Consider the following 144,179-nt stretch of genomic DNA (forward strand, 5'->3'; position numbering starts at 1 on the left):
AAGAACTATTTTTTTTTAAAAATTGAAACAAAGAATTAAAATAATCTAAATATCTATTATATGCTATACTAACAGTTTAGGGCAGCTTCGTGTCATATCTTGTTGTTTTAAAAGTTAAATTTAATTCTAAATGGTTTTTCTTTTAATGAGAGAATTCATTTATTTGACTGAAACCTGTTTACCTGTCACAGATCCTCATTAATTTCCATTTTTATGATAAAATGTAATGCTAAGGAATCAAGAGTTGATAAAATCTTCAAATCAACGATGTCTTCAAAAATATTAGATAAGTCATTTATAAAGGTCGTCTTTTACTCATTCCATCTTAATGTAAACTTCTACAGAAAAACAACTCCAGAACATTTGAATGAATTAACATGTCAAAATTGTTGATTAAACGGTTCTTTAAACTATGACGGAGTCTACTATGAAAAGAAATATTTTGATATTTGTTTGGTTAAGCCAATAAATTTAAAAAAAAAATTTAAAAAACAAACGGAGACCAAAATACGGGGCGTGGAGACAGAATGGCAGAGGCTTGGTGACGTCACGGAGGCTGGGAGACCAGTTTTGTGGGGCCTGGAGGTAATTCTGAAAATCCGGAGGCTCGGTGAGTGCAATTCAATGCAATGTAGAATGTAGATTGCATGAGGAAGGGATGCAATCAGATGTAATATTAAAAGAGCCCCCTTCAGGGGGGGGGGCACAAGTAGGGGGATAGGCGGTGTCCATTGAGTACTTCTGCACTTCCCTCCTCATGAGGGGGGTGCTAGATTTATTTTGTAACACAAATTTTTTTTAATTGATATGATCCTTTTTGCTTTGTCCCACGAAACATGACAGTATGCAGGATGACTTGAATGTCGTCTTGATTTGTTATATAATTTGCTGCGTTTATTTGTCAACCTAATTTTAGAAGTAAATTTCTAGAGATAATAATCACAAAATTTCCCTTGTCCTGCCATTTCCAAAATGTGGTCTGCCTTTTTTGTGCTTTCAATATTGCCCGAGATATGAAGAATTTCGTTCAGATTTCGACAATTTTGCTTTTATTTAACAAAATTGAAATCTGAACCAAACTCTTTTTATCTCCGGTAATATTGAAAGCACAAAAAACGCAGACCACTTTTTGGAAATGCCAGGGCTAGGAGAATTATGTGATAATTGTTTCAAGAATCATACATGTTAAAGTAGATAGAATACTAAATGTTACAAATAAATTCAAATACCAAAGACGACTTTCAAGTCATCTTGCTATTGTCATGTTTCGTGGGACACCCTGTATATGGTTTGATCTTTCCCTTAAGTGCTAATTGAGAAGCTATTCTGAAATGAAATCTCGGGGGGGGGAGCTATGCCCCCCTGAATCTATCAGGGGGGTGTAAAGGTCCTGCCGCCTCCGTCTTCGCCCTTGTTTTGAGGCACATTAATTTTTTTCACAAATTTAAAATTTGTAAGAGAAAATTCAATATTTCATTTATTCCCTTTAGTATGGATTTCTAAAAATCTTCAAAAATTACACTTGAAAAAACATTTAGAACGAGGATTTTGAGGCGGCTCGGACGAGAAAATGAGGAGAATATGGCTCGGACTAGGAATAGTTGAGGTGGCCTTCCTCCCCTCGTTGATTGTGTATAGTGAATATATTGAAAAGTTTCGCATCAGCTGCATCAAGTGATCCTACAAGTTTCTTCTATATACTGAATCTTTCTACTTAATTACGATGTTGGTTGGGGAGTTTCGAGTTTCAGTGTTACATTTTATCATTTAGGGTTTTAAACGTTAAGTTACTGTGATTACCTTAAATTCATTCGAAATTCATTGTTACTGATCAGATGTTTGCATTAGAACTTTTTAAATTTATCCAAAAAGTAACCTCTTATTTTTTTCATTATATTTCGTAATCCTTTCTACTAGTCTGGGTTGAGGATTCCATTGGAAGGTTAAAAAAATGATTAAGCCCGATTTGATTGACTGTTCTATCTAGACTAATATATTTCAGGGATATAAGTAGCAAGATAATGTGCAACGAAAGTTAAACACTGCTGAAAACTGGGAAGGGGCGCAATATTAATCTTATAGGCAGGTATTTTTTTATAAAGTGACTATTGTTAGGTCTATCCTGGGAGGTCCAACTTCAAGGGTCCGGGTAATTTCCTAGTAAGCGATTTTTGGACCCCCCCCCCGTATCAATTTTTGTACATTGCCACTAATTTTCAGTAAAATTATTATTTATTTTTTTTTATTTTAGGGTTAGGTTAGGTTAAGACAATTTCTGGGCCGAGCTCTTCGGCTAGACCTGTCAACTCTCTTGACGTTTTGTAAAACAGTAAAATATGACCAGTCAAAGAAATTATGGTTCCGGAACTTGGATATTTCTTAGAGAACGATTTGTAGACACAGCTGATCTGAATTGAAATAGAGTTTAACATTTTTAGGCCGACGGAGCGGTGGAGTTAGATCGGGAGAAGATGAAGAAAATATTCGGGAAGATTGAGAACAGAAGAGATGAGAAGGAGAATGAGAAAGCTCACAGTAGCTATATCGGGAAGAAATTCAACGTTGGCCGGCATACGGTCATCATTGAGGTATTTTTCAGTTTCCCGTCAAATGTGATACAGTTGTCAGGGGTTTCTTTTTAGACCTATTAATGGGATATATACACAGATTCTTGAAAATACATATTCCTTAAGCATTAAGGTATGTCCTTTTTAATTTTGGAGGTAAAGATTGGTCGGTAAAACATGAATCGTCCACTTGTCAATTGTAGGTTTTCATCTTAAACGGATTATTTACCGCGTAAACATAAATAGATTTAAGATAAAGATTTAATTATTGATTGATTGAATTTTAGGATGTTGTTGCAGAAGGAGGTTTTGCGATTGTATTCCTTGTTAAGGTAACAAATGTAGAAAACAAGTTTGTTTTTCATTTTCCAAAAAAGATTTTTAGTTATAATCATCAGTTCTGAAAAATTTCAGCTTTGTGTTTGAAACACTACTGATTCGTTTTGAAAGCATTATAGTGTTTCTGACGAAACGATATTTTACTTCGTTCTTGCCTTTTATCTTCTGTCACAGTTAAACTTAGATATAGTTTAAAATCTGTAAAATGGTCTAAAACTGTCTCAAATCTACAGCTAACCATGATTAAGTATTTACATCCAGTAATTACAGTTATGTATTTAAGGGTGCAAATGGTGCGCGGATGGCTCTAAAGCGCATGTGCGTGAATAATGATAAAGATTTGGCTGTGTGCAAACGAGAAATCAATATTGTGGTAAGCTTACAAAATACTTTAAGTTTATGTAATTATTCGTTAAAATGTAACAACCATGTTAATAATTAGAATTATAAAGTTTAGATGATTTTTTATTGCATAGTTTAAAGAAGCCATAAAATGATATCGATGGTTTAAGCAATATCAGATGAGAGAATTAAATTTTATTTTTAATTATCTGTAAAATGTAAAATATAATAATCAAAATAATACATTAAACATTAAAACACCTTATCAATCAGTATTTTTCTGATAATCACCTTTTTATTTTAGTCTAATCTTACCGGACATAAGAATCTAATCGAGTATGTGGACTCTTGTGTTAATAGCTCAGAGGGAGGAGTACATGAAGTACTCCTCCTCATGCCATATCACAAGGTTAGTAAAAGCTGAATTACATTAATGTTTGCTAATATTGTATGTTCTATGTACACGTGCATGCACTGCAGTTGATAAATAAAATTGTTATATTATGGGTTCATCTACTGCAGCTGATGTATAACTGTTTATATATAGGTTCATGTACTGCAGCTAATGAATGAGAAGCTATCGACTGGGTTTACTGAAGCTCAAATTCTAGAGATATTCTGTGATGTTTGCGAAGGTACTTAATTGAGTGATTGGTTGATTAATTGATCTCTTGATGTTTGATTGATTGATTGATCTGTTGATGTTTGGTTGATTGATTGATCTGTTGATCTTGATTGATTGATTGATCTGTTGATATTGATCTGTTGATCTTGATTGATTGATTGATCTGTTGATGTTTGGTTGATTGATTGATCTGTTGATCTTGATTGATTGATTGATCTGTTGATCTTGATTGATTGATTGATCTGTTGATGCTTGGTTGATTGATTGATTTGTTGATCTTGATTGATTGATTGATATGTTGATGCTTGGTTGATTGATTGATCTGTTGATGTTTAGTTAATTGAGTGATCTGTTGATCTTGATTGATTGATTGATCTGTTGATGTTTGGTTGATTGATTGATCTGTTGATCTTGATTGATTGATTGATCTGTTGATGCTTGATTCATTAATTAGCTTACAACTGTTAATAATTAACTAATTAAGGACTCGCAAGGTTGCACCATTGTCAGACTCCAATCCTTCATAGAGATTTAAAGGTGATAAATTCAAACAAAACAAATTTTTTTTATTTCAACAACTGTTATTTTTATGAAAGTTATGCTTTTAAACAATGCTATAAATACTTTTCTGCTAAACTCCAAAATTCAATGATAAAGGAAAACCTTGAAAAAGGTTTGTTCCCAGTTCAAAACTTCCGAATACAACAAAAATGGTAATTTTCGATTTTTAGCATTGATCAATCTTATTCTTTTTATTTCTGATGTCTCAAAATTTCCAGAAACCCTTTTACTTGGGACCAGATTTAATGATTTGCGAGACATGTTTGAACCGCGTAGACGTTTTTTAACCACTTCTCTTCAGCTTGAATCAGTACACAAGAGAATTTGGTTGATCTACGTCTGCACGGTTTAGCTACTTCTCACTATTAATAAAATCAGATCCTTGGTCTCTCTTCAGTACTTATTGATTAATTGATTGTTTAAGGTTGAAAATATCCTGCAGGCAGATAAAGGTCACTTCATCCTCTGTGATTTCGGATCCGCTACTGCGAAGGTCAGCTCGTCGCATCTTATATTATTTATGATATTCACAGGGTGTTTTTAGCTAGAAAACAATTTTTTTTATAATTAAAATTGCTTTATAAAGTTTCGCCTACTGTTGGAAGTAAAACCCTGTATCGTGTTATTGTCCATGGCAAATTTTATTCAACAATTGGTTCAGAATTAACATCCAAGGATTTCCAAAACGCAAATAAAAGTTCTTCTGCTACAGTATTAATATTCATATGTATATATCAATTATTTGTATATATTTCTTTTTAAACTGTTAATGCATTTGATTTTAAATTTGATTAATCTTGTCCTAAGGTTCTTGATCCTGCAGTCCACGGTGCAACTTTTGTAGACGAAGAAATAAAAAAATATACAACTTTATCCTACAGGTGATATTATATATTCTTCTAAACATATTCAGTAAGTTTATCCTACAGGTTTTATTATATATTCTTCTAAACATATTCAATAACTTTATCCTACATGTTTTATTATATATTCTTCTAAACATATTCAGTAAGTTTATCCTTCAGGTTCTATTATATATAAATCTAAACATTTTCAGTAAGTTTATCCTACAAGTTTTAATCTATATCATTCTAAAAATATTCAGTAACTTTATCCTACAGGTTCTATTATATATAATTCTAAACATATTCAGTAACTTTATCCTACAGGTTCTATTATATATAATTCTAAACATATTCAGTAACTTTATCCTACAGGTTTTATTCTATATCATTCTAAACATATTCAGTAACTTTATCCTACAAGATCTATAATAAATCCTTCTAAACATATTAGTTACGCAACTTTATCCTACAGTTTCTATTATATATCCTCTAAACATATTCAGTAGCGTTTTTGCTAAAGGTTCTTTTATATATCATTCTAAACATACTCACGTAACTATATCCTACAGGTTTTTATGTATCTTTCTAACATCTAGAGTAACTTTATCCGACATGTGTTTATTTATCTGTTTAACATCTAGAGTAACTTTATCCTACGGGTGATTTTTCCTTTTAACATCTAGAGTAACTTTTTCCTACATGTGTTTATTGATTTGTTTAACATCTAGAGTAACTTTATCCTACAGGTCTTCTAACATCTAGAGTAACTTTATCCTACAGGTGTTTATCATCCGTTTAACATCTAGAGTAACTTTATCCTACAGGTGTGTTTTTGTATATCCTTCTAACATAAAGAGTAACTTTATTCTTCAGGCTAGGCTCATTTTATTAAATGTATCTTTACGAAAACATGTTTCAGGGCTCCCGAGATGATTGATGTTTATAACATGCAACCAATAACAACTAAAGCAGATATTTGGGTAAATTACTTAAATCTAAATTACTCAAATATATTGGAAAGAGTGCAGCTTATTGTTGAACAGAATTAAAGGAATTTGACAATATTAAAGAGTTTATGGGAGATAAACTTTCCATTCTTTTCCAATTTTTAAACTCTTCGCTCAAAACAACTTCATTTCACCTTAGATTTTAAAATAATTTTCATCCCTGATATGATAATATATTTTTTTTAACGATTTAAATATTTGATAATTATTCAGGCGCTCGGTTGTATGCTTTACAAGCTTTGCTTCTTTACACTTCCATTTGGGGAGAGTACACTGGCAATTCAATCCGGAAACTTTACATTCCCACCTACTTCTAAATATTCCCAGGTTACCTTACTTTATATTCCCACCTACTTCTAAATATTCCCAGATAACCCTTACTTAATATTCCCACCTATTTCTAAATATTCCCAGGTAACCTTTACTTAATATTCCCACCTACTTCTAAATATTCCCAAGTATTGTTAGCTTCTCAATCCCTTACTAATAAATATTCCAGGAATGGTTTACTTTATTTCCCAACTCCCATCTTCTTACCATGAAATGTAATTTTCATCAGAATGACGGTTGAATGTTGATGGTAGTTTATTTTGTTTCATCATCATTAAATCATAATTGTCATTTTCAAATCAAAATACTAATTTATTGTTTAGAATCTTCATAAGCTGATCAGATACCTTCTAACTCCTTCAGCAGCAGATAGACCAGATATATTCCAGGTATTAATCTTTACAAACACCTGAGCCAAGTTGATCCTTGTGATGGAATTTTGCCAAATATTAGAATCCTCGTGTGTAAATACATTTTTCATCTTGATTTCATTTTTATGTGTTCAGTGGTCGAATTTAAAGAATTTGAGCGGCGGTTTAAATTTAAGCCGAGTTTAAATATGGTTGGTTCCACTTAAAATTGTATCAAATGTTTCAAGATTTAAGCCGGCGCTTAATTTAAACTGGGTTTTGGCGGATTTAAACCGCGGCTCAAATTCTTTAAATTCCATCTCAGTACACTTTCTTAGAAAGACAAAAAAATTACAAGAGAAGCTTAAATATTAAAAATTTTCTTATCTCATTGCAATTTTCCGTTCAAATATTTCCTTGTATTCAGTTTTTTAAATCTTGAAAATATTATGGCTTCTTAAGATCAATGACTCATTTCTAGGTTATCAAATGTAACCTGTCCCGAACCTTATTTATATTTCAGGCTGCTAGTTTAGCTTTCCAGATTGCCGGGAAGAAATGTCCCATTCAGAATTTACATGTAAGTTAACTTAGAACATACTTTACAAGATTCCTCTTTTAGAATTAGAATTTATATAATACTAGCTGAAATGTCAGTGAAATTTAAAAAAGAAATCGACTATTCGAATATTTACTCCAAATAAATATATATATATATTTATATGAGCTGTGAGCTTTATTATATGGAAGATTTTCAAGTAAACGGGAAACGCATTTTTTTTTTGATAAGATCAGATAAGGAGTGCCCAGACCACTATCCGGGCTAACACCACTGAGCTAAATAAATGAGTTAAATGCTGTTTGAATTCAAGCACGCTCTAGATTCTAGACATATGATTATTTAATATAAAACTAAATGATTTCAGCATGTTCTGGTTCCTAGCGTCTCTAGTTTAACTTTAAACACTCCACCAGTCCAGAAATATGAAACAGACACACACAACAAGGACGCAGACAAACTCTCACCTCAGGTAACTGGAGGGTACATTGCGTTAAACTATTAAGACATTAAAATTACGTGTCAATTTGTCAAGTTATTAAATAAATGGGATGGTGGTGATGTCCTATTTGATGTATGGCTGCCTTCATTTTGGTTCAAATCTTCCAGTTTATTGGCTGCACGCCTAATTAGTGATTAGAAGATTTGAACCAAAAATGAAGGCAGGCCCCCCCCCCTCTACATTAAATAGGACATCTACACCAAAATTGTTTATAATTACTAATTATTCATGTTTAAAGTTACTGCCTGTCACCCCTGCTAAGGTTGGCGCCCTGCTCCCACAATCACCCTCCCACCAGGCTCTGGGGTCTGCTGTGCCCCTGGATACCAAAACATCTGTTGCCCCTAGATCCAGACCTAAAGGTATTCTATCCTGAAGTTAATCTTTACATTTGTAATTTCATTCATTTATGATTTATTGATTGATTTTGATTTATTAATGATTAATTATTGATTGATTTATGATTGATTAATTGATTGATGGTGAATGCATTGCTGATTGAGTGTTTGATGATTAGTTGATTGATGCTTTATTGATTGAACTATTTGTTGTTCCACTTGATAAAACTTAATTTGTTCCATGGATTGAAAGTGGTTTCACTTGATAAAACTTACTTGATGGAAAATTTTGATGTATTTTTAATCCAGGACATACTTCTGCTAAGGGACCCCTTCCACTTCCAATTCAGTCAGCTTCGCTTTCAGGTTTTTATTATTATATTATAAAAAGCATAAAAAAACTGTTTACGAAAAAATAGTTGACCCTAAGGTTTTTATCAATTTTACTATATACGCCTGAACCAAAAGGGCCCAAATTTTGTGTGGGACCTCACATGACCCCAGGGAAAGTTTATACATGATCAAAATTTCAAAATTTGGCCCCAGCAAAATTCGATTTTCATAAAATTAAAAAAATCCATGAATTTTTTTCTTATAAAATCCGCGAACTTTTTTTGTTTGTTTTTTACAATGTATATAAAGAGAAAATGTTCACAATTGTAATAGAAGATGGGCGCCCTAAAACCCTACTTTTATAAACTTTACTCGATCTCCTTTTTTACTTTTTGTAAGTTTGTGCTATAAAGCTTTTCAGTCTGTCAATGTTATCTTTTTCAACCACACTTACCTTTGGACAGTTCATTCATTTTTTTCATTTTTTATAAACTGTTCGAAACTTCCTTTTTCTCGGATATTCGATATATTTTTTCGCTTTATTATTGGAAATAAAGTTTTTAAAGGGGCAGCAAATAAATTTTTGGGGTAAAAAGCATCAAAAAGAGAGGAAAACTTTGACGTTTAATTTTTCCCAAAATAGTCATAACCCCCCTCCCCCCTGTGGAGCGGGATGGTAATTTTTAAATATCTATCTCTGTCTTCTAACTATTTTTTGAGCTGATTGTTAATATTCTAATATCTGATTAGGACGGAAAGGGGAGGATTCTCAACCCAAACCTCAGGTTCCAATCTCCGCAAACAAACCTCAGGTTTCTGTCTCCGCAACCAAACCTTCTAATCCGTTCCCAATAAAGGATGTAAACTCTAGGAATATATTCATCTCTTTCAAAACTCGATATTAATCTACAGTTACCCAGTTGACCCAGATTTCCATATTTGTTGTTAATTACTAGCAGAAGTTCCCGGCGTCGCAGTCTTGACCGTTGTATATTAAAAATCCACAATTACTCAACAGAAAACTACTTTTTGGAGACGAAACGGTAATATTAGGGATAAGCCTTTCATTCAATGCCAGAGAGAAAATTTTTTTGAGGTTCTCTTCCCGCTAACTGTAGCATTCTTACAACATGTATAGTCCGACGCGATACGATATTTTTTTATATTAGATTAAACACAGATTGATTTACTCGTTCATTTGTATTTGATCGATCGATTAAATAATATATAAAAGCATTTACTCAAATCAAACTCAAATAATTGAAAACGTCATTGACGGTTTTACGAAGAAATAAACTACCCCTAGAACTGTGACTTAATCCTNTCTCTGCACCCGGTGCGCTTACATCCAGGGTTCAAAATAAAATATGTCCTAGGGGAAGTACTGATGGGTTTGACTTGTCTGGGGACCAGAATACCCCAGCAGTACTCTTTTAATAAATAATTAAAATATTCTACCCCCTGGCCATTCTTCCCTGTTCTATAAGACAAGAGATTTGTTTTATCAGGGTTGAAAACTCAGATTATCCTTCAACAAATCCATTCGTTTCAGACGTTTTTCAGGTACCCTAATATCAGTCTTATTTCTTCGATTCGATCTTTATTCATTGAATTGTAAAAAAAATGACTTCTAGGGAAATAAATTTTTGGGATAAAAGTATGAAAAAGGATGAAGAAAAAAGCTTGATTTTTCATGTCCCATTATTTTTTTCCCTTAGATTTTAAAAATATACACCCTCTCTTTTTCCTCTCCTTTTTTGATCTTGTTTTTTGTAAGCATTTATTTCTTTTAAAATATTCTAGGAATTTTGAGCATTTTTGATATTTAATTGCCATTACGTAAGTGCAGGTTATAATTTTAAAATTTGAAGTAAACCATTTACATTTCCTAGGATCCAGCTGGTAGTGGGCCGGTTAGTCTGTGCAATTTACCCTCTGATACAGTTACTAAGGTACAGATTACTCACGACATAGTTGTACATTGAACACTGTACAATTTGCTTAGTACACAAAACACATATACTTAAAGGAACTGTGAACGTAAGTTCAATGAAGCCTTCGTTTGTATAGTTACATGCCCGATTCACAACGGTTTCATTTAAACCAATGTCAAAGCAAATGTGAATAAGTTGAGAATTAATAATTTTTATTTGCTCTTGACTTTACAAGTAACTTAGGATTTGTTCAACAGAAACCAGGAACTTGAAGGAAAATTCCAGAATTTATTTATTTTTAAAGTGCCAAAAGTTAATACTGTGAACCACGTATGCAACCCCCCTTAAATGGAGGGGCACTTAAAAAATAGTTGACAGTCACTCTAAAAGACTTTTAACTTTATTTTTGTTTTTATTTCAGAGCTCTGAAATTGCTAAACCTAGGCTGGGACATCGTCGAAATACTTCAGATACGCAAACATTTCAAAAGTAAATATTTTTATTTTCATTCGTACAAGATGTTTGGAGAAAGTTTTTTCTTGAATAGATCATTTTGAAACAGTTTATAGATTACCAAGCTGAAGAAGGGGTCTTGTCCGGGGTAATTTAAAATTGATTTGGGGAAAAGACGACGACTAATAATTAATTAATTATTAATAATAATAATTAATAATAATTAATATGTTTGTTCAATTATATAGCTTTTTTTTCTGATAATAAAATTTTTTTAGTAATCCGTTTCTATCAGTTAACCCTGATCCTACCCCAGGACCTCAGACCCTTGGGAACAGGTATCATAATTTTTATTCATCTCACTGTGAGTCGATTTGCAGGGATCCATATTTTCTCAAACACCCTCCTACTTCTTCTAACACTAAAAAAGGTTTTAATCGAAATTGCAAGATCTTTTTTTGAAAGATGGCAATTTGGTGTTGAAGTTAGGAAAGTTTTAAGAAATATTGATAAGCTGGATCCGGATCCATTTTTCTACATGACAGATCTAGGATCCGGGTACACTTCAATACATGACAGATCTAGGATCCGGATCCATTTTCTACATGACAGATCTAGATTCCGGGTACACTTCAATACATGACAGATCTAGTCTCCGTATTAATTTTCTACATGACAGATCTAGGATCTGGGTCCATTTTTCTACATGACAAATCTAGGATACGGATCTACTGTTCTACCTGACAGACTTAAAATCTGGTTTCATTGTTTTACAGGACCTATCTAGGATCCGGATCCTCATCAAAATGAAATGGATCCTGGTTTAAGTATTGAATTTCCGATTTCCATTGCATCTATTATTTGACACAGCTGGTCCCAGCTCTACTTGTTTCAGGGTTAAAGGTTGGAATCCGTTTGAAGATTCAGTCAACTTCGGGGCCATGTCTGAGGATGTTATTTTTGGTGAGTTGAATTTTGTCGTTTCCTACACGTATAACAGAGATGTGAAACTAGCTTGCTAGCTGATAATTTAAAAAATCGAATCTGATTCTTTTAAACGAACATTATTTTTACAAATTAAACTTTTAGGAGAACCCGGTGGGAAAGGGGCGAAAACAAAAAAGGTTATTTAATGTGTTCAGTAGGGTAGGAGTTGGTAACGGTGAAGGTTCAACAAATTTAACCTGCTTGCTTGATATTTTAGAGGAAAAATAAGATTGGGAATCAGAGAGTTATTAAATTTTATCGGACTTTGATTATCAAAAGGGTTGAATTCGCAGGTTTTAACAAAAAAAACCTTTTCTCATCCAATGCCATTTTGAAAAAAATTCCCTCTACGACAATCAACTAGTTCCCAGATTGGATAACTTAATCGACCTGGGGCCGGGTTGGAAAAAGAATTTGTCTTACGGCTTGAAAGGTTATCAATGTCATTTAAATACAATCCTCCTCCTACATTCTACAACCCCCCGAATAATATTTCCAGTGAATTTTAAGACAAACTGAAAGTTGGTTGGGGTTTTTTAATAGGAATTGAGTTTTTGCCACAACCTCAAATTTTCTAATTTCTATATCTCTGCAACCAGTGGGTATAGACCTTTGATATTTCAAACTTAGATTATTTGATCTAACAAAATTAATAGTTTGAAATTTCTAAGGTTTACGACATTGGGTTGCCAAGATATAGGGATGAAAATATTTGAGTTTGTGGCAAAAACTCAGTTTCTTTGCGTTATGAAAATGTGTAGTTTCTGTTAACATATTTTCCAAGTGAAAGACTGAATATTATTTTCTCTTTGATTCGAACTCAATTTATATAAACTAAATTCAGAGAAATAGCAGTAATTTAATTGCATGTGTATTATTATTAACTAATCGTGGCAATTAGAAAACCTTAAAGGCATGTCTGAAAAAAAGGTGTAGCTGTTAATAGAATGTAAAAGGGAGTATGCGCCATGAATGATTGGTGGTATTTGATGAACCGTTAGGATTTGTAAGTTGTGAGCTGTTCGATGCTTACAACTATCACCAAAAGATCACTGAATATTACTGTTCATATTTTAATTTAACATTATTAGCTTTGAATGTATAGTTTCTGGAAATATTAAATCAAGATGTAGCATGTTTATTAAACTTTTAAGGTTAACTTATGAATATTTTTACCCCTGTTGTATTGTATCTGTAGAACTAGAATCTTCTCAGATCCTCTTTTCAGCTTCAGTGTCTTGAATTATGATCCATCTAACTAGAGACTGACTCTAAATAATTAACCGGAGGCAGAATTTAAAGAATTTTAACCGCCTCCCTGAACCGCCAAAAACCGCAACAGAGAGAAGTTAAATTAGTACCGATCAATAAGTACCGATCGATATCGATTTCAATTCGGGATCAGCCCTTTACCCCCTTTAATTTTCGCGAACACTCCCTTTAAGTCTTGATTAAAAGAATTACACGCTATTGATTCTTTGTTGAAAGTATAAAGAATACTTATAGAAATTGTTAATATGACACCTACATCCAAACCCTAAGTTTTCACGTTAAACAACGTTAGTATTATTGTCAAATTTAAAATGAGAAGGATATGCGTTTTGAAAAAATTACTGTTGTGTAATTATTTAGTTTTTGATCCCGCTGTAATAAGATCATGACAGGTGTTATTATTTTACTAGGGACCCTAAGTGCTTACTTACTAATTTATAGCAGACAAGGACCGAATGCTTTGTTTTTGATCCAGTGCTAGGAACTCAATCATGTTGGTCTGGTTGGTTGGCACATAATTTAAATAATTTAATTGTTTTTTGTATAATAATTTTTTATTTGTTCTGCTAGATTCAAATTTGGTGCGAAGTTTATCTTCATTTCTCTCTCATTTATTGATTTTCAGTGAATATTATATTCGTGAAAACTACGTAACCTGATTGACTCAGTATATTGCGTTTACTACACTGATTCAAGATTTGGGTTTGCATGCTATTGCTAAATGTTTCTAAATCCTCGTTAGTTTTATTTTCTATAAATTTACCATGTAGCTTCTTAAGAACAATTTATAAATAGATATCAGAATCCATGGTATTGGTCATCAAATATTTTCTCCGTAAAATTTACAACTTACCCTCTTCTGATAGTTTTTCCTTTTGGAAAGGAATCTATACATATAGAACTCTGGATTTGTTTATTTATACAACTTTTTAACAAACAAAAAAGCCCACTTAAGTCCTTGAACTCCGTAACATTAATGATATTAAGTACATAAATTCACTACTAATTTGATTTTTAAACTTTTTTTTGCAGGGAAAGAATTCGACAGAATGAAAGGCGGAAACGGCGATGATCTCTCCGCCAGCAGTCGCCGAGATCCTTTTGGCAGCGCGCCTTTTACCCAGTCATAGAATTACTAAGAATATTTAAAACCTTGTCACTAGTTTATGCTCTTATTTAAATAGAACGTATATATTGAAAATGTGCATCTGTTAAACGGCCTAACATTCCTAGGAGTTAGGATCTACAGTAAAAACAGGAGGTTAAAAGTTAGTTTATGTAATCATAATATTCCTTATATATTGATAGAAATTTAGACTAGTTCATTGTTTTTTGTCAACAAACGTTCAGCTAAGATAGTTAAATGTGCTGCTAAAATTTCTACCTGGTTAGATTAATTCCTTAAATCTGTTTCAGTTTAAAATTTAGTGCTCCAAATATTGTATTTAAACAGTAGGCTTATGTTAAGCTTAACATGATTAATATACAATTGGCAATTTGTTAAATAATATCTTTACTTTCAAATCATATTTTTACACGTTTAAGAAAATAAGATTATATGGATAAAGGCTAAAACAAACCTTGATCAGCAATTCGGCCTTTGTTTTAAATTTTTAACACGATTTAATAGACAATTAAAGATTTAGAATTAGGTTTTGAATGTCCCTGGGTTGTTCTCTCTACAAAGGATACATAAATATCGTTTTATCTCGTAAACCAACAAGACGAAAACTTTTCTTTCAGTTGCGAGAAGAATCCATAAGCTGACCCGGAATTATAAACCTTGCCATTATTACTTTAGGTATCTGGTTTCCATCGTGAGCTTTTCATCAGCATTTTTTCTAAATTAACATTTTCTAAAATTGTAACTATGATACAACAAAACTCGAATTTTGCATTGTTACATTGTTAAACCTGCATTTTCACAAATATTTTATTTTGAAGAAAAACACATTTTAAAGATTTAAGGGGATGAAGGAGCTGCGATGGAGAACCATCCAGCTAGAAATAAAGGACATAATTCCGGGTCACAACAAAATCCCAAGTTGCCGCAGGGTTTTGGAATTTCCTTCTTGTTTAAAACATATGAACAAATTATAAATATTAATTTTATATGTACAATGTACATGTTCATGGTTAGTGCGTAGTACACCAGTATCGATATTATTAACTTGGTAAATTCGCAGAATTATTTTATTTTTTATCTTTCAATGTTTCATTTTGTTCCTGTTTATTTGCATTTTACATTGTCCCGAAAAAACTTAACGACACCATGAAGTAAAACCGGTTTATTCTGTACTTGATACTTATCTGAAGGGAATATGTCAACATAACTTCAAGTGATCTTTTATTCTAACAGTTTCCTGTCCGATTAACAAAAGGTACTCGTTAAACTTTCATCGGAGGGTCATTATTTTTATTATTTTTGTTAATAGTTTCAATTTCTTTCCTTTTCTCTGCTGATATTCCGTAAGTCACTTGAAATTACATTGATAGTTCTTGTATTAATCCCACATTATTTTATTTTCAATTTGTTAATTTTATTTTGCCAAATAGTGAATTTAATACTTTTTATTTAAATTTTAGAAGAAAGTTATGTTCAAAAGCTGATTAGCATTTAGATTATTAAATAATTCACTAGCTTGTGTAAACCCTGTAAAACCGGTTTTTATTTACCCTGTAGTCTGAAGAACCAGTTCTAGTGTTTACCAACATGTGATAATGTAACTTTCTGCATATTAATATCAAAATATTTTATTTATATAATGAATTATATTTAAACATAAATTCAATAAAGCTTCCAAAATTAATTAGTAATTTCTGAATGGGTTGAATGAAATTTTGCGTTATGATGATTTCCAATTTATGATTTTTGTTTATCTATTCGATTGTGTTCTCCAGCTCCTCCAGCTTACGTGGTTTATGGGTTTTATTAAAAATCATTGAGATACAGGGTGTCCCATTAAAGATGACGGTTTGTAAATAGTTTTGAGTCGTCTTCTATACACTGTATGAGATATTAAAGGTTTTTAGAAGAATTTTATTTAGTTAAAAATCTTTTGCGCTAATATATTTTACTTTGAAAAAATTTTACTATTATATAATTCCTTACCAATATTTTTATTATTGTCTTTCCTATTAAACAACTTAAAATATTCTGGAAGACGACATTCTAAACTATTTACCAACTATCATGTTTTGTGGGACACCTTGTATCAGAAAGATGGGAAAACTTCTGTTTAAACTACAGTCTTAATTTTTCTTTAAATATAGTTTAAAATATTTTCATCGACTTTATTTACAAGAATGAAACTTCAGATACTACTTAATAGATTTTATCAGCCTTATATTTCTTTAAATTATTGTTTACTTTCCTAATAAGTATATAAATTGATATTGTATTTACTACCGTTGTTACTGTCAGCCCAGGGGAGGAACAACAATTTCTGGTCCGACTCCGAGCCACAGTCTCCTCTTTTTCTAGTCCAACTTAACTTCAAATCTGCGTACCTTTAAAAGACACCAATTCTTGATGACAAAACATTTTTTAATCATGCCCACGTTAAAGCATAAATAAAGAACTGAATGCTGTAAGTCTAAATAAATATTTTCAATTAAATCAAAGTTTTGCAGTTCTGTCCCTTAACTTTTTTCACGCATCTTCATATATTACCGGGTTACAAAATATTCCGAGTTTATAGAACTTCGCATTTTTTAGTTTATTAAATTCTTTAGAAATTTTCCGATGTCAAATTAGAAAAACGAAACATATAGAAATATTTTGCTATTTATTTTAGATCTTGAAGATCAGCCACTACGTAGGAAAGTTTGACATCAATATCGTGGATTCGAAGTTTCCAACATGATATAATCATTTCTAAAAAGAGTTCTATCTTGAAGGATTGAATGCTTAAAAGCTTTAATATAAGGACTAGGATTTCGAGGTGGCTCGGAAGAGAAAATGAGGAAAATGTGGCTCTGAAGAGAAAATGAGGAGAATGTGGCTCGGAAGAGAAAATGAGGAGAATGTGGCTGAGACGAGAAATTGTTATTACTGGCCTTCCTGCCCTCGTAAACCATGTTGTAGGCAATCTTATAGCTATATTATTGTAATCCAAGCATAGATGAGCCTCCTGGACAATTATTCCTGTAGCATACGCTCCTGAATCTAAGCTACCAAGAATATGTGAAAAACTTGGCATAGCAAGTCATCCAAGAAAAAGAGGTTTGTCTGAAAATTGTTAAAAGTTAAATATTAACTCGAGTTTTTTGACCATTTTTTAATATTTCCCCTCTGGGGTAAGGAAGATAAAATCAATACTAAGCTTTCCTATTACATCTATCTCTCTATCTTTACTCCGTTACAGGGCTTAAAACCAGCTGGTTCTGTGAGGTCTGTGAGGGGGTCTAGAGATATATACGTCCTTAAAGAGATTGTATACTTAACTTAAAGTGAATCTCCATTTATATTGGCATATCAGATTCACAATGGTACCCTTTAAACTATTTTCTTATCAAGAATGATGAAGTAATTTTTGATATCCTATCTTAAAATTGCTTACTTTCATTTGCGGCTCCTGATGAATGTAACTCACAAATTGATGCGGTAGGAGAAAATGAAGGAAATAAAGAGAAATTGAATCTTTTCAATACAGAAAACCTCCCAGTAATAAATTTTATAATGGGCTTTAGGGTACCGATGTAAATAGACCATGAATTGAGAGACACTTAAAAGATAAAGAAATTATCAAGTAAGTTGATTCAAAAGTTAAAATAGATACATTGTTTCAAGTTTTAGAAATCTTACATTCTCAATATTGCCATTAACTTCACACACTGTAGACAAGATGTCAGGATTCGAGGACGATTTCGGAGAGATGGTTGAATCCAAGGATGAAGACTTACTCCAGGTACTTAGATACATAGATCATATGGACTCCAGGTATTCAAACTTAATGTAAATTCATTGAGGATTTGAGATACTGGATTACCTGTAAAGGATGAGTATTATGATTTGCAAAAGTATAAAAAAATTTAATTTTGTGACTAAATCAAGGCTAACGATTTCCATTTAAAGCAATTTCAGTACTGGGTTACCCACAAAGGATGAGACTGTGAAGACGACCTGAAATTCACATATAATATTCACATGGTTAAATTTTGATAATCTTTTAATGGTTTATTTAATGATTTGCCACAGAAAGAACAAGTATACATTTTGTAGAGTTGTCTCATCCTTTGTGGGTAACTCTGTAGTTGATGGGAATTGGGTAGAGTCCTGCAGTTATTTAGAAAAATTTGTCTGTTTTGTACCTTAAAATTTACAAATCTCTCCCAACTTGATAGTTTTACGGTCAAAGAATGTTTATTACATTTTGGAAGGTTACTACATTATCTTTGGTTCTGCTATTTTTTAGATGATTTAATTTTCTAACTTAAACATTATGGTTTTATTGCTCAGGGTGAGGTTGAGGTTGAGGAGGATCCTGCTGCTGAGTTCCTCTCACGGGAGCAGCAGCAGCTCGGAGAAATAGATCAGGAACTAGGAGCAGCTTTCTCAAGTAGGTTTATAAACATATAGGACTAGGAGCAGCTTTCTCAAGTAGGTTCTGAAATATATATGACTAGGAGCAGCTTTCTTAAGTAGATTCATAAATATATAGGACTAGCATCAGCTTTCTCAAGTAGATTCATAAACATATAGGACCAGGAGCAGCTTTCTCAAATAGGTTTAAAAACATATAGCACTAGGAGCAGCTTTCTTAAGTGGGTTCATAAACATAAAGAATTATTATACCGCTTTCTCAAGTAGGTTCATAAACGAAAAGAATTACGAGCAGCTTTCTTAAGTAGCTTCATAGATATATATGACTCGGAGCTGCCTTTTCAAGTAGGGTTATAGACATAAATGACGGAGCAGCTTTCTCGAGTAAGTTTATAAACATAAACTTTCTCAAGTAGGTTTATAGAAATATAGGAATATGAACAGCTTTCTCAAGTAGGTTCATAAAAATATAGGAATATGAACAGGTTTCTCAAGTAGGTTTATAAAAATATAGGATGATGAACAGCTTTCTCGAGTAGGTTCATAAAAATATATGAATATGAACAGCTTTCTCAAGTAGGTTAAAAAAAATATAGGAATATGAACAGCTTTCTCAAGTAGGTTCATAAAAATATAGGAATATGAACAGCTTTCTCAAGTAGGTTTATAAGAATATAGGAATATGAACAGATTTCTCAAGTAGATCTATAAAAATACCTAATTTCGTAAAGCATGGTTGATCATCAAAATGTGGAAAATCATATGAAGAGCAGTTTCAAAGCAAATCTTTAGTATTTAGATAGAACAGGCATTTCTCAAGCTTAATTCCTTTCTTTTTCAGCAAGCACCATTGCTGTTTATGGTTCAAGGCCTGCTTCCACAGAGCAAGCAGAAACTGTTTCTCCTGTTCAATCTAAACCCGTGAAACAGGAACCAGCTGTTCTCAGGTATATTTTAGCATTAAACGAGGTACCTAATTCAATTTTAACGGCGTTACAACGATTGAAAAAGTCGTAGATATTCAAATTTTAGATTAAAAATTAAAAAAGAAATAAACAATTTACTCTACTTTTGCTCCCTCAATGACATCATAGTTGATTGCTCCTATCTAAAGTCAAATTCTCTTTTTTATTCCCTAAAAAACTGGATTTTGTTCTTATTAAGGGAATGGAGAGAACAGCAGATGATTCGATTAAAGACGAAGGATGAAGAAGAAGAGAATGATAGAGAGGAGCTTAAACAACAAGCAGCTAAGGTAGAATAAAGGATAAATATTAAAACATGAATGCAGGATGAAGAATGAAGGATAAGGAATTAGAGATAAAGGATGAAGGATGAATGATTAAAGACGAAGGATGAAGAAGAACAGAAGGATAGAGAGGATCTTAAAAAAACAAACTGCTAAGGTAGAATAAAGGATAAATGTTAAAACATGAATGCAGGATGAAGAGTGAAGGGTAAAGATTAAAGATAAAGGATGAAGGATAAAGGATGAAAAAGAAGAGAAGGATAGAGAGGAGCTCAAACAGCAAGCTGCATGCTACTAGGTAGGATAATGAATAAATGTTAAAGGATTAAAGATAAAGGATGAAGGATTACGGATTAAAGACGAAAGATAAAAAAGAAGAGAAGGATAAAAAGGAGCTCAAACAGCAAGCTGCATGCTACTAGGTAGGATAATGGATAAAGGATAAAGAATTAAAAATAAAGGATGAAGGAATAAGGATTTAAGAAGAAGGATGAAGAAGGAGAGAAGGATAGAGAAGAGCTTAAACAACAAGCTGCTATGGTAAGAGAAAGGAGGAAGGATGAAAGATGAAGGACTAAAGATTAAGGATTAAAGATGAAGGATTAAGGATAAAGAATTAAGGATAAATATAAAAGATAAAGGATAAATGTTAAAAGATAAAGGTCGGATTAAGGATAATGGATAAGGATGAAGGATAAAGAATAAAGGATAAATGTTGAAAGATGGAGGTTGCATTAAGTATAAAGGTTGAAAGATGAAGTTTGGATAAAGGATAAAGGTTAAAGGTTAAAGGATAAAGGTTAAAGGATAAATGTTGGATTAAATTGTGATTGCTTATTTGTAATATCTCATGCTTTGTAAATATATGAATGAAAATTAATATGAATGAATGATAAAGGATAAAGGAGAAAGGATACAATATTAATGATAAAGGATAAAGGAGAAAGGATACAATATTAATGATAAAGACGAGAAGTAAAGCAAGTTGCCCAAAAAACAGGCTATTGAGCAAGATAAAGGATGAAAGATAGCAGATGAAGGATGAAGATAAAGTTAAAGGATATGAGTAAAGCTGAAGAATGAAAGATATATTAAAGCAGAAATCTTTGTTTTAAAGAAAATCTTTAATTTCCATCTAATTTCCTAATGTTTGATTTAGGAGCTGGAGGATTGGTATAAAGTGCACCAAGAAACTTTAGAGAAGACTAGAGCAGCCAACAGGTTAAACAAAATGAAGAAGTTTAGAGGAGTAAATAATGGGATTTTCCGAGCTAAGCAAATTATATTTAAATTTTTCCCCTGAAAGATAGAAGCTATATCTTTATAAAGTTCTATATATTCTATACTGTATAGGGAAGCAAGACTAATTAAGTAGATAGAAGCTATATCTCTGCAATAGAATGTTTATAATAAGTTCTATATATTCTATACTGTAGGGAAGCAAGACTAAGTATAGATAGAAGCTATATCTCTACAATAGAAACTCTTGAGCCTGGAACCGAATGGGAAAGGTAGAAACATTTTATTTTAATTCAGAAAATATCAAGTTGGAAAATATCGACAGAAGATGATTCACTGAAAATTTGTGAAAAAAATTGATAAAAATATTAAACTTATAAATTGCGGTTTAATTTGAAACTTTGCAGGATCCTAAATTGTTTTAATTGTAAATCATTGAAAACATTTTTATTATAGAGTCTCAACCCTGTGTGATTTTAATCAGAAAACCAGCAAAAATATCAAGGTGATATTAATTTCACTGAATACTACATACTCAAACTAAAACACTGAACACTGAACCAGGAACTAGTAAACAATTAAACCTTGAATATTTATTTTTGAACAGTGAACAACGAACATTAAATACTGAACATTGAACCAGTAAACAATTAAACCTTGAACACTGATTTTTGAACAGTGAACAACAGACATTAAATACTGAACACTAAACACTAAATACTGAACATTGAGACATTATACTTAACACTGAACACTGAACAATGAAGAGTTATCACAAGAGTTTTATATTGAACAGTGAACACTGAACAACAAAAAATCTGTGATGAATCTTTTTAAAGAAAACACACATACGAGTTTTAAACTTTAAAAAACTTTGATTATCAGCTGTAGCTCTGATGATCAGCTGTAGCTCTGATTATCAGCTGTAGCTCTGATTATCAGCTGTAGCTCTGATTATCAGCTGTAGCTCTGATTATCAGCTGTAGCTCTGATTATCAGCTTTCTCTGACTTTAGGATGTTTCTCGAATGAGATCTATTATTCTACAGCTCAAGCAGAATTCACCAGCAACAGCTGCAGCAACAACAGCAACAGCATAGGGGCCAACAGATGTGTTTAAAGCAACTGCAGCAGTTATTTATTAACAATATTTTATAACTACAGTATTCAACAACAGCTGTGGGTGTCTAAACATTGTTTAACAGTTAAGATAAATCATTTCTGTTTTACTTAATACCAGATTTTAGTCTATGTGAGCTGGGAACTCTTGTATTGTGGATATCGAGATCATTACATGATCTCGATCTTCTGTTAATCTGCAGATTAAATTAATCTTTATTTATATCTGCAGTGTAATTGAATCTCGAAATGATAACTGATATAAAGGGATTAAGCATTGATCCTTAAATTAACAGTACCCACACTGGATATCGGAATCAAAGGATCGAGATTATGAGTGTCCATTACAAAAGTTCCCAGCTAGGAACGTATTAAAAAAAATCTGTTTCTCGACATCATACACTGCAAACAATAAAGCTGAGCTGCGACGGATTTACATTGTGAATCTTTAATTACAAATTAACGACATCAGTATTCAATAACTGTCTTTTTACTGTTTAACAGTTAAATTAAACAGCTTCTAATTATTTCCAACATCTGCACAGCTGTTCACGAAGCTTGGCAATTTGTTAAAAAGTGATGTCCTCATTTTGTCCAATTTGAAATTAGTCTTTCCCACAAACTTAAAGTTTCAAATCTCTATAGTTTTGCAACCTGATGGAATAAACCTTTAATATATCAAACTCAGATTATTTGATCTAGGTATAAGCAAATCAGAGTTTATGGCAAAGACTCAATTCCATTCCAAAGAAAATTCAAAGTTTTTTATTTTTTTTATTTGTTCTAATATAAATTTTTTTACCAGCTTCAGTATTTGATTAAGAATTTTTCATACTCTTTCAATTTACCCGAGTTTAATAAGAACTTTGATTTGTACAAAACCAAATAATGTAAGTGATCTTTTTCCATGTTACATACAGGTTAAGGTGGGTATCTGTTGTACATTGTAACTTAACAATAAATACAATTTTACGTTTCTCGTCTTGTCTTTTACTATACTGGATATTTTCTTTTTGTTTTAATATATTTAGAACGAATAACATTAAAGATTACAATGAAATGAAGTTTTAAGCTTAAAAAAGTTGTCTAAAATGTAAGCGTACTAAAATCCACGAAATAACAAACCAATGAAACTCATGAAACATTCCAATGAATCCCCTGATGTACACTATGTAGTCTGCACCCTGCGGCCTGCAGACAATGTTGATTACTGAAATATTCTGAAAATACATTAGTTGTCATTAGTTTTACAGTTTTTAACATCTCCAGAATCTCGTTTATATTATGTAAATTATTATTTAGTATTTCTGAAAATTTTTTATTACAAGATGTTTTGAATTGTTAGTCAACATTTTGAAATACATTTCAGTTTACTATTATAAGTTATTTCAATTTTCTTCTTCTCAATAACAAGAAATAACGAAAAAGTTTTGCTAAAAAAATTAGGGGTATTAGTCCCAGCCCTGTAATTTTTTTTAAAGTTCACTTTATCCATACCAGATTATTTTTCAGATCTAATGTTAATAAGATCTTTGTTGTAAAATATATCGGCTTCGTTCGTCACACATCCACCAGAGTCTGTTTTAGATCCTGTAAGAGCGATCAGAAGAAAAGAGAGATTGAGTATTTAATGTAGGAAGGAGTTTTGAGGATTTTTCAGGTTTTGATTTATATTTGAGATCCATAATCAATGTCGTCCTTTGGGTCCTATGTCAGAGACTTTGGGACAAATTTAACCCAGATTGGGACAGATTGAACCCTTGCTAATGTGGTTTGAACAATTTGCAATATTTCCGACTATTTTTGGGGTCTTGGTGGTCTTTTCCTGCCCGGACATGTCGTAATCCTTCAAATATTCATTTTTCCCTTCTTAACCTCATTTAACCACCATTACAGGTTGTAAAATCGTTTTAAAATGCGTTCTGGATCATGTATAAGGGTTCTGCTTGGTTTTTGTATAGCCTAGTAAAAGCATTGTTTGGTAACCGAGCCTTCAAAGTGACCTTTTTCTCTGGTTAATATTCTAGATATTCCTACAAGAAGCTAATCCACCTTCAGGAAAACGCTCCTTACAGTTACGTCACAACAAGTGAACAATCTGCTTGACGCCAACCTGGCCAAAAATATATCCCGTATAGAAATACTGAACTTAAACAAAATTTGAGCCGACAATTCTAGAAGTAGTACCCTACAAAAATATCAGCGAAACTTATTGACCACACCTCATATGTAAAGTTAATCAACATGAAAATATTAATTGACCATGACTATTTTCTTTTCTACCCGATGTTTCTGAGAGTTTTGTGAGATTGTATGTACATTGTACAGGAACTGCGGTCCCTAGATTAATCCGTAGAATTGGCTTACACATTACACTACAGCGTTAGTCATCATTAATGCCTACAGATATTAAAAATTTACCATTTCATCCTTTGTATATGCTCCAGAAAATGCAGAAACTACATTATCCTTTTGATAAAATCATTCATAAAATTGGCTTAAAAATATACTTAGCTCTGTTCTATATATAATACCCAGTACTGGCACTACAAAACAATAAAGAAAAGGGTTGAAAAGAAGATATTTATTTACAGTTTTCATGAATCAATATTTAAACCTAAAATACACGACTAAGAGTAAGAAGAGTAGTTCAGCTGTTTTGTACTTGAGAAATATCTACACACTTCTACTACATGTATATTGTATATCTAGCGTACAGCATAAAACTGAACACTAAACAAGTCTGTACATATGTACACAATATTGGAGACAATGATGCACTTAAACTAATTTTAACAAAACAATAATAATGTCAGATAATAATTTATCTTAAAATGTTTCTTATCTCTCCAATAAAAAGAAGCGTCACAATATATACTTGGTTGTATCCTGCCTGAAGGTGATCTTTCTTGAGAAACAATTCATTTTTCCGCTCCACAATAAGTAGGGTAAAATTAAATATGAAAAATATGGAATAAACGCACTATTGACATATGAGCAATTAAGTGTATGAGGGAAAGATTGCACAGGTGCTAAACATGAAATATGTGAAAATATGGAAGATGTTCCTTTAAATAAAAAGAGATGAATAGAGGCAGTTTTACAATTCGTCTGAGAACAGGTACAGTTGTTATCATCTTGTTATCCACAGATGTTGATAAATAATATCCAGGTTGATGTGATGAGGAGAGGAGTTTAGTAAACCAGGGGGATAATGTTGGATTTAACCTTCTCAGAATAGGAGTTCCAGGCAGCTCCATACTTCCTACATATAAATCAAATAAATAATCATTGTTACAATGTTCTTTGTTTGTTGTCTAGTACGCATACAAACATACAGGGTTATTTAATAATACCACAAAAAACCTTAATGACGACCTGAGTCTCTTAAAATACAAGCCTTTACAGCAGTGCTTAGGATCCGGATCCATTGGATCCGCAAGATTTTGGCTTCCTGGATCCGGATCCAAGGGGTAAAATATCAACCAAAAACTGCAAAAAACTTTTTTACTCCTAAAACCCAAATCTGAACTTTTGAAAAAAAGAGAGATTATAAAACTTTCATTAAGTTTCAGGATAAAAATAAGCGAAAAAAATAAAACAAAAAAATTTAAAAATTATTTTTTGTTAAAAAAATTTAGTAAATCTTAAAGAAATGACCTGGATCCGGATCCATTTTTTTCCAGTGCGGATCCAGGATCCGGATCCGGATCCAATTCAAAATTAAGTGGATCATAAGCACTGCTTTACAGAGTAAATATGAGTTTTTTCTTTATATATTGGGATTTAAATCTAAACTACAAGAGTAAATCATGCTTTCATTTCTTCATGGAATCTGTATTCTGTACAGTCGTCTATGAAGCATCATTCTTTGTGAGAAACACTGAATCCCTGGTAACCGTCATAATATGAGCAGAAATTATTCAGATATTAAACCCAAACAAGTTTATCCCTTGAGCTATTCACTTGAAAATCAAAGCCAAGGGCGTTAAAAGGGCATACAACCGTGGTGGTAACCTAGTATAGAATTTACTAACTATCCTTTTCTGAGTTTGACGTTGGATGTAAATGTTGACAAAATGAAAATATGTTATGATTCTAATGTGCTAAATCAGTATCTAAGATTCTAATTTCTATGCTTTGTGAAAATTAATCCTCCAAGAAATTATATGAAAGTGCGTTTATGGAATTAATGGAACAGTCACGCTAATAATTGCTAGTAAGCAAGAAGTAATCTATATAATAAAACAAGACATTTATATATATGTTGCCTAAAGACGGCCAAACGGCAGAACAGAATGGGCTGAAATTTGTTATAGACTAAAAAAATCGTTTTTATTTTATTTTTAATCTTTTTATTTTTTGTTTTCACGGGCAACGTCCCTTTTGCTAGTATAATTATAATTCAAGAACTATTGAGTTTAATGTATGTTTAAGCCTACTAAGTACTACTACAATATAATATAGCCTATGGGTATGGAAAGTAACCTGGGATAATTACTGAGTGCAAAGGAAGCACTATTAGCGCTTACTAAACCTATTTTTAAGTAATTATATTTATTATTTCCTCTCTAATGAATTCCTAAAACTACACAGGAGGTCAAGCTTAACCTTGCACTAAACATCTTAAATAAAATATAGTTTCTATTGGATTATTGGAGGAGTTCGGTTCCTCACCAGAAAACAGTCCAAATCTTTCAGAGAAATAAAGTAAATTTTACGTTATATTGAAATTTTGTATGATTTCAATCATTTTCTATTAAAGACTGAAGAACTAAACTGTTTTGGATTCCAATGTTTAAACTAGTAAACTTGCAACTTGCTATTTTGATACATGTGCCGCGTGCGTAAAATCAACTACAAGGTCAGAAAGTCGTACCAGTAATGTTGCATAAATTTGACTTTCTTCTTGGGGGAGGGGGGGGGGGGATAAATACCCGGTTCATAATACAAATATACTTATATAAACGCCATTACAATTGTTAAAGCTCAAAAATATAGTTTTTCCCCGTAAAACATTTTTATAATAGATTATGTATTACCTTTTATTCCTCTGATTGATCTGATGAGTTCTAACAACTAGCATTAGGGTTGTCATCACCGGTAGATAATAGGGAACCAGAGCATTCAATCCTAGGGAACCAACTAAATATTGTTCAAGGTTAACTAAGTTTAATGCGTATACAGGAATACCCTCAAAGGATAAGACTGTAAAGACAACCCTGAAAGCTCTAAAAATATTACGATTTGAAGCTTTATTTTTGGTTTCTGCACTTTGATCGTATACTAAATGGTCAAGAACAGAAATATGCCAGTTTTGGCCTACACGGAAACCTGAATTTAAGAAAACGGACTGAAGAAATTCCGTACAATCGTCTCTGAGGTCTCATCCTTTGTGGGTAACCCTGTATATATATTTATAGTTTATTCAAATCAGTTGTTATATATTAGATATAATTACGCAATTTAGTCATTCCTTGACCAATCCAATATACTAGTTTTAAAAAAGATTAAGAATAATCATTTTATCCGTTTTGATGTTTTTGAATAAGATATCAACATAATATAATATAAATACCTGCTGGTAGAACCCAGGACCAGGATATAAGAATCTCTCCAAGATAATTAGGATGCCTGACTAGACCCCACCAGCCTGATACGACAAGCTTCTTGTTCCCAGCAGTAGTCAGGGTCTCCAGGTGCGCCAGCTTAGGATTATTAGGGTTCTTGGCAAACTCACATCTTTGGGTCTCACTAGATCTAAACATAATATATATATATATATATAATATATTCTAAATATATATATTTTTTCAACAAATTTTAAAAATATAAATAGCAAAAATTTTGAAATAGTTGTGTAAAGTGCAATTATGCAGTGCGCTGTGAGGACTGGTAAGTTTTTCTTGAAAAGTTATTTTACAGAAATTTTAAAATAATAAGAAAGTTTACATAAACAATCAACCATAATCTTCGATCCACAAAAAAATATCATGATATATGTTTATAAGTTGATTTAGAATATTTAGATTAATTAATCATTGAGATTTGTTATGAACATCTAAAAGTAAGGTTCCTAAAATATTAATTATGTGAGTCTAATTCTAGAAAATTACCTGAAGATAACATATCCTAGAGCGTTCATGAGTCCTATAGCAACCAGGTAGTACCAGGGTAGGACTACAACGTTGTTCACCAGGTAGGTGGTGGTCAGGGTTGGGAGGAAAGGGAAGAAGGAGTAGGAAGAGATCAAGCTTAAGCCTAGACCAGAGTTCATTGCATCGTGAGACTGGAAGAAATATTCCTCGAAGAACATGGCGTCCAGGGCGTACATAATCTAAAAATAAACAATGTTTTAGTTAAATATAATATAATATTAAAACCAGAAAATAAAAATTTATAACGAGACGTTTTTGTTTGTTTGAAGAAGAAATTCTATATTGTATGTTCTGTGCAGTGCTTAGGATCATTTTAATTTTGATGCGGATCCGGATCCGGATCCTGGATCCGCACTGGAAAAAAATGGATCCAGGTCATTTCTTGATTTACTGAATTTTGTAAACAAAAATTAATGTTCAAATTTTTCCGATTATTTTTATCCTAAAACCATTCAGAAATGAGGAAATTTTCATTCTCTCATTTTTTTCTTCAAAATTTCAGATTTGGGTTTTAGGAGTAAAAAAGTTTTTTTTGCAGTTTTTGGGCTCCTATGCACTGGTCCTGTGTATTGTGTATCTAGGTGTACCTGAAATGAAGCTGCGAGGATTAGGGTTGGAGAAACCTTGAATCCAGAACTGACAATATTATCAGTTACGAGAACAACATTCAGGACAGCTAAAGCAATCATTGAGAACCTAGATATTAGATTATTATTATAATAATATAGAATATATATAAAAAAACGTCAACTGTGACGTAAGTAAAAGAAGTTTGGATTTAAAATTACTTTATTAAGTATTTTAAATTACTTGGGCACATATTTAGAAATATGAACTGAAATATAAAGCTCTGTTGTTTTTTTAAAAACATTAAGAAGTGTACAAGACGTTTTCTAGTTGAAATCAGTTATCTATTATCATTCATCAAAATCTATTGAATTTACCTGAGTGTCTGAAGCTTGAGATCTAGACCGAAGAACCTGGGGTTCATTTCTCTACCGTTAAACAGATCCACCAGAGGGTTCCCAGTATTCCCCTTGGGGTTCAGGTTACTCTTAGCAGACCATCTTAAATATAGATTACTCTTAGCAGACCATCTTAAATATAGATTACTCTTAGCAAACCATCGTAAATATTGGTTACTCTTAGCAGACCATCTTAAATATAGATTACTCTTAGCAAACCATCGTAAATATTGGTTACTCTTAGCAGACCATCTTAAATATTGATTACTCTTAGCAGACCATTTTAAATATAGATTACTCTTTGCAGACCATCGTAAATACTGGTTACTTTTAGCAGACCATCTTAAATATTGATTACTCTTAGCATAATATCTATATACCTGGACATGATGTAGGCAACGATGGAGGAGAGGGTGGACAGGATAATACTGCTGGTCATCAGGGTGAAGTACTTCTTCTTCACGATACCCAGGGGAACCTTCATACACAACATTTTAGATTAGATAAAGATGGTCCAGGGTCAAATCATACGTCGTGAAACTTATACCGGTAAGACTGATTTTTCAGTTCATTTGATAAATTTAAATGATCATGTATTTACATATTACCTTGTAGTGTACTAGGACAGGAACCACGGCTAGGAGAGACATCAAGGTTAGGAAACCTAGAAAAAAACCATGAAATAATATTTAAATAAAAAATAATATGGCGGTAAAGGAAATGAGCTTTTGCCAAAAACTCACCTTTTAAAATCCCCATATCTTTGCAACCCGATGTTGTAGACCTTTGATATTTTAACTATGAATCTTCAAGATCAAAAAAGTCTAGGCTTGAAAATTCAAAGGTTTGTTTACACCATCAAGTTGCAAAGGTATAGAATTGCAAATTAGAAAATAAAACAAGCGCTTACCGTTCATCCTTCTGCCGTTAACAATTGCTCCAATGGGAACGAAGCTGAGAACGTCTAGGAGAAGGTTGAAGCTGAAGAGAAGAATAAAGGAATCTCGATCCAGGTAGGTTTTATAATCAGTAGAGAGGGCAGGCACACCAATCTTACATCCTGATATAGTGCAAGGTCATATCTTAGATTTTCAATAAATAATATTTACAAAATTCGAAAATTTTGGAATTAAAAATTTCGAGTGTCATCCTCACTCTGTAGTGTAAATCAAAGATTAGCAATTATGTACAGTGTACACATGTTGTTTAACTATAAGCATACACAACACCAGAAGAACAAATGTTCTAGTTTCATTTTAGTTTTAGAAATAGTTTGTTTAACAGAGCATTCAATTCAGGGGTGTTTACTTTATATTAACAAACTATTTTGACCTATATCTTTGTTAACACAAAGTTTATGAATATATATATATATATATATATATATATATACCTGACTGGCAGAGTGTATGAAGGGAGACGAGTATGGCAGGTCCCATCAGCATAAAGAGAAGAGCCCAAACCCATTCAAAGCTCCAGCCCTTCTTCTTACCTCGGGCATCAGGTAGCTCAGGGTTAGGAGCCAGCTTTATCTAGAATATAATATTCATGTTATTTGAAAAATCAAGTGCGATTTAGAAGAGTGCTTAGCTTTGGCTTCTGCTGTTTGAATTAGATCTAAAAGATTTACCTTCTCAGTCTCATCATCGCTGAATCCTTCACTGATCGCCTTGGCGGCAATCCTGGCAGATGCACGTGTAGGTGTCTCCGCCTTCAGTCCACGCTCAACCTTAGATTTCTCCACCTTCTCCACCTTAGCCTGCTCCTTCTCCTCCTTCTCCTCCTTCTCCTCTGGTTGAGCCGAATCTGTTTGGTCTGGAGATGCAACCTTCTTGGTTACTTTAACCCTAGCAGGAGATCTGCCTCGAGATTTAGATCTACCACGGGATGCTTTCTTCAGGATAACACTCTGCTGCTTGTACACATCCTTAGCCTACAAATTATACATTTCAATAGAAAGGTCTTGAACAAAGTCAATGAATTGTACTGTAAGTTATAATGATACTTACTGAATATTTCGACTAAAACTGATCTACTTGTCAGAATTCGATTTTGTTTGAATGACAAAAATAACCACAATGTCTATTTAGTAAATGTGTATGTATGTACATACAGGGTAGATCAGAACTTCTGTACATGTGTTTAATTTACCTTGATAGTATAAACAGTTCCGTTTTCATATTCAACATCATACTCATCATCATCTTCTCTAACAAAGCTGATCTAAAAATTATTAAATCAAATCGTATATTCTACTTGAGTCAGTGATTTCTTCTAACTAATATATAAATAATTTTCAAATAAAAGGCTTTCATGGCGCATCGTTTCCCTTTTCTAGTGCACTGCAGATAGCCTTACCTCTTTGTAAATCGTATTTCGTGAGTTTTTCCGTTCAATTTTTTAAAATAATAAATGTCGAGATTTTTTCCCGGGCAAAATTGTTCATCTTAAAACTTTCTATAAACCTTCCTATGGATCATATAAGTTGCCACAAAAAAATTGGCTCCAATCGGTTTTGCTGTTAAGAAGTATGCAATACCTTTGCTTTAAAGAAAAGAGATGAGCCCGGCCATCTTGCCATTACTTCGTCTCCATCCTTGAACTGCATCTCTGGCTTAGCAGGGACTGCCTAAATCATATAATTCATTAATGTATCTTCTACAGTTCAAAATTTAAGATAAATATATAATACACATTAAATAAGCTTCCATGGCGTTAGTTTTATCGCTTGTTAAGTTTAGAAGAAGATTCAAAAAACTTTAAAATATTTATAAACGTGTCAGAAAACAAAGAGTTTACTCAATGATTTGATATTAAGGGATACTTGAACCGCGTCGCTGAACCTCCCATTCATCACCGGCTCAAATCTCGGAACACTTAATGAAATTCCAGCTGAACCAACCATGATTGAACCACGTCTAGACGCAGTTCAAATTCTTTAAATTCGGCCTCTGGTTAAGTTAGATTTAAAAGCTAAACTCGAATCAAATTAAGTTTGGCTCGTGGAATCTTTATAATTATTATAATCAATGATATCTACTGTGGTCAGAATCAGTTATTGACAGAATCAACCAAATCGTGCTGATTTGAAATATATATCATATAATGTAGCTTCACAGGAAGTAAACCTTTGGGCAGAGAATATGGATAATTTATACTTTGGGGATGGTCAGTGGTCACGTGCCTTACAATTATTTAAATAAAAATCAGATCGACTTTAAAGAGTCCCAACACCTTGGCCTTTGGCTCTACATTATTTATTTAATTACACTTTTTTGTATCATTTAGACATGTACATTTCAATACTACAAAAGGAGTAATTGTCAAAATGTTGTTTAGAAGTATGGAAATATGAATTGATTTAGTTGTTGATATGATGATCTTAACGAATGCAAGATTTTGAGATAATACAGGGTGTGGAAATTAATTATAACTTTAATTAATCGTGGAATTAGCGATACTAATCTTTTAGCAAAATTGAAACACGATAAGTATGCTTTGAAATTATAATAATTTTTTTTATATAGGACTTATGTTTAAGTTTGTATGCACTGGATTTGTCAACAATTATAATATAATTTTCATAAAACTTAATTTGTTTTGGGATACAAATATTGATATCTTCTATTTGCTTTACGACCATNTCCATATAGTCAAACTTCAACAGTTTGATGAAGTATACCCTCATTCTAAATATCTGATTGACAGCCCAATTATGCCCACATATGGTCAACTATACTAGCTAATTATTATTCGCTATATCCGAGAAAATGTAAATGTGTTTGGATGCCCTGGAATACAGAAATAGATACAAAACCATTCTCACCTTTTTGGTAGATTTAGGTGTCTTTGGTGTCTTGGGGGAGGCTACAGGCTCTGCTCTTCCCCTTGACCTGGAACGTGTTGACCGACGCGGCATTGTCCTTTCTTCCTGCACAAACATTTTGTTAGTACTATTATTAAGATATGAATTTTGCGGATTTTCCTACTCGGTTTCGTGGATTTCAAAGTTTTGACATTTAACGAGTATACTCACATATTCTCACTGTTTGTTTTTATAAAACGTGTAAACTCTAAGATAAGAAAAAACTACTGAAATATACACAAACTCAGACTTCTTTCGTAGCCATGGCTACAAACATAACGATAAACAAGTTTAACTTTCTCAATCTTTTTGTCCGAACTTTATTTATCTGCATTATCAAAAATAAATTTAATGGGGAAAACGAAAGATATGAAATCCCAATTTTAAATTAGAATATAAAAATACTGCTACATGTATGTTTGGTTTTTGTTTTGCTTGACAATGAGTCTGAAATTTAAAATGTCATTCTTCTCTAAGATTGTTGAAAGTTGTATTCTTGAATAAATAAACAATAAAGATTGACACACCCAGAATTCGCAAATATATGTTAACAGGAGTAAATGTTTTGCTATATTCTCCCGGCCCCCCCCCTCCTTAAAAAAATAACTTTCCCCATTACTATCATCTACATTTTCAAATGCTGTTCTTAATTTTTGAGACAATAAATTAATGTATCGATATATTTAACCTATCTAAAAATCGCACAATTCGTTCCCTACCAAAATATGAAGGTGGTTTCGAATGTTTGTTGTTTGAAATCATTGGAATTTATTGAGAAACGACATTTTTAACAATGTTTTAACCGAAAATGTGGAGAGTAACTACATGGTATTTCAGATTCATAATAAAATAAAGAATTTTAAATATTTTTTTGTTAAGGTGTTTATTTTCCTGATAAGCCTAAAATCTATCAGGTTAGTTTTGCGTGACTTGAATCAACAAATTAAAGTACCCCCCCCCCCCCCCCTCCTGCCAACAAGTGCAATAAAGAGAAACTATACCGGGGGAGAAATGAAGGGATGATTTAACTGAAGAATATGCTGGGATTATATAGTGCTCTGGACGCGGTCAAAAGAGGCACATGTAGGTGACGTCATTAGTATGCCAGCATGTGGGATTTAAATTTCTTTCGGGGGGTCAAATATTGAGGTAAAGTACACCCCCCCCTCTCTAGTAGTAAACCTAATCTAATTCATCTTTACAGTTTACAGACAGAGTAGCTTTGAGCAAATCATCAGCCCCCTCCCCCCTCCCTCACTGTGCCACCCCACCCTCCCTCAATCATAAATTTACTATTTAAGTCTCATCATTGACCCCCCCCCCTTCCACCCACCCAACTACACAGGAAGCAGGAGTGCATGAATGCTATTGTGCACCATAAAGATATTAACCAAAAATAGATATCATTATTTCTCTGAAGCCAAGACAGAGAGACGATGTTTTATTTTGTTACGAATGTAAGTTCTTAAACATTTTCCTTATTTTTGTAAACTTACATACAATTTTACTACAAAGTTTCAGAAAAGCTGAAAATTGAGACAAAAAGTGCTTTCGTTTTCCCATGATTTCCCATCTTAATATTGTAGCAAATAAACAACGAAATTATTCAGCCCCAAACCACTATTTGACAGCAATATTATGATTAAAAGTAACATTTTCATTAACTAATGAAAAAATGAATAAAACTAAGCTAAATATATTTACATATATACAAAGTTTAAATGATCAATGGTAGCTTAGTATTTGCACGTATGATATGTATTTAACAAGTGAATATCAATGTTTACATATAAAATTCAAATCCAAGCACTATTTGCCTGAAGCCAGGTTGGTGGCCTAGCTTTAAATTACATACTATGAAAGTGATAGAAGAAGAATAAATATAAATCAAAGATATATCGACTATGATGCCAAATACGCATTCTGTTCAACGAAATAATTCATTCCCATATTTTTTTTATTATCAATTGTTAGAATTAAGAATTTCAAAAGTTGAACATAAAACAATCAAACAAAACGAATTTAACTCCATAAAAAATAAAATGCATATCAAGTTATATGGCCAAATTTTTAGAATCTAAATTAAACTTACAAATCTGTCTTTTGTGATAAAAGTATTTCCTCAATTTAATTTTTCCCCTGTCGTAAAAATTGTAAACAAAAGATGTTTTAGATTTTTATCATTTATTAAGAGCTGTACAGTTTAAAAAATATATTAAAAGAAAGATGTTTTATTTTTCTTTAATTAAAAAATTTTTACATAGTATGACTTATTGGCTGATATTTCCTTTTTCTTAATTTTTGATAATCAGTATTTCCGTTCATGAAAAATAAATGGATAAAGACCCAGTAGCTGAATATTGTATATTTTATGAATTGTATTAAGATTAAGACTGTAGTGAATACGTTTTACCCCCCCCCCCCATTAAAACCAGTTTAACAGCCCGCCCCCCGGCCCCACTAACTACGCGTCGGTCAATTTAGCCTCCCCCCCCCACCGAACTGGGTTTTGCGCCGCCTTTTGCGGTCATTCATGGAAAACAAAGAGAACATGAGGGTCAGGGGGAGGTATACCGCGAAATTGAATTTTATTTTTTAAATTGTTTTAGGTTTTAACAAATATCTGTATAGACTGTATTAAAGTGATTTATTTGCTCGAACGGAAAAGTATCGCGATTTCACGACAGGGCAACACACGATTTACCAATGATTCATTTAACACCCTTACAAATCCCTTAACACTTGTCTTTAATATGATTTCTTACAAAAGGAATTGAAGTTTTGCCACAAATTCTGATTTTCTAATTTTCAATCCAATGTCGTAGACCTGAGATATTTCAAACTATGAATTCTGTTAGATCAAGTGGTCTATGTTTGAAAGGTTTACACCGTATAAAGAGATTAGAAAATTTAAGTTTGTGGAAAAGATTTAATTTCTTTTAACAAGGTGTTAGGGTCGCTAAGATGATACAGATAAAATACTTTTACCGAGAAGGTAAATGGGGTTAGGAACGTCATAGTTGGAACTTGGAGAAAGTCGCCGGTCATGAAAAAATATTGGGATGGGGTTGCGTGGAGGGGTGTGTGTGTGTGTGTGCGGGGAGGGTGATGTGTAATAGATTGATGGCGTATACACGGAGGGGGGGAGTGCAGAAGTCCTCAATTGGTAATCTACTCAATTGGTGATCACCATCTCAATTGCTAATCAGACTAAAAAAGGGTAACATTAAATCGTTTATTTCTTAGAAATAAGACCATATTGACCTCTGTTAATGGCCCTATGGTGTACACTATTCTTAAAGCCCTATGGTGTACATATTGTTAAAGCTTTCTTTATTGCTCCTCAGTTTCGAAAATAAATCATAAGTTTGCCACATGAAGCGCTAATAAGAAAATTACGTTTTTGAACCTTTGATAGATAGAAATTACTTTGGTCGGGGTGAGGTAATTTTAAGTAAACAGGCCAGACCTTATAGTATCTATAGTAGTAGCTATAACTATCAACTTGACATTCTCAAAATGTGCTCATTACAGTATTTACCATCAAGCTCTCTTCTTAAGATGTGGAATAACCTGCCTCTTGACTTAAAAAGAAGCAACTCTCTAAGTATAATTAAAAATAGACTACAAAATTCTCTTTTAGAAAATTATAGGACAATGTGTTATAAACCGAATTGCTATTCATGTAAAACTAATTAGATATGTTTTAATATGCTTTGATATTTGTTGTGTACATGTCTGAAAATTACTTTAAACTCTAGTTATTCGAATTTATGTATAAACTATTTTGCATATGATAAATTCGCACCCTGATCTCTAATCGTTCTCCTTAAATCTATTTAATTGAAACATTTTGTTATTATTACTAACATTAGGTGGAAAAAATAATCAAAACAGCCAAGAGCTATTTTCCACTTAATTGCTTTATACTTGTACTGTTAATATAATCATCAATTTTGTGATTGTAAACTCTATCTGTATACAGATACATTTATTTTAGCAATAAACGTTATCTTATCTTATCTTATCTTAACTCCAATCATGAAATGCAGTCATTAAATTGGCGAATTGGATCTAAGATTCATATTTTTTTCTAGCGCTTCATGTGGCGTACTTATAGATTTATTTTCGAAACTGAGGAGCAATAAGGAAAGCTTTAACAATATTGTACACCATAGGGCCATTAACAGAGGTCAATATGGTCTTATTTCTATGAAATAAACGGTTTAATGTTAACTTTTTTATTTCTAATTACCAATTGAGGAGCGGGAATGCCGCAAAACACCTTTGGGTGGCGGTGATTATCATTTGAGGACTTCTGCAGTAATTTACACGTAATTTACTCCGCAGGCTAGGGCGTGGTGGTGTTTGAAGGGTGGGGGGAGAAAGCTTGGTCAAATCATGCAATTTACTAGTATATGAAATATTAGGCGCAATTATCATTACACCCACTCCCCCCTCCCACACCTTCCTAACTAATAGTTTACTCATTCTTTAAAAAATAAAGTAAACAAAGCTACGCTTACGAGTTTACTAAATAAGAAAAAGGATTAACATTTTTTTAACAGGGGTACTTTTGGACGGCATTCCATACTTTAATACATTCTATTTGTTATATATTATCTTTCAAAACTGCATTTACCAAACACTTTCAAATTTTTTTCTTAAGAGAAAGAAGGTAAAATTTAAAATAATTGAATTAGAAATTTTAAAAATAATGGCTAAATCTTTTGATTATAATCTTGAAGCGGCGATCTAATCTGGACATAAAAATGATCTAATCTGGACATAAAAATGATCTAATCTGGACATAAAAATGGTCAAAATTATGCCAGACGATTTCAATTTAACATAAAATTTACTTTTGTTTGATGTGACGTGAACCTATGATTTTATGAAACTTTTATTTGAGATAACAGATTACATACTTTTTTTGGAAAAGCTATTTTATATAAAAATAGGGTTTAAAATACTTCTATTCGACAAAAGAAACTATTCTCACTATTGTAACACATACTATAGTTATTCCACATAAATCTGACCAATTCTTTGAACGTTTAGCTTAAAGTGTTTAATGTTATAAGTAAAAGTAAATTGAAGTAGATATAATTTTAATTTAAAATTATATCTACTTCAATTTTTAATATAAATAAACAATAAATAACTAAGTTTGCTATTATTAGAAAATATTATTAAAATCAAAATTTAATGATTGAAAAGTTACTGATCAATTTGAATTACCGAGAATATAATGCGAAGATTTATAATACAAAATTGTAAAACTAAAATGGCAGTGTAAAAGATATAATAATTTTTGTTAAAAATTACAAATAGAACAATAAGTATAAACATTTTAACGAATTACACTTTTTATAACGAGAATTTGTTAACAAAAACAATATTGATTTTATAAAATTCCTGTAACAAATAAGATCATGATAATTTAAACAATAATCATAGACCGCGGAGAAACAAAGCTAACATTTACAAGAAAAATATTTTAGATTTTATAAAAAAAATACGTTTTCAACATTAAAAAAGTCTTCAGTTTCTCAAAAGAATCATTTCTAAATTGTTGAGTGACATTGTTCACAGGTCAACAACCGGTCTATTTTGACAACAAAGTTTCAAAACAATAATAACAACAATAATACAGAATCAGTTTGCACAAAATGTAAACAATAGACATCAGTGTACATTCGAATGCAGTTGGGGAACGTTGTTAACGCGAGAAAAAAACTAAAAATAGGTAAAACTTTAACTTACTTTTCACTCTCTTTGATTTTTCAAACAACTCTCCGAAAGAGACGCTAAAGACTAAATGAAAACTGGTTTCTTATTGGATCACGTCTAAGTGCCGGCCTGTGATTGGCTGTTCTTCAAATATAGTGAAAATTACGGTTTACGCCCGCTAGGTTCGCTAGTATTGCTGAGGGAGGCCATGACTCGGTCCGCCCAGAGATACCCACAGATTTTCCGTTAATAAAGAGGTTTCGTGAGTCAGGTTATTTAAATATAAATAATTTCCCCTTGGCCGTTTTCTCGGTCTTTTGTTTTATGAACCATTCCTATTTTCTTTACCCTAGCAGCCTGGAGTAAGCCAAATTTACTAAACTAGGGTTCGCTCTCATATTTCTGGTAATAATTTCTAATTTTCATGCACTTTTAATCTGCAGAAATCAATTAATAAAAAATTTGTTTTTGTTATTTTTGGTTCACGGTAGATTTAATTTTTTTTTAAAGAAATTATCAAACTTAGTCGATGATGCTGAAAAAAATTTCCTGCAGCGGCGCCTTTTAAATTTTAACTTAAGTTAATATTTTTTATATGATCATAATTCCAAATCTTGCAACACGTCTTCCGACGTTCCACGCTGCTCGAGGTTTTGACATAAAATTCACGTACTGTGTTAAAAAATCCAGGGGGGGGGGGTTACAAGTTTCGGTGCGCTTCGCGCACTTAATAATTCAATTATACCCCCCCCTGGAAAATATCATAAGCCGCGCCTGAATCATAGATTTTTTTTCTGTATTTTTGTTCATACATGCAGTAAACGATCTTATATTTGGGGGCCGATTAAAGACATTTTTAACCTAAACCTTTTCGGGGGGGGGGGACCCAGTAGATTTATTTCTGTGTACGCCCATGGATACAATAATTCTAAAACTTTAACTTTATTTTGGTTGAATTACAAAGAAAGCTTAAAATTGCTTTGTTTTTTATTTAACTCTTTAATAACATTTTTGTACATGGTTAGGAATGGTTTACTTTGACAAGGTTACATTTTTTCCATATATTACTGTTTGGTATAATAAATTATTACCACGTCCTATTTATGTTTTGCCATGTAAACAAATCCAAATTCAAGATTTTTGGAAATTAAAACAAATTTGACATATTTTAAAAAAAATTGGTAAGTTTGTTTTTCGAACATATACTATTTTTTTTGCAAAAAAATATAGTTTTGAAGGTTTTTTTTGCAAATATGTTTAACCTTTTAACGGAAATGTTTAGATATTGGAAAATACAGTCGTTTGTTGCATGGAATTTTGTTTGGGAACAAAAGTTTTTAAATAAAATGCATTTTTTTGCACCAAACATTTTTATTTTGTGTACGTGATTGCTGTACACTAGTGTACATTGTACGTAATGGAATGTCATGATGTTACAAAAAGTTTTATTGACGCATCCTAGACTTTCTGAACATGTACTTAAATTACATTTTAACATTTTTACACAATTAATGATTTTTACAAAATCTAAATTTTCTAAAAGCTCTATAAACTCTATACATAGAGGAAATATGAATATTTTTAACACTAGAAATACAATTTTATAACATTATGGAAAATTGGAACAAAAATAGGAAAAATCCTAAAATTATTTTCATGGATGCAGGCCCTGTATACTAGACAAGGGAAAAGAGATAAACTTTTAATTGAGAAACGTAAAAAGATTTGTATAAATTCACAATGTAGAAAAGGGTACATTCACTTTATAGCTTTGGGCAGTGCAGAATTTAAATTATTAAAAAATTTTTTTTGGTTTAATATGTAATAGCATGGACATTTTTTGTTATTGAAATGCCAAAATATCGCTATTTTAACAGTGATTTTTCACTTTATACAAATAAAGATCTATTTTTATTAGAAGAACCAAAAAATTAGTGCAAACTTTAATCTGTAATTTTACATTTTTTTCAAACTCTTCTTCTGATTGCCCGTCTTTTATCGATCACAAGTTCCATTAAATATTAGAAATCTTAAAAAAAACTTTCACCGGAATAAAAAATGAGAAGAATTGTTTGAGCTCAATCATGTTGACATGAAATTCACAATTTAAACAAAATATTTTTATCCTACAAAATAAAAACATTTTTATAATAAAGGATGATCTAGCAAGGTTAATATTTAAAGGATTTAGATATTAAATATTTTTAAACTTATTTTGTTTAGAAATTGTTTAATTCAGGGCTCAATTTTACTCAGAAGATTTTCATGAAACAATTTTCACTTTTCCTAAGCATTAAGAATCAAGATCTTTTAATGCTGATACTCACTTAAATACAGAAATGCATTCTTATAACCTCTGAAGTATTTAATTTCACTGTTTAGTGTTCACTGTTCATTATTCAATGTTAATTATTCACTGTTCATTATTCAATGTTAATTATTCACTGCTCATTATTCTCTGTTCAGTCGTTAAAAATGTTTGAATTTCGCTCCATATTTCTGAGACGGTTCAACTCTCGTTCGCGCTCCCGGTCATATTGATTCTCTCCCTGTCGACCCAGTCTGAAAAAAAATAATATATTAAAAAACGTTTTTTGACATGATGATGATTTAAGTCATTTTTCTTTTTCTTTTTTTTCCTTATCTTGTCTATGGGTAGCTACCATGAACTGACATCTTGACATGAACCTTACCTTATTTATCTATGGTTAGATGACTTGAACCTTACCTTAACTTGTCTTTTTTTGATATTTTTTAATGTCGTCTTTGTCACTGTAAACGCCGTTAATACTGCAATAGACAGTTAACGGCTGTGCCATTAACGATTTCTTAAACCGTTAATAAAATATTTGTTCGGCACTTAACGCTGTTAAAGCTGTTAACACTGCAACTGACCGTTAAGGACTGTGCCATTAACCATATCATTCACCGTTAACGCCTTTAATTCTGTAATAACGGTACCATTAGCGGCTACAGCCACTATCGGTTGTTGAAAATTTTTTGTTAACGCCAATGATAAATTGAGATAGTTAACCAACAGTAATAAAAAAACGGAAATACTGAAACGAACGTTCTGTTCTTACCTTACCTTATCTTTTCTATGGTTAGCTGAGATGAAATTTACCTTATCTTATCCATGGTTAACTGACTTAAACCTTACCTTATCTTTAGGTAGCTGACATAAACCTTGCCTTATCTTATGTCCGGGTAGCTTACATAAAACTTATCTTTTATATGGAGAGCTTGACATGAACCTTATTTTTTCTTATTAATGGTAAGGTGACATGAACTTTACCTTATCTAATATATGAGAAGTTGATATGAACCTTACCTTATTTAACAAGGGGTAATGGCCAGCTGACATAAACCTTTCTTATCTTATCTATAGTTACATAACATGAAACTTTCCTTATCTTACTTATGGATAGATGAAATGAACAATACCTTATCTTATGTATAGGTAGCTGACATGAACCTTACCTTATCTTTAGATAGCTGTCACACTAATTAATTTATTTGATCTATGGGTATTGGGTAGTTGACATGAACCTATCATATCTTATCTATGGTTAGCTGACATGAAAATTACCTTATCTTATCTATGGGGAGCTGACATGAAACTTACCTTATCTATCTATGGATAGCTGGCATGAAGATTACCTTATCTTATCTCTGGGTAGTTTACATCAACCTAGATTATCTTATCTATGGTTAGCTGACATGAAACTTACCTTATCTTGTCTATGGGGAGCTGACAGAAACCTATCTCATATTATCTATGGTTAGCTGACATGAAACTTACCTTATCTTGTCAATGGGGAGCTGACATGAACTAAGATAAACAGTGACATTTCCTCTCCATGACCCTCTCCAAGGAAGATTAGATGCCCCGGCTCGTCCTTGAATAATAGATCTCAAAACAACTGTCGGAAAACACATTTAACACCTCAAATCCTCGTTGCTTAAATAAGGCGAGTGGTTCCATTCCCATAAAACTGAGATAAGAAGACGACATTTAAGAAATCTTTTGTGTGTTTGATGCTGGTATATGAAGCAAAATGTCTTAACAATAGCTTAAATAAACTTATTTTAATCAATTTGTATGGGTAGATTTGCACTGGCCAGTTGCTGGTTTCATGTTCATTGGGCCAATTGAAATATTAAATAGCTGTTTTCCTATTCCACAGTTTAATGGTTCACACCTTAAGAAATAAAAACTAGTGTACTCTTCGTTCCTGATTCACGGGAAAAAAATACGGCATTTGGTCAAACGGCGTCTTAAATAGAAGTATTTCCAAATTTCGACTTTTGAAAGGTTACAATTGACAGGTTAACAGGGTTACAATGTTAGAACAAAGCTGTAGGATAAAGGGAGTGAAGAAATATCGATAAATCTGAAATATTTGAGGTTTAGACTTCTAGATATATGCAAATCAGGGCTGTTGCTAGGGGGAGTTTAAGCAAGATTGCACTCTTGCATAATGCAAATTCAAGATATGCAATATCTATGCAAAAATTCTGTGACACTAAACTTAGATTCGAAACTTTAAATCTTTCGGTAAAAATAATTAAAAGATTAACATGAAAGAGATTAATATTATCTTGAAATTTTAGTTTAAGCTACTTTTATCTTATCTAATGCTTTTTAAAAATCATATTTTCAAAATTATATTTGAAGGAAACATTACTTAAAGTATACTTTACTATTCAATTCTAGTTAAAGGGTCTACCCGCCCCGCCATGTGTCGATTTACATTTACTATTCATTATTCAAGGTTCGGTCAGGTTAGGATAGATAGATTTAATATAGTAATTATGTCATTTTGTTCATTTGAAATAGGAGGGGAGGTGGGGTGGGGGGGGGGGAGTAGATGCTGAAAAATTACTTTGTTTACAATTGACGTAAAGTGAGTGAAAAAACTATATATTTAAGGTCAACTCCCCCGAGGGAAAAGAGAAGTAGTAAATTTTCAGAAGATTTTGAAAAGGAATAAAATGTTTTTGATTTAATTACGTTTTAAAATATCTTAATACTTTTAAGTTCTGATGATTAAATCTTCATGGTGTTTATGACTACAAAACAGATAATCAAGGTAGATACTTTTTTCCCAAAACTATTCTTATGATGAGAATATATGATATTTAAAATGGTAGTGTACTGTACTTTTCATAAGTAATGTACTAATTAATTCAAGAGTATATGTGCAGAGAGAGGTTTATTTAAATCAGATTTTATGCTTTTCTTTTAAAGGAACTGAGTAATTGCCACAAACTGAGATTTTTAAGTATTATGTTTAGAACCCGATGTCGTAGGCCTTTTGTATTTCTAAATTTGAATTTATTTAGATCCAAAAGTCTAGTTTGAATTATCAAATTTTTACACCATCCGGTTGAAAAGATATAAGAGACTATAAAATTTGAGCTTGTGGCAAAAACACAGTTTCTTTCATCATTAAAAAATCTCTTTCAGAAAGTTTTAAGTTTGTTAGAAAGTTGTTTTCTTCATGATAATGATAATGGATTATTACAGAATCTTCATATTTCTTTTTAAATAAATAAAACAGGTGATTACCTTGAGAATGAAAGGGCCCACTTTCAAACAATGATTTTGAATCTCCTATACTCCATCCGTAGAAGTTTTCCCCATAATAATGTGCGTTCCAGTAGATGTATCTCTTCTCTTTACCCCAACCACCGTTTATTCTTTCATAAACTACTTGCTGAAAACAAAATATATTTCATTATAAAGATCAACTTTAATTCTTTAATTTGCTTTTTACAATATTTTATATAATAAAGTTCTTCGCTCATATATAGTTATAGTTAGCTATAGCTGGCCAAACAACTGTACCAAATGGACTAAACTTTTTTTGAGGGAACCCTCAGTACCCCGGGGGTAACATAGGCTAAACATTTTTTTTCAAAAATAAATTTTTTTTTCTTTCAAAATTCGAAATTTCTTTCCACGGGCAACGCTGAGCACTTCAGCTAGTATGTTATAATCAATACTTCACGTATCCAGTCATCTATTTATATATATTATTTAATGATCTTGGGACCGAATTTAATGAATTTGAGGTACGTCGCTGAATTACCTATAACTACCGGTTCAAATTTGAACCACTGATTCAAAGTTAAAGTTTAAGGAAGGATTTTAAAGTGAACCCGGTGGTATGCGGTTGTGTTAAAGATACACGTTAACTGTTATCTTTACAATATGGATTTTTTCTATATAATAAATCTCTTTGCAGTCGTCGCTCATGTATTGTAATTTATATATATATATTTACATGTTAGACAAACAGCTAGACTAAATTGGTTATCATTTTTTGAGGGAACCAATAAATTAGAATTTTTTCTTCAAAACTTATTTTTCAAAAATCGAGATTTTTTTCCAGATTCGATTTTTATTTTTACGGGCAACGCCGGGTACTTTAGCTAGTTTTTAATAAATGGCATAAGTTGGTTAAAGTCGTAACTTTTGTGTGGTTAATCCCTTGAAAAATCTGTGTTGTTGTGGTCCAATGGATTATGTTAATTCATAAGTTCCGCCTTGCCCAGGTTTAAATATTTTATTCATGATCATAGTTACTTGCGCTTTACCCGTGCTTGGTATCAAATCATGACTTTAGTTAGAGTGCCCGACGTTACCATTGGAAATTCAATAATGTCTGTTCCTCAAATTTTTGGGGACACCTTCCAAAATATGTTGTTGTTAATATTATGGCCATACAAAGTTGGTTAGGGTTAAAATATTAATTATTTTAATAACTGTTCCTTATCGGCCGCAAAGTTTGGAGAAAGTTACAAATCCATTTGGATGCAATACAGTTGGTGTAGTTTTTGGGAGAAATGTAACCATGAAAAAAATGTAAAATTGTTGCTGGTCTATGAACCCCTATTCATAATCTTTGGTTGGCTCTTGTTGCTTTAATGGTATTATTGTGTATGTATTGCAAGGTTGGACTCTTGTTGCTTTAATGGTATTATTGTGTATGTATTGCAAGATTGGATTCTTGTTGCTTTAGTTGTATCGTTGTGTATGTATTAGGTTCGACAGGAATGAATATATTTATTTAGGACAGAACAGTGATTGATTAAACGCTGTACGTAGAAAATATCACTTATTGTAATTTATTATAAAAGCTGAATATTGATCTTAAAATTAAACTACAGGGTGTCCCTGTAATTCTGAAAATTTCTAAGCCATAGTGTTAAAGAATGAAATATGATGTAGGTTACTTTTTTTATAACTGAATTCACTTCTTTCTTCAACAGGTGGTAAAAACGACCCACAATTTTTGCATGCATTATTCAACTCTTTCTATTATGAAAGGAATTGAGTGTTTGCAAAAAACTGTAATTTTTAATCTCTATATCTTTGAAACACAATGTGTAGACCTCCGATATTTCAAACTACAAATTCTGACAGATCAAATGATTTAAGTTTGAAATATCAAAGATTTCAACTATCAGGCCACAAAGATATAGGCATTAGACTGAATTCCTTTGTCTGAAACTCTTGAAAGTATTTCGGACGGATTGACTTTAAACTTAAAGAGTTATAACTCTAAGGAAAAGAACATCAACAAAGTTTTAAAACACTGAGGTAGCTCTTAACCTTGGCTATTGTTCTTCTTGGAAAAAAAGCTATTGCTGACCCACTACCCAAAGCTTAGTGAAACTGCGCATAAAACGTTTTATAGAAATATTGGTATATGGGAATTGAATTTTTCTGTAGATTTTTTTTATATATTCTAATTATTTATATTACTGTTGCTGACATCTTTTTACAGATTGGGAAGATTCCAAAACTGGCAAAGAAAAAGTTTTTTATTAAATTGTCAGAATTAATTGGACACCCTGTACATAACTGTACATTATACAATTAGAAACAATATCTAGGGCTAATGTCTCGAATGGACTGTCAACATTATTTCACGTGACACTTTTTTTAAAAGAATTTCATGTCCGGTTCATATCGGACACCTTTAATTTTCAAGGCAGGGTCGCATATCGTTGGTCTTTGATTTCACCGCGCTAACTCACTTTAGTAGCTCTAAACATGTGTATTATAAATCTATAAAGCACTTGTTCTTAGCTTTAGTTTTTTTAAGAAGTAATTGGCAAAATTCTCATAAGTTTTTTCAGAAGTCTCTACAGTGTACATGTAGCATCAATGGAAATAAAACATCGACAGTCTAATTAAATCATTTCTACATTTTGTGTTAAATAAAAAAGAATAAATCAAATGTAAAAAGGAATGAAGGAGCGGGTATTTTGGTTGAGATGTACCATGTTTATCTATACTCCGTGACTAATGAAATGTAAATCTATGGCTGGGATTGTATCTGTAGACTGAAGATGAAGGGGGGGGGGGGGTATTTTGGTTGAGATGTTATGTACTATGTTTATCTATACTCCATGACTAATGAAATGTAAATCTATGGCTTGGATTGTATCTGTAGACTGAAGATGAAGGGGGGGGGGAGAGAAAACATTTACATTGTTATTTTCCCTTTGTGATTCTATTCTATTCTTGTGTTACAGGGTAAACCACCAATACCGATGTGCCAACATTGCTGCCACAGAAAATTTGGTTCTGAATTTTTAAACCTAGACTTTAAGAACTTATGGATGGAACGTGTTCTCCATCTTAAGTAATTCAACAAAGCGTAATTACTAATTTATGTAAAACAAAAAAACAACTAAATATATTGTATTGAATATAGATTGGCAGTTCATTTCTTGACCTGAAAGCTAAGAAAGTAAATAGATAAAAACATCTGTGGATGAGCAAATATAAATATGAGTTTGAACTTTGAACTTGATGCTCGCACATATATTCCTATAGGGGGTAAAATACTGCACATATGCATTTTTAGACTTCCGGAATTATCTTTGTACTGCTTTTATTTGTAAGAATTTGAAGTAATAAATCTAGGACACTCTGTATTCCATTCTATTTACTAGATAACAAAAGAACATTTAGCAAGGAACTTTATTACTTGTTTTGCCTTTTTTGTTATTTTATATAGATTTACCTTACTGTCCCATATACTGGTTTATTTACCTTACTGTCCCATATACTGGTTTATTTACCTGACTGTCCCATATACTGGTTTATTTATCTTACTGTCCAATATACTGGTTTATTTACCTTACTGTCCCATATACTGGTTTGGTTTGAGATTGTGTAAAGACCGTTACAATCAGCATATCCTGCTCCAGTAACATTTAGTACCCTAAATATGGAAATATATTGAAAAGAAATAAAAATATTGATATTTTTGTTGATTTTTAAACGCATCGTATTTTCAGAAATACTAGTCCTTTAGAGGCCATTGCACCCTCTTTCTAGAAATTTTTCCAAATGTCCGTGTTTTTCATCACTAAGCATTTTTTCACATAAACAATAAAAAATGTCAACAACTCTTTTTATGTAACATTAATTAATTGTTTCGAGTTTTATTGATACATATATTAGCTTAGTAGTATTAAGGTTTGGATTAACAGATTAGGAAAAGTTTTCTATCTTGACAGAAAGGAAGGATAAGAGAATGGCTAACTAGCTTAAAACTTGCTAACTCAAGATTCTGGTAGGGGAAGTACACTGATTCAGGTCTAAATAGCCTGAAATTCGCTAACTCGACACCTGCCGGGGGGAAACCTTCCTCTCGAGATTTAACACGAAAAGAGAAGAGAAAATATAGTTTTCTCGTTTCATTTTATATTTTAAATACAGACAAAAGGATAGAGTATAATTCTAACTTTATTTCCACATAACAGTGTTCTACGTAATTAGTTTTAAAACTCACTACTTCCATTTTTACTTCTTGTTTCAAAAGTTTTCAGGAGGAAAGGAAAGTTGTGTTAAAGATTTCATTATAGGAAGATTGATAGAAATGGGAAGAAGTTTGGATTATTACACTTTAGAATTGGAAGTATGAATGGGAAATGATAATTATAGTAGACATTTGGTCAAAAGAGAAGTATGGATGCAATGATGAAAAGAAATCATAGTTTTAATAACACTGTGTAAAGGAAGTGTAGTCTACAATACTGATGGGAAGTAGGAATTAGATTTTTGAACGGAAAAAGATTATAGATTAAAAGATTGTCTAGAACATGAAAAGTAAGAGTGGATGAAAAGTGAATTCTAAGAGGATCTAAATGTCACCAACTAACCTGCTATTAGAGCAGACTGAACAGTTTGTAGTTGTAAGGTTGGTTTGTTGCATCCTTACAACACATCTTCCACCACCATCCTCTACAGGTTCCTCTCGACCCTTCTGCAGGTAGTTGTAGTACTCACCGGGGATACCAAACCCAATCTAGATATTATACAATTCGTGATTACAAGGTTTACCAAACCCAATCTAGATATTATACAATCCGTGATTACAAGGTTTACTTGATATTATAATCCGTGATTACAAGGTTTACCAAACCCAATCTAGATATTAAACAATTCGTGAATACAAGGTTTTACCAAACCTAATCTAGATATTAAACAATTCGTGAATACAAGGTTTACCAAACCCAATTTAGATATTATACAATCCGTGATTACAAGGTTTACCAAAGCCAATCTAGATATTAAAAAATCCGTAACTACAAGGTTTGCCAAACCCAATCTAGATATTATACAATCCGTAATTACAAGGTTTAGCGACCCCAATCTAGATATTATAAATCCGTAACTACAAGGTTTTCCAAACCCAATCTAGATATTATACAATCCGTAACTACAAGGTTTACCAAACCCAATCTAGATAAAATACATTCCGTAACTACAAGGTTTGCCAAACCCAATCTAGATATTATACAATCCGTGATTACAAGGTTTACCAAACCCAATCTTGATATTATACAATCCGTGATTACAAGGTTTACCAAACCCAATCTAGATATTATACAATCCGTGATTACAAGGTTTACAAAACCCAATCTAGATATTATACAATCCGTGATTACAAGGTTTACCAAACCCAATCTTGATATTACACAATCCGTGATTACAAGGACTACTAAACCCAATTAAGAGATTATTTTACAATCCAAGATTACAAAGTTTACCAAACCCAATCTGGGCTAAATGTTTATCATGCTGAACTATTACTCCACTCACCTGGGCAAAATGTTCATCACGCTGATCTATCACTCCACTAACCTGGGCTAAATGTCCATCACGCTGAACTATTGTTCCACTAACCTGGGCTAAATGTCCATCACGCTGAACTATTGCTCCACTAACCTGGGCTAAATGTCCATCACTCTGAACTATTGCTCCACTAACCTGGGATAAATGTCCATCACGCTGAACTATTGCTCCTACAACTACTCCTCCTAGGAAACCAATGCTGAGACTAACCAGACAGAGGATAAGACTCCAACACACCTTCGTCCCAGAACTAAATATTATCATCATTATTATTCTAATTATTCATAGAAATATGATTATTGTTATTTTCTAAATATTATTATTATTTCTGTTATTATACATAAACATATAATTATTGTTTTTTTTTCATAATTTTTTATTATTTTTCTCAATCTATCATCTATAAACTGGCTTGACTGTATTTAATAACAGGAACTATACACAACTTTTAACAAATAAACAATTTTCTAACAAGTATATGAATCCCATAAAAGCTGTTCTATTTGTTTTATAAATCCCTGAGCTCCCAGAAATAGCATCAGTTCAGATAATAATGCCGTAGTTAGTTGGCTCAGTGAGAATAGCAATTGGTTTAACTACATTGGATTCTAGTACATAGCTTCCATATTTTTTTTAAGTTTATTTTATTAGAATTTACTGTTGATTAATCTATTTAATAAAACAAGACATTCACATATATGTTCCCTCTGGCTTGAAAGTTACAAATTTTACCTAACCACGGGTTTTCTTGACCAATTTTTTCTAAAAAATATCCATTGCTGTGCTCTAGATGTTTTGTGGGCAAAATAGAACCTTACAACCTGATGTCGTAGACCTTGAAGATTTCAAACTATGAATTCTGCTAGATCAATAGTTTAATATCAAATATGCATTGAGTTAATGAGAATTAGAAAATTAAAGATTGTGGCAAGTGCAGTTTAGTTTCTTTGTTTTCAATTATTTTATCTCTGAAAGGAATAAATGTTTTGCTTGTTAAATCTGCTCGGTAAAAATATGTATTTCTCCGGTAGTATTTCCGCCACAGCCAACATTTTTATTTTCTTTATTTTGATGCCAAAGCTAGATATTGTTCACAGGGGCATACAGATTATAGTTACAGCGTTAAAACAAAAATGATCATTATACCACGAGGGCGCATTTTCACCCCACATTCTAGACGAAAATTCTATTTTTTTTTTTCGACGACGACGCTTGATTCCCATGTTTATTGGGACACCCTGTAGATATATATACATTGGAAATACATGGGATATCTATTTGAAAAATGTAAATTTTCTGTGTTAAAAAGAAAAGTTATTTTTTGTTCCAAAGTTGACAAATAAAAGTTGTTTCTGTTTAGTTTTGTCTCGAGGGGAACCGAGTATACTTGACTTGTATTAATGTTAAGAACAACACTATGATGTAAATAAGTTAATACAGCTCTATAATCCTTTCGTAGTCTCATTAAACTTCCCCCCGAAAGTTTCACCCTAGACACATAAATCTTCAAATTTTGTAGAATATTAACGTTTTTTTGTGTTTCATCCATGAGCCCCTTTATTTTTTTCAGACAATCCCTTTAAAGAACAATGTTAAGTGATGGAGAAAGCCACGAATAAAAAAATCTTTCCTTTGCCTAGATATTATTTCTACATTTATTGCTTCTGATTATAATGATCATTTTCTCATTAATGGATATTATGTATATATTCCTGTCTAATGGTTGTGTATGATTGTAATCAAATAACTTCTACTATAGTTGTGTATCTACACAATGATAAACTTCTGAAAGAACAAATATAAATTAAACAATTTCTAGATAAAATTTAAATTTTTATCTCTGCTACTATAACAAACTTATATAAAAATCTTATTTCACAAAAATCTAAAAAAGGGCAAAACAATTTAATAATTATACTATGTGAGTCAAAAAAAGTGTTTTTAGCGGCGCTCAGTGCAACTCTCCTGAATGGTGTTTTTTCAATATTTTTAAAAAATTTATAATAATATTTGGTACTTCAATGGGCCCGAAAAAAAATCCGCGAACCTTCTTTTCTCTCAAAATCAAAAGTTCAGAAAAGCAAAAATGTGCATATTAACTATTTCTATCAAAATCTAAAATTTCATAAAGATTGAATCACAGAATCGCAGAAAATTCGCAAAATTGTAATGAGAAAATTTGCAATTTTCAGTTCTAGCTTAAATTTTAAGGAAAAGTTGTTTTTCAATGGCTCTTCAGGTTTCAACTGAACAGTGTAAATTTAAAACACTTTAGAATATATACTAAGAAGAATAGTTAATAGCAACAATTCAAGAAGGGTGCGGAGCACCCAGAATTTACAATGCAAAATTCTGCGTTGCATTCTGCAGAATTGTAAAAATCCAGACTGCACTGCAGCATAGTATTGGAGTATTGAATACGTTTATTTGTATAAGAACGGTTTTAACATAATATTAAACATTTTATAGAATGTACAATTCTTGAATTTTAATCCGCTTTTCTTCTAGTTTTGACTTGAAATATAAAATTCAAATTATATAATCAACCAAAAAGTCAGATCTTAAATATTTCAAATGATTTAAATCGTAAAAGTAAAAAAGTTTGTACAGCTTTTTTGGACATTAAGAACTTCTGCTTAAAATATTTGATCTGATGTATGGCAAACACAAATATTTTACTTATTCGAAGCAATCTATTTTTATGCTTGAAGTATTGGAAATTCTTTGATGTTAAAACGAAACAAACAATCCTCTAAACATCTTATTCTTATATTTTGGGTTTATATCTACTTCTTTACTCTACAGAGGTTTGGTCCATCACCATCACCAAATTTTAAAAGGATAATTGAATGTCCAGAAAAGCCTGAATCAGTTGAAAACTGAGGATACATGGCATAAATTACTGAGATAAAAACTAATGTTTCAGAGGGTTTCCCGAAAATCCATTTAGAATTTAGGCAATAGTACGGTTTTTTAAGAGACACCCTGCATAATTTGCCATTTTGACTGCAGGCTGAATTAATAATATACCTGCATGTGCAACATTGGCTGCAGGGTGCATTAATATACCTGCATTTGTAACATTGGCTGCAGGGTGCATTAATATACCTGCATGTGTAACATTGGCTGTAGGGTGCATTAATATACCTGCATGTGTTGTAACATTGGCTGCAGGGTGCATTAATATACCTGCATGTGTAACATTGGCTGTAGGGTGCATTAATATACCTGCATGTGCAACATTGGCTGCAGGGTGCAATAATATACCTGCATGTGCAACATTGGCTGTAGGGTGCATTAATATACCTGCATGTGTAACATTGGCTGCAGGGTGCATTAATATACCTGCATGTGCAACATTGGCTGCAGGGTGCAATAATATACCTGCATGTGCAACATTGGCTGTAGGGTGCATTAATATACCTGCATGTGTAACATTGGCTGCAGGGTGCATTAATATACCTGCATGTGCAACATTGGCTGCAGGGTGCATTAATATACCTGCATGTGCAACATTGGCTGTAGGGTGCATTAATATATCTGCATGTGCAACATTGGCTGCAGTGTGCATTAATATACCTGCATTTGTAACATTGGCTGCAGGGTGCAATAATATACCTGCATATGCAACATTGGCTGCAGGGTGCATTAATATACCTGCATGTGTAACATTGGCTGTAGGGTGCATTAATATATTTGCATTCGTAACATTGGCTGCGGGTTGCATTTTTAATGAAAGCAAGTTGTAATATAATTATACCGCATGAGCAACATTGGCTGAAGGTTGTATTATTATTATTATTATTATTATTATTATTATACTGCATGTGCAACATTGGCTGCAGGTTGTATTATTATTATTATTAATATGTATTATTATCATTATTATTATATCTGCATGTGCAGCATTGGCTGCAGGTTGTATTATATTATTATTATTATGATTTTCATTATTATTATTATTATTATTATTATTATTATTATCATTATTATTATTATTATATTATTTTACCTGCACGTGCAACATCCATCACATTGACTACAGGCGGCACAATCCTCCTCTTGGCTTTCCTTCTTACTCTAAAAGAAGCAAATTGATAAATTTATTTTCTGAAAAATCTCAAATGCACCGAAAAGTCTATGGGTTTTAGGCTTATTTCACATCCTCGCATCCTCGCTAACTCGATATCATGATAAGGATTTTGGAGCATCCTATGTCAAATTGTGCCAAATAAGAAAAAAATATAATCTTTAAAAAAAATACGCCCCCCCCCCTCAGAAAAAGGGATAGTTGCACCCTTGCTTCTAAACATTGATTAAAATTATACTTTGTCCTGTCAACGATGCACGATTAAAAGTTGTAAATCTTAAAGTTTTCGGTCTTTAAAAACTTTTTAGACTTTTTATTTTCAAATTTGAAGATGAATTTATGCATGTAAAAGAGAGATATATTTGTCTACACTGGAATATAGGACTAACCCCCGTTGTTTACATATTCTGTAAGTGTAATTACTCTTTCCTCATGAATACATAATACATATTTATCTTGTATAGTATAACATAAGACCCACATTTACCCATTTTTAAACCTTAAAGAGCACTATTGTGAATTGGTCGGTAAACCTAGAAAAACGAAAACATCTTTTATATTATTTATAAGAAAAAGGTTTCAAGAGTACTCTTGTGAATCGGGCGTTGTCATCTTTGCATGAAGGGTCACTTGAAATTATAACGTACTCAAGTCCCTGTAAGTATCTTGTTAGTTTTTTTTTCAATAAAGCTTTGCAATAATCCAATATGATTTGGAACACTCTGGGTAGGATATGAAAGATCTCCGATATGTATCTAATAATGATATATCTTTACACATACAAGCAGCCAAGCATACATAGAGATTTTTCTAACTTTGAATTTAATATTTTGCAATCATATATTTGTCTGTGATTTATGGACCTAGTGTGAGGACTGAGGAGTTTTTATTTTTCCTATTCATAAAGGCGAGACTAAAGCTAGAGAGGAATAAAAAATACACAATTTATCTTAGGGTTTCGGTTCAAAATTATATAAAATGCAATGATATAACTTCTGTTACTTAGAAATAGACAACCATTTTGTTTCTTATGCTTTAACCATGAAGTGCATAAACATATATCATTACGAATTGTACAAAGTGAGCCAAAAATGTATTTTTGAAGAAAAAAACCATTTGATGAACAGAATTTCGGTTTTGGTGACCGGTTTTTCGATACCAGGTTTCATTTAATATTTTCAAGTTTATGGCTCAGTAACTAATACAAAAAATCGAGTTTTTACCATAAACTTAGATTTTTAAATCCCTTTATCCTTGAAACCTAAATGTTTGACATTTCAAACTAAGACAATTGTTCAATTCAACCGAATTTGTAGTTTTTTAATAAAAAGATCTTAATAAGTAACCGAATAATTTTATTTTTATACTTGTGTGAAAAAATCCAACAGGAACTACAAGGTCAAGTTCTAAAAATGAAAGAAAATCGGAGTTTGTGGCAAAAACTCAATTCCTTTTGTCGGTTCTATGACATCACTGAACCTATGAAAGTAAACTATTCATCACCACCCTGTGAGAAACTAAAACCTTTCTATTTCATGATATTAATGTTATTATTGTTATTATTGGTATTGTTTATCTAGTTCCGGTCGTAAATATTATAAATATTATAATAAATATCATGAGTATTATAAATATTATGAATATTATAAATAGTAGCCCTATTATCTGATTATGCTACCGGTATATTATTTTGGAAATTGTTCGCGAAAAACTAAGGGAGGAATAGAAAAAAGTATTTTAAGAATGTCAGAAAACGCCAAAAAATATTTATTTAAAGAATATTACCTTAAGGGGCAGCACCTGCCCCTCCACTGTGGATTTGCGGAGCGCCAGACTTTCGACACTTTTTCCCAGGGCTCGCCGAGACTTAAACATTTATTCAACTGTTAAATAATTGATTAATGATCTGATTACTCTCCTCATATAACTATAAGTTCTGCTGGATCAAAAAGTCAAAGTTAGAAATAATAAAAGGTTGCAAACTATTTATATACAGTGAAACCCTTAATAACGAATACATCGAAAGAATTCATCAAATGTCGTATTCTTCACTTCCTGATAATGGAATGTTGCAGATATTTAGTTTTTTAATTAATTGATTATATGAAACTCTTTAAAACTGTTCCCGCAAATTCATGGCTATTAATTTATTTTTTGCAAATACTGAAATTTCCCAAATATAGTATAAAACTCAGTAAAAAATTGTCAAGACGACATTTGATAAATTCTTCCGATGTATTTGTTATTAAGGGTTTCACTGTAGTAACCAGAAAACCAGAGTTTGAGGCGACCAATCAGTTCCTTTATTATAACACAAACATTGCTGTATTTTATTATAGGTATAATACTCAATAATTTTTTTATATTTAAACAAAATGTTCGTTTTAGATGGTTAGAAAATAAAATAAAATATATGCAATACAACTTTAAAATATAAATTTAGAATTAAAAAAAAAATATAAATATTCTACCAAACAAACAAGATAATTTCCTACTAAAGTAATAACGCTGTTAGACCTTGACGTTTCTTTACATAACGAAATCTAGCTCAGTCATTCCTCCTTGTAAGAAATTAGCATTTTAAAAAATGTAAAACCAAAAATTTCACCAAAACTGAGGTTTTTTTTTACTTTTTTGAAAACCAGCAACACAGACTAGAAAATCTCTGAAAAACACATAACTAAAAATGCAATTCACTGCAATTCACGATATTAAGGAGGAGGGTTACAATAATTGGTAGAAAATTGCACTGAAACTGCAACAAGAGTTTGATGTGGTATATTGGCTAGGACAAAATATTAAAAAATTGACATTTTGACGAGAAAGTTTCTAACCTTCTTGCTAGTTGCTGAATCTGTATCGTTCTGCCTGTAGTTGATATAGCACATCATATTGTTGTAGTAGGTGTTGTGAATCTACAAAAATATATCCAAATCTTTATTCACAATTTGCTTCGATTTTTTTGGCATTTGAAGTTTAAGGTTTTGAAATAATTTGAAATATAAGAAGCATATTGTGCAAAACCAGTGCTTTAAAGAAAACTGTAAAATAAAAACAAAATAAAGATTTAAGTTTTTTTTCAAAATCTAACTGCTGCAGCAGTGTTTCTAAACTCATTTTATCAAGACATTCTTTAAAAAAATATATACTAATTATTGGGATATATGCAAAATATTGTCTTCTAAATCTATTATCCCAATGTCGTCTCCTTACCTTTTCTTGTCTTGCTTCCAGCTGTTCTCTTGTACTTGGTTGTGCAATCGTCCATCTACAAAAATTATTTTATTATAAAAATTGTGTTGCAAAAGATTTTTGTTTATTTAGTGCGCCATAAGGTCATCTTTCATTGGAGAGGGATGGAAAAGCCGCGGTTACAGGATTGCCAAAAAATTTAAGACTTCAGAAACGAATTTTTCATTTTTTTTTCAAATCGTCTTAATCTTAAAGTTTCATGTCATCATTAAAGTCTCATCCTTTGTGGGTAGCACTGTATGATATACTTATTTTAATATTTTTTCTACTATATAGTTTATTATATATAGTTTATATATAATAGCTTATTTAATCACATTTTTAACCGACAGACATAATTTGCATAGGTTTTATCCAGTATTTATCCTGTATATATCCAGTATATATCCTGTATATATCCAGTATATATCCAGTATATATCCAGTATAGATCCAGTATATATCCAGTATAGATCCTGTATATATCCAGTATATATCCAGTATAGATCCAGTTTATATCCAGTATATATCCAGTATATATCCAGTATATATCCAGTATATATCCTGTATATATCCAGTATTATATCCAGTATATATCCAGTATATATCCAGTATATATCCAGTATATATCCAGTATATATCCTGTATATATCCAGTATTTATCCAGTATATATCAAGTATAGTATATATCCAGTATATATCCAGTATATATCCAGTATATATCCAGTATATATCCTGTATATATCCAGTATGTCTTATATATCCTATATTTATACAGTACATATCCTTTATATATCCAGTATGTAGTATATATTAGTATATATTATACAGCTAGTATATATCCAGTATATATCCTGAGCTGAGAACTTTAGAATGGGATATCCTTAGTCCCGATTGGTTAATTAACCTGGAGATTAATAACAAGAGGCAAACAAGCATTATTTAATCTGGAGATTAAGAAAAAGAGAGGATCAAGCCTTAATCCCGATATCCACCATTCAAAAGTTCCCAGCTCAGTATGTATTATATATCTAGTATATATCCTGTATATATCATGTATATATCCAGTATGTAATATATATCTAGTATATATTATACAGCTAGTATATATCTAGCATATATCCAGATATATTGGTTTCCCATTTGAACCAATAAAACCAAGATTGAAAACAGTGATTTAACATATTCAATGGTTAGACTGCAGTACAAGATTTACTTCCGCTCAGACTTAAATACTTTTAAATAAGAAAAATATTATTAAATTTTATTCATATATAAATTTCTGAATAAATTTCCAATGGTGCACTTATAAACATCTGAAAGTTTTACTTTGCTTGTTTGTTTGTTTTGTATTCAATAAAAGTCAAAACGGCTGAACCAATCGGACCCAAATTTTGTGTGGGACCTGACAGATCCCAGGGCAGGTTTATGGAACACCAAAATTGGAAGAATATTTTTTTTGCGAATATGCCAAATCAAAAAGAAAAATCCGCCAAAATTTAAAAATGTTTTAAATTGGCCGGCTTTCAGGAAGCCTAGAATGAAAATATTTCATGAAGAGGACAGTTAATGAATTTCCCCATTTCATTAGTTTTATAATTACAGGGACCAAATGCATATATTTCAAGATTAATGTAAACATCTGAATTTTTCTTCCATTTACTTTCTTTCATTCTTCTCCAGTTCAAGCTTTATTTTTCTATAAAGATGCAACTTTGGGATAAAGTTTTAACATTATCTGTAGAAATCTATTCAGTATTCATCTGAGAGAGAGGTAAAGAACTAGATGTGCCATTTTGATTTATTATCAAGAAAAACTTATCCAGTCAAAAGCCTTTCTTAAGTCCGATAATGGATCAGATTGAGCCTTGATATCTACTGTTGCAGAAGAGAGACAGAAACTTTTGATTGAGACAGCGCTTATCTCCAGCCACTGAACTCAATATCCACTGCGCAAACTTGTAAACCACATGGATTAACGCCATGAGTTAAGGAAAGCTGGGTTTAAGGTCAAGGCGGAAAGAATCTGTTCAGCACTTCCATAGGAGGGTTTGCTATTTGTAATCAGAGGAATTGACAAATTCTAGTTTTCTAATCCTTATATATTGCAACCCAATGTCATAGACCTTCAATATTTCAAACTATGAATATTCTTTGATCAAATATTTTTTACATATTTTTTATTTTTTTAAATTTTATTTTAAATTTTAACAGTAATCTTTGAATAAATAAATGATATCAGATGCAATTATTTTGACTTTTCGATATATCTTGTTCTCCATTTTCTTCTTGTGTGTACATCTTCAATCATATTTCAGCTAATTTTGAAAAAAAAAATTTGGGACATCTTAGCAGTTGCCATGCTGCTAGTTTAGAACTAGGTTGAGAGTCTCCTGCTTTCCTTCTTTTCTGAACTCTATTTTGGTTCGTGTGTTCTTTTAATCTTACTCATTGCTGATTTAGTCAAAGAACTTATTGCTTTAGAATAATGACACACAGTTGTTCAGGCTGCTTTCAGCATTATATTTCCTGACTGGGACATTTTCTATGTTTTGAGACCTCTCCAAGTAGTTTTTGTGACATTGAGTTGTGGAGCTGGAAGGAAAGAGATAAGGAAGTTCGGAGGAGGAAGGGCATGAGAGATTTCAGTAGAAGATCCCTGCTTTCCTTCGTTTTAAAGTCTTTCCAGCTAATGCAGAATTAAGAAAACCAAAACTGCACTGCTTATGCAAAATGGGGAGTTGGCATCCTTAAAGCCTCATATGATGGAATCTTCCACAATAGTCCAGTCCTCACAGCCTGCCAAGTAAAAAACCAGTATTATTGTACACAGCTTGTATATAACTATCAGGGGTTATACTACTGTGTTCCTTCTTTCAGCTGGGATGTTCAGAGAGAGGAGAAGAGAAAGAACCTACTCCTTCACTGTTTAAATTCTATTTTTCGCTACTCCCCTGTAGGATGAGTCATGATCAATTATATGCAGCGCTCTTCCTAACTGTGAAGCCAGGAGCTACTAGGACATTAGGTCCGAACCCCGCCGAGAACAGAAAGCAACTGTTCTTTGATCAAATAATCTAAGTCCGAAACATCTAAGGTTTACGCCAAATTAACCCCAATAAATGTTGTATGACACTGTAACACATCATATTAACTATGAAGAGGGATGGTAAATAAGTATATTAGATGATATAAAGATTATAAGAGGATTAGGCGTACATATATAACAAGTCCTTTTCAGTATTTAATAAATGGAACTAGAAGGAGGAGGAAGAGAGCCTCAAAAAAAAAGAGGAAACACCTCAACTTTAAATATTAGGAAACGCCTCAAAAATATTCGGAAATCCCTCAACATTTTCCAGTTTTGAGGGATTTCCCAAAAAAAACGGAAATTCCTCAAAACCGGTTTTTGAGGCATTTCCGCGTTGAGACGTTTCCGTGTTGAGGCGTTTCCATAGCACCTCCCCCTCATAGAGCTGTGTTCTTTATTCCTTTTTATTATGTTTTATTTTGTTCTTTTTAATTTCAAGATGGCCACCAGTACTCAACTTTGTGTAAAATGTGCTGCAGAATCTTAACATTATATGAGTATATTCCATAATATATTCATAAAAGAAGTTCGTCCCAACCCATTTAAACCATGGGTAGTGCAGGATTTAAATGTTTCAAAATTATTTTCTAATCAGTACACTATGTCGTAGACCTTTGATTTGATATTTCAAACTATGAAAAATAATCAAATATTCAGAGTGTGAAATATGGTTTACACCCTCAGGTTGACAAGGTATAGGAACTTAAAATTTTAGCTTTAATTGATTTCTTTCCACGGTCAATTTGATTTTGCATCTTCTATATATATAAATTTGGCTTGTCTGTCTGTTTGTCTATTTGTCTGTTTGTTTGTATCCAATAAACGTCAAAACGGCTGAACCGATCGGGCCCAATTTTTTTGTGTGTGGGACCTCACGTGACCCCAGGGAAGGTTTATGAATGATCAAAATTTTAAAAATTTGTGTTTAAAAGTTTTTTATTTTTGAAAAATTTTGAAAATGCGCAAAAAATATTATGAAATCCGCAAATTTTTTTTGTTTTTGTTTTATACAGTACAAAGAGAACATGTTTAGAGATAAAGCCACAATTAAAAGTTAAAATAGAAGATGGGGGCGAAGCGCCCTAAAAGCCTAGTAATTTTAAATTTTATAGAAGTATCAGGTTAACAAGGTTAATGGATGAGAAGAATTTAGTTTGAGGTAAGTTTTTGGTCCCTGTTTTTAGAAAAAACAATGGTCAACACTACTCATCTCTCATGTTTATCCTTCCTATTTTAACAAATAGAATTCTATACTCCAACCTCTACTTATCTACCTTGTTCATCCTTCCTATTTTAACAAATAGAATTCTATACTCCAACCTCTACTCATCTCCCTTGTTCATCCTTTCTATTTTAACAAATATAATTCTATACTCCAACCTCTACTCATATCCCTTGTTCATCCTTCCTATTTTAACAAATAGAATTCTATACACCAACCTCTACTCATCTCAGTACAAACCCCTATTTTGTCTGATTACTGATTAGCCTTTTTATCGTAGCATTTAACTGTATGTAAACAAAAGCACGAACAAAAAAAAGAAAAATTTATTTTTTCTGAATCCCGGTCAACATCTACTTAACACTTTTAATGTTTTAAGGTCCCTTCAGTTTTATTTCTAAAACACTTTTTTGGTGAAGAGAGTCTCAGTGTATATTATATATAATAGCTCGCCAAGGGAATTTAATATTCGTGTTACATTTATATTCAACTGTAAAGTGTAAAGTATATACGTATACCATTATTTTTAATTTGACAATATTCTAAATTATAGAAAATTTTCTTTAGAAAAATACGTAGATTTTCAAATAAAATGGCCGAATTTTTATGAAAAAATTAGATGTTTCAATCCTTGAAATATTCCTGATGCTTGAAACTCTTGTTAAACTTGAAATAAGATGTGAAAGTTAAACTATAGAATTTTAACAGGGTAAACTTTCATAATGGTATTTTTTCTTACACAGGGTGTATTAAGATAACGTTTTAAAGACACAATCATACATCTCTGGGTCTTTGAGCATCTACAGGGCTACCCTAACGGTTATCCACAATGAACGGCATATTGTTTTGAATAATATATTTAATGATTTGGTCAAAGAAAAAAAGTTTATAGTTGCAGAGAACAGTAAATGTAAGAAAAAAGAAGATGTAAGTTCCTTTTAGACGATTCTGAACTCCCATCTTTTGTGGGAAAACCTGTATAGTGTACGTATCTTTCCGATGGATTGATAGTATAAAATACAGGGTGTCCCAAAAAACATGGGAATTCAGTGACGAATTGTATATCGTCTTTGCTATGAATTAGCATTGTAATACCTAATTTCAAAAGCCATAATATTATTATGTCTGCTAGAGTTTATTTTATGAAAAGGGTAAAAGACTGTAAAGATGTGTCTAAAATGTCTCCGCAAGATAAACAGTGAAGACGGACAAGTTTTCTCTGTTTGTATACTGCAATTTTCTTGTTTTACTAAGTACAACTGTATGCAGTCAAAACATAAACAAACAAAATGTAAACATAGCAGACGAAACTCTTACAGATTAAAGCTTTCTCAGTTGGTATCACCATACTAAATCAAAGAATTATTTAAAAAGACGATATCGAATTCGTCACTGAATTCCCATGTTTTTTGGGACACCCTGTAGTTTATTGCTGTATGTATAGCACTGAAATTGAGTAAAAAATAGTGGTTGAAGTTAATAAATATTTGAAGTCGATCATTCTCAACCCACACTCATTTTTTTCTTTGAGTTCCCAGATTTAGCCAAGAACTTATAAATAATTTTGATTACCAGTATATGTTCACGTTAGGTTGTAAAAATTGCATATTTTAGTTCATATAGTGAACAATGTCCGAATTTATTGAATTTAAGCCGTGTCTCAAATCCCCCAAAAACCGGTTTCAATTGAGCCACGGTTCAAATTCTTTAAATTCGTCCTCAGTATTATTAAATGGATGGAGATCTATATAAACCATATTTAATATTGAAAAATGCGAATGTTTTCAACTCGGAAAATATCAAAACATTTTTATAGGAAATAAACTTCATCCCCGAATATATTTCCCAGTTAAGTATCTATCTACAGAAAGATTGAAATTAAATGTGAAATTACCAAGTTTACTATAAAATAAAAAATAGATTTAGAAATCGTTGACAAAACAGAATTCTCAAGTTACAAGATAAAAATAGAATTTATAAACTTATTTTGGAAATTGAAATGAAAATTAAACAATAATAATTTTTGAATTTTTCTGTTTTGTTTTCTCCAAATACAAATGAATGTTAAACGTTTTACAAAAATACTATATTGTTTATGATAAAAGTTTTCTGTTCAAGTGTGATTAATACAAGTTCAAGCACTGTATTAAATGTAAACTGTTGTACATGATCCAGTGTGGTTGGTATAATGACATGTACTAGATAACTGTATTGAGTGTAAACTGGTTGTACATGTTCCAGTGTGGTTGGTATAGGTGCATGTACTGGTTAGCTGTATTGCGTGTAAACTGTTGTACATGATCCAGTGTGGTTGGTATAATGACATGTACTGGATAACTGTATTGAGTGTAAACTGTTGTACATATGATCCAGTGTGGTTGGGATAATGACATGTACTGGATAAATGTATTGAGTGTAAACTGTTGTACATGATCCAGTGTGATTGGTATAATTGCATGTACTGGATAAATGTATTGAGTGTAAACTGTTGTACATGATCCAGTGTGGTTGGTATAATTGCATGTACTGGATAAACGTATTGAGTTTAAACTGTTATACATATCCAGTCCAGTGTGGTTGGTATAATTGCATGTACTGGATAAATGTATTGAGTGTAAACTGTTGTACATGATCCAGTGCGGTCGGTATAGTTGGATGTACAGGATATCTGTATTGAGTGCAAAACTGTTGTACATGATCCAGTGTGGTTGGTATAATTGGATGTACTGGATAACTGTATTGAGTGTAAAGTGTTGTAAAGGTTTTCTGTCAGAAGCTTTATTATTCTATTATCCCTCCCTCCGCACTAATCCCTAATGAATATAATAGAGTTGTTGCATTGTGTTGTTATTCTTACAGATAATTAGCATTTTACGTTAAAGATTTTATAATTGCAATGTTGCGGTAATTTAGATGTCTAAGTTTAAGTCTGTGTGAATACACTTTCAACTCCATTCTTAGGCATATACTTATTAAAATATATTTTTTGTTGCGGGAATAAACCTTTGAAATATTTGATTATATCAAGTAGATTCAGCAGTACAATGCACTTGAACTGACAGAGCAAAACTTGACAGATACAGACCGGACCAGTAAGTTGTCGATAGTAAATTTGCGTAATTCCAAATTTCTGTGTGTATTTTGGATAACGAAACAATCTTTTTATGAGGCAAAATAATTAAAATATTCAGTTTTCCTCGATAAAATAATCATAATTTTTATCTGCCAAAATTCGTTCACCAAATTATTAAAACTGGGTTCACGATAAACCTGGTTTCATACAAAAGGCGGTCATAAGTTTTGCGCTCCGGTGTACTGTGTAAAACAATTAACAATGCACAGTTTGTATATTATGTGTGGTTTATTTAGTAAAAATGTAATGTAAATACATAAGTTTTGCGCTCCGGTGTACTGTGTAAAACAATTAACAATGCACAGTTTGTATATTATGCGTGGTTTATTTTGTACAAATGTAATAATGTAAATACATACGTTTTGCGCTCCGGTGTACGGTGTAGAACAATTAACATTGCTCAGTTTGTATATTATGTGTGGTTTATTTAGTAAAAATGTAATGTAAATACATAAGTTTTGCGCTCCGGTGTACGGTGTAAAACAATTAACATTGCTCAGTTTGTATATAATGTGTGGTTTATTTTGTACAAATGTAATAATGTAAATACATAAGCACAAAAAAACAATACGAATATATCTGTAAACGAAGGTTGTATGTATATTATTTATCTTTTTTTCGGACAAGATGTATATAATTAAGAAAATAAGGTAAGAACTTAATACAATCTTTAACATTATAAAAACGTATCTGTACATAAGAAAGCTATGTCGAGTGTACGTTTCACCTTGCTTCCACTACGCATAAAGTAATAAAAGGAAGAGGCGAAGCTTAGCTCAGATGTACCCAACCAACCTTCCTATTGATTAATTAATAGAGTGGTCGGTTGTATACATCACAATATGTTTACGTATCTAACACTGTACACTTGTTTATAAAGTGATCGTATTTCTAAGGGAGATTTTATGGAATTGACCAATTTTAGATTTTCTTTCTTTATTCAAATCCATATTAAGTGTCTATATAATTATCAATACTAACATTCAAATATCTACATAAAACCACCCCTTAGAAATACGATCACTCTATATACAAGTGTACAGCGTTAGATACGTAAACATATCGTGATGTACACAACCGACCACTCTATTAATAAATTAATAGGGAAGTCGGTTGTGTACATCTGAGCTAAGCTTCACCTCTTCGTTTTATTACTCTATGCCACTACGTATTACAACCTACAATACATGATCACCACGGGCAGTCGTGGTACATTTGAATTTCCGAGCCGGGTCAACCTTTACGGTCCCAGTTTGTACTGTGTCGCCCGGACATTTGGTAAATAAAGCAGACACTTAATAGGACTAGCCCATGACTTGCCGGTGCAACAAGGTTGACGCGATCAGACTAGATTGATTGCGTGTCACACCTAAATTAATTCCCCAACCCCCTAAAGATTGAAGACACACCAATGCAATGAAATAAATCAAGGATATAAACTTGTAAATGTTTTAACATATTCTATTCGAAAACCGTAAATATAAAACAATTTTATTTTTATTTTAAAACTTTTTCAACTTTGATGTTTTGATCAAGAATTAGAACTAAAATTAATTATGTCTCCTTTATAGAAACCAATCTCTCAAACTAGATAGACAGAGAGATTATAAATAAGAGTAAAATTAGATGCATCAAACACGCCAAACTAATTTCAACTACAATCTAATATGTTTTCAATCATAACTCTTCATACTCAAGTCTTCAAGAGCACTTAAGAACAAGAAAAATGTTTTGAATGTTTAATCTGTAACAGGATAAATTTGCTTTTCTTCTATACTTGTGCATAAAATCAAAACTAGAAAGGCTACAAGGTCACAAAATCGTACCAGTGATGTCAAATACGATTTTCTCCTTTTTTCTAGTTTCTGGTGCGAGCCTTATCTTTTTTCAAGAGATAACTTAATGATTCAAGTGCAGCAATTTTTGTATGGTTTTATCTCATTGATAATATTTTAGTATCAATCAATATTAAAATTAATCAAAAGATGGGTTTCTTTGGGGTAGAGGGGGGGGGGTTAATTGTTATTTAAAAAAAAAAATAATCTTACCTGCTTCCATATTGTTTACTAAGAGGATACTGGTTAAGCTGGTATGATGATTTACTTTTCAATGTGTTTGCTCGAATCAAAGTATCTAAAAACGGTATTTTTATAATGGTGTATACAATGTATAGTAGGTCATCAAAACTATGTTACACAATTCAAAATTTTGTTGTTGACAGTTTTCTTTCATTACACTGTATTTCCATCCTCCTAAAACTAGAATGCCTCGTAAGGACTCCTGATTTAAAAAGGAAGTTTAGCTTGATTTCTCCCTCTAATAGGAAGTTGAGCCCAAACCTCCTTGTTATACTTCTCTTATGACGTATATACTCTTCTTTGAAGGAGAATATAATCCCTCAAGAGGAAGGAAAAGTCTAGTTCTAAGGAAGCGAGTTCCATCCAGAGTTCCTTAAATAGGAAGTTGTCGGAATACGGTCCTGGTACCATAGAAACGCACTTTTCCTTCCTTATATAGGAATGATAAATGTTTCAAAGCGGAGTAAATGCGTCAAAAGAGAAGTATAACAAGGAGGTTTGGGCTTAACTCCTATTAGAGGGAGAAATCAAGCTAAACTGCCTTTTTAAATCAGGAGTCCTTACGAGGCATTCCAGTTTTTGGACGATGGAAATACAGTGTACAATAAGCGAAATTTGACTTTGAAAGAAGATGCAGACCTGAACAGAGAAAAACAAAGCAAACTTTAAAAGCAAACAATTCTAAAATTGTTTAAACTTCTCGGATGATCGGTCTCTTAAAACCTTTAAAAACACAACTAAAAAGAGACAAAAAAAAAAGTTTTTGGAAGATTTTGAATATTGCTTAAATACATAAATAGTTTAAATTAGTAATAAACATTATATTCAATTTTGAAACCTTAGAAGTAGGATTTTTACATCGCCTTAGAATAAACAAAGATAAATTTTTTCATGTTTTAAAACCTTAAATCTACCTGAGGGGGGGGGGATATTTCTTGTTTAAAAACATTTAATCTTTTGAAGTTAATTTTACACAAGAACCTAAAAATGCAGAAAGGTTGAAAGATAGGTAAAGAAAGATAAATATGGTAGGCTGCCAAGATAAAGAATTATCTAGGTATATGGAAACATGGTCTGTATACTATTTTATATTTAGTACATACAACATACTGTATATTTAGGTTTAAACTGTAAAATATATGCTTTCAATAATCCGTCGTATAATCCAACATTTTTTTTGCACTCGTTTATTTGTAATAATATTTTTTCAATACTGGTTTAGGTGCCTCTATTTGTTGTTCCTATAAATCAAAAAACAATAAAAAAGCAGAATTTCGTTGTACAAAAGTGAATTTTAAAAAAGTAATAAAAACTTTTGAGGGCAACATTTTTAAATTTCGACCGGCCATGTTGGCCAATTTGGTTCCGGGTTAACGTTTATTGGATACAATCATGCAAACCAACCAATTAACAGACAAATACTTGTACAAATCAATATATAGATATATTTATTACCTGTAGGATCAGCATGTGATGAATAGTATAAATATATATTACCTGTAGGATCAGCATGTGATGAATAGTATAAATATATATTACCTGTAGGATCAGCATGTGATGAATAGTATAAATATATATTACCTGTAGGATCAGCATGTGATGAATAATATAAATATATATTACCTGTAGGATCAGCATGTGATGAATAGTATAAATATATATTACCTGTAGGATCAGCATGTGATGAATAATATAAATATATATTACCTGTAGGATCAGCATGTGATGAATAATATAAATATATATTACCTGTAGGATCAGCATGTGATGAATAATATAAATGATGAAGAGAGTTCCTATGACCAGAGTTCATTCTGCCTAAACAATTTAACTTTATTTACTTTTTAGAATTTATAAAGATAAAATTTGTGTCTAATACTTTAGTTGGATTTTTACAATTTGTATTTCTTACATCTGATTTAAAATGATAAAGGTCAGTATAAATTAAAAGTTTTCCAGGTTATGAATGATTCCAACATTTTGAATTTTTCTGAAAAGAGAAAATGAATAAAAATAGAATAATAAAATATTCATTTCCCCATTTTCCGGGACATCAGATTTTAGTATTATTTCCTGGAAGTGGGAATATATGTAGAGGAGGACATTTTTAAATTATATTATTTACAAACTAGGCTTATAGGGTGCTTCGCGTTAATCTTCTTCTAATAATGTTTCTTTAACTCCAATCATTGTTTCTTCTTGTGCAGGGTGTCTCAATAAACATAGGAATTCATGGTGACGAATTCGATATCGTCTTTTCAAAAATTCTTAAATTTAGTATATTGATACCTATTGAGAAAGCTGTAACGCGTAAGATTTTCGTCTGCTATGTTTACAATTTGTTTGTTTATGTTTTGACTGCATACGGTTGTACTTAGTAAAACAAGAAAATTACAGTATACAAACAGAGTAAACTTGTCCGTCTTCACTGTTCATCTTGCAAAGACATTTTAGACACATCTTCACAGCCATTTACCCTTTTCAAAAAATAAACTCTAGCAGACATAATACTATTATGTCTTTTTAAAATCTGGGTATTGCAATGCTAATTCATAAAAAAGACGATATTGAATTCGTCACTGAATTCCTATGTTTATTGGGACACACTGTACGTTATAATGTAAAAATACAATCTAAAGGAATTGAGTTTTTGCCACAAACTCAGATTTTCTAATTCCTATAACTTAGCAACCTGTTTTCCTAGACCTTAGATATTTCAAACTATTCATTCTGGTAGATCAAATAGTCTAAATTTGAAATATCAGAGGTTTACAGCATCAGGTTGCAAAGATATAGGGGTTAGAAAATATAAGTTTGTTGCAAAAACTCAATTCCTTTCCGCGGATTTTTTTTAAAATTTGATGCAACATTTTTTACTTTCGACCGGTTTTAAATATAGCCTGGGGTCATGTAAGTTTATGCTTGTTCAGTTCAGCCGTTTTGACGGTTTTAGACACAAACATGTCAATCAACAAACAGACAAACAAGTTACATAGAAGAATGGGTGTATAATTGATTGCAGTAAGAATCGGAAAAGTATTACTTAGTAATGAAGATTCAGATTAGGGCTGGGGTCCGCTGTTCAAAACTTTTTTATGACAATTGTTTAAACTTTTCAAGCGATTGAAACAAGGAGTATCAAATAGAAGGGAGATAGAACTGACTCGGCCCGCCCTGCCATATGATTATTGCATACTTTGCAGACTGGTACTCCATTTGTATAAGAAATATTCAGAATAGGTTATTGCATACGCGGTTATTGTACATTAGACAAATGGACAACTAGTCCACTAGACAACTAGACAATAGTCTACTAAACAACTAGATAAATGGACAACTAGTCCACTAGACAACTAGACAATAGTCTACTAAGCAACTAGATAAATGGACAACTAGTCCACTAGACAACTAGACAATAGTCGACTAAACAACTAGATAAGTGGACAACTAGTCCAACTAAACAACTCCGTACCCAGACATATTGTGAAATTCTGGATTTCAAAGAAACCGAAATAAGCAGAATTTTAGAAAATGTGAGAACATTAATAATTAAAAAAGCAGGAAATTATACACCGTAGGAAAATGATAATCAGCTTAACAACATAATTCTACATCAGGAGAAGGAAAGGCATAAGTAAATTGGAATATGAAAGATGTGAGAAATAATTTATTTATTATTCATATAATTAATAAATTAAGATCTATAAGAAAGGAGTCCAATCAAAACATAAATTAATTAATCCTGGAAAGTATCTAACGAGTAAGGAAGCCACCTCTTTTCAATATTATTTAACATAATAACGTTCTTTAAAGAGTTTCTCTGCAGAAGTGACTTGCGCATTTATTGTTTGTAAGAAGCGACGGAGAAACATACAGAAATAAACAATTATCGAGTCGTGAAAACGACGGTTTTCCCACAATGTTAATAAAATTAAGGTTTCAAGGATACCGAATTGTAAATCGGTCATTTCCATCTTTGCATGGAGGGTCACTTGAAATTACGCCTTACAGTCTCTTTAATTTTTACCTTTTAAAGCTGTATAAACAGAACATTTGTAAAGATTCAAGTCTATTTTTACATGATAGGGGACCGAAATCTTTCTTCTGGAGTTTTATCTGAAAATAGAAAATAAAATATGTCGTCGATCTATATTTATTTGATCTAGTTAGTTTATACGTCTTTAACATCAATTTGTTCCTTAATACAAGTAATTACTGGACTCTGTATAGAGGATATATAAACCAGCAAGGTTGGAGACCAAATATGAGATAAAACTCCGAGTGTCATATTGTAAGGCCGAGTGCCTACTAGAGCCCTTCCATCCTCCACTTATTTCGAGGTCCGAGGCTGATAGCTCCTGCTCTCATACCTAGATTCATCAATTCATTCATTTCATCTTTACAACACCAATCTTATACAGGACATCCTCAATTCTTCTCATCACTCTTCATTCTGATATATTCAAACCCAATTTTTAATCAATCATTTCCTAATTTTCAATCCCCGGTCCTAAGGCATGAAAATGAAAAATTTTCTTTATCTATTTTTAGTTTTTCATTCCTCAATTCTTAGTTCTGATATACCTCAATTCTTAGTTCTGATATACCTCAATTCTTAGTTCTCATATACCTCAATTCTATGTTCTCATATACCTCAATTCTTAGTTCTCATATACCTCAATTCTTAATTCTCATATACCTCAATTCTTAGTTCTCATATACTTCAATTCTAAATTCTCATATACCTCAATTCTTAGTTCTCATATACCTCAATTCTTATTCCTCATTCCTCACTCATCAATTCTCATTACTCGTTCCTCATTTCTCACTTCTCATTTTTCATTCCTCATTACTCATTCGTTATTTCTCATTTCTCATGCCTGATTTATCATTTTCCATTTTTCATTCTTCATTTCTCATTTTTCATTCCCATTTCTCATTTTTCATTCCTCATTTCTAAGTTTTCATTCCTCATTTCTCATTTCTCATTTCTCATTCCTCATTTCTTTATTTTCATTACTCGTTTCTCATTTTTCATTTTTTTTTCATTTCTCATTGCTTATTTTTCATTCCACATTCTTCATTTTCTCTCTTGATTTCTCATTCCTCATTCGACATTTTTACCTCTTCATTCCTCATTCTTCATTTCTCACTTCTCATGCATTCCTTATTCCTCGTTTCTCATTCATTATTCTTCACTTCTAATTTCTATTTCATATTTCTCATTTCTCATTTATATAATTGTAAAGAGGTTTGTATAATTTTATCCCTTCAAGATCTAATTATTATTCATTTCTTATTTCTATTATTGTTAACAGGTTTGTATAATTTTATCTCTTCAAGATCTAATTATTATTCATTTCTCAAGCATCTAAAACAGGTTGCTATTTGATAAATAAGATAAACGTTTATTATAAATTTGTTTCCCCCCTTTTTAAAACAAATTCAATGCATTTATTCAAGTTCGGCACGAAGATTAAGTTAAGCCATTTAAATCAAGAACATTTAGAGCACGTTTTTTAGTACTTCGAGTAGCCATTAAATATTCAATATTCAATATTTATTTCTTACAAATAATAATAATTATTATGACATAATAACAGCAATAAGGAATATATGTACATTATATTTAACTACGCAAAAGTGAAGTGTTTTAAACAAAAAAAGTCCTTAAAAACAAAAATTTGCTTATATCAGCACACCTGCATATTCCTTCAAACAAAGAAACCTTTTTTAGGACTCTGAATTTTGAAAGAAAGTTCCATCAAAGGTTTAATGATTATATGTTGAAACAAAAAACAACTGAGGATTTGAAAAGCTCAACTGAGCATTATTATAATGAAAGACGTTTCACTGGATTTGATTTCACCACAAATTGTTCGCTGCAAAATCGCTGCTCATGATGAGGGTGTTTTCTCCGCTTAAACTTAGAACTTCTCTAAGACAATTGAGAAAAACTTGATCACATTTTGCCAGTATAAAGGGAGGAAGAATTCCCTCCATGCTAGTCCCCTTTCAGCCAAGTTTTCAAGGGATTTGGTCCTCTTCTCCTTGATACAGGGTTTATTGAAGACATTCTGCCTCCTTCTCCTGAAAAATCAGAACTAAATACTTATAAATAAAAGAAATTTGGTCTTTGTTACAAACTCAAATGTTCTAATCCCTAGAACTTTGAAACCATTTGGGGCCAACCTTTTATATTTCAATCTTAGACTATTTAATTTATCTAAATATTCGTAAATAAATATAAAGATTAAAAAAAACAGAGTTTATTTTGACACCAATTTTTAGAAAATTGTCAGTACTAACCTTGGTTTAGACAAGATTTCCACTCGTCGATTGAAATTTTCTTATCCAAGTTGAGATCACAGTATTTATTGATGCGCTTACCGCACAGTTTCAACCCTGCTATTGCGCGCAGTTCACCTTTAAACGCGCGTATTTCTTTTCTCTTTAAAACCTGAACAAAAAATGTAAGATGCAAACATCAAAAAAATTAAAGATGAAGGATTGAAAATCTGATAATATGTAAAGTTTACCCCATCTTTGTTTCTGTCAAGAACTGAGAATTTCCACATAATACTATTCTCTGTAGAACTCAAACTGGAATCTCTAAACATAAAAGTATTAATAGATTTTTATTATTAAATACCAAGAATTTGTTTTACCAAGTTTTATATATAACTAGCCTACTACTATAGTTACTTTAAGTCCCTTTTATATTTAAAACTTTTTAAGCCGCCACTTTTCCTTGGTAAAAATGAAGAAAAAAAATGCTTAGTTTTATAAAATTTAAACTGGACCTGCTCGGTTTTAACGCTTTGTTTTCATTGGACACAAATTATATATTATACAAAAATAAACATAATTATAACAGCCCTGTTTAAAGATAAAAAAATCACAATTGTTTTTACTCAGAAATCATTCTTTTTAAAAAAAAATTGCAACTTTAAAACTGTTGTTGTTTTGTTTACCTGTACTGAGTACTGGAAGAGCTTCTATCCATTCTCTCTCTAAACCAATCCTTTAGTTCAGACAGAAACTGATCCCTCTTTACACCCTCACACTTCAACCATTCCCTCCTTAAACATATCAAAAATAATAATAAAACTAATAATAATAAAATAATAATAATAATAATGATAATAATAACTATAGCTTTGTATACCTGGAGGGTTTAGTACAGTCTGGTACATGATGTTTACTAGATGTACCGGGTACTGGTCTTCCTGTACCCTTCTCTACACACCAGCAGTACCCTGTACTCTTGTAGCACTGTACTTCGTTATATTCACCTGAAAACAATAGAATTAAAATAATACTTTTTAATTGATAAAATTATCTATTATTAGAACAGAAGCCCGAACTTTTGTGAAGTAAATCCCAGGATCAAGTATTAATTTACGGATTAATTTAATTCTTCTTCGATATCCGGTGATGGGCATACTCTGCAGGGATAAATTTAAAAGAGGGATCTAAAATTCAAAAGTGTTCATATTGGATATAGAGAGCAAGCATTCAAGTCTAACAATATTCACAAAAAGTATTCGATCTCAGATCGGCCAAGAAATATGTAAAAATGTAGGACATTTACCTCATCATTTACCTCATCATTTAGCTTAAGAGACAATTCATTTTCCCCTATAATCGTTATTTACTATTTACCTGTTCGATCGCATTCAGGAATATAAGTCGCCTCATTTCCTGCCCTCGCTTCCTTGGTAGCCTCTTCTCTCTCCGTTTTACAGTCTCCTCGACCCTCCCTCCAACTTCCCTCGTCGTCTTGTCCCTCCTTCCAATCTCCCTCCTCATCCACTTCCTCCTCCATCTCCTCCTCCTCCTCTATGTATTGTCGATTATACAGACTCGGACTCGGACTATCATCTTCAAAGAAAAATGTAGAAATTAATTGAACTCATCCTTTTTAATCAACATATTTTGGCGGCATGATGAAGTAAACCTTGATATTTTATTGGATGTAACAGGATCAATGATAAAAGGACATGGGCGTATTCCGAAATTTGCCCATTTACATTTTTTTTTCCAGGGGGGAGCTCAGCACCCGTTGGGGTCTGAAAACCCCTTGAAGTCCATAGATTTCACTGGTCCAGGGGGGGGGGGGGGGCCCCTACAGGCCCCCCCTGAATACGCCTCTACAAGAAAATTACAGTATACAAACAGAGTAAACTTGTCCGTCTTCACTGTTCATCTTGCAAAGACATTTTAGACACATCTTCACAGCCATTTACCAGGGCCCCTACAGGCCCCCCCTGAATACGCCTCTGTGAAAGGATCAGAAAGTTCGAGTTTGAAGGGGAGTTACATATTCTATTAAAGAAATAAGTTTTTTTTTACCTGGAGATAGATGCTCCTCCTGCTCCTCCTCTCCTCGAATCCCCGTTCTCTCTTCTCCTCTCTTCCTCTCCCTCTCCTCCCGTCTTCTTATCTCATCCTCATCACTGTTCAGGCTCAAGAACAACTTGAAGGAAACTAAAGAAAAAAAACTTAGTTTAAAAATATGTTATTTTTTAAAAGGACTGAAGGCGTTATTTCAAGTGACCCTCCAGTTATAAAGTGACGTGTCCGATTTCCAACAGTACCCTTTAAAGGGAGTGTTCGCGAAAAATGAAAAGGGGGTATAGGCTTAATGCGATAAAAAGCGCTTTTGATTGCTACTAATCTTACTTCTATCTTTGCGTCTATAAGGAGAAAATTGTTAAAAACGACTCACACCGAAGAACGTAGCGTCCATACAGCGAACACTCCCTTTAAACCTTTGATTGACCAAGGATATCGGACTTATCCTCATTAATCTACAGAAACACTTTTGACGGTTGAAAACTTTGTTTTCAAGCTGTTTTAAATTTAAAGAAGATCAATACTTACTTTCTAGACTTGCCAAAAAACTAAAAACTTCGAAACTAAAAAAGTGCAAAACTAAAAAAATTCAAAACTAAAAAATTCGAAAATAAAAAAGTTAGAAACTATAAAAGTTTTTTTGAATGTTTGAAAATCTTTTTTAACATAAAATATTCGGTGATTTGAAGGTTCACAAGTAACGGATTAGCTTTGTTGACTTCACACTGGATGCAGTGTACACCAGGTTTTAAAAGAGTTCAAGCGGTACTTAATAGTTTTATACACAAATATCTCTGTACTCGATGAAAAGACAAATGTTAAATTGTATCGTAATAGATCGGGCAGTGCCCTCTTTGCATACAGGGTCAATTGAAAATACGCTTACAGTCCAGTTAAACTTGTTGATTTATTTAATTTAAACAGCGTAATGGCTTCATATCGACTATGACTTTGCTTACAATTTTTTTCGCTAAATCTTGAGCCGACATTCATATTTAGTATTATTTTGATTAAAACATCTAACAAAAAGAGTGTTTTTTTGCGAACTTTTTAAGCCAAAATTATGACTAAAAGGATAATTTCTAATACTAATTTATGTTCTTTAATGCCCCTGTCCCGAAAAACATGTAAATTTTTAAAACGTTTGATTTATAAATCTTACAATTTTCCTCTAATCCTGAGCAGGATCTCCATTCCTGTTTAGAAATCCTTCGATCCGAATCCATGTCACAAAACTTAGTGAACGTCCGACTGCAGCCACGAGGTCGAAGAACCTTCAAAATTAATGGTTTTCATTTAAATTTTGTAAATTTTGATAAATTTTTGTAAATTTTTATGAATTTTTGTAAATTTTTGTAAATTTTTGTAAATTTTGTAAATTTTTCATTTTTTCCTTCAAATTGTAGTACTTCTAGTTTTGTAAATTACCAACAAAGACAGCTAAACCAGTTTTGAAACTGACAACGATGAAGTTTATTTCAGTCTGATGTATTAGGAAGCAACTTTTCACTTGCATCCAACTATTTTTTCCTAATCCATTTATCTTTGCAAGCTGATGGTGTAACTAGACACTTTTTATATTTTACACTTTAATTGTTCGATTGACCAGAATTTATTGTTTAAAATATCACAGGCATACATCATAAATAAATTTTTATACGGATCAGAAAATTTTAGTATGAGGAAAGTAATCAGTTTCTTTATTTTATAATTTTAAATAAATTAATTTGGTTGAAATATTTCAGTGACTGGAGGTGAAAGACACAGTGAATAAGCATGAATCTATAAAGAGCCCGAAATTTTAGAGCATCGTCATTGAACCTGGTAAAAGTATCTAGGGTTTCGTTTATTGGCTAGACAATTTGTATAATTTTTTTGGGTTGAAGATTTATTTCATATTCTTCATCTAGCATTATTTTTACAATTTTCTGACTCTTACATGAAAATCTTCACAAATATATTGTTACCAAAACGGAAATGATCCTTTCTTTAATTAGCGGCTCAGTTTACAATGTTCATATGCACTGCACGTACGTAAATATGTAGTACACTACACTTGTTTTAAACCTCAACATTGTGGATAACATTGTTATTAAGCAATTTTTGCCGGTGTAAAATAATCTTTTTAAAAGGGAAATTTTAAAGTTTTAAATGTTACAAAAACACCAAGTATTTACCTTTCTTATATCTTCCTTAAATTGTTTTAATTCTTTATTTTTAAGAACTCCGTCCCTATCCTCATCCAGCTGGGAGAATTTCCATTCCATTACCTAGATTTATAATTTTTAGTTTGGGTTCATTTCAGACTTTTTTCATCTTGCTTTTGTACAATTTTAGGTTTATACTTTTGTCCTTTCGCTATAACTAATTTTCTAATCTTTAATAACAATTATGGAAAATATCATCATTATTCAACACTGAGATATGACCGCCATCTATTTTTTGGTCATAATATGAACCTGAGACCACAAATGTTGTAGTCATGCTAAAACTTTTGCTATTAATTAATTACAATAAAAAATATATATTATTTAAATGTAATCTCCAATTTGGGTTTAAGGTAGTAGTTTATTATATTCCGAATGTTAAACAGTTTAAATTTCTTGGAACAATTTTTTCATATAAATAGGTTTCCAGAAAAGAAATTTTAATTTAAAAACAGTTAAGATTTAATATAAAAGGATGACAGTTTAAAGGGACTATACTCGTAATTTCAAGTGACCCTATATTTCGACAAGTAATGCCCGACTTTTTCTGAGCAAAAATGAATGAGTAATCCATGTTTATCTCTTTAAAAATGAAATATTATCAATCATGGTTTCTCTACAAAAGTTACTGCTTTAGATACAATGGAGGAAGTAATCCTTTAAGGTTAAAAAAATCTTAAGCTAGAAAAGCGGCAATATCCTCCACACTATTGATATCTTCCACCCTATTGATATCCTCCACACTATTGATATCCTCCACCCTATTGATATCCTCCACACTATTGATATCCTCCACAATATTGATATTAAGCCAAATCTATCAAGGGTTCCGGTGTACGTCAATGAAGATGCCACTTTGAAAATAAAGGGTCACTTTAAATCACGTCTACAGTCCCTTTAATGTGAGTTTAAATCCGACCTCCTGATCTGAGTTTCCTAGAATGGTTCCTGCAGGAATACCCTTAGCTCCAAACATACTCCTGTGCTCTGTAGAGATCATCTCCTTCAGATTAGAGTTAAACGAGGATCTAAACAAAATATTGGTTTAAACAAATGTTCTCTCATTGTCGGTGAAACCTATAATACTGTAGAATAGGAAGACGACATTAACGCAATCTTTTTGTGTATTTTATGTTGTTATAATGCTTTATTTGTAGCTTGAACATTGACTTATTATTAAATGAGGTTTTATGCTCTTTATATCCAACAGGCAACAGTCGTCTATCTATTGCACAGTTTTACGGGCCCCACTGTACTTGATCTTATTGAAATATATCTTTTGTCTACTTTTCTACACATCAACTTCAACCAATGTCTAAGTCTACCTATTTACACATGTATAAATGTATTCTAGTTTGTCTACCACTTCTACTTGTCTTCTTATCTACCTGTATACTTGGCTCCTTGTCAACTTGTCATCATGTCTTCTCTTTTGTCTATTTTTATTGCTTATCTACCTGTCTACTTATCTTCTTATCTACCAACCTGCTTGTCTTCTTATCTACCTGTCTACGTTTTATCTTGTCTATATGTCTACTTGTTTTCGTATATACTGGTCTACTTTTTATCTTTTCTACCTGTCTACGTTATAACACTTTTTATCTTTTCTACCTGTCTACTTGTTTTCTTTCTACTTTTTATCTTATCTACCTGCATACTTATCTACCTGTAACCTGTCTACTTATTTCCTTTCATCAGTGTGTTTATTGCCTGTTTATTTACCTGTCTGCTTGCGTGCACGTTGCTCTAGAACCCTTCCTTTTATCTCTGTCTCTGCCACGCCTAAAACGCGCCGAATCTGGAGCAGACCGGCAGCTGGGACGTGCGTATCTAACACTGGTTCCAGGAACCGGTTTTCCAGCATCGTTTACACACCAACAATAACCAGTTCCTTGATAAACACATTGTTATTATTGTAAACGTCAAACGTCAAATCTAAAACGTAAAACGTAAAACGTAAAACGTAAAACGTAAAACGTAAAACGTAAAACGTAAAACGTAAAACGTAAAACGTAAAACGTAAAACGTAAAATGCCTAACATCAAAATGTTAAACGTTAAACATTACACGTCAAACGCCAAACGTCAATCTTTAATCGTCAACGGTCTATTGGCATTACCTTTATGACACTGGACCTCGTTATACGATCCGTCCGATAAGCAGTCCGGGACGAATAGCGGAATCCCTGATTCTGAACTCGTCCGAACTGCATTTTGTCTCTCCTCCAGGCATCGGGAACTAACTAGAAGTATTTTAAGAGTAAGAAAATTGTACTTATTTGAAAACAACGGTATTCTGTAAACTGTACACTGTACACTGTACACTGTACACTGTAAACTGTAAACTGTAGGCAAAACATATCAATATTTCGTATTTTGATTCTTAACTTTTTAACTTCAAAAGAGTCTTTGATGGTATAGAAGTGAATAAAAGTGTTTGAAAATAAGTTGCTTTGATAGTATAGAAGTGAATAAAAGTGCTTGAAAATAAGGTGCTTTGATTGTATAGAAGTGAATAAAAGTGCAGAAAAATAAGATTCTTTGATGGTATAGAAGTGAATAAAAGTGCAAAAAATAAAATTCTTTGATGTTATAGAAGTGAATAAAAGTGCAGAAAAATAAGATTCTTTGATGGTATAGAAGTAAATAAAAGTGCAAAAACATAAAATTCTTTGATGTTATAGAAGTGAATAAAAGTGCAGAAAAATAAGATTCTTTGATGGTAAAGAGGTGAATAAAGTGCATACAAATATAGAAGTGAATAAAAGTGCATGAAAATAAGATTCTTTGATGGTATAGAAGTGAATAAAAGTGCAGAAAAATAAGATTCTTTGATGGTATAGAAGTGAATAAAAGTGCAGAAAAATAAAAATGTTTGATGGTATAGAAGTGAATAAAGTGCAGAAAAATAAGATTCTTTGATGGTATAGAAGTGAATAAAAGTGCAGAAAAATAAGATCCTTTGATGGTATAGAAGTGAATAAAGTGCAAAAATATAGAAGTGAATAAAAGTGCATGAAAATAAGATCCCTTGATGGTATAGAAGTGAATAAAGTGCATACAAATATAGAAGTGAATAAAAGTGTATGAAAATAAGATCCTTTGATTGTATAGAAGTGAATAAAAGTTCAGAAAAACAAGTTGCTTTGATGGTTTAGAAGTGAAATAAAAGTGCATGAAAATAAGATCCCTTGATGGTATAGAAGTGAATAAAAGTGCATACAAATATAGAAGTGAATAAAAGTGTATGAAAATAAGTTGCTTTGATTGTATAGAAGTGAATAAAAGTGCATGAAAATAAGATTCTTTGATGATATAGAAGTGAATAAAGTACATACAAATAAGATCCTGTGATGTTAAAGAAGTGAATATAAGTTCATGAAAATAAGATCCTGTGATGTTAAAGAAGTGAATAAAAGTGCACTGTTAGACTGCAAGCAATAATTTAATCTGAAAAGCAGAAATCTTGTAATATGCAAATTTACGTCTAGGCTTCTTTTTTCCAATACAATGCCTGCAATATCGCATGCATGATACAATTCAAATTTGCACAAGAAACGCGCCCATCAAACCAGATTTGCCGGCTGTCAGAAATCCACGAAGATATCTGTCAAAACTTGAAAAGCTTTTGATGGACAATAGTTGTTTCATGAGAAACAAAAGTACAATACACAATTGATATTTAAAAAATTGTTTCATCAATATCAGAGATAGAAAATTTGATACAATTCATTTTTTTAAGTCATCTTATTTTGATGGGTTATGAAACAAATTCCTAATTGTGCGTGTGTTTGCAAATTCCTAGTTCTATGCTAATTTACAATTACAGTGTGCGGGTTTGGTTGCTAAATCTACGATTTTAGATTAGATTTGCGAAAGTACTCTCTCTGTATTCAACTATATTAAGAACTGGAACGAGAAATTTTTTCTCACTTTTTAAAAATCAAAATATTTTTGAAGTCAAAAATATTTATATTTTTATATTATTAATATTTGAATATTCTTGAAATGATAAGATCTGAATTGGTTGAGTTCAGACTTGTAAATTGATTGTATAATATTACAATGTTTTACAGAATTTTATAACTTATTTTTAATTCAATTGTTTTATTGTACATATTATTACTTTGACAATTTGTTTAGGTACATAAACTTAAAAGTGTGCCGTTTTTAACCAAAGATAATATATATATAGATATGCAGGCAGGTAGAAACCTCCTTCCTAAATTGCTTGTAGCAGACAACTAATTTTTGAACCTCTGAGAAAAGGTGCAAGGAGAGACATCTATAGCAAATTGATTACTTTCTATATTCCTTTCTCCCCTTGCTGCCTTCTGTAGGAAATACGCATTTGTGTTATAAAAACATTCAGTACGCGTATTGCATCCTGTATAGTTCAAGTGTTGCTATCTGGACCTGTTTGACCAATAAAATTAAATTTCAAGGTAACACAAACATACAGTACGCGTTTTGTTTATGTTATGATCAGATCAGTTGTACTTTGTCCTAGATTCGATGTACTTTTATAGTAATAATTTTTATTTAAATTGCGTTAATTTACGTATGCCATTCAGTACAACTTGCACATTTAAACTTTGTCTAGTGAAATTCCTACCTCAGTTTTATTTGCATTGATTAATTTGTTTCATTAAGTACAATATGCAGTATACATTGTTGATACTATAGTACGCATTTAGTGTTATCACGCATAAACAAAGTGATAAATTAGCAATAATCCAGAGGATAAAATGCCATGCGTACGACAGAAATGGTGCTGTTTGCACCTTTTCTCAAGACCTCTGAATTTATACCTGCCTGCATATCTATATATATATTATCTTTGTTTTTAACAAACTTAACAATTTTACATTGTATATAGTTTTATAACTGTATCTACAGTCTCTACAGTCTACACCTTATTACAAGTAGACCCCTTCTTTATATACACTTTGCTTGTCTGTTCTGGTGTTTGTTTATAACCGATAAACGTCAAAACGGCTGAAACCATCGGGCCCAATTTTTTTGCGGGACTATATATTATCCCTGGGAAGATTTATTTAGTGTAAGAATGGAACAAAGGAATTGAGTTTTTGTCACAAATTCTGATTTTCTTATCCCTATATCTTTGCATTTGAATGTCGGAGACCTTAGATATTTCAAACTATGAATCATTTTAGATCAAATAATGATAGTTTGAAATATCAAAGGTTTACACCAGCTTAAAAATATTTAGTGATTGTAAAATCATAATTTGTGGCAAAAACTCAGTTCCTTTTACTTAAAAAATTTCGATTTTTTTTAAATCTGCGACAAAAATCCCTGACAGCTTAGTACATTTATATTGTACATATTACATAATATTATGATTGTACCCCTGGTAAGAAATTTGTACATAATATTCTTACCTCCATCTTGACAAGGTCCTATGTACTGTAGTTTTATATCTAATTTTTACATAATATTCTTACCTCCATCTTGACAAGGTCCTATGTACTGTAGCTTTATATCTAATTTGTACATACTATTCTTACCTCCATCATGACAAGGCCCTCTGTACCGTAACTTTATATCTAATTTGTACATAACATTCTTACCTCCATCTTGACAAGGTCCCCTGTACCGTAGCTTTATATCTAATTTGTACATAATATTCTTACCTCCATCTTGACAAGGTCCCCTGTACTGTAGCTTTATATCTAATTTGCACATATTATTCTTACCTCCATCTTGACAAGGTCCTCTGAACTGTAGCTTTATATCTAATTTGTACATTATATTCTTACCTCCATCTTGACAAGGCACATAGATTCAGCATGCTTATAAACAGTCTCACCAATCTTTAAGACAGGGTTGACTTTGAAGTGTCGCAACGCCCTAAGCTTAGATTTTACCGCTATAACTCACTTATGCTTTTCTGTAGCCCTTTACATGTACATTTTAGCACTGTAAAGCACTTGTGGCTAGATTTGGTTTTTTAGAAGTAATTGGCAAAATTCTCAGCAATTTAAGCTTGAGAGCGTGAGACCATTAAATCGCAGTGAAGGCCCTCTGTACCGTAGCTTTATTTCTAATTTGTAGATAATATCCTTACCTCCATCTTGACAAGGTCCTCTGTACTGTAGCTTTATATCTAATTTGTACATAATATTCTTACCTCCATCTTGACAAGGTCCTCTGAACCGTAACTTTATATCTAATTTGTACATAATATTCTTACCTCCATCTTGACAAGGTCCTCTGTACCGTAGCTTTATTTCTAATTTGTGCATAACATTGTTACCTCCATCTTGACAAGGTCCCCTGTACCGTAGCTTTATATCTAATCCAGAACACTGTTCTTTTTCTAACTCACATCTTAAATATGTCATTTATTATTTTTTATGTACAAAAAGCAAAAAAAAATTAAATGTTTCAATACATTAAAAAAGGAAAATAACTGCAATTATAGGTTAATGATAGATAATTTAAAAAAAAACATTTCAAAAATCACAAAATCATAGGAAGGACATTTCATAGACAATATTCCATCAATGAAATGTCCTTCTATTAAACTTCCAACATTTTAAGTTTTACTTGGAAGGGCCGAGGGAATGTTTGGCAGATAGAATTCTAAACTTCACCTTGAAGAATAAGTTTTACTGTTAGAACCACACACTGGTCTTAACCTCTCATTCCTACAGTCCACAGCACATTCACTTTCCTACAATAATTAGACATTTTCCTACAATAATTAGACATTTTCCTACAATAATTAGACATTTTCCTACAATAATTAGACATGTTCCTACAATAATTAGACATTTTCCTACAATAATTAGACATTTTCCTACAATAATTAGACATTTTTTCTCAATTTTAGTTTTGTTCAAAGCCAGCTAGCTAGCTAAATACAATTCCAGCTAGCTTAATGATTATTTAAAATCCAGGTAGCTAAATATATGTTTAGAAAACCAGCTAGCTAAATAGATATTTAGAAATCTTGCTATCTAAATAGATATTTAGAAATCCAGCTATCTCTAAATAGATATTTAAAAATCCAGCTATCTCTAAATAGATATTTAGAAATCCAGCTATCTAAATAGATATTTAGAAATCCAGCTATCTAAATAGATATTTAGAAATCTAGCGAGCAAAATAGATGTTTAAAAAACTAGGTAGCTAAATAGATTTTTAGAAATCCATCTAGCTCAATAAATATTTAGAAATCCAGCTATCTAAATAGATATTTAGAAATCCGTCTAGCACAATAGATATTTAGAAATCCAGCTAGATAAATAGATATTTAGATATCCAGCTAGCTAAATAAATTTTAAGAAATTTAGCTAGCTCAATAGATATTTAGAAATCCAGTTAGCTAAATAGATGTTTAGAAATCCACCTAGCTAAGTAGATGTTTAGAAAGCCAGCTAGCTAAATAGATATTTAGAAATCCAGCTAGTTGTAGACCAGGTGTAAAGTAATTAAGAACGGCTCCAAACTGTCTGGGAGGGTTGTCGGCGGCCCTAGGACAAAGGGCACCCACCTATATCAGAGAAGACAATCTTTTGCCCAAAATATATTTGATGATATCTCTTTATTTCGAGGTGGATTCAAGAGTCATATTGGTATCCTTTAAATCCTAATTGTGTTTTCTACTTACAAATCTTAGCCCCCCCCAGTTCACGACCCGTACAGTACTTGATTATCTTAAAAAAAATGGAAGACGATAGAATTGACAAAACTGTTTGATTTTAAGATGGAAAACTTGATATAAGTAAACAATCCCTTTGATTTAAAGATGGAAAACTTGATTTAAGTTAACAATCCCTTTGATTTAAAGATGGAAAACTTGATTTAAGTAAACAATCCCTTTGATTTAAAGATGGAAAACTTGATTTAAATAAACCATCCATTTGATTTAAAGATGGAAAACTTAATATAAGTAAACCATCCATTTGATCTAAAGATGGAAAACTTGATATAAGTAAACAATCCATTTGATTTAAAGATGGAAAACTTGATATAAGGAAACAATCCATTTGATTTGAAGATGAAAAAACGCGATAGATGAAAAAACCTATTTGATTTAAGATGGTAAACTCAATAGACAGTTACTATTTACAAACTCATTTGATTAAAAGATTGAACACTTGGGAGATGTCGACAAACTTATTTGATTTAAAGATTGAACACTTGGTAGATGTAAACAAACTCATTTGATTTAAAGATGGAAAATTCGAAAGATGTGAACAAAACCATTTTATTTAATAATAGACATCTCACATGCAGATAAAAATGAAAAGTAAGTGATTGCATGAACGCAAAAAAAGTCTGTTATTATAAATAAATAATGCATACACAATAAATAATGAATTTTAACATGAATATGAATGAATGATTAATGAATATAAGAATGAATTTTAACATGAATATGAATGAATGATAAATGAATATAAGGATGAATTTCAACATGAATATGAATGAATGATAAACTGAAGTTTAAGATAAATGGTGTGGAAAATAAATCTATTATGCCTTGTTGGTCAAATCTAGAAACATAATACAACACCTAGGGAATAAGAAAGATGATTTGAAAAAACTAAAAAGAAAGAAAGGAAAGAGGAAGAAAGATCTTGGAAAAAAAGAGAAAAAAGATGTGAAAAAGAAAGAGAATAAAGAGGAAGATAAGGAAAAGAAAGAGAAAAAAACAGGTAAGAACTAAAAAAGAAAGAGAAAAACAGGGAAGACTTAAAATAGAAAGAGAAAAATAGTGAAGAACTAAAAAAAAGAGAAATATAGGAAAGAACTAAAAAAGAAAGAGAAAAATATGGATGAACTAAAAAAGAAAGAGAAAAATAGGAAATAATCAAAAAGAAAGAGAAAAATATGGAAGAACTAAAAAAGAAAGAGAAAAATATGGAAGAACTAAAAAAGAAAGAGAAAAATAGGAAATAACCAAAAAGAAAGAGAAAAATTGGGAAGAACTAAAAAAAAGAGAAATATAAGGAAAAACCAAAATAGAAAGAGACAAATATTGAAGAACGAGAAAAATATTGAAGAACTAAAAAAAGAGAAAAATAGGAAATAACAAAACAAAAGAGAGAAAAATAGGAAAGAACTAAAAAAGAAAGAGCAAAATAGGGAAGAATTAAAAAAGAAAGATAAAAATAGGAAATAACAAAAAAGAAAGAGAAAAGTATCAAATATATTTAAAGAAAATAGAGTAAAAGAGAATATCTGGAAAGGAAAGATAATTGAGGGGAAAATCTAGAAAGTAAAAAGTATAAAGGAAAATCCTTGAAAAGGAGATAGAATTAAGATGGAGATATAAAAAAGAAAAAGAATAAAAGCGTAAGAAAAAATTAAAAGTTAAATTTGTTTGTTATAAGATTTGAATTGTGCGTCCGTTGAAATAAAGAAAATTATGCGCCCGGTTGGACCAGACAGTTGGGCACCTATCTCATTATGGGCAATGGTTCTAGGGGGGTCAGGTGTTCACTATTTAACAATAATACCCCCCCCCCCCTACCATTCTTACAACCCCTCCCCGCCCTCAAACTGTCTATCATTCCCCCCTAGCCTCTAAATTGTATTATGTTGAAGGAAATGCTAAATTTTGAGTAATTTCGAGACGTATTTGCTGTTTTTCACCAAGATTTAATATTCGGAGGAATAATAAGAAAAATACCAGGATTTTTAACCGCCAAGGTACAATTTTTATGGCACAGGTTGTTCATGAAATATAAATGTTTGATGAAATCATCCTAGGTTTTGATACAACCTGTGTAGTGTATAATGTGTATAAGTAAGTAGGTTTTGATACAACCTGTGTAGTGTATAATGTGTATAAGTAAGTAGGTTTTGATACAACCTGTGAAGTGTATAATGTGTAGTTTTATTTGTTATTTTGAGATTTTAATCTTTTGCAAACTGCCTGAGTAAAAACTTAAGCGTCCAAGATTATACAATTTAGGATTTAATTTTAAAAATGTGTTCATGCATTTTTAGTGAGCATGATGTCATGCATAGTGTCATGTTTTGACTGTCATTATGTTTAATATATACATATACACTAGTCATAACTAGTACAGGGTGAACTAAAGTACAAATATAGTCATAAAAGTACAGGGTGATTCAGTCATAACTAATTAATGTGAAACTAGTACAGGGTGAACTAAAGTACAAATATAGTCATAAAAGTACAGGGTGATTCAGTCATAACTAATTAATGTGAAACTAGTACAGGGTGAACTAAAGTACAAATATAGTCATAAAAGTACAGGGTGATTCAGTCATAACTAATTAATGTGAAACTAGTACAGGGTGAACTAAAGTACAAATATAGTCATAAAAGTACAGGGTGATTCAGTCATAACTAATTAATGTGAAACTAGTACAGGGTGAACTAAAGTACAAATATAGTCATAAAAGTACAGGGTGATTCAGTCATAACTAATTAATGTGAAACTAGTACAGGGTGAACTAAAGTACAAATATAGTCATAAAAGTACAGGGTGATTCAGTCATAACTAATTAATGTGAAACTAGTACAGGGTGAACTAAAGTACAAATATAGTCATAAAAGTACAGGGTGATTCAGTCATAACTAATTAATGTGAAACTAGTACAGGGTGAACTAAAGTACAAATATAGTCATAAAAGTACAGGGTGATTCAGTCATAACTAATTAATGTGAAACTAGTACAGGGTGAACTAAAGTACAAATATAGTCATAAAAGTACAGGGTGATTCAGTCATAACTAATTAATGTGAAACTAGTACAAGGTGAACTAAAGTACAACTAGAGAAAAATGAACTAAATTTCACGTACTGCAGTCATAGCTTTATTGTAGAGTGAACTAAAGTAAAATATATAGTACAGTACAGGGTCAACTTAATATATAGCACAGTACAGGGTCAACTTAATATATAGCACAGTACAGGGTCAACTTAATATATAGCACAGTACAGGGTCAACTTAATATATAGCACAGTACAGGGTCAACTTAATATATAGCACAGTACAGGGTCAACTTAATATAGAGCACAGTACAGGGTCAACTTAATATAGAGCACAGTACAGGGTCAACTTAATATATAGTACAGTACAGGGTCAACTTAATTGTACAACAGAAATTTGTAGTAGCGGAGAGGGTCTCATCGATCCCAAATTTAGGATATTTTTTCAAAATATTCAAATAATTGATGAATGAACAAGGTTAAATGAATGAAAACAAGATTTATTTAAAACCTGTTACATAGAAATGATATCATCTAACCTAAACAGTATACAACCAGATCAATACTACTTAGAAAGAATAAAAGAAACCCATGCACTAGGCACTAGGCACTGTAGGCATTACTGCATAAACCGAATACCTTGTCTGACCAGACCTTTACCCCTACCCTGCCCCGCCCTGTAATTATTTACATGGGGGGGGGGGTTAAATATCAAACATAGCGAAACCGATATTTAAGTTTTGTATGTAAAATTTCAACAGCGCGTAGAGGAGTCTGGGGTATGTAAATTAGAGAGGAGAGGTTGGGTGGTAAAGAAACAAATTTGATGGGTTGATAATGGTTGATTATGGTTGATAATGGTTGATAATTGTTGATAATGGTTGATAATGGTTGATAATGGTTTATAATGGTTGATAATGGTTGTATAATAGTTGATAATGGTTGATAATGGTTGATTATGGTTGATAATGGTTGATAATGGTTGATTATGGTTGATAATGGTTGATAATGGTTGATAATGGTTGATAATGGTTGATTATGGTTGATAATGGTTGAAAATGGTTGATAATGATTGATAATGGTTGATAATGGTTGATAATGGTTGATAATGGTTGATAATGGTTGATAATGGTTGACATGGTTCATTATGGTTGATAATGGTTGATTATGGTTGATAATGGTTGATAATGGTTGATAATGATTGATAATGGTTGATAATGGTTGATAATGGTTGATAAAACGTAAAAAAAGATTTGATAAAGTGTTGAAAACGTCATCCATAATATTTGGGTGAAATACAATACGAAATGTTTGAAAACAAGTTTTTATCTCGTGCCAAACGGCGTACCAAAAGGGCGTATACAGGAATAAATAAAGTGGGGGGCCAATGTTTGCGAAGCGCAACTTTGTTTGCCCCCCCCCCTGGTAGCTCCAGGGGGGGGGGGCAAAATTTTAATTGTAGATTCAAAACGTTTGGTTTCTTGGATATCAGGCATAAGGTTTAGAGAGAGGCACTGCCCCCCTCTTCTCCCCCCCTGTATACGCCCTTTATTCGGACGGAATACACTAGACGTATTTGCACGCTTCTAGTGCCTTCAGTTTACTTTTGTTCGGTCGATAGAATTAAGGGATTTAAAAGGTTACACCAGGACATCTGATATTTTTGTTGCACCGTGTTAACAATTTTTATCCCTGTGGAAGTTAATGCCAGATCTGTTTCTTTTAATATTACCGACAACCTTTAAACCTAGCCGCCCCTTTCCCATACAGCAAACATTAACAAAACAAAAGAGAGAAAAATAGGAAAGAACTAAAAAAGAAAGAGAAAAATATGGAAGAAATGAAAAGTTAAAAATGTAGTTTTTTAGTCTTTAGTCATTAATTCTGACTCATTTTGAGTCTTTCAAGTCAAAAAAAATTTTGGCCCGACTTTTTGTTCCTAATTATGAATTTTTTTTGTTCCTAAAAAATCTTGCCCCCCCCCTCACTTATATCTTGTATCCGCCCCTGTTGACACCCCCATGGTAATTTCACTTTTTTGCTAAATATTACTTTCTATTCATTTTCAACAATATTACGTCGCATCGACTAGCTATTATTGGACCAAATAATGAAAGCAACATAAAAATTATCCTAAGATAGAAACTTTTACGTGGAGTATCGTTGATTTCTAACGCTCGATCTCGATATCTAATATGGGTACTTTTGAATTTGACGATAGATGCTCCATCACTCAATTAAAGTTATCTCTGAAGGGTATCGAAGAGGAATTGAATCAATGAATAAGTCAGTATAAGATGGAGATTAATGATTGATCCCTAGGTTCAAAACAAAAACATCTCTGATCACTAATGGATCAAGATCAATCTTCTCAGCTTAAAAACTTTAGATTAAACCTTCTAAAAAGAGTTTAATAATATAAATGTTATGAACTATCTATTAAAAATGTGGAGAGTGAATAGAAAAAATGAGGTCACAAATATAAAATCTCACCACTGCCGACTGAGTAATCTGGAAAACATGAAGAAAAATGATGACTGTAGCGACCTGGTCGCGTAAAAACATTCTTTAAATGCATTCTATTTAAAATTAATTTATGTTTAATTGTAAAATCATTTCATTTGTCCAGACAAAAAATGCTTAAAATGCTAACATGTCAAAAACAACTTTAAACTTGTTTCCATGAAATAAATAAAATTTTTTTTTGCATATTAGTAATGCAAATTATAAAAGATATTAATTGAAGCGATTTCTTAAATAATTGTTGTTGATTAATAAAGTAAATAAATTATTATGCATGTTATTATGATATCAAAGATTTGTTTATAATAGAAGTGTATTCCTTAAATATTATTTATCTATCTATCTTCTGTTTACATGGACTCACTGAGAAAACCGTCTGTCAGGCGCCGACAAAAATAAAGTCTTCCATTCCTGTTTTATTTATCAATTAGTTCACATCACAACATAAATGCTGACACAGGGAGCCGGGTTCGTATATGTTGAAAGTTTGACAGTCAAGAAACTACTGAAAGATCACGTGATAATAAAGGATTGACACCTTCCCCTCCCTCTCCTGCGCTGTGGCGGCTCCATTGACCGATACCCGGCTAATATAGAACTGAGGGAAACTCACAAATGTTGGGAGAGCCCTCTCGCCCGCATAGTTTTATTCACGTCGTTTCTTCAGGCCGCACAGTTCTCTCCACAGTCTACACTATTAAACTCGAAATAAAATTTATCACATTGGTTTAGTAAAAGTACGGCTCTCTTTTGTATGCTTTATGGAGTGGTATGCCACAGAGTGTTAGTAACAAATATGACAAGTTAACGATAGTTATTTTTTAATCTCTGACACTTTTTTCTGGATGATTCAGTTAATACACTTTTTCTATCAAAAGAAAGCAAAAACGACTTTTAGCAAGAATCCCTTGTAAGTTTTTGAATTTCAAAATCAAAATGAAAAAGGGGTCAAGCTTTTGACCCACAAGATAAAATATTGTAAGTTTTAACGTAAACATAATTAAAAACCTTTTTTCTTTTTTTATCTCAATTATTTTAATTGGATTGCAGGATTAGATTGGTCTCAAGCAGCTTGCAGGGTGAAATTGGTCTGTACTCTGCATGCAGCCTGCTGGGTTGGATTGTTCAGCATGCAGCCTGCAGGGTGGGATTGTTTTGCCTGCAGCCTGCAGGATGAGGTTGGTCTGCTTGCAGCCTGAAGGATGTGGTTGGTCTGCATGCAGCCTGCAGGAGGATGTTGCTCTGCATGAACCTGCACGATGGAATTGGTCTGCATGCAGCCTACAGGATGGGATTGTTATGCATGCGGCCTGCTTGATGGGATTGGCCCGCATGCAGTCAGCAGAATGGTATTGGTCTGCATGCAGCCTGCAGAATGGTATTGGTCTGCATACTACTTGCAGGACGGATTGTTATGCATGCAGTCTGCAGGATGGGATTGGTCTTTGCATGCAGTCTGCAGGATGGGATTATACTCAGTATGCAGTCTGCAGAATGGGATTGGTCTGCATGTAGCCTGCAGGTTTGGACTGGTCTGCATGCAGTATGCCGGATGGGATAGTCTGCATGCAGCCTGCAGAATGGTATTGGTCTGCATTCTACCTGTAGGACGGATTGTTATGCAAGCAGCCTGGCAGGATGGGATTGGTCTGCATGCAACCTGCAGGTTTGGACTGGTCTGCATGCAGTATGCTGAATGGGATTGGTCTGCGTGCAGCCTGCAGGATGGGATTGTTATGCATGCAGCCTGCAGGATGAGATTGATCTCTGCATGCAGTCTGCAAGATGGAATTGGTCTGCATGCAGCCTGCAGGTTTGGACTGGTCTGCAGGATGGGATTGGTCTGCATGCAGCCTGCAGGATGGGATTGGTCTGCATGCAACCTGCAGGATGGGATTGGTCTGCATGCAGCCTGCAGGATGGGATTGGTCTGCATGCAACCTGCAGGATGGGATTGGTCTGCATGCAGCCTGCAGGATGGGATTGTTCTGCATGCAACCTGCAGGCTTGGTATGTTCTGCATGCAGCCTACAAGGTGGGATTGTTATTCATGCAGTCTGTAGTGCGTGGTTAGTCTTACATAAATTTCTCTAGAAGGGGATCATTCATTTGGCGTACAGTACCGTTTTGCCTCATATAGTCTGCATTTGGCGTACAGTACCGTTTTGCCTGATATAGTCTGCATTTGGCGTACAGTACCGTTTTGCCTCATATAGTCCGCATTTGGCGTACAGTACCGTTTTGCCTGATATAGTCTGTATTTGGCGTACAGTACCGTTTTGCCTCATATAGTCTGCATTTGGCGTACAGTACCGTTTTGCCTCATATAGTCCGCATTTGGCGTACAGTACCGTTTTGCCTGATATAGTCTGTATTTGGCGTACAGTACCGTTTTGCCTCATATAGTCTGCATTTGTACTGAAATGCTTGCCCTGGCTTGAAATTCCGGTACATTAAATGAACAGGAATGTACCCGACGCAGCATGCAGGATGAGATTGGTATGCAAGCAGCCTGCAGGGCGAGATGTTTTTCATGCAGCCTTCAGGATAGGGTTGGTCTGGAAGCAGCTTTTAATGGGATTGGTTTGCATACAGCCTGCATGATGGGGTAATTCTGCATGCAGCCTGTAGGATGTAATTGTTATGAATGCACGTATAGTCTGCTGGGTGGGATTAGTCTGCAGGATGTGGTGGGTCTGCATTCAGCCTGCAGGATAGGGTTGGTCTGCAAGTTTTGAACATTAACAATTCTTTGTTTTAGAATACATTTAACCGATCAACCGAATATTCGACTGTAGACATTGTGCTGTTTGTCGAAATATGGTACAAAACTGTAGAAATTCGGATGACGACATTTTAATCTTTATCAAAATAAAAAATTGTTCCGGGTGTCCCACGAAACATGATAGTTTTTAATGTTTTCCTCCGTATACTCTATCATATTTTAAAGCCTTTTTTCAATTTATTTTGTTATAAATATATAAATATATTTTACTTTGAAATCAGGTTTACCGTAAGATTACCGCCAAATAATATTATTTTATTATCCAATTAATGAAAGAAGACATTTGAACTATTCACCTATTGCCATGTTTCGTAGAACACCCTTTAGCAAACTAGATGGATGGTAACTGCAGTTGATATAGCTTAAATAAAAAACAAATATATTTATCTTTTGACATTTTTTCAGTTTTCGTTCATGACAAAAAATGAAGGATCCAATATATAGGATAAAATCAACGAGGTTTATAGAGTAATCATGTACATAATCCTTTACTAATTGTACAGGCCGTGTACTCCACTTTCAAAGGTCAATCTGTATGTTACAGTACTTGGGGGGATTTCTGAAATTTTTTTTTGTCACTTATGTTCAATTGGTCCTCTGTTTATAAGAATGGAATGTCAGATTAAGAACGGTACTCTCAAATGTTTAACATTAATTCGGATTCAATTTTCTTGACAGTAATTTTTAAAATACTGAACTGGAATCACTGGAAGGAAGGGAGAGGACTTTAAAGTTTAGGGGGGGGGGGGGTCATTTTAAATATGTATATATCGGGTGGGGAGAGGAAGTGATACGGGTAAAAAAATTCCCTCCCCCTTGGAAATTTTACAGGGAATTTGGTCCTCTTTTTGTCAAAACCATGACCAGCAAGGGGCGGACGGGGAATATGTGATACCAAGATTTGGATTTTTATAAAAATATTCATTTTGAGTAATATAATGGGTCCACAGGCAAGCAAAATTTTGAATCTATTCTTAAAATCTAAATCAAATGGCTAAAAGTTGCTGGCTCTCTCTTCTTTCGCTACTCATTTTCAAGGGGGAAGGACAGTTTTCCAGGGATGGGGACGCCCCCTTAATTTTCTTGGGGGTGGGTGCCCCCCGCCCCCCCCACCTTTAGCCGACTCTGGCAATACTTCATTGTTCATTAAGGTTCTGTGAAAACTAATTAAAATTCAAGATACAAAACCTCCCCATAAACTTATACTTCGAAACCGTATTGCATATTTGATGATTGTACTGTATCAATATGCCATAATCTCTTAATCCTGTATCAGTAAGCTGTCTTAATCGTACACTAGGCTAATACACACAGCCAGGTAGCTAAGTTCCAGCCCCTGGATTAAACAGTGACTCCTTATTTTAATGTTTTATTGTGGCAGGTCCGATCTACAAAGGCTGATTACAAGTGAGGAGGATATCGTCGTTTTCTATCTAAATTCTTTTTAAATTCTGACAACTCACTTCATTGTCTTCGAAGCGTAAAATCTGCATGTCGCTATTAGAGATAAAGTAACCAATTTCAAGTAAACAATTTTCATTTAGAAATATAAGAGTATCTCATGCATTCTTGATCATACAAAGATTTACATGAACTTTGCTGTTAACAGAATGCCACTCTAAAAAAGGGGGGTCACTTGATTTTATGTCTACAATCTCTTTAATAAATAAAACAAAGTACAAATTCAAGCCGCAGATTGATGTAAATTCGTTTTAAAGTTGCATGTACACTTAGAAGTTGTAGTTAGCACTTACCCCTAACAGCTAATATTTGAATGTAGAGATTTTAACAACATCTATATTTCAATGTGAAGAAGCCTGACACAATCCAGTAAGTTTTGATGTTTTTGTGTTTAACTATAGATAATAGATATTTTTTTTCAAATTAAATTTAATAAAAAGGGCTTCTAAGTTCAACTCATTGATAAACAATAACAATAATATTTTGCAAATCTTCATAAGTTTTTAGTAAAGGTTAAAAATATTAACTCTGACCGGTCTTAACTCACCTTTGAGTGATATGAGACCAAACAAAAGATTTGGGGCCAATCGGTTCAGCTGCCCGCTTTATAACGCTAATTGGGCAATAACTACCTTTGCTATAATACCAAACAAATATACACCAAAACTAAAGATAGTTTTAATTTTTACATCGCAATCTCAATACATTTTTTGGTCAAATAATATTAATTTCAAAATCAAATACATATAAACAATTGTGTCTTAACTCTTCATAGATGTTAATAATTTAAGAAAGGTATAAACAAATTTTATTTTATCTAGATTTTAAATATTTTGATGTTCCTCATGCATTGGAGCATGCAATTTTTACAAGAACTGTTTAATACAAAAATAAACAATGTACAGGGTTAACCACAAAGGATAAGACTGTAAAGACAACCGGAAACTCCTGAATTATGACGATCCCAAGGTTAAATTAAATATTCTACCTGATATAGTAATATAATGGCTTATTTTTTGATTTGGCAAAGAAACAGACACGTTTACAGTTGAAGTGAATCATGAATGCAAGGAAACAGATAGTAAAAATTCCGTACAGTCGTCTCTGAAGTCTCATCCGTTGTGTGTAACCCGGTATAAGTAAAAAGATTCGATAATGGTAAGAAATAAAAATCACTTTTTCTTGGATCTTGTCAAAGTGAGCAAACCCCTGAGATTACTGGACGGTCCCTTTCCTTGGGACCTGGACCATCTTTCAACAAGACTTCCCTTGCTGGGTCTATCCTCCTCGGTCCACTGGTCCAGGAACTCATGGGACCCCTTTTTCTTCATGTGTTGCAAGGATTTGCTTCTCTGAACTGTTTGCACCTTTAAAAAAACGCTTTTAAACGAAAACTCAATGAAAAAAAATAGTTCTGAAAAAAACTTGACGATTACTAAAGAATCAGAAACAAACTTACAAAATTTGACTTCCAAGTCTCAAAGTCGCGACGTTTCTCATCAATGTCGTCTTTTTCTTTGCGGATTTTTGCAAGTTCAGCTTCAAGTTTTCGTTCTTCAGATTCTAGATAATTTGTCAATCTTGCCTCCCTCTCCTCTACCTTGGCAAACATTCATAGATAATACAGATTTAACAAAATAGATACCTCTTCTACACCTCTGCCATTAATTCACAGATAACACAGATAGAACAAGATATATGTATATCTTCTACCAGTGCTATTAATTCATAGATAACACAAATAGAACAAGATAGATATATCTTCTACCTCTGCTATTAATTCATAGATAAAACAGATAGAACAAGATATATTTCTCTTCTACCTCTGCTATTAATTCACAGAAAACACAGATAGAAAAAGAAAGATATCTCTTCTACCTCTCCTATTGATTTATAGATAACACAGATACAGTGATAACCAGAAAACTCTGGAATAGGGACACGATTTTCAGACTCAATTTATGACTTTTAATGGTGCAACGAACACGAGAAAACACAATTGTGTGTTGTAAAAAGACTGAAATGACTTAACAACTGAATTTATAAATCACTTAATAAACTATTTGCTTGGTAATCGCATCAAATACTATTCATTATTGCTTTAATATCGTCTTATTTTTCTACAGTTTTCTGGTTATCACTCTTGAACAAGATATATATCTCTTCTACCTCTGCTATTGATTCAAAGATAACACAGATAGAACAAGATATATATATATATCTTCTACTTGTGCTATTAATTCAGATATAACACAGATAGAGCAAGATACATGTCCTTCTTCCTCTGCTATTAATTCATAGAGAACACAGATAGAACAAGATAGGTTTTTTTCCTATTTTTTTTCAAAGAAATTTCAGATGAATTAGATAGATACAGTTAAACCCTAAATATTAAATACATCGAAAGAATTCATCAAATGTCGTATTCTTCACTTTCTGATAATGGAATGTTGCTGCAGATATTTAGTTTTTAATTAAATGATTATATGGAGCTCCTTAAAATTGTTCCCGCATATTCATGGCAATTTATTTATTTTTGCAAAAACTGAGATTTACGTAAAATAGTATAAAATTGTAAAATTGTCAAGACGACATTGATAAATTCTTTCGATGTATGGCTCATTTAGGGTTTAACTGTACTAAAGTCATCTTTTAAATCATCAGCTGCACGCCACATATATGACAAAAAAATTTACTTTTTTTCTATCTGTGTAATTTGTAAATTAATCAAGTTAACAATCTAGCTACCAGAAATGACATTTTAGACTTTTAAATTTCATATTTCAGATTCATAACATTATCCAATGTACTGCTAGCAAATGTTTGCTTTGAAGTAGTTTTTATATACAATAATTTTAAAATGTAGAAATAAAGTAATGGCTGGACTAGGGCTGGACTTCTATTTGCATTTTTACCTTTTTCTGCAGAATAGATTGTAAATTTACTTCTAAAAATTTTAAGCGTTGGCTCCAATGTTTTTCTTCCTTAAACACCTAAAAGGTTTATTTTCTATTTGTTCACCGTAGGACTTGAGGCAGGAGGGATGGCTGCTCTCAGGGTTTTGAAATTGCTCCTAGGGTTTTGGAGTAAAAGGTGAAAATTTATCCGACCTTTTATGAAAAGTCACTAAAACTGACGACATTTGTTTTAGCTTATATATTAAACAATATTGGTAACTTTTAAAAAAATCTTTTTTTTGTTAGATACATTAAGGTTTCATTTAAACTGGTCTAGTACATCTCAACATCTATATAAGTTATCTTAATTCCATTTTTTAAAATTATTTATGGTCGTTAAAATGCGTTTTTACTCAACAGTCCATGTCCAATTTAGAGCCTTTTATATGGCGCGCACTATAACAAAAATCATGAAATTATTGAGATATCTGAGAAAACTAAGAACAAATATAGAAGACGACATTTAATCAATCTTATGTGTATTAGATGTTTTATACCAAATAGTTATCCTAGTTTTTAAGTCATAGCTGTATTTTAAATTACTATTATCTGTAAGAAATTTCTCTCCTTGAAGGAATAATTGCTTGAAAGATAATGGTTTATGAGTGTATACGACCTGTGCATAGTTGACACTGACCAACCAGTTAGATCTGAACTTTTCATATAATTCATTGGTTTTCTCGATCAAATCTACAGTTCGGTCTTTCAGCAGTAGTTCCCTTAATATTACGCTATTCTACAGTCTGTTCTTTCAGCAGTAGTTCCCTTAATATTAAGCTATTCTACAGTCTGTTCTTTCAACAGTAGCTCCCTTAATATTAAGCTATTCTACAGTCTGTTCTTTCAGCAGTAGTACCCTTAATATTACGCTATTCTACAGTCCGTTCTTTCAGCAGTAGTTCCCTTAATATTAAGCTATTCTACAGTTCGTTCTTTCAGCAGTAGTTCCCTTAATATTACGCTATTCTACAGTCCGTTCTTTTAGCAGTAGTTCCCTTAATATTACGCTATTCTACAGTCTGTTCTTTCAGCAGTAGCTCCATTAATATTACGCTATTCTACAATCTGTTCTTTCAGCAGTAGTTCCATTAATATTACGCTATTCTACAGGTTGTTCTTTTAGCAGTAGTTCCCTTAATATTACGCTATTCTACAGTCCGTTCTTTCAGCAGTATTTCCCTTAATATTACGCTATTCTACAGTCTGTTCTTTCAGCAGTAGCTCCATTAATATTACGCTATTCTACAGTCCGTTCTTTCAGTATTAGTTAAAAAAAATACTACAGTTCGTTCTTTTAGCAATAGGTCTCTTAAAAATACTATTTTTATAGTTCGTTTTTTAAGCAGTAAATCATTTAATAATACTTTATTCTACAATTCTCTCTTTCAGCAATAGTTCCTCTACTCTCTCTATTACTCTATTCTACAGCTGTTCATTCTTTTAGCAGCAGGTCTCATAAATACTAAAGAATACAGAGGACCTAAAGGGAGTATTTACTCCAATACAGAATACAGGACCTAGAGGGGGTATTTACATCCATACAGAATACAGGACCTAGAGAGAGTTTTTACTTCAATACAGAAAACAGGACATAGAGGGAGTATTTACTCCAAAACAGAATACAGAATACAGGACCTAGAGGGAGTATTTAATCCAATACAGAATAAAGAATACAGAGCCTAGAGGGATTATTTACTTCAATACAGAATACAGAACCTAGAGGGAGTATTCACTCATATACAGAATACAGAATACAAGACCTAGAGGGAGTATTTACTCCAATACAGAATACAAAATACATATCCTAGAAGGAGTATTTAATCCAATACAGAATACAGAATAAGAACCTAGAGGGAGTATTTACTACAATACAGAATACAGTATACAGAATACAGATCCTAGAGGGACAATTACTCCAATAAAGAATGCGGAATACATAAACTTAGAGTGAGTATTTACTCCAATAAAACTCCAAACAGGATCTAAGCTAAAATGCAAAGCTAATGGTTTTCAGATTGTGAGGTTCAACGAATTCGTTATTTTTCATTAAAAAGAATAATATCGAGCAGGCTTATTGCGAAATCGTTTAAATTTCTCTAACTTAAAAAATTGTTTGCTCCAAACTAAACCCTGGCTTTAAATAAAGAGCACTTTATAACTAGAATAGAAGAAAGTAAACAATGGCTGAATAGAATATAAAATTAGTGTGAACAATGAATGTAGAGAGAAAGGAATGAAGCTCAAATTGTGGTATTCTACGGAAATCTGTAAAAGAAAATCCTTCAAATAAGAAGGAATGTTAGTTGCGTAAATGTGCATATGAATAACTATATTGGGAACTCAGCATTGACCACTGCTCAGGGTAGTCATAGTAATTCCCGCCGCTGTTTACACGAGCTTTGTCGTAAATTTTAACTATTTTTCTTTATTAAAGTAAACCCACTCAACTTAGAATCTAAGAACATTCTCATGGTTCTCCCGAGTTCTTAAATCAAAATTTGAGGCAAATCGGTCAAAGGGTTCCTGAGTTATGATCGAACTACCAAACAACTATATATATAGATGACAATATGAACATTGTTTATATTTTTTCATGTACACACTTAGAAAAAAAGAAAAGCTTACCTTAAGCTTTGAAAATCACAGAATTCCTGAAAACAAATTAAATCAGAATTCCTTACTTTTCTTTACTAAGAAAGATTGAACAAGTTTTCTGATGATAAAACTAGATTTTTTCAATTCAGATCTGGTTTAAAGATAGTCAACGCTTCTTAAAGGAAAAGTCGACGAAGGGTTAAGTGCCCCTCTATTTACAGCAATAGAAGCTTTATTCAATAAGATACCCTTTAACGTTTGTCTAATCAGAAATGATGGATATACTACGAACCATTTTTTTCCTAACTGAAAAATCAAAAACTTTTAATTGCGGGTTTGCTATAAACGTTTCATGTGGATTTATTTATCTTTTCAGTACTCAGATAAAGGTGCTGTCGTGAATCAAAGTTATAAAAGTTTTTTAAAAATGTTTTAAATATAAGATTTTTTTCATGAACTTATACCTTGTTTTCAATATTTATAAGTCCCCAGGGATATCTTCTAGATTTATAGTTCTCATCCTTAACATCATTTACAAAATTACATTTTCTGAAAAGCTGTTGATTAGAAAAAAGTTTGAAAATGTATCGTAAAAAGTGCATTTTGCAGACTCGAGGAGTTATGATGTCGAAAGTCACACCGATAACTCCAGATAAAATAACCATGCAGGAAATCTTTTGTATGAAATAAAAGAAGAATTTGGCTGTAGAGAAAGGAGAATATGCATTTTTCCATTTCAATAAATTCTTCTGAATTCCAAATTCTCGAAAGGAGGCTTAACCTAACATTTGCGTCCCTAGAGCCTCAGATATTGGAATGTAAGTTTTAGAAGAATAAAACTGTTTTAAATATTTTGATCATGAAAAATATTAACAATGGTAACAACATGTTTCTTCCTTTCTTAACTGTTTACGCTTTTAAAAGTAGTGTTTAAAATTATTTAAAATAATTTTTTAATAACATTTTTTCTGAATTTTCCACAAACAGTTGTTTCCTTTGTAGAATTTCCCATTTTCTATAGTATAAAGTACACTATACAGTGTACAGTGTACAGTGTACATTGTACAGTTTACAATGTACAATGTACAGTGTACAGTGTACACTGTACACTGTACACTGTATGGTGTACAGTGTACAGTTTACACTGTACAATGTACAGAGCCGGACATGAAAAATATTACAAAATAAAGAGTCTGGGTACTATCGGAGACCCCCCGATTTTTATCAGATTTTCATCGGATGCACCAGCTTTTCATTGGAGACCCCCAGATGTTCATTAAGACGATAGACTTTAATCTGAGACCATACACTTTCAAAGAAGACCCCAAACTTTTCATCGAAGACCCCCTTGATCTTTTCATTAGACTCCAAACTTTTTGTTTTAACCCTCAATTTTCAAGCTTCGTGTTTCCGCTACAAAAATTGGGGTCTCCAATGAAAATTTTGAGGTCTCCAACTAAAATCTTTGGGTCTCCGATAGAACTCCAATGATGATGATTTCATCACAGACTCCAAAATAAATTGAAAATAAAAACGTGATTGTAATCACCTGATTCAGAGTTTGATATCTTTCTCCTCCTATCACAGCAAACGGTTCTAAATACATGATTATATTTATTATTTCGAAATAATCAAGATTTATAATAGTTACACTTTACCTTTCCTTCTTACCATGATTTTAAGCAATAACTAGTTTACCATAACAAACATTAATGATCATAGAAAGGAATTGAGTCTTTGCCAAAAACTCTGATTTTTTTATCCCAATATCGTTGCAACCCAATAACGCAGACCTTAGATATTTCAAACCACTAATTCTAATAGATGAACTAGTCTAAGCTTGAAATATAAAAGGTTCACATAAAGAGGTTGCAAAGATATAGAAATTAGAAAATATTAGTTTGTGGCAAAGACTCAAATCCTTTACACGATTTTTAACCTTTGTATTCAATGATGATGATTCAAATTTTCAAATAACCAAATAACGAAGTTTAAATGATTACGAGGGCGAGTTAAAAAAACTGTAATTTATCGACAATGATTTTTCGGTGTCAGCATTTTGATTTTTCTTGGTTTATGTTGAAGGTTGCAAAAACGGGGAACACGTGGAAATAATCAGTTCTTTTGTATGCAAAATATTATCAATTTCTGTCAATAGTGTTAAAGTAAATGAAAAACGGTATTTTCTAAATTGTATATTGATGGAGTTATTTATGAAATCAATAAATATAATGCGTAAACACGATACAAGATACTTTATTGAATAAAAGAATAAAAGAATGGTTAAATGGTAAACACTATATACAGCTCCACATCTTGGTCACAACGATCAGCTCCACCTCCGCTCCAGTCAGTTCGTACACGACTAACCACTCTATCCTCCTTCCCTGACCATCTTGTACAGATCCTTGAACCCTAGTTTCAGGAATCCCAGGACAGGAATTTTAAGCGAAACTTGGGCCCAATTTTGGCGCGATTTTATAAATATCCTTAAACACTAAACAAGAGGAAACGGGATATATATTTCCCCAACACACTATTTACAACACAAAAAATCACTATTCTGACATCCTCTACAATAGATTAATGATTGTTACAAATTTAAAACCGCTTTTGACTCTTTTTCAAAGTTTTGTAAAACATATTTTTTATTCCTAAAATTCACTATTTCTCTCGATATACATTGAATGTAAAATCTGGTATAACGAATGCGATAAAAACATACATTCTTTTCTTTTGATACTCCACCATTAAATATAAACAGACTGCTAATAAGCTCTCGTGGACTGGGCTAAGCAGGCCTACAGTTGTACCGGTGGGGCTGCTACATTTCCATGAAAGGTTTTTGATGCAATCTGACAGCCACTTTGAAAATAATACCCATTCAGGGGTTTATAATACCCATTCAGGGGTTTAGTTTTACAATCTTTAAAGAAATAGTGTTAACTTTTAACATAAAACATAAAATATATGAATTTTGTTTATTTTTGAAGATTTTGTATTTTGTACCCGAAGGATCCTTAAATATTCCTAAATAAAGACGTCTGTTTATTGGTCGTGTACTCCCGTTGTACTCCATGAAACCTGCTGCAGTGGAAAATATCTCATATTCTAGCCTTTAATAGATCACTGTACTTTCTTATCTCTGGGATGAATCAATGATTCCAGGATAAATTGCAGGATGAGGGGGAGAGTAATCGTCCGGAAGAATGATTGACAAATAAAGTTTAAAATCATTATCCTTCCTTCCTTCCTTCCTTCCTTCCTTCCTTCCTTCCTTCCTTTATTCCCTGTAGGGTTGAGAGTATTTACACCCTGTAGGGTTGAGAGTATTTACACCCTGTAGGGTTGAGAGACTATTTTCAAGAAAGGAAATGAAGAACTTGTTTGTCAAACTCTTGTTTTATGGGGTTTCCTATTCAAGTTCGTGATTCTTCATGTTCACAATGATTTCAAAATATTAATTAACAAAACATTTTAAAAAACATCAGAACGTTAAATGCGTAGTTGATATGTTTAATAAAATGTTTTCATTTGTTAATAAGTTTAAGAAATCCAATTTTGAATCGGTAGAAGGTTAATATAGCCTGACATTGTGTATTATATTTACATATTTATATATATATATATATATTTACATATTTATATATATAGAAATCTGAAGCTTAGCTGTTCATAAAAGATTGGATTACCTTGTATAGCAAAACAAACAAGGCATTTTATTTTTATTGTTTGGATAAAAGGATTATTGCCCATCTAAATGATAAAGCTTTTTGCATGCATATGAATATACAAGACCTTCAGGGCGCTCTGCGCCAGTCTTCTAATTTGAATTTTAGTAAATTTGTTGAATTCTTGACTGGGTTGATGCAAGTTTCCACCTTTTTGACGTTGATTGGATACAAGCAAACCAACAAACAACCAACCAACAAACGGCTGGACAAAATTGGCTGAAATTTTTGAGGGACCCCGCGGTGCACAATTAATATTTTTTGACCCTATCGTAATTCCACGGGCAACCCCGTGCACTTACACTTACACTTACAACAATACTTCCTCATACTTTTTCTACTCAAAATTGACGAGAAAGGCAACAACGGTTCTGTTTTCTTGATAAAAGTACTCGTGTGTACTGGCAATTTTTATATTTTCAATGACAATGATTTAACATAGATTCTAACTTTTACGGTTTAAGGGAGGTGCTGGGTTATACACAAATAATAAGACTTCAGAGACGACTGTACGTAGTTTTTTCCGTCTTTTTCTTTCATTTTCCTGGCACCCTACATTTTCCTGGTACCCTACATTTTCCTGGCACCCTACATTTTCGTGGTACCCTACATTTTCCTGGCACCCTACATTTTCCTGGTACCCTACATTTTCCTGGTACCCTACATTTTCCTGGTACCCTACATTTTCCTGGTACCCTACATTTTCCTGGTACCCTACATTTTCCTGGTACCCTACATTTTCCTGGTACCCTACATTTTCCTGGTACCCTACATTTTCCCGGTACCCTACATTTTCCTGGTACCCTACATTTTCCTGGAACCCTACATTTTCGTGGTACCCTACATTTTCCTGGTACCCCACATTTTCCTGGTACCCTACATTTTCCCGGTACCCTGCATTTTCCTGGTACCCTACATTTTCCTGGTACCCTACATTTTCGTGGTACCCTACATTTTCCTGGTACCCTACATTTTCCTGGTACCCTACATTTTCCTGGTACCCTACATTTTCCTGGAACCCTACATTTTCCTGGAACCCTACATTTTCCTGGTACCCTACATTTTCCCGGTACCCTATATTTCTATTTATTTCTATTTATTTTGTTAAGATTCTGCTGATTTATTTTTATTTGGAATAAAATGGAGTAAGATAATATTACGCAGACTCTGTTAGACGACACAAAGGAAAAGAGGAAAATGATTTCCCCCTTCTACAGTTAGTCTATGATCGTTGTTTTTGTTTCGGGCGAATAATTTTTCAGATTTCCCGTGCACTCTCTATACTAGTAGTATACATAAATGGAACATATGTGAATGTGACCTTTGCAATCAGAATTTTTAAAATATAAGCATAAATAAAGTCATGTCAAGCCTAGGAGATCAGTTAGTTTTCATTACTTGAATCATTATAAAGAAACCCATAAATACTCTTCCTCATCAGATCCTGATAGGATGATTGTAAAGTTGATGTTTCTCGTCTCCCAAGCTGGGTTTATAATCTCCCAGCCTAGGATTATACCTCGAGAACTTGGAACCTTGGTTTTAACTCAGGAGATATATCCAGAGGATTATCTCTATGAGAATGTTGAAAATGAATATACGGATCCTGAAAATCTATCTCAGGAAGAATGTTTTGAAGATAATAATCAAGAAGACAACTTTGATGAATACCAGGCTGATGATGATGAACTCAATGCTTTAGAAGATGAATCTATCGCACCGGAAGACATATCTTTTCCTTCTACGGATAATGATGAAATGGACGATCCAGATCATTTACTTCAACATATTATAGATCTCATTTTTGATGAACAGACAGAGACAGACGAAAATCTTCAGGACTTCTTTGAATACAACACAGAAGAAAACAATGAACCTTCCGACGATGCGATCAATTCAATCATAGGTGATTTTCTTCCTGTTGATGATAGCACAGAAGAGATTGAAGGCTCTGGTAGTCTAAAAGTAGAATTTGAAGGTTCTGGAAATGAAATTACTGAATACTCAACTGAAAATGTTCAAAATAATAAAACAATGGAAACAGCTATTCAGGTTGATGAAATAGGAACAGATATCATGGAAACAGGAGATGCAGGTGTTCAGGTTGAGGAAACAGGAATAGATATCAAGGAAACAGGAGATGCTTGTGGAGATATGAACTCTGCTTGCAAGGGTACAGTAACAGTGCCTTTTCGAAGACGTAAAGGTCTTTATAGAGGACAAAGGAAAAGAAGGTTAAACAAGTACAAGAAGCAAATGAAGAAATTACAAAAATGGAAAAAAAGATCAAAGCAAATGAAAGGAAGAAAGCATAAGAAAGGAAAACAAATGAAATGGAGCAAGAAATCTTCATTCCGAAAAAATAATCTGAAAAATAAATGGATGAAGGTACGGGACAGTGTCAGAAGGAAGTTGTCCCAAAAACACCCAAAACACAAGAATGCAAGAAAATATAAGGGAAAACGCAACAAAAAGTCAAAGAAAGCACTCACATCCTTAGAAGCTATTTATTAAAGACTTTAACCGGTTAAAACTAATATGAATATATTGTAAACAATTCCAATAGATTTTTAGATAAAATAAATAAAATTTGAACTATTACTAATAAGCAAATAATAAAGTAGTAACCTCTATTTATTTGGTTTTTGTATGTATGTCAAATAATAATTACAATTCATAAACCTCTTGATGATATATGTAAAACCACAGGAATGTTCTCAGCTTGGTTAAAAAATTTCTAAGTTGAGTGAGTTAACTTTGTAGAGTAATTTTAATTTTCAGGCAAAGCTGGGTTCACAGACTAAAAAATAAAGTATTTTTATTTTTGGTTTTTAGTTTTTATGTCTACACATATATTTCAAAAGTAATTTCTAAAAAGTTAAATTTCAATATGTCTATGATTTAAATGAATAACAAATGCCGTATTCGCCAGTAAGGGAATTACTAAGTGTGGACAGTTAGATCGAATTATTTGTTTAATCCTCGAATTAAGTGTATTTGGTTATCCATGATTGTCTTAATATATTTTTCTTGCGCCATCATAATAAAATTATGACCAAGTTTTGTTTCAGAATTACATGCTACAGCTAAATATCTTCTGAATATCAGAATAACAGGCTACAGCTAAATATCTTCTGAATATCAGAATAACATGATACAGCTAAATATCTTCTGAATATCAGAATAACAGGCTACAGATAAATATCCTCTGAATATCAGAATAACAGGCTACAGCTAAATATCTTCTGAATATCAGAATAACATGCTACAGCTAAATATCTTCTGAATATCAGAATAACAGGCTACATCTAAATATCTTCTGAATATCAGAATAACAGGCTACAACTAAATATCTTCTGAATATTATCTAACTAGTTAGAACTATTGTACCTGGAATTCCATATTTGTTTGTGTAAAAAGAGGATATATTGTTAGCTTGCAGATCGGCAGATATTCGACTAAAAACAAGAACCAAAAATTTGTTAAATTTGTTGTTGAGAAATAATAAAAATTACCTTCTAAATCTTGACAGTTCAACACAGGTAAACGAGTCCGCCTTTCAATAGATTTTTTTCATAAAAACTTAATCTTCTTTGATTTTTAAAAACATTTTCTTTTAAATAACTACAAAAGTAAAATGAATGCAATCTTTCCTTAGAGATTATAGGTATAAGGTTTACTTTACTGTCCAGTGCTTTAAGTACACTCATATCCAGCAGTCTATATATATTAAAGAGGTAGGTTTAGGTTATTAGAGAGATTGGTCTAGGTTAGAGAGATTGGTCCAGTTTAGAGAGATTGGTCCAGGTTAGAGAGGTTGGTTCAGGCTAGAGAGGTTGGTCTAGGTTAGAGAGGTTGGTTCAGGCTAGAGAGGTTGGTCTAGGTTAGAGAGGTTGGTCTAGGTTAGAAAGGTTGGTCTAGGTTAGAGAGGTTGGTCTAGGTTAGAGAGGTTGGTCTAGGTTAGAGAGGTTGGTTCAGGTTAGAGAGGTTGGTTCAGGTTAGAGAGGATGGTTTTGGTTAGAGAGGTTGGTTCAGGTTAGAGAGGTTGGTTTAGGTTAGAAAGGTTGTTCCAGGTTAGAGAAGTTGGTCCAGGTTAGTGAGGTTGGTCCAGGTTAGAGAATTTGGTCAAGGTAAGAGAATTTAGTCCATGTTAGTGAAGTTGGTCCAAGTTGGAGAGATTGGTTTAGATTAAAGAGGTTGGTCCAGGTTAAAAATGTAGGTTTAGGTTAGTTATAGAGGTTGGTTTATGTTTGATTGGTTGGAACAGGCTAGAGAGATTGGTTTAGGTTATATAGGTTGGTCAAGGTTAGCAAGTTAATACAGGTTAGAGAATTGGTTGAGATTAGAGAGTTTTGTTCAGGTTAGAGAGGTTGGCTTTAGGTTAGAATGGTTGGTCCAAGGTAAGAGAAGTTTGTCTCGATAGGTTTAAAATGATTAAATTCAATGGTTTTTAATTTTCTCTATTAGATTAATATACTTTTCAAAATGATCCTTCACAAATTTTATTTAAAGGAAGTCTCGAATACTTTAATATTGACATCACAACTTTAAAATTAAATTCCAGCTAATGACTCTTCCTTTCCAACCATTTGAATATGTAAATCTATATTTCTTTAATCTTAAATTTATTCCTGTTTTAAGAATATTAAAAAGAAGTTTGAAATTGAAAAACTTGAAATATTTTCTAGATTTTAAATCAAGGGAAATGTCATAGTAAAGAAGGATACAGTATATCTGAGTCCAGCTCCTGTAGGAGAGATATAGTATACCTTAGTCCAGCTCCTGCAGGAGGGATAAAGTATACCTGAGTCCAGCTCCTGTAGGAGGATACAGTATACCTGAGTCTAGCTCCTATAGGAGGGATAAAGTATACCTGAGTCCAGCTCCTGTAGGAGGGATAAAGTAGAGGCATGCATGAGATCTTGTATCATCAACTCTTCTGCGTTCTATTCTTTCCTCTTCTCTCATATACTAAAATACAGGGGTACCTTGGTATCTATAAATAACAAGGTAAACATGTTGTTTTAGTGTCACAATAAATACAATTAACCTTACACTGCTTAATAATGATGAGCGAAAGTAAAACAAATATTAAACTGAAAATAATTTTTTCTAACAAGCTATTTCAAACAAGTTTACAAGTAAACAAAGAAAAGCCGTTTATTAAAAGCTTCTCTTTGTTTCCATGTTTACGTGTATCCCATTCCATGCTGTTTGAAAGCTTGGTTAAAATCAAAACTTGAATATAAACATCGTCTTCATTGTATTTAAAAAATAGAATGATATATTCGCTAAAATTTATAATACTGCTGAAAAAAACAATTTTTTTATATAAATTGTCGCATTGCGTATTAACTTCTTCGCACTAGATCAATGAATTCGGACCCGTTGAAATTAAAAAGAAACATGAAAAGGATTGATACGGGCTCGAAAAACCGCTTTAAAAATTCCGTGTTCTTAGAAAAAAGTATTTTTTTGAGATTTTTTTTGCAGATATCTCAATAACTCGTTTTAGTTTTTATATCATTGCTTCTTGCATAATTTTTTTGAATCGGGAAAAGTTCTTACGCGCATCAATTTTCTTATATTTGGTTATCCTTGGACCGTGGACACATTATTATTTAATAATTCTTAATTAAAGATGTTCATAGACCTTTCAACTTCCCCCTTTTAGTCTTTAATATTAAATCATCAATAAGCTGCCATAAGACAGAAAATTGTTCCGGAAATCTAATTTTTCCTCTAATAAAATAAATTCATCCTTCCCGACTTATTCTAGATCTTTCTAACATCAAAAGTATTGATCATATTTTACTATTTTAAAAAAAGAAATAATTTAGAAAGACAAATTCCAAGCAGCTACTTTTACCTTGGAGAATTGAGCATCTATGTATTGAATAATGGGTTCCCAGCAGTTACTAGATAATAATAAAAATGAAAATTCAGATATCGTTATTCAAAGTTTAAAAAAAATATAACAATAAACCCAAAAGTTTTGTTATGTGCAGGAAAACTTTTTCAAAATTCAATCCAAGACAATTTGAGACTAAAATTTTCTAAACCCTGTATCTTTGCAGTCTGACGGTGTACGGTTTTGATATTTCAAAGATATGTTATTTGATCTAACAGTATTTATCGTTTGAAATAACTTAGGTCTATCCCATTGGGTTACAAAGATATGGGGATTAGAAAACAGGTTAAAAAATATTATTAACCTGTTATCAATCTGCGATGCAAAGTTTGGCATGTCAACAATTCTCAGTTTTAGCAGTACATTGTTTTCTTTCAGAACCAGTTCTCTGCGTCGTAAACAACCCAGGATCTAGGCGAAGAATTTATCCATGAATCACAAATGAGATGCGAAAAAAAAATTTGACACAGAATTTTAGCCAATAGGACTTTGTCGTGATGAAAGAAAAATCCAAATAGATATTCCAAGATATGTCTAGGAATATATCTAGGAATATATCTAGGAATATATCTAGAAATATATCTAGGAATATATCTACGAATATATTAGGAATATATCTAGGAATATATTTAGGAATATATATAGAAAAATTTCTAGGAATATATTTAGGAATTTATCTAAGAAAACATCTAGGAGTAAATCTAGGAATACATTCTAGGAATATATCTAGGAATATATCTAGGTATATATCTAGGAATACATTCTAGGAATTTATCTAGGAATATATCTAACAATATATCTAACAATATATCTAAGAATATATCTAGGAATATATCTAGGAATATATCTAGGAATATATCTACGAATATATCTACGAATATATCCAGGAATATATCTAGAAACATATCTAAAAATATATCTGGTAATATATTCAAAAATCTAGGAATATATCCAGGAATGCATCTTGGAATCCTCAATATTTTTCAGAAATATTTACCAACTGGGGTTTTCTAATTAGATAAATATTCCATTCTTTCCAACAATTGTTTCTTTATTTGGAATAGACGCTTTGTAAAAGCAGAACTTTTTAGTTAATCTTGTCATTTTTATTGTTACCTCTGTGTTTTGCTGGTTAGCTCGGCAGGATAAATCTCGCTGAAAAATTAAATCTTTTATATTTTTACTTAAAAATATTTTCATCTATTTCCCCAAATTGGAAAAATTTCAAAGTTCCTCTTTTTTTACACTTTTCTAATAACATTTTTTTCTAAATAAAGTTTGATCAATTGGCAGTAGGCATTGGAGAATCACGATGTAAATTTACAAAACGCTGAAAAAAACTTTTATAAATAGTAATAAATAGTTAAAGTTGTGACTTTTTATTATAGATTTATTCTTAATAAAAACGAAAGTATTTTAGTCTAAACTAGATTTATGTTTAATATCAAATATTAGAGCTTAAATATCTCATTCATGGGTTTTGATTGAGAACTGTTGTGTACAATTGAATGAATCGGATAAATAACATCTCTAATTTTACCACACTCTCCTAATTCTACCACAATTCTCCTAAATCTACATAAGCTCTTCAAATCCTCTAGAACTCCCCTAACTACTTCAAAAAACTCTCCTAAATCCACCAAAATTCCCAAACTTTACCAAAACTATCCCAACGCTACCAAAACTCTCCCAACATTACTAAAACTCTCCAACTCTACCAAAACTCCACCAACTGTACCAAACCTCCCCAAACTCTGCCCCAAACTTCCTCAATTTCACCAAAACTTTCTCTAATCTTCCCAAAACTCCCTCCAATCTACCTTAAATAAAGAGTTGATAAAGGTCTGTTTTCCAAGCCCTTGTTCTCCTAGTACAAGAAGATTTAACTCAAACCCGAACCTAAACAAAGATAGAAATTAACCAAATCAAAATATTTGCCCAATTACTTTAATATTTAACCCTACATTTAAATCAACAATGAATCTCATGCCCTTTAACCAAATGTATTTTTTAAATTTTGTGTATCTTAATATTACCTGATTGCTTTATTGTAAATCTGCTGTGGAAATCTGGAAAATATAACAAACATTACAAGATCCTGCAAGCTTTTAAATTTATAAAAAAGAAAGTAGAAAATCCTTTTATTCATTTAAAATATGCATTGTTTTACTGAATAAGATAAGTTGAATGCTACCTGCAGTCACATACAGAAAGAATTTGAATAAAATTCACAACATTTTGTTTCAAAAGAACATTCATTTTACAGAGGGCAAAACATTTATTTGGTATAGCGCTAAGCTTCAGCGACTGAACTCGATTCACAGTGCATGAATGAATGTATTGAAGAATTGCGAGGGATCCTGTAAGCGTAATTTCAAGTGACCTTCCAATTGTAGAGTGGTATAACCGATTTACAACGATACATTTTAAACCTTTGATTAATAAAGGATTTCGTAGATTTTCTTTTTCATACATTTTTAAATTAAGTGCCAAGAAACCGCGCTAGTTTACACCAGCACGGATTACATTGTAACCTCGAGTCTCCCGGCACTCAATCTTCAGCTATTCAGCGTTCAATGCTAAACCATAGCGATGGGGATAGAAACCGTCTGAGCGCTTAATCTCAGGATAAATTCAAAAACTAATCCAGAAGTCAAATCTTTTGTGCTGTGAATCTCGGGATCTAAATCTGCGGGTTAATTTTATCCCTCTTTCTTAGGATTGATTCTTAAATAAAAAATGCCAACATTGAATATCGAGATCAAGTGTTCAAGATTAACGATATAAAAGTTCCGAGCTCTGAACTGTGTAATTAAGAAATAGAAGGAAAAATTCAAGAATTCTTCTTCTCTCATCCGCAGATTAATCTTGAGCAATGAAAGGGAAATTAAGAAAATGATTTTCAAAATTTTAAATTTGAGAACCTGACTCTTCAGATTTTTCCGCAAAAAGGTTCAAATATATACTAAAATAGTAAATCTGCAACAAGAATATTCATTCAAATTCTGTTTTATATAATTTTCAGTTTCGTCAAGCATGATATTCAAAAGGGATATCCTAAAGTTCCAAGACAAATGTCCCTGGAAATAAAATCTTGGGTTTTTAATCCCTAAAATAATATGAAGGACTGTCAATAAAGTCTGAAGAAAAAAAATCACTGGAATATAATTCTGAAGAAAATGTGTTCGAGCATAAAAAAAACTAGAAATAAAGTCAAAAGACAGGAAATTTAAACATAGTAAATTTGGTCCGCAGAAAATAATCCTAAGAAATGTTTTGCTTAATATCTGTAACAAATATACACATACACATACACATAGGACAAATTGAGCCAACCAAATATACACATACACATAGGACAAATTGAGCCAACCAAATATGCACAATGAGGCTACCGGGAATCTCTTATAACTCTCTTTAGGTTTATTTGGAATTATGGTGGAACAAGATAAAGTCCCATTTTTGAGAATTTTCTTGGCTGCTACCAATTGACAATATGTACAACTTTACTGTACGTTCTGAGCATTCTTTAGTATGAAGAAAAAATGAAGAAAAAAGATCGTTTTGGAATATGGCGCATATAATTACGAAATTCAACGCCATAGGAGAACATTTTTAGGAAGTTTAAACTATAAAGTCGAAACAGAGGCGACTCCCTGGATAATTGGGGGGGGGAGGCTTACCTAGAGAACCCAACAAATCCATCAGTTTTCGAAGGTTTCGAGGATTTGTAGGAACTCAACTGATTACTTAAGATTGGACCTGCATCACTGGATCTTCTAAACATAATTTCTTTTGATTTTCACTTTTAAATTTTATTATTTAATGACAAAATTAGACATTTTTATTGAGAAAACACAGTTTTACTAAAAAAGGTACAAAAAGCACAGATTTAGATCAAGTTAATAAATTTTGCATTATTTTTTGCAGCAAAAAGTTGTTTAGTTGCCAATCTAGTTGGCTGATGCTTTAAAAATCCAGTATATGTATATACGGGGGGGGGGGGGGTCAACCTTTACCCTCCCCCTCACAAAGATCATGTGCAAAATTAGTGGAAAATATAGGGATTTATACATTTTTAAAAAAAAAACTTTGGCTATCCTCATCCTAGGTTTTATACAAAGCATGAGACTGCAAAGACGACTTGAAACATTAAGTTTTGATTGAATGTGATTTTTAAATGGCTTTTTAAATCAAATGGCAAAAAAATATAGAATTTTATAGTTACAGGGAAGCATGAATATAAGGAAACAGGCACTATGAATTCTGTACAGTCGTCTCTGAAGTCTCGTCCTTTGTGGGTATCCCTGTATCTCATAGATTCTAAGATAAAAGTCTACACACGTCATACAAGCTTTGTTTTTTCCTCGTTATATTTGCAATAATATGGAGAGATTTCTACGAATAGACCAAAATATATCTACTTCATTCTTTACACATTTACTGTGCATTGATCACATTAGTTTCGTTTTACTGTATTGTATAGTAATGTGAAAGTATTGTGCTCCTGTGCTATTTACGTTTTACAGTACACACTAGAGTACACTTTACACTTTATACCGTGGATTAAGCACATTGTTTACAATATTGTGATCCTGTGCTATTTTCGTTTTACAGTACACACTAGAGTACACTTTACACTTTATACCGTGGATTAAGCACATTGTTTACAATATTGTGATCCTGTGCTATTTACGTTTTACAGTACACACTAGAGTACACTTTACACTTTATACCGTGGAATAAGCACATTGTTTACAATATTGTGATCCTGTGCTATTTACGTTTCACAGTACACACTAGAGTACACTTTACACTTTATACCGTGGATTAAGTACATTATTTACAATATTGTGCTGCTGTGTATTTTACTCTATATAGCTTACACTGTACAGTACAATGCACACAGTACAGATGGTCAAATGTGTTTTTTATTTTTATTTTTAAATTTTATTATGAAAATTTATTCAAAAATTTAAAATATTTCAGAAATTCTTATCTTGGGCTATAACAATAATGACTAGCTCAAGTCGGAATTTTTTAAATAAGATTTTAAAAAACATAATTAAATTTTTTAAGAAAAAAAATCAAATTTTTGACGAAAAAAATGTTATCCCGGGGGTACACATGGGTTCCCTCAAGAAGTTTCAGTCCATTCGTTTGGCCAGGTACTGTTAACATATATACAAATATATATGAGCAAAAAGCTTTATTTGAAATTAAAATCAAAATATGACTGAACATATTACAATAATACAACAATCTGTTTAATATATATATAATTAGATATTTACCTTCTCCCAAACTCCTCGTACTTATCATTATCCGAGGATAGGGTTGAAGAAACCTCAGCAGATCCCTGATCAATAGATTAGCTTTATGAGACAAATAGATATTAGATATATTAGATGATAGATATTAGATTTATTATATACTAGCTGAAGTGCCCGGCGTTGCCCGTGGAAATTAAAAAAATCAAAATTAAAAAAAAAACCTATTGTTGAAACAAAAAAATCGTTTTAAAAAATTTTAAAATATTCAAATGTACCCATGGGTTCCCTAAACAAAGTTCAGCCAATTTGGTCCAGTCCGGCCAAAGAGAGCTACATTATTTAGATAGATTTTAGATATATAGGATAGATATAGTTATATTGGATTTATAGATATTATATGTTTGAGAAATATAGTTAAGATTTATTAGATTGTTAGATATTAGATAATAGATACATAAATATATGAATATTAAATATTTATTAGATATGTTAGATATATATAGTGATAAACGACCCTAAACAAAAATGTATCTGTAAATTATTTACATAGAGAAAATGGATGAAAATTAGGTTACATTATATTGACGCTCGTGGAATTATTCTTATTATATTTCTACATTTATCTCTATAAATATAATAAAGCTCTTCGCTTATATATATTTGAATATATGTTATCTATAGCTGGCCAAATGGCTAGACCGAATGGGCTAAATTTTTTTGGGGAAACCCTTGATTACCCCGGGGGTAACAAAGGCTAAAAAATTCAACTTTTTTTCAAAATCGTTTAAATGAAAATTCGATTTAAGAAATATCCACGGGCAACACATAGCACTTCAGTTAGTCTTCTATATAATAAAGCTCTTCGTTTATATTTATTTGTGTATATGTTAGATATAGCTTGCCAAACGGCTGGACCGAATTGGCTGAAATTTTCTGAGGAAACCCTTGAGAACCCCTGGCTAAAACAAATTCGAAATTGTTCTTTCTTCAAAAATTAGATTTTTTTTAAAATCTGAATTTTTTAAAATCCAAATTCTTTTGAATTTTTTAAAATTCCACGGACAACCCTAGTTTAAAAAAATTTCAATTTTTATTAAAAATCTATTTTTGTTTAATAAAAAAACAACATTTTTGTAAGTACTGATTAAATATGCTTTCAAGGTAAAGAGGTTTAAAAGGGACTGTATACGTAACTTCAAGGGGATCCTTGATTTAAAAAAATTATGACACATCCGAAACACAACAGTTACCTTAAAATCTTTTTATATTTATATTTTATATATATTTATTAACGTGACTTGCGGATTTCTGCTTCTGAAACAATGGAGGAAGTTATGAGTAAAGTTCACCTTTTTCAAGTTGGAAAAGCGACGAAATTTTCCATTTTATTTTTTAAAGATTTTTTGTTGTCCCCAGGACATGATCGGGTTGTCACGATCAAATCTCGGAAATTTTTCTGTTGCAAAAGTTTTGTGTTGTCTGGGTTTATATATTAATCTACCAGAGGTTGTAATCTGGCAGCACATTCATCCATCCACGCTTCATTCATACTGATGAGAGATTCCAGCTGACTAAGGGCTTCACACTCATTGCTCCCGGATTGGATACCCCCAGATACCTATCGCTGGCAACCATTGACTCTACCTGCTTGTCCACCATTCTCTTTATCATCACTCACTTGGATCAATCCACTTAAAGCTTCTTTCTTGTTGAGTAGAAACCACGCACCCTTTCGCTGCGAGAGTTGTTTACCAGAGAAAGGTTTAACGTGTATTTTTATGAATGAAATACTAAATTGCTTAGATGGAGAGTCACTTAAAAAGAAACATTAACAGTCACTTAAAGATGTATTATTTTCCTTATTTGTTTTTCTTTGTTGTTTTATTATTTTTTTGCCGCTTAATTTGCTCTTATTTTATTTTAAAGTTAATCTAGTTTTCTGTGTTAAATCCTGCTGTATTTTCTTACAAATTATCTGTCCCAATCTAGATCCACCAATTTTTCAGAGAAAATATTTTCTTGTTTTTTTCTTTTTTTCCCTTGTGTTACAGTCTTAGTTTTAAACAATTCAAAGCAACTGATAGAAATTGAAATAATCCCAATATTGATTATTTTTATAAACAACATTCTATATTAATTTGAATATGTTTAAAACACAATTCTTTTTTGTTCGTCTAAAATTAGAAAAAAACGGGTTTATATAGTGTTCGATAGATTGAACTAATCTTGGTCATTTTTAACTTATTGCAGAACTATTTTAGAACTTTATTGACGATATGAGAGTGTTATTATTCGTGAAATAATTGAAAGCCCCACTACGCTACAGAACAACAGTAAATTAAATTTTAAGTTTGGAAACACAATCTAGAAGCTGAAAAGGCGGCAATTTTAGAAAGACTAAAGAGTCTCAGTTCTCTTGAGTTATTGAATTGTATAGGTAACCCTCACAAATAAAATTAAAATGATATAAATAACTAAACTAAATTTGTTTAGGGTTGAATTGACTTTTCTAGTGAATATTTAAAAACATGTTCTATGAGTAAATATAATTATAATTTTCTAATCCGAAATTAAAGTTCTAAGAATTTAGTTTAGCTTTGAAACCTTTCAGTTTTTACATTTATTCAAATCAAATTTAAGATTCTCAAAAACTAGATTAAAACTAGTTGTTGAAATTTAAATATTCAAGTATATTTTTACCTCTATATCAGATATATCCACATAGTCCCTCTCAAAGCAACTAGATCCTATAATGAAATGGAAAGTTTAATAAAATATATATTTAAAAGGATTAAAAGGCAAGGAATGGTTGTTTACTGTTTAGGGTAAATTGTGCAGTAGAATACAAAATCAAGATTTTTCTAACCTTTTCTACATTTCAGTATTACTTTCATTATTACATAAGTTCTCCAATCAAAATTTGAGGGAAATCGGTCAAAGGTGTTCGGAGCTTTGTGTTTTAACATACGAACAAAGAGAGATTACAAGTACTAAATTTATAGATAAAAAATTAAAATTAAAAAATGAATCAAGAACATGGGTGAACTGGGCCGAGGAATAAATATATCAATGTCTTTTTTTTCTTAAGGTTTTAAGAAAAATAACTTATTTTTTTTACGTAGCAAAGAAACATAAATAAATATTAACCTGAGAAACTAAGATTATCATCAGTCCGAACCTGAAGAGAAGGTTCATAATCACTATCCAGGTCGTAATCTGAACCTTTATCCAGGTCGTAAGCTGAACCTTTATCCAGGTCATAAGCTGACCCTTTATCCAGGTCATGAGCTGAACCTTTATCCAGGTCGTGAGCTAAACCTTTATCCAGGTCATAAGCTGAACCTTTATCTAGATCGTAAGCTGCACCGTTATCCATATCGTAAACTGAACCTTTATCCAGGTCGTAAGCTGAACCTTTATCCATGTCGTAAGCTGAACGTTTATCCAGGTCGTAAACTGAACCTTTATCCAGGTCGTAAGCTGAACCTTTATCCAGGTCGTAAACTGCATCTTTATCCAGGTACACTTCTTCATTCTGCTCATTCAACCCTTCTTCCGAGCATTCTTCTCTTTTTTCTTTTTCTTTATCTTTATTTCTACTTCTTATCTCTGTTTTGAAAAAAACCCTGTCAACATTTATTTCTAATCTCTGGTTAGTTTCAAGACTTGACAGTTTTGTCATCCTCACAACGGGGGTTCGGGACATGGTTTTTGCTTCCGGTTCAATTTTCTCTAATTTTTCGAATTCTTCTTCTAGATTTTTCTCATTTTGTTGCTCTTGCTCCAAGTTTTCTGAATGATTGACTGAATCTTCTTGTTTACTTGCTTCCAAAACGTTTCCTATTTTGTTTAGATCTTTTATCTTATCAGATCCGTCTTGCTCTTTGTGTTTTCCTTCTTTTTCTTCTCGCTCTCTTCGTTCATCACGGTTTTTGTTTGTATCTGTATCACGAGAAGTGAAATAATTTTGGTAAATGTTTTGCGTATTTTCCTTCGACGAGTGCTTTATAGTTGTTGAATCAACTTTATTTCTAGATATTTTATATACTTTACTCGAGTAGGATTGGTTTCCTTGCTTCCAGTTTTCTAATTGATTGGGTTGTTCCGGATAAAGATTCGGTGTTTGGTCTCCTTGCTGGCTGGTTGTTTGGTCTCCTTGCTGGCTAATTGTTTGATCTCCTTGCTGACTGGTTGTTTTGTCTTCTTGCTGACTAGTTGTCTGGTCTTCTTGCTGCCTGGTTGCTTTGTCTTCTTGCTGACTAGTTGCTTGGTTTTCTTGCTGGCTGGTTGTTTGGTCTGCTTTGTGGCTGGTTGTTTGGTCTTCTTGCTGGCTGGTTGTTTGGTATACTTGAAAGCTGGTTGTTTGGTCTGCTTTGTGGCTGGTTGTTTGGTCTTCTTGCTGGCTGGTTGTTTGGTATACTTGAAAACTGGTTGTTTGGTCTTCTTGTTGTCTGGTTGTTTGATCTGCTTTAGAGACGGTTGCTTGACAAACCGGAAGTTTGGAAAGTTTGATTGATTGATTACTAACGGATCCTGATCTAAGCGTATAATCGAAGGACGCGAAAGAACTCCTCCGTTCTACTCTCTGATGGACAGAGATATTTCCTGAAAAAATGTTTTCATTATTTTATAATTAATTAGCTATATTTTTATCAAAAGAAATATCCAGCGTCTAGAATAATTCTAAGTATCCTCCAAGAAAATGTAGTTGTCTGGTGTTCACATTGAAAGTCACGAGGATTAAAACCGACACATACAGGTACATACAGCTAACTCAGATTTTACAGAAATATCGTTCATGACGATTTGACGATTTGTTTTACAAATTTTAGCACATTATTTTAAAGATATCACATCTTTGAAGAAAAGAACTTCACTTTCCCTCGATCTTTTCAGAATTACTAATTCAGGTTACTAGAGGAATAATAAAAACGTAGTAGTCCAAACAGCATAATCTATATAATAAAACAAGACATTCGGATATGTTGCGTATCGCCGGCCAAACGACTGGACCAATTGAAATTTTTGTGGACACTAAAAAAATCGATTTTTTTCAAAATTAAAAAAAAATCCACGGGCAACGCCGGGCCCTTCAGCTAGTTTTCTACATAACAAAACAAGACATTCGTATATATGCTCCCTCGGCTCGACCGAATGGGCTGACATTTTTTGAGGGAACCCAGAGGTATCCAGGGGGTGACTTATGGCTAAAACGGGCAACGCCCGGCCCTTCAGCTAGTGAAGGATAATGAGGTAAATTGTACTCCCCTACCCTCTCCCTTTTAAAATATACTTTCCATTTACTACAATATGGGAGGGGAGGCCGGGGGGCCCTGCTCCAAAGTAATGGGAGGGGAGGAGGGCTTGCTCCAAAGTAATTATAAAGCAATTTATTGTATTTTTACCTTTCTTATCTGAGTCAGATTCTGAAAAAAAAAATCAATTAAAAATATGATAATAAATTTCTATTAGTTATAAAACGCATTCATCCCACTAAAAGTATCAAAATTGTACATATTAAAATCGACATGTGAAATCAATAAAATGCATATTTTAGGTACAATTTTTAATTAATTAGTATGAGGGATAAAGAGAGGGATTGGCAAGAATTAATGGTGCCTCCTCCCCACTGCGCGCACATGATTAAGATTAGAGTGCGCGTAATCATAGAATTATAGAAAATGTTTTTTTTTGAAAAATAAATATAACATTAACTTTAAACACTATAGTCACCTGATGGACTAAATACTTTTTAAGGAATGTTAGAATATATTTTCGAATCAGTTGAATTACACCTTATAGTTACTATGGAACTCAGAGAAAGGATCCTAGACTTGTATCATCAGTGTTCTCTATCAGGCCTAGATGTTACACTAAACCTGTGGTATAGGGGAGGTCAGGAGTTTTTCACACTCTCAAATTCTCCTCTTCCCTTGTCCGGGGATTCTCTGTCATCAGGATGGAACCAGGAGAAACAAAAAACACAAACTCAGAATCGAAACCTGCGGAGAAGGATAAAGAAAAGAAAAGAAATCCTGAGGCCTGTAAATGGAACCCCCGGAGCTTCTTCAGCAGTTCCTGACCTTGGAGCAGGTTCCAGTACAGCCGAAGCCCCTAGAATGGTTCTATCCAAAGAAAGAACCAGCAGTGAAGATTTCAGCCAGTTAGGACCCAAAAGAACAGGTGCAGGTCAAGGAGGAACACTTAAAGCAGTTTCTGATAGCGCAGGAACCCCTAGAGCGGGTTCTACTGGATTAGGAACCTAAAGAGGAAATCTTCCAGGATCCAGAGCTCTCAGACCAGTTTTCCCTAGAGCTTTTAGAACCCACAGAGCAGGTTTTAGTAAAGGAGGACCAAGTTTTTCAAAACTAAAAACCCCTGGTGCAGGTTCCTCTACAGTAGGAGCCCCTGGCGATGGTTCTTTTACAATAGGTACCCCTGGTGATGGTTCCTCTACAGTAGGAGCCCCTGGTGATGGTTCCTCTACAGTAGGAGCCCCTAGTGATGGTTCCTCTACAGTAGGAGCCCCTGGTGCAGGTTACTCTACAGTAGGAGCCCCTGTTGATGGTTCCTCTACAGTAGGAGCCCATGGTGCAGGGTCCTCTACAGTAGGAGCCCCTGGTGCAGGTTACTCTACAGTAGGAGCCCCTGGTGATGGTTCCTCTACAGTAGGAGCCCCTGGTGAGCACAAAAGGATGTGATTTGGTACACGCACATTCGAGAACTAATCTTTGTTTAATAGACAGTGAAAATATATATAAATGTAAAATGTCATTATAAACATGTATATTTAGTATATACACATATCTTTTAACCAGTAATGTTTTATGTTATAATTTTACAAAATAAACATTTAGATCTTAAAAAAGAATATATTTTGCTTCAAAACTTATTACGGGATGCTCTTATTAAAATTTAAACAAATTGTATCCAATTACTAATACAATATTTCTAATTTTAGAATCTATATTTTTATCTGTAATGGAAAATTTATTTTTAAATATTGAATGTAAAAATTTCTTAAATAATTTTCAAACTTTGCATTCTTTTCTATCAAATAATTTAAGCTTGAAATATCAAAGTTTTAAACCATCAGATTGTAAAGATATAGAGATTAGAAATTTTCAGTTTGTGGAAAAGACTTTATTCCTTTGATTCGATTATCAATATTTAATGTTAAAAGAACGAACCTTGATCTCGTCCAGACAAAACTGATCGTCCAAATTGAATGCTTCGATCTGTTCGTCCACGTGGCCGAAATCTCGTCGGCGGCCTATTATTTTCCGGCGGATAATCTGTTGTAGCGGAAAAACTTGGTTTTCTGAACAAATCCTGAAACGAAATCGAACATCAAAATGATCTTAATAATTTATAAACTGTAAGAACATAGAAATAAATCTCTTGTCCATATTATGCTATCAGAGGAAAGACTAAATTCAAATTTAGAATCCATACCTTAAAAACATTTAGTTTTTGGATAGAAAAAAATGTATGATAAAGATTAACGTGCTAAAACCTTTATTGCATTTGAGCAAATTTTTCCAATAGTGATTCCACTTTTAAATTAACACATACACAATTTAGGAATTCATTCTGGTGGCCATGGTTCTATGAATTTACAAATATTTTATTTACGTTTGATTGTCTACACTTATTCTGAAAACAGTGAGCAATCCCTTTAAACTGAATAAAACATACCGAGGGCGATACTGAATGATCTTGAACTAGGGCCGGTAGAGGATTTCTGCAAATAAAAATAATGATGAAAAATATCTTCTTTTTATACAATTTTTCTAACAAATAAATGTTTTTAATTAATTCCTACCTTGATAAATTACTAATCCTGGATAAAATGAATTTACAATCTATATTTGGGTTGAAAATATATATATTATGAGTGATTGGAAGAATTATCAATATTTTCCACTTCTCTGATGAAATATATCAATCATTTGATATCAAATATTTTTATCCAGGATCAAACAAAATGAAAATACACATATGGGAAATTCGCAATATACAAACGAATTCTATGAATATTTTCTACGTCAGAAATCAGAACAAGGTCACTTTTTAACAGTGTAAATTATCTTAATTTGAATATCTTGATCTATAAATAAATAGATAAAATACTATGTTTTCTCTAGATATTGCTTATTTTTAAGAAAAAAATGCGTAATAATTTGCTCCGAGATAAAGTAAACGTTTACTGACTTAGTTTCCGGTGCTAAAAGAAAATTTTTTAATATTTTAATAACTTGGAACTAATATTTCTCAATATCAATATAATATTTCTCAATATCAATATATCATAAATCATAATCTTAAATAAGCACTTTAGTCTTTCAGAAGAATTTATAATTTACTTTCAAGGTTTTATATTTCTTTATTGTTTACATTTTTCTTTTCCGGAATAGAGAGGAGGGTAGAAGGAGGGAGCGTTTATTGGGGTGAGGGAAGGGGGGGGGGGGGGGATGTCAATTAAGAAAGAAACTGAGTTTTTGCCACAAAATGCAGATCTTTAAGTCCCTATATCTTTGAAACTCGATGCCGGAGACCTTTCATATTTTACACTGTGAATTATGTTATATCAAATAGTCTGAGTTTAATATATTCAAGGTTTACACCACCAGGTTGCAAGGATTAAGGGATTAGAAAGTCTAAAAGATATTCAAGGTTTACACCACCAGGTTGCAAGGATTAAGGGATTAGAAAGTCAAAAAGATATTCAAGGTTTACACCACCAGGTTGCAAGGATTAAGGGAATAGAAAGTCTAAGTTTGTTGGAAAAATCTGTTCTTTGTGTATGAGGGGAAAAGGACAGTTATTTTTAATAAATGCATGAGATAAAAACTGTTAATATTTCGAGACTAAATTAGACTTTTTTCCAATAGTAGATATTGGATAACTTGGAGACTTGGCAACCTGGTGGTGTTAACCTTAGTATTTTATATTTTTACTATTTGATCCAGCAGATATCATAGGTTGAAATATCATAGGTAGAAATATCACAAGTAGAAATATCACAAGTAGAAATATCACAGGTAGAAATATCGCAGGTATTAATATCACAGGTAGAAATATCATATGTAGAAATATGAGAGGTTAAAATATCACAGGTAGAAATATCACAGATAGAAATATCATAGGCAGAAATATCACAGGTTAAAATATCATAGGTAGAAATTTCACAGGTAGAAATATCGCAGGTAGAAATATCACAGATAGAAATATCATAGGTAGAAATTTCACAGGTAGAAATATCGCAGGTAGAAATATCACAGGTAGAAATATCACAGATAGAAATATCAAGAGCTGGAAACTTTTGTGTTGGATACTTATAAACCCCGATTGCTTGATCTCGATATCCTTTGTGTTTACTTTTAATCAATGCTTAATCTCTTAATTTCAGTTATTCCACCCCTTCATCCCCTGACTGGGTACGATTACCGTGTGGGATATCGAATAAAAATTTAATTAATCTGCAGATTAACAAGTATATGATCTCGATATCCACAATAAGTTCCCATCTCAGATTGCAAAGATATATGGATATGAAAAATTAAGAATGAGTCGAGAGTATTTCTTTCAATTATTTCCTCCACAATACGTACACGGTACAGGGATACATTTCCCCATCTTTTCTTTTTTACAAATCATGATTTAACCCTTGTTCAGTTTTCTTGGGTTTTTATTTAGATTTTTTAAAATTATTCATTCAAAGTTTATTATATCGTTAAGACTGAAGACCAAATCATATTTTCAAAAAAATGTGGAATAACTATATTGTGGTGAGGACCAATATTTAAATTATTAGCAGATTTTACCTGTTGTTTACAAACCTTAAAGAACCAGTTCCAATATCTCGACTTCGTCCTATTTATTATATTTCATAATTTTTTATGACTTCACCGATCATTTATCTATATATGTATAAAGTTGTAATCTTTGTTTGTCTGGGTGTCTGCTTGTTAATTTTCAACATAGCTCGGGTAAACGGCGGGAAGAACATGACTAACCTGGGAAACGCTAGTATACAATAAGAACCAGAATATTGTACGATAAATATGTTTTCTTCCTTGTATGAAGTATAATTTAAAGCTGTTTTGGTTTAAAAATGCTAATCGAATATTTCTAGAAATAGTTCTGTTGCGAATAACTTACATAAAAAAAAAAACTAAACCTGAATCAAGGTAAAAAATAGGAAAATTGAACCTGAATCGAAAATTTTCTGTAAATCTTTAACCCTGCTCCCAGTACGAACTAAACTCGCTGAAATAAGTTTTATAAAACATTAACAAAAATCACTTTATCAAATAAAAATCAGCAAAAAGTAAAACAAAAAATGACGCGGAAAATAAAAAAATCGGGAAAAATTTAAATAATTGAGAATGAAGGAAGGATTGAAGCAGAAAGTATAAAAAACACAAATTGAAGGAAGAAAAAAGTCAGAAGTCAGAAGTTCAGAACTTATGAAATGTGAATCTCAGGAGTCAGGATCAAGCATTGATCTCCATTTCATTAGAAATTAGAAGGCATTGACAGGAAACAAGTATAAAAATGTAAAAATAAGAATGGAATTCCAAGATTGGACAATGAAACTGACGAAAGAGAAAAGGGAGGAAGAGCATGTAGATCGTAGATGATTACTTATCAGGAATTAAATACTAGAAAATTACACATTTTCGATCAAATTTCCTTTTTTGATAAGATGGTTTTCGATACATGGTTTTATTCCTTATTTTTATCTTCTAAAGTTACCTTTTTTCTGATCACCAGAATCCATTTTGTTTTCTGCAAAGTTTTCTGAAAAAGCAATTTGTATCAATTATTGCCATCTTTTTCCACTTTATAGATAATCCATCTTCAATCCATTTTACAATATTTGTTCCATATAATATCAAATATATGTATATCTGTACCTTGAGATATATGAGAATAGCTAAAGGAAATGAAACCTCGCCACACACTCTTATTGTTTAATTCGAAATTTGATTTTGTAGATATTCCATATTTTTAAACGATGAAACTTGTCGGATTAAAGAGTCAAAACTAATTGTGAAATGTAAACCATCAAGTTTAAAGAATATAGGATTTTGAAAATTATGAGGATTGATTAGTCCCAGACAGACAAGCAAAATATTCAAAAACAATGTCATTTAAAATGTTGTTATACCAATTAGATTAATATTACGAGGCAATAACATTAAAGTAAGGTTGATTTCAGATCTATTATTAGGTCATGTTCCTGACTAGGTTGTATATTTCAGATCTATTATTAGGTCATGTTCCTGACTAGGTTGTATATTTCAGATCTATTATTAGGTCATGTTCCTGACTAGGTTGTATATTTCAGATCTATTATTAGGTCATGTTCCTGACTAGGTTGTATATTTCAGATCTATTATTAGGTCATGTTCCTGACAAGGTTGTATATTTCAGATCTATTATTAGGTCATGTTCCTGACAAGGTTGTATATTTCAGATCTATTATTTGGTCATGTTTCTGACTAGGTTGTATACTTCAGATCTATTATTAGGTCATGTTCCTGACTAGGTTGTATATTTCAGATCTATTATTAGGTCATGTTCCTGACTAGGTTGTATATTTCAGATATATTATTAGGTCATGTTCCTGACTAGGTTGTATATTTCAGATCTATTATTAGGTCATGTTTCTGACTAGGTTGTATATTTCAGATCTACCAAGTATAAGGTTATGTTCCTGACTAGGTTGTATATTTCAGATATATTATTAGGTCATGTTCCTGACTAGGTTGTATATTTCAGATATATTATTAGGTCATGTTCCTGACTAGGTTGTATATTTGTAATTAGTCTCAACAAAACGTCCTCTCATCATTTTGCTTATTGCAATGTCATCATATGAATGAAATTGTGCACGAAAAGTGATCGTCCATTTTTAGAACGACAAAGTGGCATGTCCGATTCACACTGGTTCCCTTTAATATCTATCACAGTGACCATCAGGTATATATCACCATTTTTATGTCTTTCAAGGCGTTAATTCCGACAATTCCTTTATTGTGTCCGTGGCATCAGTAACCTAGATAATCACTTTATCACTACACTGTGGTAAATATGCCTCAATTGCTTGAGCTGTATAAATTGCATATGAGAGCTGCATTAACTATTTATAACAATTTTATTCTTTTTATCGAGAAACCGAGAACCTTCGAGATATAGAAAAAATAGTCCAAAAACTTTATAGCTCGTCGTGCCAAAATAACAGTGTTATAGGTAATTTTATGAAACGTTTTTGTACTTTATGGCTCACGCGCTATAATGTACAGCTAATTTAACTTTAAAGCACGATGATTACTTCATATAGCACGTTCATTATGAAATTCACGATGAAGTATGGAAGAATGATAAAGTACACTTTAGTTTCATGAAAACTATGATAGCTGCATAAGCTAAGAGAGCTAGGCTTAAAAAGCTGCATAAGCTAAGAGAGATAGATTTAAAAAGATGCATGAGGAAACACTAAAACAGTTTCTGTATCCAAGTATTATTGAATCAGAAGTCTCGCATGAACTGCGCTGAATCAAACTAAACTAAATCGTATTTTGTCTAAAAGAAAATTGAAATATGTTTAAAAAGAACTCAGCTGACTTTTAAGGACAAGCACGTAAACGGAAGGGAGAAACCCTATGGTATAGAACGGGAAATGGGTATCGATTGCAAAGTGCTAAGTTTGCAATCTTTTATAATTCTTTAGAGGCAAATCATGTATAGACAGCATATTGATTGGTGTTAAGTTCAAACATAATTTATTAACAAACGAATCCTGAGATCTAGATATGCAGGCATATATTAACAAAGGTATTGGATCGTTGCCACTCTGATTTTGTAATCCAATGTATTATTCCTTCAATATTTCAAACTATGAATGCCGACCATGTTAGATCAAATTAAGAAGGTTTGAAATATCAAAGGTTTACACCATCAAGTTGCAAAGATATAAGGATTAGAAAACTTGAGTTTGTGGCAAAATTTATTTCCGTAATCAATTTTTGTGAGAGATTTTTTCAAATTTTTATTGACCGCTTTATGCCGAGATTTATATTAGATTTATTTTTTTTAAATATTATCATCACGTCACATTTTAAATCTTTTTATGAAATTTAAAACAATGAGCAAGCGCAGAGAAAGAGAAAAAAATTATCTCTGAAAATACTAAGTATGTTTTTTAAAGCAAAAAACGAAGAAAACATATGTTGGTATGTTTGTTGGATCTCTCTGTATATATGTATGATGTACAACAGCTGACAGCATGTTTACATGTGTCAATCTTCTCAACCCAAATAAATCTTAAAACTGAACATGTAACATAGGATTAAGATAAATTGTGTGTCTGTATAAAGTATATCTCAAATCTGCTGTTCAAAAAAAATTAAAATTTTGTTCATCCCTCTTGATTCCCCTCTGTGTTTGCGTTCATTTGAACTTTGTATACAAGTTCCATCACAAAGATATTTTTATTCTCAGATTATCATTAGATAAAGCACCAAAATCATTAAAATTATTAATAATAAAACATATATTATCGTAAATCTAAAAATATCAATATTTATTCCCTTCTCCTAACTTCATAATATTTGTTTAACAAAACTGAAGGTTGGTATGATTTATGAAAATAAAATTACTGAGCACGTTTAGTAAGGAATACAATACAAATATGTAGGGACGGATCATTCATATATTTTATACCACTAAAACAACGAGTAAATTGATTTAGAAAATATGGTCTTTCAAAACACATCATTTATACTGAAAAGGCGTTATTAAATAAAAAAGTTTCTACTTACTATAGACAAGCTGGGGCACCCGGCATTGCCCTGCATGGTGGCTATTTTAGAAAGTCTATCGAAGGTAAATTTTCTCCATTTTGGTAACATTAAAAATGGTTATGGTTTACCGACGAGTTTTAAAACGACGGATCATCAATTTTAAATAATTTTAATCACATTGAAAAAACGATCACACAAATTGATATTACAATTTTTGCAGTATAACAGAAACGTGCTTGGTACTTCAGTTTAACTTTTTGATTGAAAACATTTGAAAACTACCTATTCCATGAGTCTTAAACTAAAGAACGAAAAGTTTTAATTTAATTGTTAATTTTCAACTTAAATTCTACCCCGGACCGAAGTAACTTTTAAGTACAGGGTGTCCCACATCATATTAGACCGTCAACGGGTCTAAATTGCGATTTTCGGGACTAATAAGAAAATTTAATTATAATGAATCAATTTGAAAAATAACATAAGGCTTATAAAAGAATTTTCTTGCGGAAAATGATAAGTTTTTCGAGTATTAAGGGTTTATTTTGTCATTAAAGATTAGAGATAATCTAATATGATATGGGACGCTCTGTATATATTTAACTTTAAGCCAAAGCTTAAATTATTTAACTCGTCGATTTTGGTGAATTAAATAAAGTATACCAACTCGTGATTTTACGTAAATTCTAAGTTGTAACTGAAATTAAGTCATAAGTTGATTCTTTAATTTTAGACTCCGGAGTCCGGACAGGTTTAGGGTGTCTCAAAATTTTACACTTTTCTGTTTGAAACCAAATAAAAATCACGCAACCTAAACATCAGGATTACACACAAAGATATTAGACTTCAGAGAAGACTGTACGAAATGTATTACGTCTGTTTCTTACACTCATGATTCCCTTCAACTGTAAACTGGTTTCTGCCGAATCAGTAAACAAGCAAAAGAAAGATAATAATTAAAGCAAAGGACATAAATTAACCTTGAAATAGTCATATTTAAATAGTCTAAAGTCGTCTTTACAGTCTTATTCTTTGTGAGTAATGTATAGATATATACATATATCTATAGTTTAGACTTTTCACATAATTTTAAAATGAAAAGTTTGAGGTTCAGTTTGACCAAAATGAATGCACTAAGTTTGCTGCAGGAAGTAATTTGAATTTTTTTCCAAGTATTTCTTTAGAAATAAAAGAAAGAAAAAGAAGAAAAATGAAAAGATTTTTTTAATTAATCAGAAACTTTATTATTTTAATCAAAAGTTTCTGAATGAATCTATTTCATGAATTACATTTCACTTATTTTCCAATCAATGAAATGATATTTATGCAAAATCCTTTTTCCAAGAAGATTTCCCAACCTTTAATTTAAATTTCATTATTTATTTACCAAGATATCTTAAAAATAAATACGTACAAACACCTAAATTTGCTGTAAATATTTAAATAGTTTAAACAGATTTAATCACTATTTAAATATTAGAAAATGTGTTAGTTTGAGAAAAAGAAACGGGTTGAAATTCATGTACAAGTTTTAATATAAATTTTTTCACTTTTAAATATAGAATTTTTACTTAGCGTAGGAAAATTATTCCAAAACTACGGTGGTAAGCGATTATATCATTACGACTTTTTATGTAGGTTTTGATTGTTAACAAACTTTTTTCGAATTACGAGTTTACAAGTAATCAAAAATAAGCGTTTTTAATTGACAGCTTCTCTTGACTTTTATGTGTATCCATGCAGTCTATTAATTTAAATCAAAATTGAAATCGAAAGTCATCTACATTGTATGGATTTAATCGCCTACCACCGTAGATAATGCATAAAATGATTCAATACTTTCCAGCAAAAGCTGATAATTGTAAATACATCCTGTCTTTTCTCTACTATCCAATTTATTCCTTTATATTCTTTTTTTACATTATTTTTCAAGTTTATTTTTTTGTCGAAGTTACTATAACTATATATATATATTTTTGTATATTTATATTTCAAGATAGTATTTTAATCATCCTTTAAATACATATTTTTATACTCTAGGGTTTTCTCCGAATCTAGGGCCTGATAATTCCACACCCTCTGAACCGGTTCAATACTAAAACCAATTTTTTAATTTTTTCTCTAAAACTTGTATTTTTGATAAACTGTACTGGCACGGCATTGCCAACATTGAAGTATTTCACAGTTCTACAGAAACAAACAAACTACAGTTAACCCCTAAAAAAGCCATACTTCAAAAGAATTCATAAAATGTCGTATTCTTCCCTTTCTGATAATGGAATGTTGCAGATATTTAGTTTTTAATACTAAATGATTATATGGAGCTCTTTAGAACTGTTCCCGCATATTCATGGCTTTTTATTTACGTAAAATAGTATAAAACCCATTGGAAAATTGTCAAGACGACATTTGATAAATTCTTTCGATATATGGCTTATTGAGGGTTTAACTGTATTAAGATGAAAAACATGCTAATCTACAATCAAAAGTTTAATTTAGTTAAATATGATTATTTGTTTGAAAATTTTTATCAAAATGTTAGAATGGTTTTATTCCCTGTAATGTAAACAAGCCACAGAACTGGTTTTAAAGTTGACCCAGGACAACAATTATGTACGGGTCAGGAAAATCCTAAAACTCGGCACAGTTTATTATCAAACTATTAGAAATATTAAAAAGTTCCCAGCTCAGGACTGCCATCAAGGAAACTCCCATATATTCAAGGGTGTAATGCAAGGAAAGTTAATTGCGGTCGTGTATACTCTGCGTACACATTGAAACCAGTTATCTTTGGGCGGAATTTGTAAACAAGAATAGATGCATCAGTGTTCGTTTAGTATCCACGGAGGTTAAAAGCATTACATTTTGATAATTTTGATAATTCACATAATAGTTTCCGATGACCAGAATATTTCATTGATTTTTTTATGTGAAAGATGGATCCCATGTCAGGCTTTGACATCCGTCTTGTGTTTACATTACCGCCCAGAGACAGAACACTGCAGTACAAAAGATGTGTACACTTCTGAAATAACTTTCCTTGCAATACATCCTTGCATATATTTGTTTACATAGTAAGTGTACTGCAATTTCTGGTAGAAAAACTAGACAAACCCAAATCCATAGTTATACTCATGGTCTGAGAGTCAGACTTCTATATAATGCTCCAGGAGCCCAAAACTTTAGACAGGTACAGATATGGGGTTTGGCAGTTTTGTGGATATCAATATTTTTGTTATTAAATATTATATTATTCAGTTTCTTCATAAATTTCAGACTCTGGAGACTGCAGTACATGTTTACTTTAAAGAAAGATATGCAGGTTCCTGATGTGTTTTCCTTGGTTGTAATTCTGCTTATAAAGACTAGTCTAGACATGTAGTTTTGATATAAATGTTTCCTCATGATGAATATGAAATCCTTGAACCTTATCTTCCTTCATATCCCCGGGGTCAGGGAGTACATTCGACTCAGTATCAATCCCACCATCTAATCCTAAAAACAAAATGGTTGACTCAGAGATAAAAGAGAATAAAATTAGAATTAGAATATATGATATTTTTCTGGAGTAAATGACCAATTAGCAGAAAATCTATCTACGGAGATAACTATATCAAATATTAATATAAAAATTTGTTAAAAGTAGGATAAAATGGGAACACAATTCAGAAAAATTCCATTTACACAATTATTCAAATCTAAATACGAAGAAATTGTATTAAAACACAATATTTAAATATTGCAAGTTTCCCCGGATATGAAATTTTGTTGCAAGACTTTCGGCAGATAAGATGGTGGAGGATAGAAGGAGGTTAGTATTAATAAAATTCAAAATATTCTGTTTAATGATCTAATAAACTCAGATACCGAGGCCCATAGGCCCTGCTATACAGTGGAAGATAATATATGGGGATACAGGGGGATTCTACTACATTATAACCCATACACAGGGGGATTCTACTACATTATAACCCATACCCAGGGGGATTCTCCTACATTATAACCTATACACAGGGGGATTCTCCTACATTATAACCCATACCCAGGGGGATTCTGAAGATACCTACATTATAACCCATACCCAGGGGGATTCTCCTACATTATAACCTATACACAGGGGAATTCTCCTACATTATAACCCATACCCAAGGGGATTCTGAAGATACCTACATTATAAACCATACCCAGGGGGATTCTCCAGATACCTCCATTATAACCCATTCCCAGGGGAATTTTCCTACATTATAACCCATACCCAGGGGGATTCTCCTACAATTTAACCCATACACAGGGGGATTCTCCTACATTATAACCCATACCCAGGGGGATTCTCCTACATTATAACCCATACACAGGGGGATTCTCCTACATTATAACCCATACCCAGGGGGATTCTCCTACTAACCCATACACAGGGGGATTCTCCTACATTATAACCCATACCCAGGGGGATTCTCCTACATTATAACCCATACCCAGGAGGATTCTCCTACATTATAACCCAGGGGGATTCTCCAGATACCTACATTATAAACCATACCCAGAGGTATTCTCCAGATACCTACATTATAACCCATACCCAGGGGGATTCTCCTACATTATAACCCGTACCCAAGGGGATTCTGAAGATACCTACATTATAACCCATACCCAGGGGGATTCTCCTACATTATAACCCATACTCAGAGGCATTCTCCAGATACCTACATTATAACCCATACCCAAGGGGATTCTCCTACATTATAACCCAAGGGGATTCTCCAGATACCTACATTATAACCCATACCCAGGGGGATTCTCCTACATTATAACCCATACCCAGGGGGATTCTCCAGATACCTACATTATAATCCATACCCAGGGGGATTCTCCTACATTGTAAACCATACCCAGGGGGATTCTGAAGATACCTACATTATAACCCATACCCAGGGGTATTCTCCAGATACCTACATTATAACCCATACCCAGGGGATTCTCCGGATACCTACATTATAACTCATACCCAGGGGGATTCTCCAGATACCTACATTATAACCCGTACCCAGGGGATTCTCCAAATACCTACATTACAATCCATTCACAAGGGGATTCTCAAGCTACCTACATACAATCCATTCACAAGGGAATTCTCCGAATACCTACATTACAATCCATTCACAAGGGGATTTTCCAAATACCTACATTACAATCCATTCACAAGTGGATTCTCCAAATACCTACATTACAATCCATTCACAAGGAGATTCTCCAGATACCTACATTACAATCCATTCAAAAGGTGATTCTCCAGATACCTACATTACAATCCATTTACTAGGGGATTCTCCAGATACCTACATTACAATCCATTCACAAGGGGATACTCCAAATACCTACATTACAATCCATTCACAAGGGGATTCTCCAAATACCTACATTATAATCCATTCACAAGGGAATTCTCCAAATACTTTCAATACAATCCATTCACGAGGGGATTCTCCAGATACCTATATTACAATCCATGCACATCGCACGAAGGAATTTTTATTTAATTCACTCGGCTAACTGAAAATATCAACAATCCATACCCGGAGGGTCTAGGTGCATTCAGTGCGTCTAGAATTTACATCAAGGTACAAGAAAGAATTTGAGAAAAAATCATAAAATGGACAAATTGTGACATTGTCGATTGATAAGAAAAGTAAAAAAATCTGAATATATATGTAATGGGGGGGGGGGCATGACTAAGGGGGCACATGGGTACCGCCCCCACCCCTCCACTACGCACCTGGTTTGCAGTATCGTAAACTTGTTTAGCATGTCGCCTAAACTTGGACTTCTACTTCTGTCTAATTTGCAATATCGAAAACTTGTTTAGCATGTCGCCTAAACTTGGACTTCTACTTCTGTCTAGTTTGTATTATCGTAAACTTGTTTAGCATGTCTCCTAAACTTGAACTTCTCCTTCTGTCTAGTTTGCAGTATCGTAAACTTGTTTAGCATGTCTCCTAAACTTGAACTTCTCCTTCTGTCTAGTTTGCAGTACCGTAAACTTGTTTAGCATGTCGCCTAAACTTGAACTCACCATAGTTTCAGTAGAGGTAAATATTTCCATTTACTGATAGCGCCAAATGAAGGATTCATAACTCTGATTGGATAATGAGATAGATAGATAGAAAGAGGGATGTTACCGACAAATATTTCTATTGGTTCAGAATAGACAACAAAGACATGGCTGAACTCTGATTGGATCAGGCGCTAATGGACTTGGCATACAAGAGTGAACTTCTCCTTCTGTCCAGTTTGCAGTACCGTAAACTTGTTTAGCATGTCTCCTAAACTTGAACTTCTCCTTCTGTCTAGTTTGTTTTATCGTAAACTTGTTTAGCATGTCGCACTCACAACTACTTTTTTAGGGTTGATAACTAATTTTGCATTATTAACAGCTTTAGGAAAGGTTCAATAAAGAGTTCCCAGCGACATCGTTTCGCGAAAATTACGCATTTTTTTTGGTGAAATTAGGAAAAATTTTGCGTTAGGTTAGGAGTAGACCAAATCAAATGCTGGCTGGATTTTTGTGAACGTATACGTGGACGGATAGAAAGATAGATGAATAGATAGATCAAATTCTCTTCATCAAACATTTATTAAAGGAAGAGAAATTATTAATTATAATATAATAAAACTTCTAATGCTAAGCTCTAAGAACAAAGAATTTCACAAGTGTTTTTTTGCGCAATTAATTGTTGCAAATACAACACTTTTCGCAGAACACGCTTTCGCATAAGTTTCGCTTTTTTTGCTAGATTTGCAGAAAAGAATTTTTTTTTGCATTTTTCGCGAACGTTTTCGTTCGCTGGAAACTCTAGTTCCGTAAGACATATCCGTTCCATAATTTAGACGAATGGTAATTAAAGTATAAATTGGAGTCATTACTTTTTTCTGTGTAAAAAAAATGTTAAAAACTGTTGCCTGACGAATACGGAGCTAATATTCCATGTTAGTTCGGGAAATCTCAGCTGATTAGGAAATCTCAGCTGATTTTAGGACTTTTTTTGTTTCTTTAATATTAACAATATGTATTAATTATCAATAAAGATTATCCTACATTGTTGTAGTAAACAAGAGATTTATTTATCTTTTAATAATACCATATATATTTAAAAGGCTTTTAAAGCGCCTCGCAAGAAAGAAAGTTTTTTTTGTTCTCTTACAAATATCTTCCTTAAAATATGGACTGAACTAGCTCCATAAAGTTTTTATCTCTCATTCAAAGTTCATCGAAAATGTTTATGACTTGTGAGGAAACAAGATAAGTAAAAAGTATTATTTAAACTAACACCTGAAGTATGTGGGTGAAAATTGGGGAGCAAGTGTCTTTTAAACAGGATGTTGGGCTGTTAATCGGGCTACTGACTCTATGACGAAGGCTCATATAATTATAAGCTGACAATCCCTTAAACGGAATATTTTGACAGTTCTCTTGAGTCCTTTAAATTTTGCAAGTGAAGTAAAACGATTTGTAATATTACGATTATCTGAGGTGTCTCCTAGATAAATCTAGACGATTGTAATATTACGATTTTCTCAGGTGTCTCCTAGATAAATCTAGACGATTTGATTTTAATATTACGATTATCTGAGGTGTCTCCTAGATAAATCAAGACGATTTGTAATATTACGATTATCTGAGGTGTCTCCTAGATAAATCCAGACGATTTGTAATATTACTAATATCTGAGGTGTCTCCTAGAGAAATCTAGACGATTGTAATAATACGATTATCTGAGGTGTCTCCTAGATAAATCCAGAAGATTTGTAATATTACGATTATCTGAGGTGTCTCCTAGATAAATCTAGACGATTGTAATATTACGATTATCTGAGGTGTCTCCTAGATAAATCTAGACGATTTTTAATATTACGATTATCTGAGGTGTCTCCTAGATAAATCTAGACGATTTTTATATTACGATTATCTGAGGTGTCTCCTAGATAAATCTAGACGATTGTAATATTACGATTATCTGAGGTGTCTCCTAGATAAATCTAGACGATTGTAATATTAAGATTATCTAAGTGGTCTCCCAGATAAATCTAGACGATTGTAATATTACGATTATCTAAGTGGTCTCCCAGATAAATCTAGACGATTGTAATATTACGATTATCTAAGGTGTCTCCTAGATAAATCTAGACGATTTGTAATATTAAGATTATCTAAGTGGTCTCCCAGATAAATCTAGACGATTTGTAATATTAAGATTATCTAATGAGTCTCCTAGATAAATCTAGACGATTGTAATATTAAGATTATCTAAGGAGTCTCCTAGATAAATCTAAACGTTCCGTAAAGAAATCCAATTTATTGCACACAAAACAAATCTTTTAAATATTTATTCTTGAAAAACCAAATCTTGAAAACTAACTGAAGCCTGAAATTGGTATAAAATCACTTCTTTTGCTATATTTATTTATATATTGCAATTTATATATATATATATAAAGATGATCAAAGAACTTAAATTTAGTTCATTTCACTACTCGTAACAAGATAATTTGATTTTAAAAACCAAATTATCTTTGAAAGTTCAATTGCTAGATAAGGAACGATGAGAATAATCGTTCTTTAAGAATTAGCTTATCTTTAAGATTTTTACATAAGTCTTTATTCTTTTACTACTTAAATTCTTAATTTGTAATGCATCAAGAATTGGATTTCAAGACTAACAAAATCAAACATCCTTCTTAAAATAAGAATATACCTAAAAATCTTTCAGTGAATTATTTCATTTATTAAGTTTTTTTTTCAAAAAAAAGATAATAAAATGTTTGCACATAGAGTTGCAAAATTTTAAGTTGTCTAAGTTAAATTTCTTTAAGTTGTCTTCTTCTTGGAATATTAATTAGAAAACTTTACAGTGATAATTAAACTTGGTTTAACTTGTATAAAAGAGAAAAGCAGACTTTGCCAGAGTTTAAGAAAAAAGTGTTTACAAAGGAGAAGATGCTGTTGAAACAAATAAAAGTAGACTTTGTAGAGTAACCTTATAAGAGAAATCATTGAGCTGAAAACTTATTTTTTTTAAAGTATTATCGTAAAATAAGCTCAAATTGAAATTTCAAAATGATTTTCTCACATTTTTTGTAACATCAATTAATGAATTTTACATAAACTTGGCTTTTAGGGCGCTTCACGCCCATCTTCTATTTCAATTTTAATTGTGGCTTTATCTGTGAGCATCTTCTCTTTGTACAGTATATAACAAAAACAAAAAAAGTTTGCGGATTTCATAATATTTTACGCGCGTTGAAAAATTTTACAAAAAAAAAAATTTTAAATATAAATTTTTAAATTTTGATCATTCATTAACAAGCAAAAACTCTCTAGATCATTTAATAATTTTATTCCAAAATTATATAGTTCGAGTTAACTTATTTTTTCAATTCTCCATCTGTAGGGAGTCGAGAAACTCTGTATAAATGAATAGAGGGGGAGAGGGGGGGGGGTTGCAAATCTGCAGAGGAAAGTTATTTTCTGCAATAATGAATAATGTGTAGCAATACAAAGTTATGAACAAGATTAAACTATAGTTTTATATTTTATTCAAGGTTGCAATTGTAGAGACAGGGAATCTGAAAACCATAAAATGCAAAACGTTTTATCGAAAAAAAATGATTTTATAAAATTGAAACTCATTGTGTCCGCGCTATTTTGAATAAATCAACGTATAAGTTCATATATTAAAATCCACAATGTCTTAGTTGATATTTTAAAATCCACAACGTATTAGTTAATATATCAAAATCAACGAAGTATTAGTTGATATATTAAAATCAACGACGTATTAGTTGATATATTAAAATCAACGAAGTATTAGTTAATATATTTAAATCCACGACGAATTAGTTAATATTTTAAAATCAACGACGTATTAGTTAATATATTAAAATCAACGACGTATTAGTTAATATATTAAAATCAACGACGTATTAGTTGATATATTAAAATCAACAACGAATTGGTTAATATATCAAAATCAACGAAGTATTAGTTGATATATTAAAATCAACGACGTATTAGTTGATATATTAAAATCAACGAAGTATTAGTTAATATATTGAAATCCAAGACGTATTAGTTAATATATTAAAATCAACGACGTATTAGTTAGTATATTAAAATCAACGACGTATTAGTTGATATATTAAAATCAACAACGTATTAGTTAATATATTAAAATAAACGACGTATTAGTTAATATATTGAGATCCACGACGTATTAGTTAATATATTAAAATCAACGACGTATTAGTTAATATATTAAAATCAACGACGTATTAGTTGATAAATTAAAATCAACAACGTTTTGGTTAATATATTAAAATCCATGACGGATTAGTTAATATATTAAAATCCACGACGTAAATGTTGATATATCAAAATCAACGAAGTATTAGTTGATATTTTAAAATCAACGACGTATTAGTTGATAAATTAAAATCAACAACGTTTTGGTTAATATATTAAAATCCACGACGTATAAGTTGATATATTAAAATCCACGACGTATAAGTTGATATATTAAAATCAACGACGTATAAATTGATATATTAAAATCAACGACGTATTAGTTGATATATTAAAATCAACGACGTATTAATTAAAATACTAAAATAAAACTGACCCTTTTCATATAAAACTTTACCTGTAGTAAGCAAAGGAGATATAAATGCTCCAGTAATATCTAATGAATCCATAATCTTAAAATTAGCTCAACAAACTCCTCTTCTTTACATACAGTTCATTTCAACCTTTTTTTTGAAAAACTGGGGAATGTTGAATGGAAAAATAGGAGAACTAGAAAAACTATGAGAACTATGAGAACTATGAAACTATGAGAACTATGAGAACTATGAGAACTATGAGAACTATGAGAACTATGAGAAGTATGAGAACTATGAGAGCTATGAGAACTATGAGAGCTATGAGAACTATGAGAACTATGAGAACTATGAGAACTATGAGAACTATGAGAACTATGAGAACTATGAGAACTGTGAGAACTATGAGAACTATGAGAACTATGAGAACTATGAGAACTATGAGAACTATGAGAACTATGAGAACTATTAGAACTATGAGAACTATGAGAACTATGAGAACTATGAGAACTATGAGAACTATGAGAACTATGAGAACTATGAGAACTATGAGAAATATGAGAACTAGAAGAACTAGAAGAACTATGAGAACTATGAGAACTATGAGAACTGTGAGAACTATGAGAACTATGAGAACTGTGAGAACTATGAGAACTATGAGAACTATGAGAGAACTGTGAAGAACTATGAGAACTATGATGAGAACTATGAGAACTATGAGAACTGTGAGAACTATGAGAACTATGAGAACTATGAGAACTATGAGAACTATGAGAACTATGAGAGCTATGAGAACTAGAAGAACTATGAGAACTAGTAGAACTATGAGAACTATGAGAGCTATGAGAACTATGAGAACTATGAACTAGGAGAACTAGGAGAACTAGGAGAACTAGGAGAACTATGAGAACTATGAGAACTATGAGAACTAAAAGAACTAGTAGAATTAAGAGAACTATGAAAAATTTGAGAATAACACTTTTTTATGTTTAAAACTAAAAAATCTCAATAAATGGCAGTATGAATGTTGCCTATAAAATTGGAGTATGAAAACTGACTGATCTGAATCTGATTGACCGAATGATTCAACTAAATCTGTTCGTAAAGAATTTACTAATTCTCATAAGCCGCATATAGTTATTACACATATGTAAACAGGGGTAACAAAAAGAGATGAATAATGCCCACAAGAAAAGTGTGGTTCTAATTAATATCAATTTATGAAAATATATATATTAAAAAATGCAGTTCTTGAAAAAATTTTGAAAACCCCTGATTTTAAGGAAAGGAAAAACGGATGCACGTATTTTTACAACTTTCCGGTCGGATTGAGGATTGAGGTTATGAATGATTCAAAGAAATATTTATCGTTCTCGTCACGAGGATTTTTATCATCACACGACATAACACCTTGTTACAAACATTCCTGAGCTGAACCTTAGACTAAAATATTATTCTAATTTTACATTTATATTCACATTCTTCATTTACACTGGGTTCCCCACAAACAGTGAGACTATAATGAAGGCATCATTAATAAAAAAACTGGAATTTCTTTTTACTATTTAAATTCAACGTTTCATTGTTCCGATTGTTTATGCATAAATTTTATAAAATAAACTTATTAAATAATGTTTACTAATGCTGTGGTCGGCTGAATACAGTGGAATAAGGAAACGATTATTTTTCTGGAAGTTCCACTTCATATTGGGGATCACTGTAAAAAAAGAATATTCCATAATTGGAAAGTACAACTTTATGTTTACGTAAAATGGTTCAAGATTGAAATTGACTGTACTAGAGCCTTGACTCAAATTCTGCATTTACAAAATTAAATCAACAAGATTTCTAAGTTAGGTCTCTTGTTAAACAAGGGAATTATTCAAATCTTGAAATTTCTTAAAGGTCAAAACTTTTGTGCTGTGAAATGGTTTCGAATCTTAGGATCAAGCAGTTATCTGTATTCTTTACTAGTCGAAGGATTTTATCAATTGTTCATGTATACCCTGCTGCCGGAACGCATGGTTTTAACTTACAAGGATGTTCGGAATTAAAGGATAATTTTCAAGAAAAAAGGTTGTCCCAGTGAACAACGAGATAAAGCGATGTAGATTAGCGATAATTTTACACCAAAGTTTTGAATTTTTAACAAATTTTTCTGTATGGATGGGTGTATGATTGATTTTTTGAAAAACGCAAAACAACAAGTCCAAAGGAGTCGAAAATAACAAAATGGTAATTTATTGTTCTGTGTACAGCACAATTTGTTTATTTCAAATTCATTGGATATAACATGAGTCTTCCAGTCGTCTTCCTAATCCACAGTTTTATGAGCCTCTGTGTAAAATTCTGGGGTTTTATGCTCAAAAAACGTTTAAAAAAATTATAATATTTATTTCATCATTAGTTTAAATTTGATTTAAACACTTAAATTAGTTTCAAACTAGAGACAGCTTATTATATTCATCCTAACTTCATCCAATTTCAGAAGTAGGGAAATAAGCTTTGGATAATCCCCCTCCCCCTCACTCCCTCCTTTCCCTTTTCCCCCTCCCCCACCCCCTCACTCCTCCATTTTGAAAGCACGGATTATTAACTAATCTTTATTATCAATAAATCTCTTTCTTTTAAAAATAAATACGTATTCTTTGTTATACTGTGATATGCATACTTTTTTATTTACTACTAGCTCAAGGGTCCGGCGTTGCCCGTGGAATTTTTTTTCTTTCTAGTTGTACTTGTAATTAGATTTTACCGTAGTTTCAATTAACCCTCATTTAAAAGAGTGGCATGTCCGATTCAAGTACATAAGCCCTCTAACATTTTTCTATTGGAAATATTCGGGAAGTTTTGGATTTATTCTCAGCTAAAAAAGTTATGAATTATGTAAATTGCATTCTTTGTTTAAGTTGTCTAAGTCTGCGAGTCACAGTTTAGTAGAGAAACCAAATAAAGAAAATTTTTATTTTTTTTCCATAGAATAACCAGAATAGTTTTAGACAGATTTTTTTTTTTTTTATAATTATATTTTACATCGTATCCTTAGGGTTGCCCTGTTACCTTACGATCCTAGTTTCTGAGTTGCGATGAAATATTAGGGATTCAAAATTTTGTTTAAACGTTAAAAATATTATATTTCTTTGTCTCATTCTTAAACATTACGATTTTTTCTCAAAGATATTTTCTTTTCCCGGTATTTTTTCCAGACTCCAGATCTGATATTGAGAGTAAGAGGATCCCTGATCATCTTATTGTCTCAAGTGGTATATTCAATACTTACTTACTTATAAATCTATAAATAGATATTCCGATAATCTTAAACAGATCTATTCAATACTCACTTATAGATCTAGAAATAGATATTCTGATATTCTTCAACAGATCTATTTAATACTCACCAATAGATCTATAAATAGATATTCTGACACTCTTCAATAAATCTATTCAATATTCACTTAAAGATCTATATATTGAGCCTGATACTCTTCAAGAGATCTATTCAATATTTACTTATAGATCTATAAATAGATATTGAGCCTGATAATCTTCTACAGATCTATTTAATACTCACTTATAGATCTATATATAGATATTGAAACTGATACTCTTCAAAAAATCTATTCAATATTTACTTATAGATCTATAAATAGATATTGAGCCTGATACTCTTCAATAAATCTATTCAATATTTACTTATAGATCTATAAATAGATATTGAGTCTGATACTCTTCAACAGATCTATTTAATATTCACTTATAGATCTGTAATAGATATTGAGTAGATACTCTTCAACAAATCTATTTAATATTCGCTTATAGATCTATAAATAGATATTGAGCCTGATCCTCTTTAAAAGATCTATTTAATACTTACTTATAGATTTATAAACAGATATTGAGCCTGATACTCTTCAACAGATCTATTTAATATTCACTTATAGATCTATAAATAGATATTGATCCTGATACTCTTCA

At 32.1% G+C, this 144,179-nt stretch overlaps 6 protein-coding genes across 13 annotated transcripts; 2 read left to right on the top strand and 4 right to left on the bottom strand.

Moving 5' to 3' along the window:
• The first annotated feature begins 1,980 nt into the window (after nucleotides 1–1,980).
• Nucleotides 1,981–15,592, top strand: LOC111710091 (AP2-associated protein kinase 1). Of its 3 annotated transcripts, XM_023484133.1 has the most exons (24): nucleotides 1,981–2,082; nucleotides 2,439–2,588; nucleotides 2,855–2,899; nucleotides 3,190–3,279; nucleotides 3,553–3,657; nucleotides 3,796–3,883; nucleotides 4,358–4,410; nucleotides 4,859–4,927; nucleotides 5,242–5,315; nucleotides 6,199–6,259; nucleotides 6,500–6,613; nucleotides 6,940–7,005; nucleotides 7,490–7,546; nucleotides 7,893–7,997; nucleotides 8,266–8,389; nucleotides 8,675–8,731; nucleotides 9,449–9,569; nucleotides 10,207–10,261; nucleotides 10,591–10,650; nucleotides 11,054–11,121; nucleotides 11,364–11,423; nucleotides 11,981–12,048; nucleotides 12,175–12,209; nucleotides 14,377–15,592. In XM_023484133.1, exons 2-24 carry the CDS (start codon nucleotides 2,472–2,474, stop codon nucleotides 14,395–14,397), a joined length of 1,713 nt encoding a protein of 570 aa, XP_023339901.1. In that variant the 5' UTR covers nucleotides 1,981–2,082; nucleotides 2,439–2,471; the 3' UTR covers nucleotides 14,398–15,592. The 3 variants fall into 3 exon arrangements, with proteins under 3 accessions (XP_023339901.1, XP_023339885.1, XP_023339894.1); XM_023484117.1 differs by lacking the exon at nucleotides 12,175–12,209 and having other exon boundaries at nucleotides 14,377–14,785; XM_023484126.1 differs by lacking the exon at nucleotides 12,175–12,209 and having other exon boundaries at nucleotides 1,984–2,086; nucleotides 14,377–14,785.
• A 1,910-nt stretch (nucleotides 15,593–17,502) lies between these two features.
• LOC111710124 (clathrin light chain) lies at nucleotides 17,503–23,216 on the top strand. Its single transcript, XM_023484163.1, has 9 exons — nucleotides 17,503–18,095; nucleotides 18,187–18,254; nucleotides 18,806–18,905; nucleotides 19,731–19,836; nucleotides 20,054–20,144; nucleotides 21,298–21,359; nucleotides 21,575–21,649; nucleotides 21,834–21,882; nucleotides 22,393–23,216. The coding sequence occupies exons 2-9, from the start codon at nucleotides 18,192–18,194 to the stop codon at nucleotides 22,474–22,476; spliced, it is 630 nt and encodes a 209-aa protein (XP_023339931.1). The 5' UTR covers nucleotides 17,503–18,095; nucleotides 18,187–18,191; the 3' UTR covers nucleotides 22,477–23,216.
• A 1,848-nt stretch (nucleotides 23,217–25,064) lies between these two features.
• LOC111710111 (delta(14)-sterol reductase) lies at nucleotides 25,065–39,347 on the bottom strand. Of its 2 annotated transcripts, none has more exons than XM_023484152.1 (15): nucleotides 39,250–39,347; nucleotides 33,445–33,549; nucleotides 32,158–32,247; nucleotides 31,770–31,841; nucleotides 31,249–31,551; nucleotides 31,012–31,150; nucleotides 30,529–30,678; nucleotides 30,227–30,282; nucleotides 29,999–30,096; nucleotides 29,598–29,720; nucleotides 29,241–29,349; nucleotides 28,612–28,832; nucleotides 28,074–28,255; nucleotides 27,538–27,628; nucleotides 25,065–25,760 (listed from the first exon to the last, which is right to left on the bottom strand). In XM_023484152.1, the coding sequence occupies exons 2-15, from the start codon at nucleotides 33,535–33,537 to the stop codon at nucleotides 25,691–25,693; spliced, it is 1,797 nt and encodes a 598-aa protein (XP_023339920.1). In that variant the 5' UTR covers nucleotides 33,538–33,549; nucleotides 39,250–39,347; the 3' UTR covers nucleotides 25,065–25,690. The 2 variants fall into 2 exon arrangements, with proteins under 2 accessions (XP_023339920.1, XP_023339913.1); XM_023484145.1 differs by having other exon boundaries at nucleotides 27,538–27,640.
• An 838-nt stretch (nucleotides 39,348–40,185) lies between these two features.
• On the bottom strand, nucleotides 40,186–71,336 carry LOC111710193 (uncharacterized). The gene is made up of 13 exons (XM_023484256.1): nucleotides 71,252–71,336; nucleotides 68,974–69,042; nucleotides 67,195–67,279; nucleotides 57,684–57,738; nucleotides 57,305–57,385; nucleotides 56,256–56,336; nucleotides 54,393–54,460; nucleotides 50,516–50,630; nucleotides 49,405–49,550; nucleotides 48,377–48,461; nucleotides 44,789–44,936; nucleotides 43,019–43,115; nucleotides 40,186–41,778 (listed from the first exon to the last, which is right to left on the bottom strand). The coding sequence occupies exons 2-13, from the start codon at nucleotides 69,035–69,037 to the stop codon at nucleotides 41,679–41,681; spliced, it is 1,125 nt and encodes a 374-aa protein (XP_023340024.1). The 5' UTR covers nucleotides 69,038–69,042; nucleotides 71,252–71,336; the 3' UTR covers nucleotides 40,186–41,678.
• A 1,457-nt stretch (nucleotides 71,337–72,793) lies between these two features.
• On the bottom strand, nucleotides 72,794–91,631 carry LOC111710235 (SPARC-related modular calcium-binding protein 2). 2 transcript variants are annotated; one of them, XM_023484301.1, is made up of 16 exons: nucleotides 91,350–91,631; nucleotides 91,001–91,073; nucleotides 84,409–84,488; nucleotides 84,069–84,142; nucleotides 79,909–80,031; nucleotides 79,512–79,680; nucleotides 78,709–78,817; nucleotides 77,760–77,852; nucleotides 76,745–76,856; nucleotides 75,580–75,714; nucleotides 74,890–75,108; nucleotides 74,393–74,519; nucleotides 74,199–74,306; nucleotides 73,764–73,836; nucleotides 73,534–73,684; nucleotides 72,794–73,314 (listed from the first exon to the last, which is right to left on the bottom strand). In XM_023484301.1, the coding sequence occupies exons 2-16, from the start codon at nucleotides 91,070–91,072 to the stop codon at nucleotides 73,229–73,231; spliced, it is 1,731 nt and encodes a 576-aa protein (XP_023340069.1). In that variant the 5' UTR covers nucleotide 91,073; nucleotides 91,350–91,631; the 3' UTR covers nucleotides 72,794–73,228. The 2 variants fall into 2 exon arrangements, with proteins under 2 accessions (XP_023340069.1, XP_023340076.1); XM_023484308.1 differs by lacking the exons at nucleotides 84,069–84,142; nucleotides 84,409–84,488; nucleotides 91,001–91,073; nucleotides 91,350–91,631 and adding an exon at nucleotides 83,383–83,515.
• Nucleotides 91,632–96,061: 4,430 nt separating this feature from the next.
• LOC111710050 (uncharacterized) lies at nucleotides 96,062–126,589 on the bottom strand. 4 transcript variants are annotated; one of them, XM_023484069.1, is made up of 26 exons: nucleotides 126,505–126,589; nucleotides 125,959–126,015; nucleotides 125,571–125,619; nucleotides 123,442–123,487; nucleotides 122,934–123,075; nucleotides 121,149–121,169; nucleotides 118,891–120,348; nucleotides 118,444–118,490; nucleotides 115,765–115,829; nucleotides 114,154–114,249; nucleotides 112,507–112,539; nucleotides 112,291–112,369; nucleotides 111,587–111,625; nucleotides 110,775–110,881; nucleotides 110,429–110,477; nucleotides 109,433–109,530; nucleotides 108,213–108,279; nucleotides 108,075–108,115; nucleotides 107,950–108,017; nucleotides 102,378–102,424; nucleotides 101,293–101,349; nucleotides 100,859–100,884; nucleotides 98,850–98,952; nucleotides 98,192–98,269; nucleotides 96,736–96,876; nucleotides 96,062–96,643 (listed from the first exon to the last, which is right to left on the bottom strand). In XM_023484069.1, exons 1-26 carry the CDS (start codon nucleotides 126,527–126,529, stop codon nucleotides 96,449–96,451), a joined length of 3,234 nt encoding a protein of 1,077 aa, XP_023339837.1. In that variant the 5' UTR covers nucleotides 126,530–126,589; the 3' UTR covers nucleotides 96,062–96,448. The 4 variants fall into 4 exon arrangements, with proteins under 4 accessions (XP_023339837.1, XP_023339846.1, XP_023339851.1 ...); XM_023484078.1 differs by lacking the exon at nucleotides 121,149–121,169; XM_023484083.1 differs by lacking the exon at nucleotides 96,062–96,643 and having other exon boundaries at nucleotides 96,755–96,872.
• Between the last annotated feature and the right edge of the window lie 17,590 nt (nucleotides 126,590–144,179).

The sequence above is a fragment of the Eurytemora carolleeae genome, unplaced genomic scaffold (assembly GCF_000591075.1).
Source record: "Eurytemora carolleeae unplaced genomic scaffold, Eaff_2.0 scaffold136, whole genome shotgun sequence".
Taxonomy (NCBI): Eukaryota; Metazoa; Arthropoda; class Copepoda; order Calanoida; family Temoridae; genus Eurytemora; species Eurytemora carolleeae.

Bases quoted from the DNA above. Each gene is read 5' to 3' on its own strand.
- LOC111710091 (XM_023484117.1), top strand. From the start codon at position 2,472: ATGAAGAAAATATTCGGGAAGATTGAGAACAGAAGAGATGAGAAGGAG. The intron at 4,411-4,858 runs GTGATAAATTCA...TGATTGTTTAAG, and splicing joins TCCTTCATAGAGATTTAAAG to GTTGAAAATATCCTGCAGGC. The intron at 7,547-7,892 runs GTAAGTTAACTT...AAATGATTTCAG, and splicing joins GTCCCATTCAGAATTTACAT to CATGTTCTGGTTCCTAGCGT.
- LOC111710124 (XM_023484163.1), top strand. From the start codon at position 18,192: ATGTCAGGATTCGAGGACGATTTCGGAGAGATGGTTGAATCCAAGGAT. The intron at 18,906-19,730 runs GTAGGTTTATAA...TTTCTTTTTCAG, and splicing joins ACTAGGAGCAGCTTTCTCAA to CAAGCACCATTGCTGTTTAT. The intron at 19,837-20,053 runs GTATATTTTAGC...GTTCTTATTAAG, and splicing joins CAGGAACCAGCTGTTCTCAG to GGAATGGAGAGAACAGCAGA.
- LOC111710111 (XM_023484145.1), bottom strand. From the start codon at position 33,537: ATGCCGCGTCGGTCAACACGTTCCAGGTCAAGGGGAAGAGCAGAGCCT. The intron at 32,248-33,444 runs GTGAGAATGGTT...TATATGATTTAG, and splicing joins CACCTAAATCTACCAAAAAG to GCAGTCCCTGCTAAGCCAGA. The intron at 29,350-29,597 runs GTAAATTCAATA...TCTAATATCTAG, and splicing joins CTCAAGCTTCAGACACTCAG to GTTCTCAATGATTGCTTTAG.
- LOC111710193 (XM_023484256.1), bottom strand. From the start codon at position 69,037: ATGAACTCTGGTCATAGGAACTCTCTTCATCATTTATATTATTCATCA. The intron at 50,631-54,392 runs GTAAAATAATAT...GATAATATTTAG, and splicing joins GATGGATGTTGCACGTGCAG to TTCTGGGACGAAGGTGTGTT. The intron at 49,551-50,515 runs GTTAGTGGAGCA...TATAATATCTAG, and splicing joins GTGATGGACATTTATCCCAG to ATTGGGTTTGGTATCCCCGG.
- LOC111710235 (XM_023484301.1), bottom strand. From the start codon at position 91,072: ATGTTTTTACGCGACCAGGTCGCTACAGTCATCATTTTTCTTCATGTT. The intron at 77,853-78,708 runs GTCGGATTTAAA...TTATAAATCTAG, and splicing joins TAGGAAACTCAGATCAGGAG to GTAATGGAATGGAAATTCTC. The intron at 73,837-74,198 runs GTAAACAAAACA...TTTTATGTTTAG, and splicing joins TCTTCCAGTACTCAGTACAG to AGATTCCAGTTTGAGTTCTA.
- LOC111710050 (XM_023484069.1), bottom strand. From the start codon at position 126,529: ATGGATTCTGGTGATCAGAAAAAAG. The intron at 126,016-126,504 runs GTAACTTTAGAA...AACTTATTTCAG, and splicing joins TTCTGGTGATCAGAAAAAAG to CGAGTTTAGTTCGTACTGGG. The intron at 120,349-121,148 runs GTAAAAATACAA...ACATTTTTTCAG, and splicing joins ATCTGACTCAGATAAGAAAG to GAAATATCTCTGTCCATCAG.